The sequence below is a fragment of the Heterodontus francisci genome, chromosome 6, assembly GCF_036365525.1.
Source record: "Heterodontus francisci isolate sHetFra1 chromosome 6, sHetFra1.hap1, whole genome shotgun sequence".
Classification (NCBI taxonomy): domain Eukaryota; kingdom Metazoa; phylum Chordata; class Chondrichthyes; order Heterodontiformes; family Heterodontidae; genus Heterodontus; species Heterodontus francisci.
The window spans coordinates 105,858,223-106,002,401 of record NC_090376.1 but is presented as its reverse complement, the minus strand read 5'-3'; the positions used below and the strand labels follow the sequence as shown (position 1 = coordinate 106,002,401).

Genomic DNA, 144,179 nt, shown 5'->3' with positions numbered 1-144,179 from the left:
GTCAGGTCCCTCATTCAAGCACTAAGTGCCTTTAAGCAAGGGTCCCCCTCCCCATCCCCAGAGCTGGGAAGCAGCCCGCACAGTTTTCTGTGCTGTGCTTCCCATTCGGCAACAGATCTGCCCACTGCATGGCTAATTGCAGCTCTGGCGGGAAGAGGCCCTTAATTAGGGATTAATTGCCCAGTTAAGGGCCTCAATTGGCAGTGGAACGGGAAGGCCATTCACAGGCCTTCCCGCCTCAGACTAAATTTTGACGGAGGCAGGATGCCGGCGGTAACTCCCCTCCCCGCCACCATCTCACCCGATTTTAAGCTCTCCCCGCCTCCAAACCTACTGTGGGGGAGAACATAAAAATCCCCCCATTATAAAACAAAATATAACACCAAGTCACATAAATAAATATTAGGGCCGATGGCCAAATGCTTGGTAAAAATAATAGGTTTTAAAGAGTGTGCTAAAGGAGGAAAGCGAGTAGTGAGGCCGAGAGGTTTAGGGAGGAGCTTAGGGGCCAGGCAGTTTAAGGCACAGCCACCAATGGTAGAGCGATTAAAATTGGGAATGCTCAAGAGGCCAGAATTAGATGAGCTCAGATATCTCAGAGAGTTGTAGGGCTGGCAGAGATTACAGAGATAGGGAGGGGCGAGGCTATGGAGGTACTCTTAAACAAGGATGAGAAATTTAAAATCGAGTTATTGTTTTACTGGGAGTCAGTATAGATCAGTGAGGACGGGGGTGACGGGTGAATGACATTTGGTGTGAATTAGGGCACAGGTAGCAGAGTTTTGCATGACCTGGCCAGGAGTGCATTAGAATAGTTGTTGGGAGGTAGCAAAGGCATGGATGAGGGTTTAAGCAGCAGAAGAGCTGAGGCAGGGGCGGAGACAGGCGATGTTGTGGGGGTGGAAACACGCACCTTCAATATAAAAGGTGCCTGGCCTGCTCCGATTTCCCAGATTTACCTGTGTTCTTTTTCTGTCAATGTCTAAACACAGTGAAAAATTATGATGAAGAACAGCAGCACCTTTTTGGAGAGAGCTGACATTGAACTTTTTCCTATTGCTGATCCACTTAAATGTCCGAGTAAAATAAAGTCCTTGTAATCAGGCAAACCCAGCAGCAGTGAGGCTTTCTTTTGAAATGCTTCATTTTTTTCAAGCTGTTTGAAGGATCGCTGCAGATCCTGAGGGCATCTCTTTGAAAGCTAGGTCATAATTCAACAGTAGGAGGTCTGCTTATTTTGCATTGCTGTGAGCTGACTGAATAGAGGGACTTGTTGTTCTACTAGGTAATAAAGAACGCACCTGTTCCCCACCCCCCCCCCCCCCCCACCATCACCACCACCACATCCCCCTCTCTGCCCCCCTCCCCCCACTGGCCATCCCCTGGCCCATCTTGCATTAAACACTGTTTGGCTTTAGAAGAGGAAATGTGGACTGTTTGTGTCTTTTGAGGATGCTCTGTCCAGCATTAAGGTGTCCCTTGATCTCTTTGTTAAAACAGTTGCATTAAGATTCTATTGAAATGCTGGTCACTAAGGAAGTTGCACTTGGTTGGTTACTTCATCCAGGGCACTGATGGAAAGGGGATGGGAGAAAGGGATTAAGGGACAACTGGGAAGAGAAAAAAGCAGGAGTGAACTGAAGTGAGGAAAGTAAACAAGAGAAGGACAGAGGAAATTAGGAAAGAAGGCTGTTTCAGGCTCTGCCAGTACCTGACCTGTTAAACTCCTGTTCTTTATTGTTTCTGTCAGAGGCTTGTCAGATCAAAAGAAGACACTTAAAGTGACATAAATTAAAATTACAGTATCTATTTCACCCCATGTGAAAGTGTTATACTGTCCTCAAAGTAGTTGTAAACATATTGCATTTCTCTTTCCCATTTTATTACTCCTCATGTTTGTGCCAGTTTTCCACATAAATGTGATGTGGCAGCTTACAACAGTAACTTGTATTTATAAAGTGCCTTTAATGTAGGCAAATGGCCCAAAGTATTTTACAGAGGTATAGTCTGACAAAAATAGATGCCAAACAAAAGAATGAGATATTCAGAGAGGTGCCCAAAGGTTTGGCTGTACAAATGGGTTTTAAGGAGTTGGAGAGTTTTAAAGAGGGAATTCCAGATTGTAGGAGCTAGACAACTGAAGGCATGGCCAAATGCTGGGGATGCACAAAAGGCCAAAGCTGGAGGAACAGAGTTCTCAGAGGGTTATCAGACTGAACATGGTTACAGGGATGGGAAGGACCAAGGCCATGAAAAGATTCAAGCTCAAAAAGGAGAAGTCTAAGCAATTGGGAAACTGAAAACTAATGTAACTCAGCAAGGACAGGGGGATAGGTGAACAGATCCTGGTGCAGGATAGGATACAGAAAGCAAAGATTTTGTTGAGCTGTAATTTATGGAGGGTGGAGGGTGGGAGATCAGCCAAGACAGTATTTGAATAGTCAAATCTAGAGATGACAAAAATATGGAAAATGTTATTCAGTAGCAGCTTGGCTGAGACAGTGTCAGAGGCAGATGATATCAAGGAGATGGAAACAAGCAGTCTGTGTGATAGAGAGGACATGAGGTTGGAAGCACACCTTGGAGTCAAATAGGACACCAAGGTCTGGTTCAATTTGAGACAGGTGCTGGAGAGAAAGATAAAATCCATGGTGAGGGTCTGAAGCTTGTGACGGGGGATGATGACAACGGCTTCAGTAATTTCAATGTTGAAATGAAAGAAATTGTGGCTCATCCAACTGAGTTAGAGCTGGATTTTGTCAGTGCACATGCATGCCTGAATTCCATCAGCCCTCCAGGGACGGTAGGGTGGTATGGGGGCCCATAAAATGGCGAGGGAAGGCAGAGGAGGATGGAGTGCCCATCACCTTCCCAATGTGATTTAATTTAGTCTGGGTAGGGGAAGACCAAAAATGGCCTTCCTGTCTAAAGGCCAATTAAGTCCCTGTGACCAAATAATGGCCACGTAAGGGTCTTTTTCCCCCCAACACTACTGGTAATTTACCAGCAGCTGGTGGGAGCCCCACCATTTGGGGAGGTGATTCAGTAACACCAAGTAGCCTCCCTGTGGGCTGCAGAAGGGCATTCCTGCTTGAGCAATCTGTGGCCCACTGAGGGCCCATGACAGCTAAGCCCGCCCCTGCGTCAACACCACCCCCCCACCCTCAACAACCAGCCCCCAAACCGGCCTGAGCCTTCCTGACTAGTGCTGGCGAGTCCGCCCCACTTACCTGCACTTCGTGGATCCATGGCTGTGCCTGGTCGTGGCCCTACTGCAGTACCAGCAGTGACCACTGCTCCCAGTGGCAATTCTGAGCTGCCAGCCCTCTGATTGGCCTGCAGCTCTTGGAGGCGGAATCAGCATCCTTAAAGGGATGGGGACCGCAATGCTAGGCAGTTAACCGGCTAAGCACTGTAAAATGAGGCCAAGTGGCAAAGGATAGATCCTGGGGGTGTCCAGAAGTAACAATGCAAGGGCAGGAAGAGACACCATTGAGGAGATGTTCTGGCTATAATTGGATCGACAATCAAACAAATGCAGTCACGCTGAGCTGGGCGATGGAAAAGAAGCATGGCAGGCTGATGATTCCCTCCTCATGTATAATTTCTTTGTAGTGTTGTTCAGGCACAAAGTGGAAGAACTATGCTTGTGGAGGAAAATCAAACCAGCAGACATTTTTGGCTGACAATGGAAGAGAGTTGAAAAATGACAACATTCATGATCTATGTTGTTAAACAGGTCAGGGTATTGGCTCACCGCAACAGCAACCATTAACCACCCAAATTTGACTCAGGAACCAGCTCAGATATGGTGTTACTAGTGAGGTTGAGAAGGAAGCACAGGGTCTTGCATAAAGTATTACATGAACTTACAGCACAGAAAGAGTCCATTTGGACCAACTGGTCTATGCCAGTGTTTATGCGCCACATGAGCCTCCTGCCACCCTACTTCCAGTAACCCTATTAACATATCTTTCTAGCCATGGAAGGATGCCAGTGCAAGGTTTGATGAGGGGTCAACATGAACAGGATGGGAGTTCAACCTGCTGATAACCACTCTTGAGTTAAACACAAATGCAAACCTCAGTTTCTTTTTTATTCTTTCATGGGAGCATCGCTGCCAAGGCCAGCATTTGTTTCCCTTCCCTAATTGCCCTTGAGAAGGTGGTGATGACCCCCTTCTTGAACCACTGCAGTCCATGTTGGGTAGGTACATCCACAGTGCTGTTAAGAAAGGAGTTCCAGGTTTTTTGACCCAGCAACAGTGAAGGAACAGCGATATAGGTCCAAATCAGGATGCTGTGTGACTTGCATGGGAGCTTGCTTTGTTGTTAGAAAAACAAAAATGTCTTACATTTACATAACACCTTTCCCCTTCACTGAACAGCCGAGTGGATTTCATTGCAAATGTAACAGTCAACATGTTCTACAAATAGGTAATTAGATAAATGACCAGATAATCTGTTTTTGTGGTGTTGATTGAGGGAGCAATATTTCCCAGGAGACCAAGAGATCTCCCTGCTCCTTTTTGAATAGTGCCCTTGGACCTCTTACGTCAACTTAGAGAGGCAAACAGGGATCTCAGTTTAACAGTTCATCTGAAAGACAACACTTGTGACAATGCTTTGCACTCTCAGTCATACACTGAAGTGGCAACCTGGACTATGTGTTCAAATCCTAGAGGCGGGGACCTGAACCCACAGCCTCCTGAATCAAAGGCAAACGTGCTGCTAATTCTGAAATAAAAACAAGAAATACTGGAAACACTCAGCAGGTCTGGCAGCATCTGTGGAGAAATAAGCAGAGTTAATGTTTCAGTTCAGTAAATCTTCATCAGAACATCTCAGTGGAACTGATACAAATCTGTCGTTGTCCTCATAAACATGACTGTGGAAGGTGGTATAGTTAGATTGAATGAGAGGTTGTCTGCACTCCAATCTGCCACTGATCATGTGGCAATAGTAGTGTCATTTGCAGTAGCAACTTCAGCAACGCAGGCCATAAATAACAAAAGGAATATCACACAAAACCTTTTATTGCTGCTTTTGAGGCTTTGACATTCGAAGTTCAGGGTCATCTCCACAGTTGGAGAATAATTACAAATAACAGTTCAATCTCTTCAAATGCTTACTGCTCTGTGCTCATAGGGCATCATTAGGAGATGCCCTCTAACAGTGGCAGGCAAAAGGTAGAACCAGTTGGTATTCTTAGCACCACCCATTGTGTGCCATCATTTAATTCTGCACAAGTGATAGCAAACAGTAACTCTGAAAGCAAACAGCTCACATTGACTTTGGCACAAACATCCTTGGCACTGGTACTAGTATAGATCGCATTGCGGATGCACCAACCAGAGGTAGACCTTCAGCAGCACAGCATATCAATGCAAAAGATAAGACTGAACCATTTGCAAAAATCTTCAGCCAGAAGTGCCGAGTGGATGATCCAGCATCACAGATGCCAGTCTTCAGCAAATTCAATTCACTTTGCGTGATATCAAGAAACGACTGAAAGCAGTGGATACTGCAAAGGCTATGGACCCTGACAACATTCCGGCAATAGTACCAAAGACCTGTGCTCCAGAATTTGCCGCGCCCCTAGCCAAGCTGTTTTCAGTACAGCTACAACATTGGCATCTACCTGGCAATGTGGAAAATTGCCCAGGTATGTCCTGTACACAAAAAACATGACAAAACCAACTTGGTCAATTACCGCCCCATCAGTCTACTCTCGATCATCAGTAAAATGATGGAAGTGCTATCAAGCGGCACTTGCTTAGTCATAATCTGCTCAATGACACTCAGTTTGGGTTCCGCCAGGGCCACACAGCTCCAGACCTCATTACAACCTTGGGTCAAACATGTACAAAAGAGCTGAATTCAAGAGGTGAGATGAGAGTGACTGCCCTTGACATCAAGGCAGTATTGTACTGAGTATGATATCAAGGAGCCCTAGCAAAACTGGAGTCAATGGGAATCAGGAGGAAAACTCTTTGCTGATTGGTGTCATACCTAGCACAAAGGAAGATGGTTGTTGTTGTTGGAGGTCAATCATCTCAGCTCCAGGACATTACTGCAGGAGTTCCTCAGGGTAGTGTCCTAGGCCCAACCATCTTCAGCTCCTTCAATCATAGGTCAGAAGTGGGGATGTTCGCTGATGATTGCACAATGTTCAGCACCATTCGCGACTCCTCAGATACTGAAGCAGTCCATGTAAAAATGCAGCAAGACCTGGGCAATATCCAGGCTTGGGCTGATAAGTGGAAAGTAAGATTCGCGCCACACGAGTGCCAGGCAATGACTATCTCATACAAGAGAGAATCTAATCATCTCCCTTTGACATTCAATGGTATTACCATCACTGTATCCCCCACTATCAACATCCTGGGGGTTACCATTGACCAGAAACTGAACTGGGTAACCATATAAATAACATGGCTGCAAGAGCAGTTCAGAGGCTAGGAATCCTGTGGTGAGTAACTCACTTCCTGAATCCCGAAAGCCTGTCCACCATCTACAAGGCACAAGTCAGGAGTGTGATGGAATACTCTCCATTTTCCTGGATGGGTGCAGCTCCAACAACACTCAAGAAGCTCGACACTATCCAGGACAAAGCAGCCTGCTTGATTGGCACCCCATCCACAAACATTCACTCCCTCCACCACCGATGCACAATGGCAGCAGTGTGTACCATCTATAAGATGCATCGCAGCAATGCACCAACGGTCCTTCGACAGCACCTTCTAAACCCATGATCTCTACCATCTAGAAGGACAAAAACAGCAGATTCATGGAAACACCAGCACCTGCAAGTTCCCCTCCAAGCCACACACCATCCTGACTTGGAACTATATCTCCGTTCCTTCACTGTCACTGGGTCAAATTCCTGGAACTCCCTTCCTAACAACACTGTGGGTGTACCTACCTCACATGGACTGCAGCGGTTCAAGAATGTGGGCAATAAATGCTGGCCTAGCCAGCAACGCCCACATCCCATGAACAAATAAACAAAAGTCACTGATCCACCTGTGCTCCATCATCCTGCTCTCCCATAGTTTTCAATTGCTCACAAGGCAAGCCAATTGGTGATGCCTCTGTCAATGTAACAATATTGACCATCATACGTTAACATTTCAGAAATCTCCTGTTGAGAATACTGGATATGCCACCCACTCTTCCAGCTCCAACCATCTAAAACATTGCTCAAAATGTTTCTCCAATGAGAGCACTGATTTGCCCACATGCTTCTTTGTAGTTATTTTCCACCAAGGTACAGGGATTATGCAGAGATTTTGTCAGCTATGGTTATACAATAGCATACCATAGCAGGGGGAAGAAGTCATGGGTGGGAGTTGTTTATAGGCCCCCGAAAAGTTGCCTCACTGTAGGACAAAGAATAAATCAGGAAATAATGGAGGTGTGCTACAATTGTCATGGGTGATTTTAATCTGCATATTGACTGGACAAATCAGATTGGCAGAGGTAACCTGGAAGACAAATTTGTAGAGTGCCTCAGGGATTGTTACTTAGAGCAATATGTTGCAGAACCTACCTCGGAACAGGCTATTTTAGATCCAGTAATGTGTAATGAGGTAGGATTAATAAGAGATATCGTAGTTAAGGATCCTCTAGGGGGTACGCAATCACAACGTGGTAGAATTTCAAATTCAGTTTGAGGGCAAGTAACCCGGGTCTCAAAACAGTGTCCTCAACTTAAACAAGGGCAATTACACAGGTATGAAGAAAGAGTTGTCCAAATTGGGCTGGGAAACTAGACAAAGGGGAAGATCAGAGGATGAGCAGTGGCAGACATTTCAGCTGATATTTCATAACACTCAGCTAAAATTTATCCCAGTCAAAAAGAAGGACTCGATGAAAAGGACGAACCACCCGTGGTTAACAAAGGCAGTCAAGGAGAGTATCCAGTCAAAAACTAAGGCATACAAAGCGGCGAAAACTAGTGGTTGGCCAGAGGATTGGGAATTTTTTAGGAACCAGCATCGGATGACTAAAAAGCTAATGAAGAGGGAGAAAATTGATAATGAAAGTAAATTGGCAAGAAATATAAAAACGAACAGCAAGAGCTTCTACAGGTATATAAAAAGAAAGAGAGTAACTAAAGTGAGCGTGGGACCCTTGGAGAATGCGACTGGAGAATTGATAAAGGGGAACAGGGAAATGGCTGATAATTTAAACCAGTATTTTGCATTGGTCTTCATAGTGGAGGACATGATAAACATCCCACAGATAAGCAAGGAACTAATGGGAGGAAAGATCTTGTAACAGTCTCTATCACGAGGGATAAAGTCATAGAGAGATACAGCACTGAAACAGGCCCAGCAAGTCCACACCGACCATCAACTACCCATTTATACTAATTCTATACTAATCCCATTTTCCCTCAATTCTCCTATCACCTACCTACACTAGGGACCATTTTTACAATGGCCAATTTACCTATTAACCCACGAGTCTTTGGCATGTGGGAGGAAACCAGACCATGCGGAGAAAACCCGCATGGTCACAGGGAGAACTTGCAAACTCTGCACAGGCAGTACCCAGAACCAAACCGAGATCACTGGAGCTGTGAGGCTGCGGTGCTAGCCACTGCACCACTGTGCCACCCACATATTTGATAAAGTATTTGATAAACTAATGGGACTAAAGGCAGACAAGTCACCAGGACCTGATGGCCTACATCCAAGGGTTTTAAAGGAAGTGGCTGCAGAGATAGTGGAGGCATTGGTCGAAATATTCCCAAACTCACTGGATTCGGCGAGGGTTCCAGCCGATTGGAAAACTGTTAATGTGACACCCCTGTTCAAGAAGGGAGGGAAAAGCAGGAAACTACAGGCCACTCAGCCTAACATCAGTCATTGGGAAAATGCTAGAGTCCATTATTAAGGAAGAAATATCAGGACATTTAGAAAAGCTTAACGCAATCAAACAGAGTCAACATGGTTTTGTGAAAGGGAAATCATGTTTGACAAATTTGCTAGAGTTCTTTGAGGATATAACAAGCAGAGTTGATAAAGGGGAACCGGTAGATGTAGTGTATATGGATTTCCAGAAGGCATTCGATAAGGTGCCACATAAAATATTATTGCACAAGATAGGAGCTCACGGTATTGGGGGTAATGTATTAGCATGAATTGAGGATTGGTTAACTCACAGAAGACAGAGAGTCAGGATTAATGGATCTTTTACAGGTTGGAAAGATGTAAATCGTGGAGTGCCACAAGGATCAGTCCTGGGGCCTCAATTATTTACTATCTATATTAATGACTTGGAGGAGGGAGCAGAGTGTAATATATCCAAATTTGCTGACAATACGAAAATAGCTGAGAGGGCATGTTGTGATGAGGACATAAGGAATCTGCAAGGGGATATAGATAGGTTGAGTGAGTGGGCAAAAACTTGGCAGATGGAGTTTAATGTCGGAAAGTGTGAGGTCGTGCACTTTGGTAGGAAGAATCAAAAGGTAGACTATTATTTAAATGGAGAGAGACTTCAAAAAGTGCAGCACAGAGGGATGTGGGTGTTCTTGTGCATGAAACACAAAAAGTTAGCATGCAAGTAATTAAGAAGGAAAATGGAATTTTGGCCTTTATTGCTAGGGGGTTGGAGTTTAAAAATAGGGAAGTCTTGTTACAACTGTACAGGGTGTTGGTGAGGCCACACCTGGAGTACTGTGTACAGTTTTGGTTCCCATATTTAAGAAAGGATATACTGGCATTGGAGGCAGTTCAAAAGAGATTCACTAGGCTGATTCCTGGAATGAAGGGGTTGACTTATCAAGAACAGCTAAACAGGTTAGGCCTTTATTCATTAGAGTTTAGAAGAATGAGGGGTGATCTCATTGAAACGTACAAGATTCTGAGGAGGCTTGACAGGGTAGATGTTAAGAAGATGTTTCCACTCGTGGGGAAATCTCGAACTAGGGGACATAGTTACAGAATAACGGGACACTCATTCAAAGCTGAGATGTGAAGGAATTTCTTCTCTCAGAGAGTTGTGGAGGTTAGATCACTGAAAGTATTTAAAGAAGAGGTAGATATATTTTTGCAATATCGGGGAGTTGAGGGCTATGAAGAGCTGGCACGAAAAAGGAGTTGAGGTCTGGGGCAGATCAGCCATGATCTTATTGAATGGTGGGGCAGGCTTGAGGGGCTGAATGGCCTATTCCTGGTCCTATTTCTTATGTTCTTATATATCACAGATCACTGAGGATTCAGCATTCCATTGTTCTATCCTCTGCAAAGAGCTGGGTCTTCTTGACAGGTATGCAAAAGGCCACAATCGGTTTTGCACCACACCTTGGCGAAGTTACAAATTTGGTTGAGCTTTAGGTGCCTGCTAACTGATTGATTGTTGCTGAAGTGTATGTAACTCAGTGCAATGTGATACAGGGCTTCACTCATTTGCATAATAGAGCCATGCCTAGCAATGTGACTGATTCCTGAGATGTCCCCTGTCAGTGTCTGAAAGAATCCTGAGGGATATAAATGGAGGAAGGAGGTGATCTTCACTGCTACTTTTGTGCAGCACAAATGGTATATTGTCCCTGTGGTCGTCTTCAATCAAATAGCACATCTCAGTCTCAATCTCTCACCTAAGCCTGCGCCTACTCGTGAACTTCTCTTCCATGCCAAGTTAATTGACTCTTGCAATACAGCTGCTGACTGTGAGCCCAGTTTCTCCCATGCTTCCTGCACACTCAGACTGTCCTTAACTCCTCGTACTGCAAGATATTCACAATGGTCGCTACACCCATAAGCTGAGGCAAAATGACTCCTCTGTAATATTCACTTCAGTCAGATGATACTTCAAAATCTGTGTTTATTAAACTCCAGGTCTGTCCAGGAGCTTTTCTTAAAATTCATTCTTGGAATGTGGGTGTCACTGACAAGGCCAGTATTTATTACCCATCCCTAGTTACCCCAGAAGATGTAGGTGGGTCTTCTTCTACAACAATTGCAGTTTGTAGCAGTTTGATACAACTGAGTGGTTTCCTCAGCCACTTCAGAGGGCAGGTAAACATCAACAGCTTTGGCATTGGAATGCAGTCACCAAGGCTGAGCATGCTCTTTCTGATTGTCTACCTTCCTTTATTATTCTGGATGAGTTTTAAAGAAATATCTTTGATCCAGACCATAGCAAGTAAAATTCTACTTTGTTCCCTCGCATTTCAATACATTTCATGAACCCATTTGTGATTGGGAGAAGTGCTTAAAAAACGCCAAGCAAGTATTCCCTAAGTGTTTTCCACTGACAATATGCCATTTTTAAACTCATATCTACTTTTTTTGCTCATATTATCAAAGAGAGGCAAATATAGTCTCAGCTGTGTTCAGCAACAATGAAAATATTTTATTTAAAAAAATCTTTCTTTACAGTCTCATAACGAGACCCTCAGAACAGGATATTGGTATTTCAAGCAATCTGTGAATTTGTAGAAAAGGCTGCCACAAGTGTATAAGTATGTTGGTACTAACCCATTAGCTGTCTTTATAGTAAGATCCAATTCAAATTAAAAAGAGATCTGCATGAAAAATCACAAATGAATTAAACTTGGAACAAATTCAAACAAAAGCACATCATTCAGAATTGAGGATTCACAAAAGTTTTGATTTTTAAACACTATAGCCTCGCATGGTCCAATTGAAGCTCACGGCTTGTGCAGGTTTGTCAATTCTATCTCTGCTGGCAAAAACCATTGTATCTTTCAAGGGAGCAGCAGATAAGTACTTAAAGCAAAGGAGGGTGTTGGAGAGACTGAGGGACGATGGGATTAGCTTTGCATTCTGTATCAAAGTGCCAGCACAGAGCCGATAGGACAAATGGCCTCATGTTATACTGTAAACTTCTAGATTCTTCTACCTCAATATGCACTGTGAATTTGAGATTCCAGTTCCTTTACGAGGGAGGCCAAAGCCATAATTTTCAGCCTCCTCCACCCACCTCCCCGCCAAACCAATCATGAAAATAGCATTGATGCTAACTGTTATTAAGAAGTAAATCAGACAGCAACTTCTGATAAATGCATAGATTTGGAAGTTGCTGTCTGAAATGCCCTTACTCCTCCAAAAGCTGTTCTATAATGCCATCTCACGTCTGACTCCCCATTCAAATACATGGAACGGCATGATGTACCCATCTCAGAGACAGAAACTAAACCCGCCAGAAAAAGTAAAGTCCTGTCCATTGCAGTGTAAGTACCTTTTTAACAACAGGCTAAATCTTTAATTACTGCCAAACAACCTCACTGGCACTGAAAATTAACTTTTACAAGTGTGGAATCTCATTCTTTTAGATTTAAATTATTGTTGGAGATCTTAATTTTTTTAATAAAACATATTCGACTTTTTCTTTTGGCTTTTTTTACCCATCTCTCTTAATCCCATCTTTCTTTACCTCTCTTTCTGTATCTGATTTGGCACTGAATTAAATATTCTAACTGATTAGTTCGAGAGACCCACAGTTTCTTGCCCTGTTCACACAGGTGCCAGATGCCCTGTAGAAGGTGCTGCACCATTTTGGTTCTTTAATTTGCAGTAAGTTCCAGTGCAAAATTCTATAGGAAGTCTGTGGGCAAATGTAAGTGTAGTGAACGGATGGCACTATTTGTTCATTTTTTGTTGAGAGCAAAATACAGCCCATAAACTCCAGTCACTTTCTACACAATCCCATTCCAGTCTGAGACAGCGCAAAATTTTAGAAAATTGCTTTTTTTTATTCATTTCATGGGATGTGAGTATCACTGGCAAGGCCAGCATTTGTTGCCATCCCCTAATTGCCCTTGAGAAGGTGGTCACCTTCTTGAACCGCTGCAGTCCATGTGGGGTAGGTACACCCACAGTGCTGTTCGGAAGGGAGTTCCAGGATTTTGACCCAGCGACAGTGAAGGAACGGTGATATAGTTCCAAGTCAGGATGGTGTGTGGCTTGGAGGGGAACTTGCAGGTGCTGGTGTTCCCATGAATCTGTTGCCCTTGATCTTCTAGATGGCCGAGGTCGTGGGTTTAGAAGGTGCTGTATAAGGAGCATTGGTGTGTTGCTGCAGCACCTCTTGTAGATGGTACACACTGCTGCCATTGTGCATCAGTGGTGGAGGGAGTGAATGTTTGTGGATGAGGTGCCAACAAAGTGGGCTGTTTTGTCCTGGATGGTATCGAACTTCCTGAGTGTTGTTGGAGCTGCACTCATCCAGACAAGTGGAGAGTATTCCATACACTCCTGACTTGTGCCTTGTTGATGGGGGACAGGCTTTGGGGAGTCAGGAGATGAATTACTCATCATAGAATTCCCAACCTATGGCTACTTATCAGCCCAAGCCTGAATGTTGTCCAGGTCTTTCTGTATATGGGCACAGACTGCTTCAATAACTGAGGAGTTGCGAATGCTGCTGAACTTTGAACAATTATCAGCAAACATGCCCACTTCTGACCTTATGATGGAGGGAATGTCATTAATTAAGCAGCTGAAGATACTTGGGCCTAGGACACTATCCTGAGCAACTCCTGCAGCAATGTCCTGGAGCTGAGATGATTGGCCTCCAATAACCACAACCATCTTCCTTTGAACTGGGTATGATCCAACCACTGGAGCGTTTTCTCCCTAATTCCCATTAACCTCAATTTGGCTAACATTCCTGGATGCTACACTTGAGATATCAAGGGCAATAACTCTCACCTCACCTCCATATTTGAACCTTGGCTGTAATGAGGTCTGCAGCTGAGTGGCCCTGGTGGAACCCAAACTGAGCATCAGTGAGCAGGTTATTGCTGTTTAAATGGCACTTGATAGCACTGTCGACAACCCCTTACATCACATTTTGCTGATGATTGAGAGTAGACTGATGGAGCGGTAATTGGCTGGATTCGATTTGTTCTGCTTTTTGTGGACAGGCACACCTGGGAAATTTCCCACATGGTTGTGTATATGCCAGTGCTGTTGCTGTACTGGAACAGCTTGGCTAGGGGTGCGGCTTAGTTCTGCAGCACATGTCATCTATACGACAGCTGGGATGTTGTCAGGACCCATAGCCTTGGAAGTATCCAGTGCCCTCAGCCGTTTCTTGATATCACGTGGAGTGAATCAAATTGGCTGAAGACTGGCATCTATGATGTTGGGAACCTCAGGAGGAGGCTGAGGTGGATCGTCCACTCACCACTTCTGGGTGAAGATGGTCACAAATGCTTCAGCCTTTTCTTTGCAATGATGTGCCGGGCTCTTCCATCATTGAGGATTGGGATATTTGTGGAGCCTCCTCCTCTGGTTAGTTGTTTAATTGTCCATCACCATTCATGACTGTATGCAGAACTTTGATCTGATCCATTCGTTGTGAGATCGCTTAGCTCTGTCTATTGCATGCTGCTTCCACTGTTTGGCATGCAAGTGGTCCTGTGTTGTAGCTTCACCTGGTTGACACCTCATTTTTAGGTATGCCTGGTGCTGCTCCTGGCATGCTCTCCTACAATCTTTATCGAACCAGGGTTGATCCCTTCAAGCCTAAGCTCAGTTTCAAATGCATATTCTAACCATCACTGCCTATTTCCACCTGCGCAACATAGCTCACTTCAAATAAATAAAAACAGAAAATGCTAGAAATACACAGCATGTCAGGCAGCATCTGTGGAGAGAGAAAAAGAGTTAACGTTCCAGGTCAAAAACCATGCATCAGAATTCACCTCAATCCGTTCTCTCGCCCTTCACTGCCAAAATCCTTCTCCTTGCTTTTGCCACCTCTGACCTAGATTATTCCAATGCCTACGTATCTCCCATCTTCCACAAACTCCAACTCATCAAAAATGAAATCCCTCCCACCCGCACAACATTCTATACTACAATAAATACTACTTGCACTGGCTCCCTGTCTCCTCTCATCCTCTCTTTCAAATCCCTGCGTGAATTTGCCCCACTCCATCTCTATGACCTACTCAAACCTTATACCACCCTCCCTCAGCACCCTTCGATCCTCTGATTCTAGCCTTTTGTGCAGTCCCCTTTCTTCTCCTCATCATTAGTTGCTCCACTCTGAAACTCCCCCTCAAAATGCCTTTGCCTCTTCACCTCTCCTCTGCTTTCTTTAAATCCTTCATCAAAACCTGTCCTCAAACCAACTTTTCAGTCACCCTCCCAATCCCTCCCTTCATGTTTCATGTGCACTGCCCTAACTATTTCCATATCTATTTTCTACTTAAAGACACAAATAGTAGTTGTTTTATTTGCATTGATTGCTATGAGCTGCTTCAGATTATAATCTTGGTGTGCCAGTTGGTATTAAAGCTAAGCATTTGGTCAGTTGAATTCATGTCTATAAACCTAACATTCTTCTGTGTGCTGTTATTTTAAGCATATAAATTCTGTGTGAGAATAGCAGGAACAGAGCATGGGGATGTGAAAGGTTTGTATGTGAACTTCTTTGATTGGAACTACTGGCCTTTTATTTGTGGTAGCATACCTGCAGTGTGACAGTATACATGTTAACACCACTGTATCCATCATTCAGTTTTCACACAGTGATGGAACTGCAATGTCACACCTCATGCAAACAGTTCTCAGTACAACTTTCTGTGGGAGCTAGAGCTAGGGTCATTGTGAGGTGCTGTGCTGGAGGATCACATTAGACAGAGTAGTGCTGTGCTGGCTGGGCAGATGCCAACAGTCAGACACCTGAAAAGGCATTTCCAAGGCAACAGAGAGGCTGCTGGGTTCGAGATACTGACTTCCATTCTGGTATGGGTTTATGCTGCTGCACCTCTGAACCAAGGGATGGTTCCTCATGGCGATACACGATAGAAGCACATAATTCAGCTAGGCAACGAATGCCAAGTTCATGCTGGAGTCTGGCAATATTGATTTCTCTCTGGCACTAGTGACACACTTGACACAATGACAGAGGGAACACAGTGATGTATGAACAGTATACATCTGAAATCTTGAACGGCATCCCTGCTTCTGAACATGAACTCAGTAGGAAAGGAAAGCACAATAGGCAAATTCAACTGGACGCGATTCATATTCATTTCCTTTATTGCACACAAACAAGGCCCCAAAGCTGCAGGCTGAGGCAAGAATTTTAAACACAAACATTAAAAAATCCTGTCGATACCACATCCCCTCATGACATGCAGCGAGTTTATCAAACAGATTCCTACAAATGTTGAGAAACAACTTCACTTTTATTGATGCACTGTGTTTCTCCATAGCCTGAGGTAACAGATGGTGAAAAATATCTTTCCATCTTACGTAGAATTCAGAATATCAAAAACTTTAATTCAGGCAGAGCTAGGGCAGTATTTAGTTGGTTTTGAAGCTGATAAAAAGGCATAACGTAGATTTAATGAAAGACTGAGGCAGGAAGCAGTTTTTATGGCATCCAGAAGATAGCAGGCGGCAAAAGGGGGAGATAGAGCTGTAATGGAAATGTAGGACAGAGACCCTGGGATTAGCTCTTTCACCCCAGGACCACCACCACTTCTTTTCATGACGTAGATTTAACATAAATCCTTCAGCAACAACAAAAAAGGTAGGCCTAGAAAGGTCTCCAGAAAGGATCATACGGCAGTGAATATTAACAGGAGTCACATTATTTTATGCAGTCTGAAGATGCAAGCAATTTAGTCTGAGAGAAACTTGGGAATGTGAGGTCTCAAGTGTTTGGTGGAGGGCATGAAATAAATTACAACAATTACCCAGGAATGTCAGGGAGCTGCATTGTTTAATACTTCTGTGGGTATTACACGATGAATGCCTGAGAATTGTCCACTTCATGAAATACCCATTAATGAGCGATCTATTGGTGAACACCAAGTTAATTATGAGTTTTTACTTGGAGTAGCCGTCTGCCTTTATATCAGTACCCAGGCCTTCAGATATTGAAGCACTTCACATTTTTCAGGGACAATTGCCTTTGAATGGAGAATGACAAAGCTCTGATCTTCTTTGGCCTTTACAACTCCCACTGTGTAATCCCTAGCAACCCTGTCACCAAGGTAACTCAGAGAGGGTGCGGTAAAGGGGGAAAGAGCGTGAAATCTGATGTCATCCTTCACAGACTTGAGAGGAGAAAAAAAACAAATGATTACTGTGTTTAAAATTCTCTAAGAGTTATCATCTTTCAATAATACATCCATAGTCTATAAAAATGAGCCATTCATGTATTTACCAAACATGAACCATACAGGCTACAGCGACAGAAATGAAGAGACAACATAATTCTATGATAAAAAAGTGTTGTAAAGTTCCTGTTAATTGCGAACAAAATACAAAGGATCTAAAGACAATGACTGTGAGTTTCTAGGACGTACAACGCATCATGTGTGAGGGGCTGTTTGGGATTGTTCTTTTCCCTGACAGATTCACAAGATAGCTTGCGAGTGAGTGAGCAACTTATGATCAGTCAAATGAAGCTGATGTGCTGGTTTCTTTCCCAAAGGGTTTCCATCTCTCAGTCAAAAAGTGGAATGTTTTAATCTAGTACATTCACATGAAGTCATGGGAGTTTTGAGTTGATAAAAACTTTGCTTAGAAATCCTAGTTTTTCTCAACAAGTGGCAAGTTTACTGACACCTGGGATTACATTTTCAGAAGTTTACTTAAATGACCAGGAAAACAGGAGTGCCAAAAATCAGGCATGTTGAGTTCAGTGTTCTATTCTCCAATCTGTGCTCCTCTGGAGCAAGTCCCAGCACTGGGGATGGAGTTTCTGAAAATTAACATTCCGGTGTTCGTGCTTTAATGACAGTGTCAGTGCGAAGGGGTTCTGTTTTGCATCAATGCTGCCATTTTAATATAAATGTAGCCTCAATCCCATGTCAGAGCCTGGCCTGATACCAGAAACAAGAGGAGCAAGACTTTGGAGGAGTTAATTTTCTTTTTCATTATGCATTTTATGTTTCTGCATTGCAAATTCTATGTAAAAAAAATATATATATAAGCAATGTAACAGTATCAGATTGGTCCTCAAAAAAAAATCAAGTTAAATTACTTCAAATGAAGTGTAGACTGCAGCAACTGGGAAATGAAGTAGATCAAGGAGTAGTGATTAGGTGATGCCAAGCTTGGATTTTAAAAGACTAATTGTAGGAGGAACAGAATATAACGAAGCAAAGAATTCCATGGTTAACATTCAAACCTGAAAATAAAACCATTCATTAAAAACTAACATACAAATACAATGAAACTAACTCTTCACTAGCATTTACAATTTTCATTGAGATTATTATTGCATGTTAAAGGTATAGAGTCAACCAGAATATTTGCCATGAAACAAAGAAAAAACCTTTGCCATCTCCAAAAGTCTGGGGAACTGCTGAAGTATTATTTACAAGAGTGCAACAGAGCTAACGATCAGCACGAATCTAATTCAAAGCTTAGCCTCTACAACTAGTGCAAAAGAATAATGTTGAATTACTAAATGGGTTGAAGCATCAAATTGCCCTTTGGACAACAGAGCCATTTGAGAGTAAGCCATAATAATGTCTAAATCAAATGGCTCATTTCCATACACATTTTTTTTTTGCTGGCGGGGGCCCTTCATGGGGCACAGATTGCCCATGGAGGAGGACCCCCCCCCAAGCCCACAGGGAGGCTGCCTTGTTAAACTGGATGACCTCCCTGTGTGGCGGAGGGCGGCATGAAGAGACCCTTAAGTGGCTAATAATTGGCCACTTGAGGGTCTCAATTGGCCTCTGGACGGGAAAGCCATCTTCGGTCTTTCCCACCCATGACTTAATCATGGAGCGACGGGAAGGCGGCGGGCCCTCCGCACCTATCGCCTCCCGTTGCAAATTTTTTTTATTCGCTCATGGGATGGCCATCAATGGCTAGGCCAGCATTTATTGCCCAACCCTAATTGCCCTTGAGAAGGTGGCGGTGAGCTGCCTTCTTGAACCACTGCAGTCCTTACATATGAACATGTGAACATACAAATTAGGAGCAGGAGTAGGCCACTCAGCCCCTCAAGCCTGCTCCGCCATTCAACAAGATCATGGCTGATCTGATTGTAACCTCAACTCCACATTCCCGCCTACCCCCGATAACCTTTCACCCGCGTGCTTATCAAGAATCTATCTATCTCTGCTTTAAAAATATTCAAAGATTCTTCTTCCACCGCCTTTTCGGGAAGAAAGTTCCAAAGACGCACGGACCTCTGAGAGAAATAATTTCTCCTCATCTCTGCTTTAAATGGGAAACCGCTTATTTTAAAATAGTGACCTCCTAGTTCTAGATTCTTCCACAAGAGGAAACATCCTTTCCAAATCCACCCTGTCAAGACCCCTCAGGATGTTATATGTTTCAATCAAGTCGTCTCTTACACTCTAAACTCCAGGGGAGTCCTTGGGGTGTAGGTACACCAAAAGTGCTATTAGGAAGGGAGTCCCAGGATTTTGAACCAGCAACAGTGAAGGATGGTATGTGGCTGGACGGGAACCTGCAGATGGTACACACTCCTGCCACTGTGCATCGGTGGTGAAGGGAGTGAATGTTGAAGGTGGTTACTGGTGTGCCAATCAAGCAGGCTGTTTTGTCCTAGATCGTGTTGAGCTCCTTGAGTTTAGTTTAGTTTAGTTTAGAGATACAGCACTGAAACAGGCCCTTCGGCCCACCGAGTCTGTGCCGACCATCAACCACCCATTTATACTAATCCTACACTAATCCCATATTCCTACCACATCCCCACCTGTCCCAATATTTTCCCTACCACCTACCTATACTAGGGGCAATTTATAATGGCCAATTTACCTACCACCCTGGCTTGTGGGAGGAAACCGGAGCACCCGGAGAAAACCCACGCAGACACAGGGAGAACTTGCAAACTCCACACAGACAGTACCCAGAATTGAACCCGGGTCGCTGGAGCTGTGAGGCTGCGGTGCTAACCACTGCGCCACTGTGCCACCCATAAGTGTTGCTGGAACTGCACCCATCCAACAAGTAGAGAGTATTCCATCACACTCCTGACCTGCAGCTTGTAGATGGTGGACAGGCTTTGAATTCCCAGCCTCTGACCTGCTCTTATAGCCACAATATTAATGTGGCTGGCCACGTTCAGTTTCTGGTCAATGGTAACACCCTGGATGTTGATAGTGGGGGATTCAGCAATAGTAATACCATTGAATGTCAAGCAGAGATGGTTAGATTCTGTCTTGTTTGAAGTGGTCATTGCCTGGCACTTGTGTGGCATGAATGTTACTTGCCACTTATCAGCCCAAGCCTGGATATTGTCCAGGTCTTGCTAGATCTTGAAATGGACTGTTTCAGTAACTGAGGAGTCGTGAATGGTGCTGAATATTGTTCAGTTATCAGTGAACGTCCCCACTTCTGACCTTATGATGCAGGGAAGGTCATTGATGAAGCAGCTGAAGATGGTTGGGCCTAGGACACTACCCTGAGGAACTTCTGCAAGGATGTCCTGGGGCTGAGATGATTGACCTCCAACAACCACAACCATATTCCTTTGTGCTAGCTATGACTCCAACCAGTGGAGAGTTTTCCTCCAGATTCCCATTGACTGCAGTTTGGCTAGGGCTCCTTGATGCCATACTTGGGTCAAATGCTGTCTTGATTCTATGGCAACTGCCTCCAGCCCATCTTCGGGGGGGCCCATTAAATCCAGCCCCTTGAGTGCAGCAAGGTTATTCAAGTCAATAAATACCTAGAGTTGTCATTCATGTGTTATCAATATTTCAGAATTTTTTATTAATGCAAATTTGTGAATTTATTTTGTGAGAGGACACATTTATTTGCCCAATATCATAAATTTGGTTTGAAACATTTCCCCATTCACCATCATCAGCATCTCCCCCTGCTGCCCACCAGCCCCCCCCCACCCCCCCCCCCCCCCCCCACCGCACCCCCACCCCACCCCACCACCCAAAAAAGTCCATATTGTCAACTAAAACGCTAGAAATTATTTACAAGAACAGGAGCAAGTGAAACAACAGTGCTCATGAAAAGCAGTTTTGCTGTACAGGGATCCAACTGCAGACTTCTGTGGTGAGCAGCAAGCAAAGGAACATGTTATGATGGAATTGGTTTGGATGCAACCCAAATGCATTAATTCATGGTCAAAGTTGTTTCCTTTCATGTCTTCACACCGTGCTTTTGCATATAGCGGAAGGATTCATAGAGTCGTTACAGCACAGAAGGAGGACATTTGGCCCATCAAGTCCATGCCAGCTCTCTGTAGAACAATCCAATCAGTTGCATTTCCCCACTAAAGTCCCATAGCCCTGCAGGTATATTTCCCTCAATTGCTCATCCAATTTCTTTTTGAAATTATTCATTGTTTCCTCTTCCAACACCTTCGTTGTTTCAGGCTGATTAACAATCAGACAGGCGTCAATGCAATTGCTGCTCCCATGGATAAACCATCTTTATAAAAGCCAATAAGGTCATTAATTCAATGTTGCAGGTGGGTTTTATGGACTCCAACAAACCATACAATGATGAGGGCTCCCACACCACCAAATGCAAGTAAACTGCTCGATGTCAACCAAGAATTCAGAGCTGGAGCTCTGGTCTTGTTCACCAGGACATTCTGGAACAGTGCACATTCTAATTCAGAAGCAGGAATGCTACCACTAAACCAAGACTCATTCCCATGCTCAGAGTGGTACAATTTGAAGAAGCCATGCCAGAGAGATTGGCAGGCATGTAGCACTGAATAAGTCTGCCATTATTCAACCAATCATAACTGCCAATGGCCAAGGATAATTGCTGCCACAGGTCATAAGTCAATAGGGAGGTAGTTGCAGAGCCTTGCCATCTGCTGCAAAGACACATTTACACACTTATCCCATCTACAATATAGAAAAGACACAACCAGTGAGTGATGAAGAGGGCTAACTTTAATGAACTCTACATGAAACATTATTTCAGTGAGCAAGTGGCAAATCTACGGAACAGGCTCTCTAATGAGATGGTGGAAGCAGTTAGTATTGATTCACTCAAATGCAAATCAGACAGTTTGCTTGCAGAAAATAATTTTTTTGCATATATAATTTTGGAGTTTTACACCCCACTCCCCCACCACCGGGAGTGGGATGGAAGGTGGGGTGGGGGCATAAAATCAAGTTGGACGTGGCAGGTCATAGTTCCCATTGCCTACCCACCCCCATTGTTATTTTACAGCGGTGGGGAAGGTGGCAAATGGCCCACCTGCCCCAGACAATTGAGGCCCTAAAGTGGCCAATTAATTGCCACTTAAGGGCCTCCTCCCACCACTGCTGGTAAGATACCAGTGCCATTGGGCACTTCAGCACCTGAGGAGGCCGCCCAGTAATACCTAGCGGCTTTCTTGTCAGCTGGGGGGTGCCCTCCTGATCAGGCACCCTGTACCCTATGGAGGGCCCCCCAGCAGCACAACTGCCCCTGCTAGAACACCTGCGCCCCCGCTCTCGATCGTCCCCTCCCCCTCCCCGCCTCGTCAGGGCCCAGCTGATTATCCCCGGTGAGGCCTGATCCCTACTTCCAGGGCCTCTTCCATTGTTCCTGGTCCTGGCTGGGTGCAGTTCCAGCAGTGGCTACTGCTCCTGGTGGCGCTGCAGGGACTGAAGAGCTGCCAGTCCTCTGATTGGTTGGCAGGTCCTGGAGGCCGGACATGCTGCCTCAAAGGAGCAGAGTCCCGACCAGGGCCAGTTAAGTGTCTGGACCATGTAAGATTGATGCGTGGCTTCCAGGCCCGCAGAAGTGGACTCACCCCTGACTTTTTAGCTACTGGGTGGGGCCACTGCCACAATGTAAAATTCCAGCCATAGTATAGAATTTGAAACATCTGGTAAGTGTAGCAGGCTTGGGAGGAAAAGGTGACTTTGGATCTATGATTTTCAAAGCTCTCCAAATCTGGGATTTCCGTTACCTCATATCTGGGTCTGAAGTTGACTAATAGATAGCGATTGATTGCTATGACTAGTCAACAGCTCCATTATCATTGTATCAGGTGACGACTGGGTTGGTAGAAGCCAAATTAAATGGACCGTGTTCTTTTCGTGTCTAGCAATACACCCTATATACACACTCACATATGCATATTTACTTAAAAGCAACACAAGACTAAACAAACCAAAGTAACCTGCTGAAAGCAACTTCAGTTTGGCGGTCTCTTCTGTTGAAAAATGAGTGATAACCAAGTGTGGGTGGTTTGGTATGAAGTGAGATTTCAGAATAAAGCAAGACTGCAGAGTCACTGCAAGATTTGTTTGACATGTTGCCTAATATCGAAGTAATCTGATTTTGCTTTCATCCCTGGTAGTAAGTCTCTAGTTAGTGACTTTGAATTGTTGCTTCAAAATGCCAATAAATAATATCACGTGTTTGTCCATTCAAGTTCTGTCATTTAGCGTGATAGGTCCTTTGTTCTGAAACAGGCTTACCTTTTTTTTAAGCTTTCTTTCTTTTTTGAAAAAGTATTGTTCAGCACAGCTAGCCATGCTGCTGCCCGCATGTCAGGTCATGCAGGCTCTTAGCAGGCTTCTGTCAATGGTATCATCTTTGATGATCCCTCTGACCTGCCTTGTGGCCAGTAAGCATCTCCATTTTGCCTGTGTTAGTTGTCCTTTGACATGAGGCATTGCTTCAATATTGGTGAGGTCAAGCAAGGTCTTAGGCCAGCAAATAAAGACTGAAGCTATGCATACAGTCTTTGGCCAGATTGTGATCCAGTCATTCTCTAACAGTAAAGCAGACAGTGTATTGGCCTGGGTTTAACCCAGTAAACTATCAAAATACAAGTCCAGACTTAACATCTAATTTTATATCAAATGTTCCAGAAAAACAACTGCCGGGCCCTGAGGTGATAGATTAAGCCACATTTTAAACAGAGTAAAGTCATTCATCTCCATTGTTTGCCTAGAGGTATACGGGTGTGGGAAGAAGTGTCTGTGGATGAGATCAAGCTTGATATGCTGTATACAGTGGAAATGCTTTAACATCAAACTATACATCTTTCCAGATGTCTCAGCCGTCACTTTGAGATCAACATTTAGATGTTACATGAGGACACTTAGATAACACTGCACCAAATCAGCACATTTCTGATGACTAGAAATGCATTTATAGTCTTGAAGGGAAATAGCTTTCAATTATGAGAGCTTTCTTTATCCAAGATTCCTGTTGTGCATTCTGGAACAAAATTTATGCCAGTGAAGAACTTAAGTACTGCCTCACTTAAATTAGCTAAACTGCAAGAAGAACAAGGAAGGAAAACTCAGTAGAACGTTATCAATAAAATAATAACTACATGACAGAACCGTGTGGTTTACTGAAAAGCTAACTACTTAGTGATGGCAGAAAATGCAATAGGCCCAAGGGTTATGTTAGCCTGACTCAACAGGAAGTTTGAAATCACACTTGTCAGTGTTAATACTGAATACACTAAAGCACTCCTATGGTATTCCTTCGATTTTATCAAAGGTGTTGATCAAATTTAAAATAAACTCATTAACAACAATGTTAAAGGAGTGAGAAATACAATTTCATATGAGCTTGTTATCGCTTAAGCCATGCATTGAGAAGATATTCTGACAGCTAACGGTTGGAAGAACTTTTTACCCCAGTTTCTTTTTGTGTGGTAGTGAGCTGATGCACATAAATGCAAGCTGAGAGGTGTGCGATGCGGCAGTTTGAAGTGTGCTTCAAAGAAGAGCAGTAGAGCCCCCTGCCTGGGTAAACATTTGGAGATCATGCTGAGAACGATGGCACCGACAGAGGATCAAAAATCAGTGACTGTGGAACAATGATGACGGACAAGGGAGCGAGAATTGACACAAAAACAGAAATGTACAAGATAAGGATAAAAAAGGGGCAAAAATGAAAGGAGGCATTATTCATTTGTTTCTTTCAGTGGGATAGATATTTTATTTATTTGAAGTTTAATGTTTAAGAGGGAAGTACATTCCAACAGATTACTTCCAAATCCATCCATGTTATGTTGTACATGTACACTTGTTTCCATGCTGTACTTGGACTTGCCGTCGGAAAGGCTGAGAGCTGTGGTTTTGGTGGAAGATCGAGGGAAACCCCAGAGAAATAACATTTCAAGTGTATACTGTTTGCAGAGGGTTTCCACCAAAGCAACAGCGGATGATTGGCAGAACCCCCACAGAGATTCTACTCTTTGATTTTTAGCAGTCTAGGAATCAACATTGGGAATTCTTGTCTGAATATTCCTAGTAATAGCAAGAATGTCCATCAGGAAATTGTACCCACTGCCTGCACCTTAATATCCAAATCAATGGACTCATGCTAGGGCGCTCTCAGAAAATGGCCCCTATTATTATTCAGAGTGGCCATTGTTAACGCAACTGACTTGCATCATTGATGATACCAAAGTGACTATTGACCCTGCAGTCGGCTTTGTATCACGATATCATCAAAATCTTTATTGACAACACAGCTGATCTCTTTCATTGATAACTTTACAGTGACTACTGGCACTTCAGTTGATCCTGCGTCACACTACTGACCCCGTGCATGATTTAGGGTTTAGGTCTAGTTTTAAAGTTTTAAGTTCAGTGTTAAGGGCTGTGTTGTAGGATTAGGGTATTGGACTTGAGGTTCAGATTTGGAATTCGAGTTAGAGTTTAGAGAGTTCGGTTTAAGAGTTGGGATTAAGATTAGTGCTCAGGCTTAAGAGTTGGAGTTGGAGTTTGGGGTAGGATTCAAGGTTAAGGTTCATAGTTATGGTTAATTGTTAAGGTTAGAAAGTGCTATGACAATGCCACAATTACAAGATGCGTCCATTTTATCATTATTAAATATTAAGTTCTACTGCTGTGACATCATGAATGGAGAATCTTCCTATTCATGATGTCACTGGTCAGAATATCATGATGCAATATAAAGAGGAGCTCCATAAAAATAGCTCTGCTTCTCTGCTGCCTCAAACATCCAATTGTAAAGTATAAAATATGATAATGAGGGATAACTGAGGGACAACATTACTCCTTTTAAAATATTCAGGATCATGAGCCTGTTCAGCAGAATATGTTCCTCCTTCATCTGTTATTAAAGTGGAATTTGTTAAAGATGATTTCTTGACACCGCTTGGCTTTTCGTAACCTTTAACCCTAGCCTTTTCATCAGTTTTTTCTCTCATGCAAGATAAAGTTTCTTTGCCCAGAAGCAGCAAGTATTCTATTACTGGAACAGAAACAAATTTTAAAGTTAAAAAAACAGAATTTTTACTCCTATTTAAAACCTTTAATAATAAATGAGAGATACAGGGATGGAAATTTGGTGGCACTGCTAGGCCAACGTGAGCTGGGAGTAGGGAATGAATAATGAGCCTTGGGATGTTTTATTACATTAAAGACTCTATATAAATATAAGTTCTGTTGTTGCTCCCAAACAGGTAGGCCTGAGGCTGAATTGATTTTTGTCCTCAGGCCTCATTTAGCTAAGAGTGATGAGCTGCCAGGGTCTGCCGTGTGTACCCAGAGGTTTATTGTGACGCCGGTGAAGGCTCTCAGGTAGCACCATGGCTGGGGGTGATGAGGCACAAACAGAGGGGCAGGTGAATGCAGGCTGGCAGCAGCCTTCAGAAAAGCTATGTTGTCAAGAGTTGCATTCATTCTCACCCCTGCGTCGCAGCAAGGTAGATTTATTCAATTTAACGTACCTTCATATTGACAGCCTCCAACTATCACTTCAAGGGCTAAAGGCTAGGCCACAAATACTAATTGGAGCAAGCCCGACACCTGCCCTCTCAATGTAGACAAATTTTCTGGCATGGTCCATTAATAAGTTTTTGGCCCCTCATTAACATATACAAAGCCACCTTTATCAATATGACGACACCTGTATCACAGGCACAGATTGAGCCCAGGACTGCTGCACCCCATAATCGATCCCTTTTGCCCCCTGTTTTCTATGCAAGCAATGGGCACAATGAGGACCAATTTCTACCCCACAAATAATGGCCTTTGCTTTACACTGGAGGACAAATCGAATGAAACTGTACTCACACATGAATCTTCACCCACCAGGTGCACTTACTGGGCAGTCTGATGCAGACTAAACGAGCAGTGCAGAAATTTCATCTATTAATTCAATAGACAAAATATCTTGTAGAGCCACTTGACCTCTGTGCCTGAATTCCTGATGTCTGCTCTGACAGGCTAAGCTCAGTGATAGGTTTACTTTCTAAATGGCAAAAAGCTAGAAACAGTGGAAGTCCAAAGACCTTTGGGCCGGAATTTAACATTAAGGTGATGGGCCCCACCCACCAGCTGAAAAGTCAGGGGCGAGCCTGTTATTCAGGAAGATATTTTGTGTGGCCTAGGTCCTTAATTGATATCAGCTCCACGAGCTGCCAGAAAATCAGAGGGCTGACAGCTCTTCAGTCCCAGCAGCACCACCAGGAGCGGTGTCCACTGCTGGGACTGCACACAGCGAGAGGAACTATGAATGACACCGGCCTCAGAGCAGGTGAGTGGGGACCAGGCCTCACCGGGAACAATTGGCTAGGCCCCGGCGAGGGGGTGGGCCAGAGAGCAGGGCGGGGAGGGTAGTTTTAGCAGGGGTGGCCCGCGCTGCTGGGTGTGAGGGGGGCCCTCCTTGTGGCACCCTACTCACCCCTCAGCCTGCAAGGAGGCTGCCAGGTATTACTGGGCGGCGTCCTCAGGTGCTGAAGTGCCCGTCCGTCACTGGTAAAATACCAGTGGTGTTGGGAGGATGCCCTTAAATGGTAGTTTCTTATCCACTTAAGGGCTTCAATTGGCCTGGGGCCGTTTGCCACCTCCCCGCTGTTGGTAAAATAGCAGTGGAGGCAGGTAGGCAACAGGCATGGCACCCCTGCCTCCCACACAATTTTACACCTACCTGCCTCCCCACCCGCTCCCAGTGGGGGGCATAATATTCCGGTCTTGATGTTTCATGCGGATAGATCATTAAAATGTCATATCAGGTACAGAAAATAATCAAAAAGTCGACTGGAATGCTGGCCTTTATATCTAAATGATTAGGATACAAGCAGGTAGAAGTTATGCTGCAGCTATAAAAGGCCTTGGTTAGACCACACCTGGAGTACTGTGAGCAATTCTGGGCACCACACCTAAGGAAGAATATATTGCCCTTGGAAGGAATGCAGTGTAGATTTACCAGAATGGTAGCTGGACTCTAAGGTTAAATTAAAGTGTAAGAAGAGATTACACAAACTTTAGATGGTTAAGGAGTGATTGATCAAAGTATTCAAGATTTAAAAGTCAAAGCTTAAGGCTCTTTATCTGAATGCACTCAGCATTTGTAACAAGATAGATGAGCTGATGGCACAGATAGAAATAAATGAATATGATTTGATAGTTATCACTGAGACGTGGTTGCAGGATGACCAGGACTGGAATCTAAATGTTCAAGGATATTCAACGTTCCGGAAGAATAGGCAGAAAGGAAAAGGAGGGTAGCTTTGCTATTAAAGGAAGGGATCAGTGCAGTTGTGAGTAAAGATATAGGTGTAATAGATCGTGATGTAGAATCAGTTTGGGTGGAAATAAGGAACAGCAAGGGAAAGAAATCACGGGTGGAAGTGGTCTATAGGCCCCCAAAGAGTTGCCTCCCTGTAGGACAAGATATTAATCAGGAAATAATGGAGGCGTGTATGAAGGGCACTGAATTATCATGGGTGATTTTAATCTGCATATTGACTGGACAAATCAAATTGGCAAGGGTAGCATGGAAGATGAACTTGTAGAGTACGTCAGGGATTATTTCTTAGAGCAATACGTTGCAGAACCTACCAGGGAACAGGCTATTTTAGATTTGGTATTGTGTAATGAGGTAGGATTAATAAGAGTTCTCGTAGTTAAGGATCCTTTAGGGGGAAGCGATCATAACATGGTAGAATTTCAAATTCAGTTTGAGGGTGAACAACTCGGGTCTCAAACCAGTGTCTTCAACTTAAACAAGGGCAGTTACAGAGGTATGAAGAAAGAGTTGTTTAAAGCGGGCTGGGAAGATAGATGACAGGGAAAGTCAGTAGATGAGCAGTGGCAGACTTTTAAGCAGATATTTCATAACACTCAACAAACATTTATTCCAGTCAGAAGAAAGGACTTGAAGAGAACAATGAACCACCCGTGGATAACAAAGGAAGTTAAGGAGCGTATCAAATCAAAAGCAAAGGCGTACAATGCGACGAAAACGAGTGGTAGGCCAGAGGATTGGGAAGTTTTTAGAAACCAGCAGCGGATGATTAAAAAACTAATAAAGAGAGAGAAAATTGACTGTGAGAGTAAATTGGCAAGAAATACAAAAACGAACAGTAAGAGCTTCTACGGGTATATTAAAAGGAAGAGAGTAGCTAAAGTAAGTTAGAGGATGAGAATGGGGAATTAATAACAGGGAACACGGAAATGGCAGATAATTTAAACCAATATTTTGCATCTGTCTTCACGTTGGAGGACACTATAAACATCCCAACAATTAAAGATGAACAAGGTGTAAATGGGAGAGAGGAACTTGTAACAATCTCTGTCACGAGGGAAAAGGTGCTGGACAAACTGATGGGACTAAAGGCAGACAAGTTGCCAGGACCTGATGGCCTGCACCCAAGGGTTTTAAAAGAAGTGGCTGCACAGATAGTAGAGGCATTGGTCATAATATACCAAAACTCACTGGATTCCAGTAGGGTACCAGTGGATTGGAAAACCACTAATGTGACCCCCCTATTCAAGAAAGGAGGGAGACAGAAAGCAGGAAACTATAGACCAGTTAGCTTAACATCAGTCATTGGGAAAATGCATGAGTCCATTATTAAGGAAGAAATAGCAGGACATTTAGAAAAACATAATGCAATCAAACAGAGTCAACATGGTTTCATGAAAGGGAAATCATGCTTGACAAATTTGTTAGAGTTCTTTGAGGATATAACAAGCAGAGTGGTTAAAGGGGAACCAGTAGATGTTGTGTATTTGGATTTTCAGAAGGTGTTCGATAAGGTGCCACATAAAAGGTTATTGCACAAAATAGGAGCTCAGGGTACTGGGCGTAATGTGTTGGCATGGATTGAGGACTGGCTAACACATAGAAGGCAGAGAGTCGGGATCAATGGGTCTTTTTCAGGTTGGAAAGCTGTAACTAGTGGGGTGCCACAAGGATCGGTCCTAGGGCCTCAACTATTTACTATCTACATTAATGACTTAGAGGAAGGGACAGAGTGTAGTGTATCCAAATTTGCTGATGATGCAAAAAGGCATGTTGTGATGCAGACACAAAGAATCTGCGAAGGGATATAGATAGGTTAAGTGAGTGGGCAAAAACTTGGCAGATGGTGTTCAATGTGGGAAAGTGTGAGGTAATCCACTTTGGTAGGAAGAATAAAAAGGCAGATTATTATTTAGATGGAGAAAGACTACAAAATACTGCAGTACAGAACGATCTGGATGTTCTTGAGCATGAAACACAAAAGGTTAGCATGCAGTTGCAGCAAGTAATTAGGAAGGCAAAGGGAATTTTGGCCTTTATTGCTAGGGGGTTAGAGTTTAAAAATAGGGAAGTCCTGTTACAACTGTACAAGGTGTTGGTGAGGCCACACCTGGAGTACTGCGTACAGGTTTGGTCCCCATATTTAAAGAAGGATATGCTAGCATTGGAGGCAGTTCAAAAAAGGTTCACCAGGCTGATTTCTGGGATGAAGGGGCTGTCTTATCAAGAGTGGCTAAACAGTTTCGGCCTTTATTGATTGGAGTATAGAAGAATGAGAGATGATCTTATAGGAACATATAAGATTTTAAGGGGGCTTGACAGGGTAGATGTTAAGCAGATGTTTCCACTAATGGGGGAATCTTGAACTAGGGGACATAATTACAAAATAAGGGGGAACACATTTAAAACTGAGATGCGAAGGAATTTCTTCTCTCAGAGGGTGGTGAATCTCTGGAATTCTCTGCCTCAGAGAGTTGTGGAGGCTAGTTCACTAAATGTATTTAAGGAGGAGGTAGATAGATTTTTGAAATCTCAGGCAGTCGAGGGTGAGACTGAGCAGGCTCAAAGAGGAGTTGAGGACTGGGACAGATCGGCCATGATCATATTGAATGGCGGGGCAGACTTGAGGGGCTGAATGGCCTACTCCTGCTCCTATTTCTTATGTTCTTAAAGATAGGGTAGATAGAGAGAAACCATTTCTGCTGGTTGGGTAGTTTAGGATTAGGAAGCATAATCTAAAAATTAGAGCCAAACCTTTCAGGAGTGAAATTCGGAAATATTTCTGCACATAAAGAATGATGGAAGTTTGGAACTCTCTTCTGCCAACGGCAATTGTTACTCAATCAACTGTTAATTTTAAATGTGAAATTGATAGATTTTTGTTCGCCAAAAATATTATGGGATAAGGGGCAAAGATGGGTATGTGGAGTTAGGTTGCACATCAGTCATGACCTCATTAAATGGCAGAATAGGCTAAAGGGGCTAAATAGCCTATTCCTGTTCCTGTGTTCCTAGATGCACACATATGTATGGTTACCTTGCAAGTTTCAACCTCTATTTTCCATTAATCGACATTTATTTTTACATGGATCATTTAGCAAGTGGGCTGAATGAGTTAATTGAATGAGTTCAATTATGATCTGTAGAGTAATTAGCAAAATACAGCACCTAGACAACACATTATTTAATAAATTTGTACATTTATTCCATAAAATAATTCCACATAAAACATAATTAGCCATATTAAACGCAACTGCTTTTCCCTCATGAAATGTAGGATAAATACAAGTCAAAATTGAACATTTTTGCGTGATACCTGTGGGCGGCACAGTGGTTAGCACCGCAGCCTCACAGCTCCAGCGACCCGGGTTCAAGTCTGGGTACTGCCTGTGTGGAGTTTGCAAGTCCTCCCTGTGTCCGCGTGGGTTTCCTCCGGGTGCTCCGGTTTCCTCCCACATGCCAAAGACTTGCAGGTTGATAGGTAAATTGGCCATTATAAATTGCCCCTAGTATAGGTAGGTGGTAGGGAAATATTGGGACATGTGGGGATGTGGTAGGAATATGGAATTAGTGTAGGATTAGTATAAATGGGTGGTTGATGGTCGGCACAGACTCGGTGGGCCGAAGGGCCTGTTTCAGTGCTGTATCTCTAAATCTAAATCTAAAATCTAAAAGTAGATTCCAACTTGCACTTACACAGTGCCTTTAATGCAGCAAAATCTCTCAAGGTAATTCGCAAGAGTGTAATCAAACAAGATTTGGTGCCAAGTAAAATAAGGAGATATGAGAAAAGATGATCAGCAATTTAATCAAAGAGGTGGGTTTAAAGGAGTGTCTTGAAAGAGGAGCGAGAGGTAGAGAGGCAGCGATTTGGGAGGGAATTGCAGAATTTACAGCCTAGGCCATACCTGATAAGGATGGCAGGACTCTGACCCTTAAGGGACATTAATGAAGCCGTTGGGTTCTTATGACAATCCAACAAGCTTTCTGGTCAATTTTTCCTGATTTTTTTTTTTTGCGAAAAAACAGAATTCAAATTCTCAAATTGGTGGGATTTGAATTCCTGCCTTTCAGATTATTAGGCATGGCCTCTGGATTATTAATCCAGTAATATAATCAATGCATAGTACCTTGGCAGTACCAACTTAATCTGCTTTGGATTGGTCAACAACCAAGGAACTACAGCCATGCTTATAATTCTTGAGTCCCAATGAGGTGTTACAACAATGTTTATTATGACAGAGATTTTTTAAAAAACAAAGGCTGAATATTATGTGATGTGCCAGTTTTAGGGTGGTGCAGTGGTTAGCACCGCAGCCTCACAGCTCCAGGGACCCGGGTTCAATTCTGGGTACTGCCTGTGTGGAGTTTGCAAGTTCTCCCTGTGACCGCATGGGTTTTCATCGGGTGCTCCGGTTTCCTCCCACCGCCAAAGACTTGTAGGTGATAGGTAAATTGGCATTGTAAATTGCCCCTAGTGTAGGTAGGTGGTAGGGAATATGGGATTACTGTAGGGTTAGTATAAATGGGTGGTTTTTGGTTGGCACAGACTCGGTGGGCCAAAGGGTCCGTTTCAGTGCTGTATCTCTAAATAAATAAAATAAATAACAGCTAAATCATCCACTTACATTACCTCTCATGGGAGAATGTATTAGTTGAATAAGACAGAAACATTGAGTGCCACAGGGATTTGAAATAAGCATGTTTAAGATTGGTCCAAAAAGTAAAAGTTGTTGAACTATGATACAGCCTAGTTTAACATCCTACTATTTTACTGAAGGGAAGGAAAGAGGCATTGAAAAAAGTTTGTCAGGCACATTGGAGGTGCAATGATACAATATTCGCGGAGTCACTCTGAAGAACAGACTTTGTCTTTTAAAAAATGAACCTGTTTTTAAAAGTGAACAATGGTCAAAATGGCCACCAAAGAGAAAGGGATTAAGCTTTTGTATATTCAAATAGTCTGACAAAGACAAAGGACAAATCTTCAAAGTCAAAAAGTCAATGAAACCCATCTCACGCCTATCATAGAAACATTACAGAATTGAATGTCCTCTTCTAAAACAAGGGAGGTGTGAAGTTGCCACATCCTGGGCCATTGTGTGATCACCTTGGGTGGGAAACCAGAATGTTTCCTAACATGAGGTGAGAAGTGACAGTTCTACCTTTGAAAAAAGACAGCCAGAAAGAGAGTGAGAGACTGACCCAGAAGGTGAAGCCACTTGTAACAGCTGGCATTCCAGAAAGACAGAAAGCACATGCCCTACTGGAAAAAAAATCAGACATCTACATCATACAGCACAGAGAGAGCTAGAAGTGATCCACCATCTTCAACAGAACCTTCTATCAAGAGAGAAATCTACAATCATTACAGGCCTGCAATCCTTTCAAAAGAGTCTCAACAGGTTTATCATAACCCTTCTCCCCCCGCTAAAACCCACCTACCTCATTCCCTTCTCTGTCTGTTTCTTGTGTGTGTGTTTGTATGTGTGCGCGTATGCGCATGTGAGCGAATGCATGAAAGAATGCCGTTGTGACAATTTCGGAATAAGGCATATTGATCAATAAACAATTGACTTTCTGTTTTTAAAACCTACAAAGAAAACCTGTCGTGGTCTGTTTATTTGCAAAATAAAACACAAAGGGGCTAAACTCTTATTGCAAACACATTTGCTGCAGTCATGTGGTGAGTTGAACAGTAGGAACCACCCACATTACACCACGTGGCCATAACAAATTCAATGGCATTACCATTGCTGAATTCTCCACTATCAACATCCTGGGGATCACCATTGACCAGAAACTGAACTGGACCAGCTACATAAATACTGTGGCTACAAGAGCAGGTCAGAGGCTGGGAATTCTGCAATGAGTAACCCACCTCCTGACTCTCTAAAGCCTGTCCACCATCTACAAGGCACAAATCAGGAGTGTGATGGAATCCTCTGCACTTGCCTGGATGAGTATGGCTCCAACAGCACTCAGGAAGCCCAACATCATCCAGGATAAAGCAGCCCACTTGATCGGCACCCCATCCACCACCTTAAACATTCACTCCCTCCACCACTGATGCACAATGGCAGCAATGTGTACCATATACAAGGCGCACTGCAGCAACTCACCAAGTATCCTTCGACAGCACCTTCCAAACCCACGGCCTGTTCCTCCTAGAAGGACAAGGACAGCAGTTGCATGGGAACACCACCACCTTCAAGCTCTTTTCCAAGCCACACACCATCCTGACTTGGAAATGTATCACCGTTCCTTCACTGACGCTGGGTCAAAAACCTGGAACTCCCTCCCTAACAACACTGTGGGTGTGCTCGCACCCAATGGACTGCAGCTCACCACCACCTTCTCAAGGGCAATTATGGATAGGCAATAAATGATGGCCCTGCCAGCAATGCCCACATATTCTAATTTTCATATTTCTGCCCCCAATTGACCTGAGTTTATTTTTTTTGCCTCTCCCAACAGATTACATGACATTGGGATAGAGTGGGGTGGGGATGTGGATTGCATATATTGTGATACACAAGGTGTCGCAGTTCTGTTGGACAAGCTGGATAGACCTGTGGGCCATTTCCTATTCTTCATTGTCTGTAGGTTCGGAACTTCTATGCAATCTTGAAACGCTCTGTCAGTGAAACACTCAGCATAGAATTACATAGAATTTCTAGCACAGAAACAGGAAATTCAGCACAACCGACCTACACCAAGGTTTATGCTCTACACATGCTTCCTCCCACTCTAAATACTTCATCTCACTCTATCAACAAATCCTGCGACTCCTTTGTCTCTCATGTACTTATCTAGCTTCCCCTTAAATGCAAGTATGCTATTCAACTTAACAACTCCAGAAAGCCAGAAGTTGTAAACTGAGATTTGGCACTTGTGCCTTTGAAAATTAAAGTTGCCCCAGGCTTAATTATTAATTCAGCCTGAGCAGATTGGGTGACCGCTTTGCAGAACACCTCCATTAAGTCCGCAAACATGACCTCGAGCTTCCGGTGGCCTGCCATTTTAATTCTCCATCTTGCTCTCACATTGACATCTCTGTCCTCAGCCTACTGCAGTGTTCCACTTAAGCTCAATGCAAGTTCAAGGAACAGCATCTCATCTTTCAATTTGGCACTTTACAGCCTTCTGGACTCAACATTGAGTTCAATAATTGCAGACCATAATCTCTGCCTTCCATTTTGTTTCCGTTTCTTTGCTTGTTTCATTCTTAATGTTGTTTTCTCTTGTTTTGCTTTTGGACTTCAGCTGTTTATTATTGTGCCATTCACACCTCCTCTGGACCCATCTTTTGTCACTTGTCCCATGATTAATCCCCTTGGCTCCACCCGACCAACTCTTTTGTCATTTAAAGTCTCCCGTCTTCTGCCATATTGCAGACCTTCCCTTTTGTTCTTTTCTCACCCTCCCTATTGATGTATGTAAAACCTATTACATCTCTAACCTTTCCCAGTTCTGATGAACCATCACAGACCTGAACTGTTAACTCTGTTTCTCTCTCCACACTTGCTGCCAGACCTGCTGAGTACTTTCAGCATTTTCTGTTTTTATTTGAGCTAATGAGCATCTATCTCCTCTCTGTGACTCCTCTTCTGTGTCTAATGAAGCAACCCATTTCTTTCACTGCATTATATCCAACAGATCATGCTCTGTGTTATTTCTGTAACAAAGATGCCTATTTATGTGAATAATTCATTAGGCTGAACGGTGGGGGGGGGGGGGGGGGGGGGCGCGCAGGCTAGATGCAATGAGGGTGTGTTGCTACTCCACTCACATCATATAGCAGTATCCAGCTGGATGTCAACTCAGCCAGAGTTCTGGTCTCCACTTGGCAGGGATGTCTGGAGTGGGGCTCAAACCCACAGCCTTCTGTCTCAGCGGTTGGAATGCTACCACTGAGTCAAGGCTCACTTCTCTGCGTGTCATGAGATGCACAGAATGAAAAAGAAACCATCAAAACTCAAGATGTGGGTATGTGAATAGCACAATTTAATGCAGGCCTGAACTTGAGCCCTATAGAGTGCTTGAAGTATACTGCTCGGTGAAGCGAAAAAGGGAAAGGGTGAGGAGGGATGATGGAAAATCATACCTTTTCAAGATAGCTGAAGCTCACAATGAATGCTTTAAATATTGAACCATAGGAAAGCCATAATGCATTTGAGGGGTTCTGATGATGTCACAAGCTATGAAAGAGCAGCTAATGCAATTTATAAGGTCAGAAGAACACAGAGATCGCATTACCACCCACATGCCATTCCCACAAGTATTTATTCTGTATAATATTTATCTGTGCAGGAGTTTTGATGTTAAAGGTGGGAATATGTTATTGTGCAGTGAGTTGAATGCAAAAGAAAATAGGACTGGGTGTTAAACAGGTCATTGATTCGCTGTTGCCTTTTTTGTGATACTCTCCAAAACCGATTTCAACCCCACCCAGCAGTCATCTGTTTGCAAAGTAGACCGCAAGCCAGAAGCTTTTAACTCTTCCATTCTTGAGATAGGAGATGCTGCTTAGCAACAGAAAGATGCCAGTTTCCACCTCTCAGAGATAAGACTTACTAGCCTCAGAGACTGGAGTTTTACCTGTTCTTCCTTTGCAAGGTTAGTCAATGGTAATACCATCATTTCACATCTAGACAGCTGCTACCAGCTAAGTCTGTCCCTCCATTTGAAGAGGCCCAAAGAATCTTGAGGCCTTAGGCAGTGGAAGAGTCCTAAAAATCCATTGAAACAATTACGCACCATTTTCTTGTTTCCACATCATATACTGTTGAAGGCAAATTCATATCAAAATAATTATTCCAGGAATGGTGTCATACACATACAATAACTTCATATAAATAGTTCTATGAGAAGGGAGTACAGGCAATGAATTAGTACTTGAGCAGGTATTCCCTTTAAGCAAATATTTTAATTGACTCATATAACCTGTATTACAGCTACTAGCAATTTCAATTACTTGCAAGTTGATACAAGAATGTATAGATTTGCAAATATACACACTCAGTTGCACCTGCATAGGTGTGAGCTGTGGCTCAGTGGTAGTAATCTTGCTTCTAAACCAGAAGATTATGGGTTCAAACCCCACTCCAGAGACTTCAGCACATAATCTAGGCTGATACCTCGGTGCAGTACTGAGGGAGTGCTGCACTCTCAGAGGTACCATCTTTCCGATAAGATATTAACTGAGGCTTTATCTAGCCTTTCAGATAGGAAAAGATCCCATGCCACTATTGACAAAGAGCATATGCATTTTCCCAGTGTCTTGGCCAATATTTATCCCTCAACCAATACCTAAAATAAAACAAATTATCTGGCCATTTAAATGCATAGATTGGCTGTCAAACTTCCTACATTTCAAAAGCATTTCATTGGCTGTAAAGCACTTTGGGATGTCCTGAAGTCATAAAAAGTGCTATATAAATCCAAGTTCTTCCTTTCTTCACAGTTACACCTGCACACAAATAAGCACATGGACCTGTATGCACATGTCCATGCACACATATTGTGCATGGACATACATGCAGCCAAGGTCAATGGAGTAGCAATTCCATTCAGAGCTGAATAAAAATGAGCCACATAATAAACAAAAGTTATCTTTAATGGTAATTGCACATTGATTATGCTTAATGTATTGTAAGAGCTTTTCTGTAAATACAATGAGTCAGTGAAGAGGATGAATAGTTCAATTTAAAGTGAGATTATTTAAAAAGAAACTCTGTATTACGTTGTGCCAGGAAACTGTCAGGTTGGGAATAATCATTTAAACTTTTGTCCTTGAGTGATTTTGTGAGCACACCACTACAATTTAGTGCATATTCTTGTCCTATTTTTCTTCCTTTGCTGGCTCTTGCCGGGGACAGCTGCAAAGGTGGCAGAAACTCTGCAGCATTTTACCCAAGAGCCATTCTTCACATGTGATTTCAAGCATTGAACACAACTTGCCAATTTTGGCTATAATAGCATCACAACTGAATCTTACTCTCTGCTCATCCAGTGTCTGCACATGCACATCTCGCAGGAGGGCCCAATGGAAGGCGATCAGCAGAGGGAACCTGAGCTGATTTCCTTGCCTCCTTCCAGCTCAGGCAAGCCGAATGTCACTGATACAGCTGCCTGGCTGAGATCAGCTGGCTCAACAGGGACCAAGGCCCCAAACTGAGACCTTCCCAGTGCATATGGCTCAATGAATGAGACTGAACTAGTAATCCAAAGGTCATTAGTTGAAATCCCACCATGGCATGTTGCATATTAAATTCAGTAAAACTGGTCATTTGTGGGCTGGCAACAGTAGAAATGACCATAAAATCTGCTGGATTGTTGTAAAAAAACTCCACTGGTTCACTAATGTCCTTCATGAAGAGAATCAGCCATTCAATTATAAAAATTAACCACTACAAAGAATGCCCAGCATCACTTTCTCAGAGCAATTAGGCACGGGCACTAAATGTTACCTTTCCTGCATCAAATATACAAAACATTTATGTACTGATGCATCAATTGTGCTCCAAAAATAATTTAAAAAGAAATAAGGTTAACTATTTTAAAGAAAGAGAAGGAAAAACTTGCATTCATACAGAGCCTTTTAGGTTCTCAAGACGTCTCAAATGCCTTACAGCTAATTAAGTACTTTTGAAGTGTAGGCACTGTTATAATGTAAGAAACATGGCCGTCAATTGTCCACAGTAAAGTGCCACAGACAGCACTGTGATAATGAAAACAGAAAGTGCTGGAAATACTCAGCAGCTCTGGCAGTATCTGTGGAGAGAGAAGCAGAGTTAACATTAACGTTGAGGTTAAGAGGGAGGATGTGCTGGAAATTTTGAATGATATGAGGACAGATAAGTCCCCGGGGCCAGATGGGATATACCCAAGGATATTATGGGAAGCGAGGGAAGAGATTGCTGCGCCTTTGGCGATGATCTTTGCGTCTTCACTGTCCACTGGAGTAGTACCGGATGATAGGAGGATGGCAAATGTTGTTCCCTTGTTCAAGAAAGGGAATAGGGATAACTCTGGGAATTATAGACCAGTCAGTCTTACGTCGGTAGTGGGCAAATTATTGGAGAGGATTCTGAGAGACAGGATTTATGATTATTTGGAAAGGCATGGTTTGATTAGAGACAGTCAGCATGGCTTTGTGAGGGGCAGGTCATGCCTCACAAGCCTTATTGAATTCTTTGAAGATGTGACAAAACACATTGATGAAGGAAGAGCAGTGGATGTGGTGTATATGGATTTTAGCAAGGCATTTGATAAGGTAGGCTCATTCAGAAAGTAAGGAGGCATGGGATTCAGGGAAAGCTGGCTGTCTGGATACAAAATTGGCTGGCCCATAGAAATCAGAGGGTGGTAGTAGATGGAAAGTATTCAGCATGGAGCTCGGTGACCAGTGGTGTTCCACAAGGATCTGTTCTGGGACCTCTGCTCTTTGTGATTTTTATAAATGACTTGGATGAGGATGTGGAAGGCTGGGTTAGCAAGTTTGCTGATGACACGAAGGTTGCTGGAGTTGTGGATAGTGTGGAAGGCTGTTCTAGGTTGCAACAGGACATTGACAGGATGCAGAGCTGGGCTGAGAAGTGGCAGATGGAGTTCAACCTGGAAAAGTGTGAAGTGATTCATTTTGGAAGGTCGAATTTGAATGCAGAATACAGGCTTAAAGACAGGATTCTTGGTAGTGTGGAGGAACAGAGGGATCTTGGGGTCCATGTCCATAGATCGCTCAAAGTTGCCACCCAAATTGATAGGGTTGTTAAGAAGGCGTATGATGTGTTGGCTTTCATTAACAGGGGAATTGAGTTTAAGAGCCGCGAGGTTATGCTGCAGCTCTATAAGGCCCTGGTTCGACCACACTTGGAATATTGTGTTCAGTTCTGGTCGCCTCATTATAGGAAGGATGTGGAAGCTTTAGAGAGGGTGCAGAGGAGATTTACCAGGATGCTGCCTGGACTGGAGGGCATGTCCTACGAAGAAAGATTGAGGGAGCTAGGGCTTTTCTCACTGGAGCATAGAAGGATGAGAGGTGACTTGATAGAGGGGTACAAGATGATGAGAGGCATAGATAGAGTGGATAGTCAGAGACTTTTTCCCAGGGTGGAAAGGGCTATCACCAGGGGGCATAACTTTAAGGTGATTGGAGGAAGGTTTCGGGGAGATGTCAGAGGTAGGTTCTTTACACAGAGAGTGGTGGGTGCGTGGTAGTAGAAGCAGATACATTAGGGGCATTTAAGCGACTCTTGGATAGGTACATGGATGATAGTAGAATGAAGGGTAGGTAGTTACTTTGATATTAGAGTAGGTTAAATGTTCGGCACAACATCGTGGGCCGAAGGGCCTGTACTGTGCTGTCCTGTTCTATGTTCTATGTTCAGGTCTGTGACCTGTGGAGAAAGAAGCAGAGTTAACGGCCGGAATTTTACACCACCCCAGCGAGCCGGATGGTGGTGGGGGGATGGCCTAAAATTGAGCGGGAGGCTCCGGGAGGCCTTCCTGACCCACTCGCGCCTTCACCCCACTTTACGTGGCCGCAGGGGGGGTCGAGAAACGGGCCACCAGCCCCAGGCCAATCAAGGCCCTTAAGTGGCCACTTAACGGCACTTAAGGGCCTTTGCCCACCTCCACGGGTATTTTACCCATGGCAAGTGGGAGTCCGGTAGACATGAAAGGCCACTCAGTGATGCCTGGCAGCCTTTCAGCCCGATTGAGGGCTGCCCCCGCTTCCCCAACCATACCCAGGACCTGAGATGCCCCCCCATTTCCCCCAAATGACCACTCTTGCCTCGCCGGGTCGCGCCCGATTCCCACAGCGAGGCAACCCTTACTTACCTTCAGTCCTGGCTCCATGTCCTCGGCTGGGCTGCAGTCCCAGCAGTGGCCACCGCTCCCGGTGGTGCTGCTGGGACCAAGAGCTGCCGGCCCAATGATTGGCCGGCACCTCAATGAGGTGGGACTTCCTCCCTCAAGCGGGTGCAAGTCTTGCCTCTGAACAATTAAAGCCCAGGGACCCGTAAAATGCAGGTCAGATCCCCGGGCTGGGCGGATGCGGGTTCACCACCGACTTTTATGTCAGTGTCCAGCTCCCGTCCGCTCGGCGTAAAATCCAGCCCAACATTTCAGGTCCGTGACCTTTCATCAGAACTGATGATAGTTCTGATGCAAGGACACAGACCTGAAATGTTAACTCTGCTTCTCTCTCCACAGATGCTGCCAGACCTGCTGAGTATTTCCAGCACTTCCTGTTTTTATTTCAGATTTCCAGCATCTACAGTATTTTGCTTTTATTATGGTACTGTGATAATCTGTTTTAGTGATGTGGTTGAGGGATAAATATTGGCCTGGACAATTTTAGAATTCATTGTGCATAGTTTATTCCTCTAGTTCAAACTTTAATAAAATGCTTGGCCCAGCTCTGTTTGTGACATTGTTATCAGTCTATATTGAGCAGATTAGTGATGCTGACACTTTCTTTCTGAAATAAACAGTGTGTTTCTGATATTCCACTAACATAATTAGGTCAGATTACATTTCTATCCCTATGTAAGTGTAAATAATGCAGTGCGAGTGAAAAATCAATGTTGCAAATTGCCCACTGAAGCAAAACCTATAAAACGATTACATGTTGAAACAACTTTTCAATATCATTATGTTGATGAAGGGAGTAAGGAGATATCAGAAACACATATGCTGTATCCTTGTGTCAGTACACAGTGTCTTGTATACAATATAATATTATTTCTGTTCGCATGTCACATGATGCAGGATTTTCCTCAGCGTAGAGTGTAACAGATTTACTGTCATTAGTACGGGACAGCAATGAAATCCACCAATGCCCTCAACTGGAATCTTATAGTTGCTGGTTTAATGCTTGTATTAATATACTGAAATGCTTACTGAGTTGACGACAAGTTGTAAATATTAATCATCAAATCAAGGGAGCTGATACAATCTAGTGTGAGCCGGATCAGGACCAGATTTCAGTGAGTTACCAAAATAGGGCAGTATTACATGTTGCACTGGTGCTATCAGCAACATTATCAACTGGCCTTCTTGTTTTGCTATGGCAGGAGAGTCAATAACCAGAGGACACAGATTTAAAATAACTGGCAAAAAGAGCCAGTGGAGAGAAGAGATTTTCTTTACACAGTGAGTTGTTATGATCTGGAGTGCACTACCTGAAAGGATGGTGGAAGCAGATTCAAAAGTTACTTTCAGAAGGGAATTGAAAATGAGAAATTTGCAAGTCTATGGAAAGAACAGGGAAGTGAAACTAATTTGTTAGCTCTTTCAAAGGCACAATGGGACGTATGTCCTCTTTCTGTGCTGTAGGATTCCATGATTCTCTGTCGGAGGAAAAAAATCAGCTATGGCGAACAGGAGTCTTTGCATTAAGTCTGTTCATGATGTTAGAGGAAAATAGGCATCTGAATATGCACACACAAGGATGATAGGAAAATGTACATCCAAGAACAACCTGGTTTAATGGGCAGCGCTCATGAATGGAGGGAGTGGGTAGATGGTGGATGGAATCATTTACATGCAATTAATTCCTGTTCGGGCTGTTTCTGCAAAATTGTCTTCACTTGAAATTTGCTATGCAATAGTAAGAATAATTTACTGTAAAAGGAAATCATTTGCCTTTATATAGTGCCTTTCACAACCTCAGGATGTTCCAAACATTTTATAATCAAGTGTAGTGACAGTTGTAATGTAAGAAATGCAGTAACCAATTTGCAGACAGCAAGGTTCCACAAACAGCAATGAGATACATGACCATACAGTCTATATTTAGTGATGTTGGTTGAGGGATAAATATCAGCCAAGACACTGGGAAGAACACCATTGTTCTTCTTCAGATAATGACATTGGATCTTTTAGATCCACCTGAGGAGGGAGACAAGACTTCGATTTAAAGTTTCATCTGAAAGGCAAGACTTCTGGCAGTGCAGCACTCCCTCAGTACTGTGCTTGAGTGTCAGCCTGGATTATATGCCAATCTCTAGGTTGGGACTTGAACCCATGGCCTTTTGACTCAAGCAAAAGTGTTACCATTGAGTCAATGCTGTAGTAGAATGCACACCCACTCTCATTCTAGAGTGCAAATATGTTCATAGTGTTATTATTTTGGTGCAATACAAAAAGTAAGCACAGCTGAGGAAGGTTATTGGGCCCATCATCTATACTTTCCTCCCATCACAGCATCTAAATGCCTTTTGTATTATTTCAGTCCTTACTTCCACTATCCTACCAGAAGATGAGTCCAAATATTAGTCATTCTTAGTGTGAAGAAATGCCTCCTCACATCAGAAAAAATGAAAGAATTTGCATTTTTATAGCAACTTTCATATCCCAAAACAATTCACAGCTAATAGATTACTTTTGAAATGCAGCTACTTTTGTTTTTTGGACAAATTCTACAGCCAATTTTCACAATGCAAGATCCCACAAACAGAAAGCTATTGAAGTTTTCGAGATGGGACAACACACAACAAAGATGTTACTTGGTATGAGGAAGTACAAACACAAAGAAAGAGTTGCAAAGTGGCCTTTTTTTTTTAGAATATTGCAGTTTACAGGGCAATATAATGGAAGTGTTTAAAATTATGAAAGAATGGCACAGAGTAGATAGAAGCAGACTATTTCTAATAGTTGGGGGTTTAGAATGAGGAACCATAGATTCAAGATTAAATATAGGAAATTTAGAACTGAGAGCAGGAGAAACTTTTCATGTATTTCTATGTAGCAGTGAAATAAATTACCAGTTAATCTCCATTTTGGTGTTGGTTGAGGGATAAATATTAAACAACTCCCTGTTCTTCTTCAGATAATGCCATGGTATCTTTTATGTCCAACTAAACAGGGAGACAGGGTCTTGATTTAACATCTCAAGTGAAAGACATCACTTCTGAAAGGCAGAACTCCCTCGATACTGTACTGAAGTACCAGCCTGGATTATATCCTGAACTTATTGCTTACCAATTTGTACATAGGTCCTCATGTCCTCTAGTTGTGGCTCAGATTAAGTTTTGTCTATTCCAGTTAGTATCTTGAGAACATCCAGAAGGTTCTAACTCATTTAACTTTTTGCAAGGTTGAAAGGCCCATATTTTTCCAATCTTCCATCATAACTCAGTCCTCAAACATTAGGAGGAATCATTCTTGTGGCATTTTAACATTGAAACAATAGATACCATGCATCAAAATGAAAGGCATGTTATTCCAAAGATAACAAAATAGATATTCTGATCAAAAAATTCTCTCAGTAAAAGTAAGTTTTGTTCAACATTTAGAAAGGAGAAGAAAAACTGGCATGATTAAGGAATTCAGCATTCCACATGGGGAGTGACACGAGGAGACATCCCATCCTTTGCGTGAATTCACTATAATTTTCTGAGATGCATTCCCTACCACTACCCATTAAGATTGGGAAATGATGGAATCACATTTGAAATCTACTCCTCAAGCAGATTCACTCCACCAGAATATTTAACCCCGTACTTAACCTAAACTGGCTGGTGGGAGCATTTTGTACTGCATGAAGTCAACAGAGAGTAAACCTGGTTGGGGTGTAAAACAGGCATCTGACTCGAACTTGCCTTGATCCCATTGAGCAGGTTAATGTCTAAAATAGGGTTTTGCTTTACATGTTCACAGGTAAGAATATAATGAGATTTTATCTCAGTTGCAGTTGCACCACTACTGGTCGAAAGCAAAATATCACAAGACCACCTTGCAGACCGATGCTGATCAGCAACAACAATTTCATACCACTATCATCCGTCATGTGGAGTTGAAGTCAATGGTGCAAATATAAAGGCAGCATCAGTTTCTCTTCATAGCCCAAGAACTGGAAGTATCCTTGTTATCATTTTTCTAAATTCTTTCACGAATGTCTTGCTAAAAGTATAATAGTCAAAAACCAACACATTTGAAGTATGGCCTCAGTGGCACTTTACAGAATATTGCCTTATTTACCTGGACCTACAACTCATGCAAGTTCCATTTCCTTTGCCAATTACTGATGTGCAAATAACTAGCTCTTGTAAACTAACAAGCCTAAAGACTTTCCCCAAGCGACTGTGTTTAATAACATATAAATTTTTAAATCATAGGTTCTATTTTCAAATGCATATTATTATACAGCGTCCAGTGTGAAGGTATCTGTTATTCGGCTGTTAATTTGTATGACTCCATTTATCCTAACTAACCAAAACTGACATGCACCAAGTTTCCTCACATATTATATATATTATATGTTACAGAGGTGACCAATGATAATCTGCTGGGGACTCCACCATGTTTATCTCAGTAAATGGTTTTGTTGTGAAATAAACAGACTTGGCACGGTGAGTACTCGCAACCTACTTATATTGACTTGTGCACAAGGAGAACAGCCATAGCGCGGCCCACAGTGGGGCTCACGGCAATGTTCTAAAGAGTTTCCGCAAAACAGTGGCACTTATAGTATTCTGTAACCAATAGTCTTACAATAATAATTTCTATCCTTAATTTGCATTTAAAAATACCAATGGTATTTCAGTTGAGCGTTTGCTCTACACCAATGGGATACAGCATTATTTCAATCCTTCGTTTACATATCTATCTCACCATTGGCCTTGCAGCGGATACTGAAGTCCACAGAGCGAGACAGAAAAGTACATTCTGTTTCAGCAACACTCATCTTATTTCAGCACCCATGCCTAGTACATTCCTAAGGAACAGTTAAATGTATAAACATGATGACCAGGCAAACCCACACCCCTTGTCCGAGGATGGCTCACCCTAGATTCCACACTTCCCCCCTTTTGTCCTGAAAGGACAATCCCCAGTCCTCACTCAAGTTCTATGTCTGCTAGTTGCTGGGCTTCATCCTTAGTGGGGTCTTGGTTCCTGAGAAGAGGGAGGAGATGGGTTGTTGGACTGTCACCAGGACCCTGGAGGTTCTGTGACCGGCCACCGGAGCGGATGCAGCAGAGGAAGAGTTGGATGACAACGTACAGGATGATGAGCAGGGCAAGACCCACAACAAGGTATTTGAGGAGTTCTGAAAAGGTCCCCAAACCACCTGCCGATGTCAGGAAGCCACCTCCACCAGTCAAAGGGCTTTTCCTGAGCCACTGAGTGGAGGAGACGCACCTGGTCCTGAATGGAATGTACATCCATCTCAATCCTCTGATCCTCGTTAACGTAGAAGCAACATGTCTCATTAATAGCTGCACAGACCACCCCCCCCCCCCACCCCCCACTTGTGCCGCCAGCAAGAAGTCAAGGGCAACTGTCGCTAGATATGATTTCAGGGATTCAAAATCTAGGCACATATTCACGTAACAGTAACTTAGCTACAGTAATAGCAGCACATAGTTGTATCCCATACATTTAGGCATTTGTATAAAGTCCATTTGTAAATGCACAAAAGGGCCCCACGGCTGTGGGCCCACCGCTGCAGTCACTGGAGGTGTCTTTCCCGGGTTATGGCGTTGGCAGAGCAGGCATTGAGCGGCAACCCTTCTTGCCATGATGGAAAATCCTGGTGTAAAACACATCTGCTGCGCCATTCTGATCATCCCCCCTTTGATCCAGCAGGGCTATGCCCAAGGGATCACACTCTCATGTCTCTTAGGTAGTACACTTGTGCAATTACAATTTCATTTTCAAAGCAAAAGCATAAGCAGTGTAATGTTAAAGAAAGCACTATTTAAACATCACTATTACATAATCAATTGTGCAAACATAATTCAATTTCATTGTTAGAGTACATTGATCATTCATTAACTCATTTTAAGTATATACGAATAGGTTATACAATTACCCTTGTGTGGCATAACTAATTGTTTATCTTTTATAGGGCAAGTTTGAACACTAATTGCCTTTAAGGTAGCTGTCCAACCTGTGTTCATACATCCTCTCACATTGCCTAATTAATTTCTTAAGTTGCCAAATTAAGTATGTCACATATAACACCATGATACCCAAAACCACTATCAGGACATGGGAGATAATTCTAAACCGGGGGTGTATCTGCACGTTTGACCCCCAGTTCCATAAGTCCTCCCACCAGGTGGAATCGTTTATCTCATCAATCTCATCTTGTAGCTTCTTCGACTGTTCCAGATTGTAGTACACTACAGCAATGGCTTCTAGCTGCTGTCTCTCTTTACCCAAGCACGTGGGCAATGGTTGAATAGTATATTCATATTCCCCGATGTAATTTGTCAAGTCCTCCTTAATACTTTCTGTCACAGTTATCGTTTCTGTCTTTCGTTTATGTATGTCTACCAACTCCATCTTCCCTACTCTGGTTGGTATCTGTGGGTTGTAACAAAATATACTGTTGCTCAACAGACAAGTCCGATTATATCCATACTGGTACTCCTTCGCTGTGGTGGTTAAACAATATCTCCCCTTTCCCATATAGGCCACATGGGTTAGCCCTGACAATGCTTTCCTAGTCTCCATGGTGCAATTTATAGTGGCATTAAATCCACATTTTCACTCTGCTGTTTTCTATATAGGATGAGGACATATGACCACCTGGTTTTCCAGACTATACTCAGACGATGTTGTTCCAACTACCTCTTTTCCAATTTCCATAACGTAGGGTAAAAGGGGGGATTTGTGCCAGTGGTATGGACCAGAACCCATTGCTAATATCCAACACAGTAAACCACTTAAACTGTTTTGTCTTTTTGTTTTCTAAAACTTTGATTGTCCTCTTAAATATCAGATAAATTTCCCTTTGAGTGCTTTAAATAACCACTCATATCAATTAAATTGTGTTTATTGATTCCAATTTCTTATGCCCAGACTTTGTGGGGTTTTTTTTAGCATTAAAGACGGAAGTGCTTGCAACTATCTCTCCTTCTCAAGCACTTTGTCTCATTGATAAAGATGCTGTGACATTTGATGTCTGCAATTAAGTTCTTAAATTCTTAAAGCTGCTGGATCTCTTGCTGTGGCATCAGTTCTCATGTGGCCTTGGAATCTACCGTCACCTGCTTAAAAAAACCAACAAAGAATCCATTTTGGCTCTGCCCCTGAGCCCAATGGGTTAATTTGTCCAATTCTATCTGTCAATTTAGAAATTTAAGATTTAATAATGTCCATTATATATAAATTTTACTCTCAGCAATGCAAAAATGGTATGGTGGATTAAATGGAAAAACAATAGCTGCAGCAGAGTTAATTTCTTTGTCTCCAAGGGGGTGGAGCAAAACATTCTCAGCTGCGTCACTTTACATAACTTTCTTTTCTAATCGAAAAGAACTACACTCCATTTTAAACTTTTTTTCAATCCTTTTGGTATCCTTAGGGTTTGAAAACAACAAAATCATTTGTAACATTATCAACTTCAAAGGAAAGCATCTCCATCAGGAAAGATAGCATTTTAGATTAAACTCCAATTGTTTCCAAATTTTTAGCATCTTTTGTAACAGGTTTCTAATCCAAGGATTTTTTTATATAACAAAGATGATTCCAAATTCCAATTCACTGCAATAAATATTTAAAAATCAAAACTGCCAATGTAATATGAGTGAGTCTTATGTCCGGAACTTAAGACTCCCCTAAAATTTGACGTGCTAAAGTTGAAAGTTCATTGTGGCCATAAATGAAATTCCCAGTTTTTTCAACTTAACAGGTCAATTAACCTTAATCATATAAACTTAGCTCAGACTTATTAACTTATAATACTTATTAACTACACACAGAACAGAATAGCACGTGCTTTTTTTTTAAAGATGGTAAATTACGTCATTTTTCTTGTTCTTTCTTCAGGCACCTTTTCAAATGACTGTAATAAAACCAAAAGCTAAAGAAAAGGTTATTTAACATTCTTAAAACAAAAGATTTAACACCAGTTTCTTAAACAAACTTTAAACAGATAGAATATTTCCTATATCTCCTTTGTTTATCCTTCTCTCCCTTAAACCAATATCCAATTCCTGACATTTGTTACGTAAAACAGTCAGTAAAACATGTCCTTAATTTAAACTGCAAAAAAAACCAAAAAAACAGATTTTAAACTGGAACTCCAATTAAAGCAGTGTTCTAAACTTCAAATTAGATTTCTGCCAAACGTCTTCAGACCTTCAAGGCTGAAGCTTATCTCTTACAAAATTGTTCATTGCCTTTTCACAGTTCAAAACCAACTTTTAAAATAAAAATAAAACTTTTACTTAGAATATAATTCAATTTTATATCCCATTACTGGGTGCACAATCTTAAACTGAAATGAATACACTCAACAATCACTTTTCACACTCATTCAATTCCAAACAACTTAGAAAATTGATTCCTGTAATGGGCTATGAATTCAAAGTACCAAAATCTCTGTCAAATTCCCTGTCCCGATGTCAAGCAACACACAGCTTCAACTAATTCACAACCAAAATAGGTTCCCACAAAATATACACGTGTAAAAATAGAAAAAGTAACAGACTCATTCTTTCATCATTAAGGCCAGACAACAAAGAGTTAACGACAGTCGGTTCTACAGAACACAAGCTGCACATCCCACATTCATGGAAGCTTCCAACATTCACACATTCAAATCAAAAGACACAGTAACTTGTTTTTACTCACTTGAAATTTCACTAAAACATAGTCTTTTTATGTCACTCTGCCATTGACGAATTCCCCATGATTATAAAAAGTCAGACCTTACCTTGCCGGCCAGCGTTCAAATTACCTACTAGTCCTGTCGACCTGGGCCTCTAACCCACATACCATGCCACATTCGGATGGGGCCTCTAACCCCGAGGGGACTTAAACCTCCCTCAAACCTATTCAGATGGGACCTCGAACCCCGAGGGGGACTCGAACCTCCCTCAAACCTATTCAGATGGGGCCTCGAACCCCGAAGGGGACTCGAACCTCCCTCAAACCTATTCAGATGGGGCCTCGAACCCCGAGGGGGACTCGAACCTCCCTCAAACCCTATGGACTTACCCCGATAGTGCCACACAGGTGAGCATGTGCATTTCCTCGGTCAAAACCTCGTAATGCCGAAATCAGGCAGCCGCGGTCATCGAGCCATTGACCCGCGAGGCACCACGCTATTCTCCCGTGCTAGCACTCCGGGGGTTCGTCATCTCAGTGGGACCTGCAAGAAACTGTTGTGACATAAACAGACTTGGCACAGTGATTACTCGCAACCTACATTTATTGACTTGTGCACAAGGAGAACAGCCGCAACGCGGCCCACAGTGGGGCTCACTGCAATGTTCTAAAGAGTTTCCGCAAAACAGTGGCACTAAAAGTATTCTGTAACCAATAGTCTTACAATAATAATTTCTATCCTTAATTTGCATTTAAAAATACCAATGGTATTTCAGTTGAGCGTTTGCTCTACACCAATGGGATACAGCATTATTTCAATCCTTCGTTTACATATCTATCTCACCATTGGCCTTGCAGCGGATACTGCAGTTCACAGCGCGAGACAGAAAAGTACATTCTGTTTCAGCAACACCCATCTTATCTCAACACCCATGCCTAGTACATTCCTAAGGAATAGTTAAATGTATAAACATGATAATATAAAAGCAAAATACTGCGGATGCTGGAAATCTGAAATAAAAACAAGATATGCTGGAAATACTCAGCAGGTCTGGCAGCATCTGTGGAAAGAGAAGCAGAGTTAACGTTTCAGGTCAGTGACCCTTCTTCGGTATAAACATGATGACTAGGCAAACTCACACCCCTTGTCCGAGGATGGCTCACCCTAGATTCCACAATTTCATGTTCAATTCTGGAGAACCAGGCCATTTTAAAAGTGCAACCTGGCTTCTGCAGCATGGATTCCCAATCTGTTGAGTTGCTGATGCAGCAACATAATGCTATAAATATCCAGACACAATTACAACATCATCTACTCATCATTAGAAGTATTAGAACATTACAGCGCAGTACAGGCCCTTCGGCCCTCGATGTTGCGCCGACCTGTGAAACCATCGGACCTACACTATTCCATTTTCATCCATATGTCTATCCAATGACCACTTAAATGCCCTTAAAGTTGGCGAGTCTACTACTGTTGCAGGCAGGGCGTTCCACGCCCCTACTACTCTCTGAGTAAAGAAACTACCTCTAACATCTGTCCTATATCTATCACCCCTCAACTTAAAGCTATGTCCCCTCGTGTTTGCCATCCCATCCGAGGAAAAAGACTCTCACTATCCACCCTATCTAACCCTCTGATTATCTTATATGTCTCTATTAAGTCACCTCTCCTCCTCCTTCTCTCCAACGAAAACAACCCCAAGTCCCTCAGCCTTTCCTCGTAAGACCTTCCTTCCATACCAGGCAACATCCTAGTAAATCTCCTCTGCACCCTTTCCAAAGCTTCCACATCCTTCCTATAATGCGGTGACCAGAACTGCACGCAATACTCCAGGTGCGGTCTCACCAGAGTTTTGTACAGCTGCAGCATGACCTCGTGGCTCCGAAACTCGATCCCCCTACTAATAAAAGCTAACACACCATATGCCTTCTTAACAGCCCTATTAACCTGGGTAGCAACTTTCAGGGATTTATGTACCTGGACACCAAGATCTCTCTGTTCATCTACACTACCAAGAATCTTCCCATTAGCCCAGTACTCTGCATTCCTGTTACTCCTTCCAAAGTGAATCACCTCACACTTTTCTGCATTAAACTCCATTTGCCATCTCTCAGCCCAGCTCTGCAGCCTATCTATGTCCCTCTGTACCCTACAACATCCTTCGGCACTATCCACAACTCCACCGACCTTCGTGTCATCCGCAAATTTACTAACCCATCCTTCTACACCCTCTTCCAGGTCATTTATAAAAATGACAAACAGCAGTGGCCCCAAAACAGATCCTTGCGGTACACCACTAGTAACTAAACTCCAGGATGAACATTTGCCATCAACCACAACCCTCTGTCTTCTTTCAGCTAGCCAATTTCTGATCCAAAGCTCTAAATCACCTTCAACCCCATACTTCCGTATTTTCTGCAATAGCCTACCATGGGGAACCTTATCAAACGCCTTACTGAAATCCATATACACCACATCCACTGCTTTACCCTCATCCATCTGTTTGGTCACCTTCTCGAAAAACTCAATAAGGTTTGTGAGGCACGACCTACCCATCACAAAACCGTGCTGACTATCGCTAATGAACTTATTCTTTTCAAGATGATTATAAATCCTGTCTCTTATAACCTTTTCCAACATTTTACCCACAACTGAAGTAAGGCTCACAGGTCTATAATTACCAGGGCTGTCTCTACTCCCCTTCTTGAACAAGGGGACAACATTTGCTATCCTCCAGTCTTCCGACACTATTCCTGTCGACAATGACGACATAAAGATCAAGGACAAAGGCTCTGCAATCTCCTCCCTGACTTCCCAGAGAATCCTAGGATAAATCCCATCTGGCCCAGGGGACTTATCTATTTTCACACTTTGCAAAATTGCTAACACTTCCTCCTTGTGAACCTCAATCCCATCTAGCCTAGTAGTCTGAATCTTAGTATTCTCCTCGACAACATTTTCTTTCTCTACTGTAAATACTGACGAAAAATATTCATTTAACGCTTCCCCTATCTCCTCTGATTCCACACACAACTTCCCACTACTATCCTTGATTGGCCCTAATCTAACTCTAGTCATTCTTTTATTCCTGATATACCTATAGAAAGCCTTAGGGTTTTCTTTGATCCTATCCGCCAATGACTTCTCGTGTCCTCTCCTTGCTCTTCTTAGCTCTCCCTTTAGATCCTTCCTGGCTAGCTTGAACCTCTCAAGCGCCCTAACTGAGCCTTCACGTCTCATCCTAACATAAGCCTTCTTCTTCCTTTTGACATGCGCTTCAACTTCTTTAGTAAACCACGGCTCCCTCGCTCGACAACTTCCTCCCTGCCTGACAGGTACATACTTATCAAGGACACGCAGTAGCTGCTCCTTGAATAAGCTCCACATTTCGATTGTGCCCATCCCCTGCAGTTTCCTTCCCCATCCTACGCATCCTAAATCTTGCCTAATCGCATCATAATTTCCTTTCCCCCAGCTATAATTCTTGCCCTGCGGTATATACCTGTCCCTGCCCATCGCTAAGGTAAACCTAACCGAATTGTGATCACTATCACCAAAGTGCTCACCTACATCTAAATCTAACACCTGGCCGGGTTCATTACCCAGTACCAAATCCAATGTGGCATCGCCCCTGGTTGGCCTGTCTACATACTGTGTCAGAAAACCCTCCTGCACACACTGGACAAAAACTGACCCATCTAAACATTCATGTGGAGTGTGGTTGAGTTGAGCTTCAAATTCACGTCCACTGAAATAGCTCTAGATTTTGCAAGCTTTCTGTTGGTGATCTGGGATATGTCCAAATGTCGATTTTGGAGAATCTCCATCTCCTCAGAACATTCTGCTTTCCTAATTAGTGCCATTCACAATTTTATATATTCTGCTTCTGCTTGTAATAAAGAAAGAAAGAAATTGAATTCATTTGACACTTTTCATAACTTCAGGCTGTCTCAAAGCACCCCACAGCCAATTAAGTACTTTTTGAAGTGTATTACCTTTTGTCAAGTAAGGCAATATTGTCACTAATTTATGCACACAGGGGCTGAATTTTATGCTCCTATTGAAGGCGGGATTATTGGCGTAAGGGAACGGAGAATCCCCGTGGAGCCGTCCGCCACGGAACCTGGTGCAGTAACGCTCTTTTCTGATTTTGTCAGAGACGTGGAAGTATCATGACAGCACTGATGCCCCAACACAATGGCAGCATCATTTAAATGTTTTACATACTGAAGTAAATGCATTTGAATGTCATTCCCTGTGGTCCATTGTCAATTTTGTGTTTGATGTGTGGCACTCACATGCCTTCAGTTTCTTGAATTTCAAAAGCTGGCGCCACCAAGGTGAGAGTCCTCAGTGCCTTGAAAGGGAAGGTAACTTCACCCTAGTTTTTTAGGGGATGTGGGGTTTGCAGCGGACATTACCACTGTGCTGAATCTGCAAGGGGATTGTGTGTAAAGGAGGTGGGGAGATCTCTGAAAATGTATAAACTGTGTTTGTCAAGGGTGCCATTACAGGGTAGTTTAAATGACGTTGACATGGTTGTGAAGGCTAACACTTTTGGAAAAGTTGTCAGACCAATGTTACTTCCACCTATAGAGCCATCGCAAGCATCCTGTGGAGAAAAAATTGCCAAACATCAGGGAGGCATCACTGAACTGTGAGGCCATCCTTGCTCTGATATCTCACATGGTTGCCTGGCGACTTGCTTGCTGATTGAGAGATTTAATTCAAAACACTATACAAAACAAAATATTGCTTTAATACACTGCTGCTCAATACTTGGACAGACTATTTGCAGGTCCTGCAGCCTTTTAAAGATGGCACAAACATCTGCTCCTACATCAGGTGACACTGTAAACGGCGTCTCCATTGTCACATCCACCATGTGATGGGGAGGACAGCCGTCTCCACTATGCAAAATGGCCACCCGCTGTGTAATCGCAGCGGTGCGGCCACTGATGTCACTGGAGGGACCTCCACCATTTTGCACACCTACCTCCCCTCTTGCCGATGGAATCATAAAATCCAACCTTAAGGCTCCACAAAAAGAACTGAGAGAACTGAGTAGAAAATCTGTTTTTGTGATATTGATTGAGAGATAAATGTTGTCCAAGACAGAGGGAGACTCCTCTACTGTTGTTCTTAGGATCTTTTACATTACATGAGAGAAGCAGATAGGGCCTCAGTTTAGCATGCCATCAAATAGGCAGCACCTCTGATAGTGCAGAACACCCTAAGCACTGCACTAAGGTATCAGCCTACACCATGTGCTTAAGTCTCTGGAGTGAGAGTGTTACCACAGAATCAAAGATGACACCGGTCATAAAGGTTGTTATTATTATGATCAACAAGGTCCTTGAAATTTACTACATATAGTCAATTAAAATTATTAACTTTTATCAGAACCCTCTGTTTCTTATTTTGCATACGGTTCATTATCGGGTTTAGAAGTTCCTTTTTATGTTGTAAGCTTTCATTATAGACACAATTCTCGTGTGGAATTTTGTCAGCCACTTTTTCAAAGTCAAAATACTCAAAATTGATATTATCTTCATTCTTCTTCTTCTTCTTTGGCCTCCTTATCTCGAGAGACAATGGATAAGCGCCTGGAGGTGGTCAGTGGTTTATGAAGCAGCGCCTGGAGTGGCTATAAAGGCCAATTCTAGAGAGACAGGCTCTTCCACAGGTGCTGCAGAAAAATTTGTTTGTTGGGGCTGTTACACAGTTGGCTCTCCCCTTGCGCCTCTGTCTTTTTTCCTGCCAACTACTAAGTCTCTTCGACTCGCCACACTTTAGCCTCGCCTTTATTATTCATTATTCAACTCTATTCCCCAAGATTCCATTTTTTTGTTAAATATTACCTGCCTTTCAGGATAACTTGCTGGTTTCGATTTTTTGCCTTAACTCATTAAATGCTCTTAAATTCCTTCTTTCAGAACAAAGTCGAATATTTTCCTACTATAAATGTCAAGCAAATAGGCCAGTATTTCCCAGAAGCATCATTTTGACCTTTTTAAATAAATATGATTGCATTCAATGTTTTGTAATCATCCAGTACCATCCCTCTATCCAATAACATCTAGCCTCATTTCTTTCATTACTCTTACAGCTTGTTTTATACTTAGCCATTGCAGAAATCTGGTTCTGATTATATTGTGGGAATAAGATGTAGTGGCAATAACAAAAACCTGGTTTGAAAATGGTGAGAACAAGGTTCTTAATATTCACGGACACAAAGAGTTCAGGAAAGATAGGGAAGGAAAAAAGGGAGATGGGATGGTAGTATTGATTAGGGAAGACGTTGTAATGTTGGAAATGGAGGATGTCCTTGAGGGAGCAAAAACAGAATTCGTTTGATTAGAGTTGAGAAGCAAAAAAGGGTATGATCATGGTACTGGGGGTATTCTATAGGCCTCCAAATAGTGAGAGGGAGACGAAGGAACAAATCTGCAGAGAAATCACAGACATGTGCAAAAATTATAGAGTGGTGATATTGGGGGACTTTAATTATCCAAGTATGACTGGAATAATATTAGAGTAAAGGGTAAAGAGGGGGAGGAATTTCTGAAATGTGTTCAGGACAACCTCCTTGACCAGTATGTTCACAATCCAACCAGGAAGGAGGCATTGCCGAATCTGGTGCTGGGAAATAAGGTGGGCTAAGTGGACCCAGTGTTTGCAAGGGAACACTTGGATAACAGTGATCCTTGCATCATAAGGTTTAGGTGAGGAATGGAGAAGAGCAAGGAACATTGTTGGGAGAGGGCTAACTTCAATGGGATGAGAGGGGATCTAGGGTATTATGGAAGCAAAGATTGACAGGAAAAACTGTAACGAAACAACCCTAATGGAGGAGATGTTTCAGGTACAGGCTAGGTACATTCCGACAAGGGTGAAAGGTAAGGGAACCAAAGCCAGGGTTCTTGGATGACAAGAGAGATAGAGAATACAATGAAACAAAAAGAGGGTGTATAATGCATGTCAAGTGAATTCTTCAAGTGAGAACCAGACCAAATACAATAATTTGTGGGGGAAAGTGAAGAGGAAAATAAGACTGGCAAAGAGAGAATATATGAATAGAATGACAGTGAACATAAAAGGGAACCCAAAAATCTTTTACCAGCATGTAAATAGTAAGAGGTGAATAAGAGGTGGGGTGGGGCTTATTAGGGCCAAAGAGGGTGATATCTGCTTAGAAATGCAGGGCAAGATTAGAAATCTTAATGAGTACTTTGTATCGGTGTTTACTGAGGAAGGGGATGTTGACAAATATCAGTAAAAGTGGAGATGGTAGAGGTAATAGATGGGGTGAAAATTGATAGGAAGGATGTACTGGAAAGGCTGGCTATGCTTAGAATGGATAGGTTGACTAGTCCAGGTGCCTTGCATTCCAAGTAGCTAAAGGAACTGGGAATGGAAATAGTGGAAGGACTTGCCATAATTTTCCAATCTTCCCTAGATGCCAGGGACCTGCCAGAGGATTGGAAAGCGGCACATGTAACACCCTTATTCAAGAAAGGGTGTAAAGACATTCCTGGCACGTACAGGCCGAGCAGTTTAACATTAGCAGTGGATAAGGTTAGAAGCAACAATAAGGGAAAAATGAACAAGTACTTGGAGACTTTTGAGTTAATTCAGGGGAGCCAGCACAGATGTTTAAAAGGTAGATCACGCTTGACTAATCAAATTTAATTTTTTTGATCAGGTAACAGAGAAAGTTGATGAAGGGAAAGCAATGAATGTTGTCTATATGGATTGTTATGACCAGGTGAGAAAGGTGTTTAGGGGTCCCTCTCAGCCTTCACCTGGTCTTACCAAAACAGGGTTTTATTTTTAAAGACACTGTTTTTATCTCCCACTTAGTGAATCCTTGTTCACCGCTTTCCAATTATATGGCAAAGAAACCAGCAGGTTTTATTAGCTTTAAAGAAGAAAAGTTGACATTTATTAAACTTTCATTTCCATGCTCCAGCAATAGTTAAAAATCAATAGTCATATGACAAAACCAATGTGCCTCATTCTTGGTAGATGGGGGCCTGCATGACACCTCCATACCCAGTGGAATGAAATGCGATTTGAGAAAAGCATGCTTCATTAAAAGGGTCAAGAGAAAATATAAGATACTGAAAAAAAAACATGCATTTCTCTCATTCATTCCCATTCATTCATAAATCCTAAAACTTATTACAACCTGTTGTTTCTTGGTGCCAATGTTGCTTTAATTGCCCTCTTTGTGACATCCCAGTAAACATGTGGTTCTTTAGGGGAGTTTTTCTTCAGTTTTCCCATTTCCATGGCTGCCTAGGTTCTTTGAGATGGTTACGTTTAATTAGCCCTGAGTTGGAATTTTTCTTTTCTGAGAGTCGGTAGTGGGTGGGTCTATCCTGAACTCTCTTTCAATGCTTTGCTGAGTCAAGCAAAGGCTTTTGACTTCAAGGGATGGCTGGTTCTCTTTTTTTCTGACCGTGGGGGAGGATTCTTTGCTAATCTCCCCTTTATCCCAGAGGACACTCCTACCTGCAGGTATTTGTGCAGACTCTACTGCATTCCCTTGTGGCATTTTGACTAGGTGAGGCATAACCCTCACAGTTTCTCTGCCCCGGAGAGGTCTTTCTTTGTCTCTGCAGGTACCTGTAAATGCTGTTAGCAGCTCTGGCGGGGTGCTTCTAGAGTCTGCATTTAGGTAGGAGGATATTGGATATAAATTTTCAAACTTTTCTGGGTTGGCTGATCAGACAATAAGCATTTTCATTCCTCCCGGACTTCCTTTAACCCACCTCTTGGTCACTTTTGCCCCTTCCCTTTCTAAATTTTGCCAGCTTTGTGTCTGCCTGTCCCCTTTTGTTCTCGGCAGGGGTCCCTTACAGTTCACCAGCCCTCTGCTGGAGGGTCCTCTTAATAGGTTTCCCCCCAACCAGGCACATGTGGCAACTCCTGCAGTACTCCACCACATCTTTGTGGAGTTTTGGCCAGTCAAACTGCTGTGTTATGCGGGCTTTGGTCTTTCGTATACCAGCATGTACAGTCACTGTAGTCTCATGGGCCCTTCTTAATATTTCTCTCCGGTACCTCTGCAGCACCACTAACTGGTGAACTACTGTCCACACCTTGCTGTCAGGTCTGTGAGGAGAACTGCCTTTCCTCATCAGTACCTCATTCTTTAAATAGTAGCAGTCAGGATCTCCCTCTGCTTCACTTTCAGACTGGGCAGCCTGTGCAAACTCTCACAGGATCAGCTCGCTAAGCCTCACTGGGAAAATCCATTTAATTCATTCCCTGGGTCTCCTAACTTTTCAAAGAAAGTCAGACAGACAGACCTGGTCATCTCCCTGCAGTGCTAATTCAGTCTCCTATGGGGGAGCTGGTTAGATCATGGCCTGATCCAGTACACAATCAGGGAAACTGCAGGGGCCCATTTCCTGCCACTGCCCTGTCACTCTGACCTCCTGCGGTCTTTCTTTCACAACTGTGGGGAGCTACTACCTTCACCCTCGCCAGATCATTACCTAGGAGCAGGTCAACTCTGTCCACAGGCAAACTAGGGACAATCCCTACGGTCACCAGTCCCAAAACTAGATTGCACTCCAGGTGCACCTGGTGTACACGTACAGGCATACACTGCCCTCCAATACCATTCACCACTATTTTGGTGTTTGCTGCACTCTCTGGGGAAAAGGTCAGGCCTTTTTCCAGTAAAAGGGGTTTAGTAGCCCCTGTGTCCCTGAGAATTACTATGGGCTTGCTTGCCCCACTCAAGGGGCATGGGGTTACTTTCCCTTCAAACACAAAACCCTGATAGCCTTCAGGAATCCTATTAACTTTTCCTGCACTTGCAGTAGTAAACTTCCTGGGTTGCACACTTACTGCAGTTAAAGCTACAGCTTGCTCTGCTGTGCTTTCCATCAGGGTCACTTCTTCAATGAGCGGATGTGTCCTGATTAACCCTACAGGTTTTCCCTTTAGTTGCCAGCAGTCAGCCTTTAGATGACCTGCCTTATTACAATGGAAGCACGCAGATCTCCGGGTCTCATTCCTGCTCACCGCACCTTCCTTTTTCGCTAGAGGAAGGCCCCCTGCTTTTCTGCCTCTCCCAGGATTGCCTGGGCTCTTATCACCTTCCCACCCTTAGTCTTTTTCAGATTTGTGGGAGTGATTAGGAAAGGTTCTCCCCTGGGAAACTGACTTATAAATTAAAGCAAACTCATTGGCCAGAATGGCCACTTGCCGGGCTCCCTGAACCCCCTGCTCCTCTACATCGGTCTTTATGGAGAGTGGGAGAGAGTGTTTAAATTCCTCTAACAGAATTACTTTTCTGAGATTCTCATAGCTGAGCTGTACTTTACGAGCCATCAGCCACCGGTCAAAAGCCAGCTGCTTACTTCTTCCAAATGCCATATAGGTTTGATCAGTTTGCTTCTTGAGGGTTCTAAACTTTTGACGATAGGCATCAGGTGCTAATTCATATGCCCCGATGAAAGCATTTTTTGTCAGTTCATAATTTGATGAACTCTCATCTGGCAATGGAATAAACCTCATGGGCTTTTTCGGTTAGCTGGCTTTGGAATAAAAGTGGCTAGGTCTCAGCTGGCCATTTTAGCTGCCTTGCCAGTTTCTTAAAGGACACAGAAAATTCTTCCTCATTGAATTTTGGAATTAGTTGAGCTAATTTTAACAATTCTGGACTCAGCCCTGAATTACGCTCCTCCATATTGGCCATGCTTTCACTGGAGTTACTCTGTCGGCCCCTAGTTAACTCAAGCCACTTCAGCTCTCTCTCTTTGCATTCCTTCCGGAACATTCTTTCTCTTTCTCTCTCCTGTCTCTCCTGTTCTTTCTCCTGTCTTTCTTTTTCTTCACGTTCCTTCTGGAAGGCTTTCTCTTTCTCCCTCTCCTGCATCTCTCTTTCTCTTTCCCTGTCTTCTGATTCAAGTTTGCATTGTTCCAATTGTATCTTTGCTAGCAGTACCCTGTCTGAGTCTACTTCTAACCCTGTTTCTGCTTCTTTAGATTCAAGGGAAAAATGGTTGGCCACTAGCCTTAGGTGTTCAGACTTCCTAGCCTTGCCACGTACAGTGATCCCACACTGCTCAACCATTTTCCTCAACTCCTCCATAGATAATGCTTTTATCTTATCCCAAGTTACTTCACCCTGGCTTGGGAAGCTACTAGCTTCAGTTGCAGACATGTTAGTATTCAAGCACACACAACCACAAGAAAACCTGTATTGAAATCTTGCTCTTTTTTGATTGGGAACAATTTGGCTTCCCACTCCAATTTTTCTCATTTGTCTGTGGGTAAAAACCCAGATGAGCCCCCAAATTTCTGTTACAACCAGCTGAGAAAGGAGTCTAAAGTATCCCTCTCAGCCTTCACTTGGTCTTACCATAACAGGGTTTAATTTTAAGCATACCATGTTTTTAGCTCCCCGTTGAGTTTTTGTTACAGTTCTTTGAGCTCACTGTAGACTCCTTGACTGTCAGTAGATCTTGCTTTTTGTTGGGGCCCAGTATTCTTCTTAAACCTTGTTTGCTGTAGGAGACTTTTTTCTCTTGGGGTTCATGTGTCTTCAGTAGATTCAAAGGTTTGTGAGAAAGAGATGGGAGCAGACAGGAGAGATCTTCTCAGTCCAGGAGCAAAAAGTCTTTCTATTTCAAACGGTCTGTGGCTAGTTCCTGGCCCCTGTGGATTGCATCACCCAAGCAGGCCCTGGAATGCGCTTCCCCACCCCCTAACTGTCCGGTGATGAACACCCATTGTGGGTTGAATGTGTCAAGGAATGGTCCTTTGTCTACACAAGCACTGTCTGTTAGTATGCAAATGTTTTTTCCAGTCACGGCTGATCAGTTCAACATGTAATTTCCTCGCTCCAGCAACAGTTCAAAATCTATGTTCGTATGACAAAGCCTGCATTACAGGGGGCCTGCATGACAGAATTTTAAGAAAATATTTGACAAAGTACCACATCAGAGGTTGGTTCACAAAGTTGAAGCTCATGAAATAAGAGAGTCAATGCCAGCTTGGATAAAAAATTGGCTTAAGGACAGAAAACAGAAAACCATGGTAAATGGATGTTTTTCAGACTGAAGGCTGGTGGACAGTGGCGTTCCCCAAGATTCAGTGCTGAGACCACTGCTTTATTGATATACGTAAATGACTTGAATATTGGAATACAGAATAAAATGTCAAAATTTGCCAATGATACCAAATTGCATATGTGGCAGACAATGAGAATGATAACAAATGATACCAACTGACTGCAACAGGACATAGATAGGCTAGCAGAATTGGCAACTAGCAGATGGAACTTAATACAGAGGTGTGTGAGGTGAAGCATTTTGGCAGAAGGGATAGGAAGAGACAATACAGGCTAAATGGCACTATTCTAAAGAGTGTGTAGGGACAGAGGGACCTGGGGGTTCATGTGCACAGATCTTTGAAGGATACATTGAAAGCATAGTTAGTAAAGCATATGGGATCTTGTGCTTCATAAATAGAGGTAGTGAGTACCAAAGTAGGAAGTTATGCTGAACCTGTAGAAAGTTCTGGGTAGGCCACAACTAGAGTATTGTTTCCAATTCTGGTCACCACACTTTAGGAAGGATGTAAGGGTCCTTGGGAGGATGCAGAAGAGATTTACCAGAATGGTTCCTGCGATGAGGGATTTTAGCTACAAGGATAGGTTGGAGAAGCTGGGGTTGTTCTCCTTCAAACAAAGGAGATTGAGGGGAGATTTGATAGAGGTGTACAAAATTATGACAGGGAGACAAAGAAAAGCTGTTTCCATTAGCTGATGGTACAAGGACAGGGGACACAGATTTAACATTTTAGACAAGAGATGCAGGGGAGATGTGAGGAAGAAAATTTTTATGCAGTGAGTCTTAATGATCTGGAACTCGCTGCCTAGGTGTATGGTAGAAGTAGAGACGATGGACCCCCAGGAGACAGGGTGGGAGGTCGGTTAGGGGGCCCATAGAATCGCGATAGAAGGCTGAGGAAGAAGGACCCATCGCAATGGAATTAATTTGTGGGCAGGAAAGGCTGAAGCTAGCCTTCCCCTCCAGACGCCAATTGAGGCTTTTAAGTAACCAATCACCAGCTATTTGAGTGTCTCTTCCTGCCGCCGCAGGAATTAAACCAGTGGTGCAGGGTCCTCCACCACATGGGAATGTTGCCCAGTAAAATGAGGCAACCTCCATGCCCGCTTGGTGGGGTTGGGGGGCTCCTCCATGGATAATCTGTGGCCCATAGAGTGCCCCGGCGGCAAAGGTCACCCCTACCCCCCACCCCGCCCTCAAAGATCACCCCACCCTCGCTGAGGTCTCCAGGCTGGTCCCGGCAACCCTGCCTCACTTACTTGGGCTCTGGGCTCCAGCAATGGGCCTGGTCCAAGGACTGGTACAGTACCAGCAGTGGCCACCACTCGCAGTGGCGCTACCAATACTACTGAGCTGCCAGTCCTCTGATTGGCCAGCAGCTCTTGAAGGTGGGCTCCCCGTCCTCAAAGGGACTGGGATCCTGGAGCGAGGCAGTTAATTGCCTGAGCACTGCTGAATTACACTGGGGTGGTGGGGTGGCTCCAAAGGGCCAAGGCGGGGTTTCCCTCGCCTTCTCAGCCCAGTGCCAGAACCTCCAGTGGCTCGACTAAATTCAACCCATGAATGATTTCAAAAGGAAATGGATGGGCACTTAAATAAACTTGCAGGGTTACAGGGTTACAGCAGGGGAATAGGACTGTGCTCTACAGAGAGTCAGCATGGACTTGATGGGCTGGATGGCCTCCTTTGGCATCATTATGACTCTATCCAAAGGGAATGCAGTTGATGTTGTACTATATGGGTGGCACAGTGGTTAGCACCGCAGCCTCACAGCTCCAGCAACCTGGGTTCAATTCTGGGTAGTGCCTGTGTGGAGTTTGCAAGTTCTCCCTGTGTCTGCGTGGGTTTCCTCCGGGTGCTCCGGTTTCCTCCCACATGCCAAAGACTTGCAGGTTGATAGGTAAATTGGCCATTAGCAATTGCCCCTAGTATAGGTAGGTGGTAGGGAAATATAGGGACAGGTGGGGATGTAGTAGGAATATGGAATTAGTGTAGGATTAGTATAAATTGATGGTCGGCACAGACTCGGTGGGCCGAAGGGCCTGTTTCAGTGCTGTATCTCTAAACTAAACTATATGACTTTCAAAGAGCATTTGATCAGGTGGCACATAAGAGATTTGTTGAGGAGATTGATCCAGATGTTATTCATGAGAATATCATCACATAGTGAGCCAGAAGGCTGGGTGACAGAAAGCAGAGAATAGGAGTAAATGCAGATTTTTTATGTTAGGGGAATGTTTGTAATAATGAGCCCCAGGAATCTGTGTTGGTGTCTCTTCCGTTTTCAATTTATGTAAATTATTTGAACATAGGCACAAGTGAGGGATATCAAAGTTTGCTGATAATACCAAATGCATCAAATTGTCCTGAGGAGATGACAATCCTCCAAAATAGATTTCCAGACCCTACTTTGAGCACATCCCAGATCACCATCAGCCATATTACCAATGGCCATTCACTTACAGCTCCAGTTATTCACAGTAAACACAATCATTGTAATGATCCCTGAGCAATTCCATCATTGCAACACTGCCAATTAAAGAAATAAAGAACTTGCATTTATATAGTGCCTTTCATGGCCTTAGAACATTCCAAAACACTTCACAGCCAATGAAGTATTTTGGAAGTGCAGTCACACTTCTAATGTAGGAAACATGGCAGCTAATTGGCACACAGCAAGATCTAAAAACAACAATGTGATAATAACCAGATAATCCGGACTGCATTTTACATTTTGTAGACATAAACAATGGCGAAAACCCGCGCGGACCGCACGTCATGGAGCCACCGTGATATACAGGGTGGTGGCTCAATTAAATGGCCAGGGCAGACCGCTCACCCCGATGACATGGAGGGGGCAGGCTGTCCACCCCCGGCAATGGCGTCAGCTGCCTTTGTGCAGGTGCTAATGTCATTTTTAAAGGGCTTCGAGCCATATCATTACATTTACATTTTTAATGAAGAATGGATGTTACAAAATTAAATTAATTGATCTGGCCCCTCTCCCACCTCCCCCAACAGCAATAGATTTAATTCCTTGCCCTCTCTCACCCAAAATACCCACCTTGTGCACTTGACTTACCTGCCAAAAGTTCTTAAACTTTAATCTTTACCCCTTCCCACCATCCCCTACACCAATGAAATAACGCTGACACCTCCCACCCCCACCCCACACTGAAAAACTCAGTTGCTCCCCCCTCCCCACCAGCGTTCTGCCTTGGATCCCCGGATGGGGACCCGAACGGCTGGGAGTGCAGCCCACTGGCACCAATATCACTCCGGAACAGACGGTAGGAGCAGGTAGGTCATTTATTCGTTAATTTACATTTACTTTATCTGCAGTCCTGCCACATCCAGCCATGGATGGTGGTGGACAATTAAACAACTAACTGGAGGAGGTGGCTCCACAAATATCCCCATCCTCAATGATGGGGGAGCCCAGCACATCAATGCGAAAGATAAAGCTGAAGCATTTGCAACAATCTTAAGCCAGAAGTGCCGACTTGATGATCCATCTCGGCCTCCTCATGAACTCCCCAGCATCACAGATGCCAGACTTCAGCCAATTCCATTCACTCCACGTGATATCAAGAAACGACTGAAGGCAATGGATACTGCAAAGGCTATGGGTCCTGACAACATTCCGGCAATAGTACTGAAGACCCTGTGCTCCAGAACTTGCCGCGCCCCGAGCCAAGCTGTTCCAGTACAGCTACAACACTGGCATCTACCCTGCAATGTGGAAAATTGCCCAGGTATGTCCTGTACACAAAAAGCAGGACAAGTCCAACCCGGCCAATTACCGCCCCATCAGCCTACTCTCAATCATCAGTAAAGTGATGGAAGGTGTCATCAACAGTGCCACCAAGCGGCACTTGCTTAGCAATAACCTGCTCAGTGACGCTCAGTTAGGGTTCTGCTAGGACCACTCAGCTCATGACCTCATTACAGCCTTGGTTCAAACATGGACAAAAGAGCTGAACTCAAGAGGTGAGGTGAGAGTGACTGCCCTTGACATCAAGGCAGCATTTGACCGAGTATGGCATCAAGGAGCCTTAGCAAAACTGAGGTCAATGGGAATCAGGGGGAAAACCCTCCGTTGGTTGGAGTCATACCTAGCGTAAAGGAAAATGGTTGTGGTTGTTGGAGGTCAATCATCTGAGCTCCAGGACATCACTGCAGGAGTTCCTCAGGGTAGTGTCCTGGGTCCAACCATCTTCAGCTGCTTCATCAATGACCTTCCTTCAATCATAAGGTCAGAAGGTCAAAATATACACAAAAATCAGATTGGGATAAAATTTTATTTTTCGTTAAGTGTCATACCTGGCCTGGGGAACTGCCACAATGTACAACCTGTAGATGAGATAAAAGGAACAGTTTTGCTCATGAGCCACTCTTGCAGCAGTCACCAGCTTTTATACACAGGCTTGTGAAACAGTCTATTTGTAGTACAGTACTTGACTGAGGTGCATATTCTTCTGTGATTTTCCAACCATTTTGATTAGAAAATGATGAACAGGCCGAGTGGATGCCCATGATTGCACAATGTTCAGCACCATTCGTGACTCCTCAAATACTGAAGCAGTCTGTGTAGAAATGCAGCAAGACCTGGACAATATGCAGGCTTGGGCTGATAAGTGGCAAGTAACATTCGCGCCACACAAGTGCCAGGCAATGACCATCTCCAACACGAGAGAATCTAACCATCTCCCCTTGACATTAAACAGCATTACCATCGCTAAATCCCCCACTATCAACATCCTAGGGGCTACCATTGACCAGAAACTGAACTGGAGTAGCCATGTAAATACCGTGGCTACAAGAGCAGGTCAGAGGTTAGGAATCCTGAGGCGAGTAACTCACCTCCTGACTCCCCAAAGCCTGTCCACCATCTACAAGGCACAAGTCAAGAGTGTGATGGAATACTCTCCACTTGCCTGGATGGGTGCAGCTCCAACAACACTCAAGAAGCTCGACACCATCCAGGACAAAGCAGCCCGCTTGATTGGCACCCCATCCACAAATATTCACACCCTCCACCACCGACGCACGGTGGCAGCAGTGTGTACCATCTACAAGATGCACTGCAGACAGCACCTTCCAAACCCGCGACCTCTAACAACTAGAAGGACAAGGGCAGCAAATACATGGGAGCACCACCACCTGCAAGTTCCCCTCCAAGTCACACATCATCCTGACTTGGAACTATATTGCCGTTCCTTCTCTGTCGCTGGGTCAAAATCCTGGAACTCCCTTCCTAACAGCACTGTGGGTATACCTACCCCAAATGGACTGCAGCGGTTCAAGAAGGCAGCTCACCACCACCTTCTCAAGGGCAATTAGGGACGGCCAATAAATGCTGGCCTGGCCAGCGTCGCCCACATCCCATGAATGAAATTTTTAAAAATGAAATATTTAAATTCGGCTCCGGTCGCCGAGTGGCGGGGAAGCCGCTACGTGACATCGCCAACGCCAGCAATATTGGGGCGGCACAGTGGCGCAGTGGTTAGCACCGCAGCCTCACAGCTCCAGCGACCCAGGTTCAATTCTGGGTACTGCCTGTGCGGAGTTTGCAAGTTCTCCCTGTGACCGCGTGGGTTTGCGTCGGGTGCTCTGGTTTCCTCCCACAGCTAAAGACTTGCAGGTTGATAGGTAAATTGGCCATTATAAATTGCCCCTAGTATAGGTAGGGGAATTGAGGGAAGGTGGGGATGGGGTAGGAATATGGGATTAATGTAGGATTAGTATAGTGGGTGGTTGATGGTCAGCACAGGCTCAGTGGGCCAAAGGGCCTGTTTCAGTGCTGTATCTCTAAATATATAAAATATCATAGTGGGCCTCTGCCAGAGGCATTTTCCAGCACCCCCCCACCATGACCCCCAACATTGGGGGGTCTGTAAAATTCAGCCCTCTGTTGTATTGATGTTGATTGAGGGATAATAGCATCATGTAATTTTTGTATATCCAGCTGGGTTTCAATGAGACATTAATCCCAGGTCCAGTCTTCCCTCGCACATGGGTGTACAAGATCCCATGACACTATTTCGAAGAAGAGCAGGGGAGTTATCCCTGGTATCCTGGCTAATATTTATTGCTCAATCTACATCACAAAAAGAGATTATCTGGTCGTTATCATACTGTTTATAGGAGCTGTAGGAGCTTGCCGTGTGCAAATTGGCTGTCATATTTCCTACATTACAACAGTGACTGCACTTCAGAAATACTTTCGTGGCAAGTCTTTCCTTTTTTTCATTTTTCTAACACCTCACTCAAAAGACGACACGACATTGCAATACCCCCTAGATTATGTGCTCAAGTCTCTGGAGTGGGACTCGAATCCACAACCTTTGAGAATTGGCAATGTGGGCAGGCAGGGGTATAAAGTAGGGGCAGCATACTTGCCTCTCTGTTTGTTCCACTGTTAATTTATCTCCTGGGTTTCAGGGTGCATATGATCCATTTCCAACAGGCAGGTGAGGAGCTCACATATATTCAAATGTCAGGATCCTATGGCGTGATTTTGATGATTAGTCATATGGCTCTTGCTGAGTGGTGGACCTGCAGGACAGAGTTAGCAGCAGATGGATTCTGGGCAACAAGAGGTCCAGAAAGGTGAATGTTTTAAGGAAAATATGATGGTTTCCTTGTGGGCCAGGAGGAGCAGGTGTGTTCCCTCAATAATATGAAATAGTTCATTTAGGTGTTAGAACAATGAAAGTAAATTTACTGTAAATAGTCAAATTCTTAAAAGAGTGGAGGAACAGCGAGACCTTGGGGTGCTTATACTGAGATTTTTAAAGTGGGACTGTAGGGTAGAATTAGCATTAAAAAGAGCTGTGAAATCCTGAGTTTTAGGAGTCACTAGAATGATACCAGGAAGAGATGTTATAGTGATGAAGAAAGGTTTATAATAATGGTGCTTTTTTCACTGGAGCAGTTGCAGGCCTTTTTAAACCACAGTCAGAATTATCTCCTTGCCATGGTATCAGAAGCACTCATCTGCCTGTAATTGCTGTTTCAAAATGGCCTTTGTATTATTATGTATTATCTACTTGTTAACAGTAAAGCTGCAGTACTAACAATTACAGCTGCTTTATGTGGAGCACCTGTAACAAACAGCTAAAAGTATTTAAATCTCGCAGCTTATAAATGTAACAGCCTTCCAGAGATTTATTGTCCCGATGTAATACTTGCTTATTACTTTCTGTTCCCAATGTTCAGTACATTGAGTTTGAAGCATTCTTTCCTATTAGCCAGAAGATTAATTTAACAGTTTCATTAAACTGTAGTGATGTGCGTTATACAAAGTAAACATCTTTAAAGCTCATCGTTGATCAAATTACTTTCTTAATATATAATAGATGAGTAACCAGTTGCAGTATTTGTAATATTGTCTCATCCTTAAATGTCTGAGCTCTCTGTTTTTCTGCTAAATTTAACTCACAGAGTCTATCACTTTAATAGAAAGATAAAAGAAAGAACTTGCACTTATATAGCACCTTTCACAACCTCAGGACATCCCACAATGCTTTATAACCGACAAAGTACTTTGGAAATGTAGTCACTATTGTAATGTAGGCAATTACAATAATCAATTTGCACAGGTCCCACAAATAGCAATAAAATAAATCACCAGTTAATCTGTTTTTACTGGTGTTAGTTGAGGGATACATCAGCCAGGATACAAAGATAACCCCTTGTTTTTTTTTGAATAAGGCCATGAAACGTTTCCATCCACTTGAATGGGCAGAGTACTGCAAGGCTCCGTAGAGTAGTCCAGGCAGTGGAATCGTTGTTTGAAGACGCCAATAGTCTGCTCAATTACATTTTGTGTGGCAGCATGGTTATTGTTATATGCCTGCTGCCCACGGGTGCATGGGTTGTGCAGTGGAGTCATGAGACAGGTGGTCAGCAGATAGCCCTTGTCGCCCAGTAGCCACCCTCTGGCTGGTTGTGGTGGTTCAAATGTAGATGGTTTTGTGGACTGTGGTAGAAAAAGGCATCATCACTGTTGTTTGATTACTGAGCATGATGCGGTGAGTGTGGTCACAAACCAACTGGACATTGAGGAAGTTGGAGGTTGCGGTACATTTCAGAATTTTCATGTAGCGCCCACAAAGCAACGTGCCTGCAGTCACTGGCACCCTGACCCATGAGGAAGCCTCCAATCCTGGTGAATCCGCGTTCTTGCTTCGCCTGCTTCTGTCTGGCAAGGAGAATGAAATGTATTCACTCCTCTGTTTGACTATAGAGCCTCAGTAACCTCCTTTATGGAACAGCAGACAGCGAACTGGAAGATGTTGCAAATATCGCTTGTTGTAGCCTGGAAGGAGCTCGACACATAAGCGTTCATGGCCAGGGTCACCCTCACAGCCACTGGCAATGCATTCCTCATCCTGCTCTGTGGTTGCATTTCTGGCAGTAGCAGTTGGCAGATTTCAGTGAGCAACTCCTTAGTGAAGAGGAGACATCTGATATACTTACCTTCACTAAGGCTGAGGTAGACGAATTGCTCCCTGAAGACCCTGGGTGGATCTGGCCTCCTGCTGAGAGCCCTTCTGCTTCTCCCTCTTTGAGGAGCTTGTCCCCTGGGTCACCTTTGCTCATTTTCCATCTCATGTTGCAGGACAATGGGATACAAACGATTGCATCCATGTTTGGGTATAAGTAGTCTGAGCAGAACTCTTGAAGTCAGAATCAAGGCTGTCAGCATGTGCCACACCATTCCCTGTAGATTTCAGCAACTTTTAAGTTGCAGTACAAACAACCAAACAATTCTATAAACTCAGCAATAGTCAAGAGCAATCTAACTAAGTTGAAAGTGGTTGATGATCTCTTTAATTGCTAAGGTGGGGTTGGTGGGGGGGTCCTTCCTGCTGCTGAACACATGCTCAGCTGTATGAAGTTAAGAGAAGGTGTTAGCTGGAGTGTTATGGTCAACAATGGCACTGCTGGTGTCAAATCAGCATTACATGCTGACTGGCATCACATTCTGCCCGCTCTGCATACTTTTGACGAGCGCTTCCTATTCCCACGCTAAAGCCCTTACTAAAATGGCATCCAGTACGGCCAACACCAGAAATCTGCACATGCACCAGGAACAACAATTTGAACTCAAAATAATACCCATAGCGCCGAAAATATAGGTGCTACTGACCCAAATTTTGCAGACCCATTGGGATGGGCTGGGAGATAGGAAGGCTCGCAAAATGGCATAGGAAGGCATTGGGGTGGGGGGAGGGGTGTTTCCTGATGTCTTTCCACCGCCATGCCATTATGCCATGTTGGCAGCTCAGAGACCTGCCGGGAGACTAATTGAGCCACTTAAATGGCCAAATAATGGCTACTTCCAGTCTCTACGGACATTTTGCCCATGTTGGGTGCCCCATCGCCATGTGGAGAGATTGCCCAGTGAAACCTGGTGGCCTCCCAGCAGGTTCCGAGCAGGTGGCCCTCCTTTTTGGGCATTCCATGCAGGGGCCCCCGACAGCAATAGCTGCCCCCGTGCCAATCATGCTGTCTGCCCTCAGCAGGCCCCACCGATTGCCAGAGCCTGGCTGCCAGACCCCTGTAGCTGCAACCTCAGCAATGGCCACAGCTAGCATTGGCGTTGTTGAGGCAGCTGAACTGCCGGCTTTCTGATTGGGCCGGCAGCTCTTGGGGGCGGGCCAGCAGCTCTTCGGGTCACTTCCCACTTTTGGCCCTGACAGCGGGTCTTCTGCCGTCCCAGTAAAATTCAGACATTTGTCTTTGCCCCGTCCATATGATGTGACACAGCTGGTGGGGGCAGTGGTGGAGGCGAGTGGAAGGAGAGTGGTAGTGTGTAGAAATTGCACTGGAACAGTATAGGATGGACTCAATAGATCAGCTGGTCTTTACCTTCATTTTTGTATATTTGAGTGTTATTTTTTTATCTTACAGTCAACTATGGCTCAGTTGGAAGCACATTAGCCTCTGAGTAGAAGGTTATTGGTTCAAATGCCACTCCAGAGGCTTGGGTACAGAAATTACTGTCAGAGGTTATATCTTTCAGATGAGACACTATACCAAGGTCCTATATGCTCATGTAGGTGGACATAAAGGATCCCATGACATTATTTTGAAGAACAGCAGGAGAGTTATCTCCAGTGTCTTGGCCAATATTTATCCCTCAATCAATATCACAAAAAACGATTATCTTGTCATTACCACATTGCTCTTTTTGGGAGATGACTTCTTTTTTTATATATTTTGTGTTCTGGGAGAAAAAAAATTGTCCAGACCATCGACTCTGACGTTTTAGTGTGGATTCCTGAAACCTAGAGATTTGGAGTGGTTCATTTCTGGAGAAGCCAAGTGTCACTGCTGTTGCCATGACGACTTTCAAAGCAGCACAAGGCCATATTTGCAATGAAAATGTTTTGGTGATGTCATTGCACTGTTCATAAGTAAAATGTAAAAGCTAACTTTTACTGACCTTATCTCCTTCCTGTTCCACACACATTCTTGACAGTAATTACACCGGAGTGCAGTTTCATAGCTACTGTCAGTCCTGCAGCATATCTGTAAATAGGGTGTCAAATATTCTTATAAGCTTGCAGGGCAATGATGCCCTTTAAAACAGGGACAGTGTATGTTGTAATGATGATGATGTGAAGTGTATTAAATGTTACAGAACGAAAAGGCGTTTAAAGAAGCTGGAAAAATAAAACATCATGTATAATATTCTTAACCTGCAGAAATGAGTCATTGACCCTGAATAAAGACTTGAATGTGTTTTCAATACTCAAAAAGACAATTATATGATGCACTTATTTGTTAGCATAGAATACTCCTCATTAATAACAATCTGTCTATATGTTTTCTTTTGACCATTGACCTCAAGTTGAATATGACATAATGGTTAAACCATCCATTGTCCCATATTGCACTGCACCACCCCCTTCACCACCCACCCCACCTCCCCACCCAGCCCGGACATTCCGTCCGCTGATCAAACTCAACATTTAATGAACTGTCGACATCAGGTGAGGAGCACTGTGTTCCTATTCATATATTTTGCACAAATATAGCAGTTGTTGCAGTGAGAATGACACTGCAAAATTATCCTGGAGATTTCCTTTCAGATTGCTATGGTAGCAATTTAAGTGCCTAGGAACCTTATTTATGAAAGAATGCATTTGAAGTGGAGCATGTTTTCAGAATGTTTTCAGAATGCTTTGAAGAATGTGGGAAATTCCTAGCTTGGCTTACTTTTGGCTGTGCTGTAGAATTGTTCCAAGATTGATTCATTTATTATATTAATATTATATTATTATTATATGTGTTTATCCAGTCAGTGCCTATGCAGATTAGGAGGAATCAAAGGTTTGTTCTCAGTTAGCTGATCTCAGCTTGGCATCTATAAGGGTGGTACAATTGGCCTCAGTATGCCTGGTTTACAGAGGGCATAATCAGGCAGCATTCCTGTTTCAGATTGCTATCCAGTAAATCCTGTTGAAAGGCTCTGTGTTTAGATCTTGCCTGAGAATAGGATGAGGCGGGATGCCTGTTTCAGTGCTGTATCTCTCTATGACTTAGCTCCTAAGTCTCTATGACTTAGAACACGTTGAACTGGAAGTCCAACATCTTGATGCCCTTCTGCATTCTGCAATGGCGGCTGACATGAAGGGCGGACGGCAATTAAGATATTTAAGAGCTGAGAAGACAGCAATTCTATTCACTGGGTCCAATTTAACTAATGGCACCTGGGAATCACGGGGCTTCAGAGCCTTGCTTGATTAAAGGAGGCAACAAGGAGGCAGCAGTTTAGTGCTGGCTTCGCTGCGAAGCCACTGTGTAAGGCAGCATCACTTAGTAGGGAAGGTGAAAAAGGGAGCACATCGGGAATCACTGTCAAGAGTGGGGGACAAGGTACCAGCTCTGCCAGGGAGACATACCAGGGTGCCATCGGTGCAGTGCCACATCATCAGAAATGACAAGTGAGGGAAAGGGGCGGGCATTTGCTGTGAAGGCCTTGCACTCAGGGAGAGGCAATCTATCATGGGCCTCATTCACCCTGGTTTCAAGGCCCCCATTGAGGGGGAGGAGCAGCATTAGAGGGAGGGAGGCACAGGCACCAGCAGGGGCACACCAGCAACTTGGGGGTCCACAGGAGGGCCAGCCTCCAAAGCGGTATGCCAGAAAAGCACACAGAGGGATACACTAACAGCCTCCTTCACGCAGAAGAATCTACCCTCCAGAAGGGGTCTATCGACCAAGGATCAACTACCTGCAGATGTCCAAGCGACAGTGTCTCCAAAGCCTCCGCCTCTCCAGGGAGGCTGTCATTGATCTGTATGTCATGATGCAGGATGAGCTGAGCCCCATGGGACTTGGTGGGCACCTAATGTCAGTGTTGCAGAAGGTCACCGTGGTGCTGAACTTAGGAACATAGGAGCAAGAGTACGCCACCAGATCATTCCAGGGATCAACTGGAGATATGTGTTGAATCTCGCAGTCTGCGATACATCTATGCTCAAGGAGGTCGCCTGTGCCCTGTTCAGGAGGGCTGGTGACAATGTATGCTTCTGCACTGATCCAAACTGTCAAACTGAGAGGGCTATAGGATTCGGGGCCATCACTGGATTCCCCCAGATGCAAGGTTTCAATGACTGCACATATATGTTCATCAAGGCTCCTACGGACCAACCTGCAGCCTTCATCAACAGGAAGGACTTCCACTTGCTGAATGTGCACCGGTCTGTGACCACTGAAAACAGATCCTACAAGTATTTGCACACTTCCTAGGAAGCAGACACAAAGCCTACATACTTCAGCAATACCAGGTGCCAGAACTTTTCCCTCATGGATGGATCCTTGGAGACAAGGGCTACCCACTGAGGACATGGCTACTGATGCCCGTGAGGAACCCACGCAAAGAGGCAGAGGAGAGGTACAATACCTGTCATGGTCAACCCGAGCAACTATCGAGCAGGCCATTGGTCTACTCAAGATAAGATTCAAGTGCCGAGATTGATCTGGGAGTCAATGTAGTATGCCCCAGCAAGGGTTTTGCGTTTTGTGGTGGTATGCTTTGCACTGCACAATCTGGTGCTAAAGAGGGTGGAGGCGTTGTCCAGTGAGGATATTGGGGCATGCACTGCCTCCTCTGATGATGAGGATGCGGAGGAGGATGCTACCCAGGGAGTGTCAGATTTACAGCCCAAGGACAGCAGGAAAGGCACAATGAGATACGCTCAAAGGAGGCACAAGATGCCCTTATACATTCATGTATCCTTTGACCCTTACCACCTTCTGGAACCACAACAATAAAGCCTTACCTTCAAGCCGCCCTGTTGTTGCTTCCTACCTTCTGTACTGCAGCACCCAGATGTACATCGCACAGTGACATTGACTGCTTGGAGCTTGGTCCCTCACTTCCATTCCCTTGGAAGGACAGAATTAAATGAAGTCCCAAAGGGCATCAACAATAGGATGGAGATAAGTGCTTCTAGGTGGTCTTCTTAAATCTTTTCTGGGTGTTCCTACATGATACTCCCCCTGTGCTGTTAACTGAGGTAGAGACAGGCTGCTGACCTTGTTGACCCTGGCTTGGGATGACATTGGCTGTCCTCTGGCTGCTTGAGGGCTGGAGGGCCCCTGCACACTAAGGGTCTCCTGCACAGATGAAGGAATCCCCTCTGTCATCGGGCATGATGGAAGCACTGGTGTCACTGGTGGAGGAGCTTTGGAGCTTCTGTCCAAACCAGGAGCACCCTGAGAGGCGTCCCAAGATATGGCAGCCAGCTGCTGCTCCCCCCTTGTAAGGTACACTTGAATCTCGCTGCTGACCTGAGAGGGACATGAACCTGGTGGAGATTCCAGGTGCCTCGTCCCCCTCTCACCTTGTCACTACTGCATGGAGCTCATGAACAAAGCGATGAAATGCAGGTCTGTGTGCTTCTTCGGCAGTCACTGATTGGTCTGCTGGATCTGGCTCTCCATGAGAGTCATCAATCACTCAATGGAGGAAGCCAGATGTGCACCTGTCAGAGCCAGTATAGCACCCAAGGCTGGGATGGGCTCCTCCAACATCTGCGCTTAGGAACACATAGCCCCTGGCATCTCTACCAGAGGTTGCCTTACCTCTTGCTGCAGCTGCAGCATTTCCTGTGTTACCGATAACATCAAAGGCCTGTCAGTCTGGGGCTCAGCATTGGCCTGGCCTCCCACAGTTCTCCAACTGTCAGTGGCCTCCGCAGTCACAGCCTCCATCAGTTTTTTTTTAATTCGTTTTTTTCTGGGATGTAGGCATCGCTGACTAGGCCAGCATTTATTGCCAATCCCTAATTGCCCTTGAACTGAATGGCCTGCTAGGCCATTTCAGAGAGCATTTATGAGTCAACCATATTATGATGTACTCATCAGGTTGTGTGTCTAAATTGAAATGCGTGTGACTACCCACCGATGTGACAGTATCTGCGCTGGTGGAGGGTGCCAGGGAATGATGTGATGGTGCAAGCTCTCAGGCTCCCTCCTCCTCCTCAAAGGTGGCCAGATGTCGCCCAGTCTCTCCAGCTCTTTTATCATGTCATTTATTTTGATCTACACGAGAGAACATAGACATTGAAGGGTTAAGGGCTGCCCATTGCAACATTCTAGCCACCCCTACTGTGCAGCTCCATTGATGCAGTGGTGATAACATGCACAGAATGGCTCAGTAGTACCAGATACACCCGAGTACCCCAGGAGATGTTTACTCACTCTCTTAGGTAGGTGTCCCTGTCTCACCATCAGCTATGGAGCAGCTGCCTTGCTGCCCTGCCCATTCCATGGCCTCCTCCTCCAACAGGCAAGACATGGAGATAAGGCACTCCATCTCTGGTCTCGGCACGCTCTTTTCAATTGTGGGCTGTCTTCAGCTGCAGGCACAATGATGAACAAAGTTAGTTTCCCAGTGGAGACAAGTCAAAGGCCAATGAAGGTGAAAATCCAGCACTCCATGAAGGGGGAACACAAATGCCTCCTGCATGTGGCCCCTCTGGAGGGATTGCATGGGGTTATACAATGACTGACTTGCGCCTCTCACTGAGATGCAGCCATGCTTCAGGCAGTGTGTCCTGCTGCCTTTCCCCAATGCACGTGAGTGGTGGTCACTCCCTTTCCACCAAACACTCCCTCTTGCTCTGCCATATGCAACACCCAAAGCATCTAAGGTGTTTGGAGTTCTCACCTTAGATGCTCGGATCAGACCACTGGCCCACTTCCTGCACTGGATCCATGCCCTGGTGGTGACCCCAAGGCTGCTGATGTCCTCTGCTATCTTTGTCCAGGCTTGCTTGTTCAGGCGGTTTTCTCCACCCGTCCCTGGGGAGAGAACCTCCCACCTTTCCCTTGAAGCCTGGAGGAGAACCTGTAGGAAGGCATCGCTAAACCGTGGAGTCACCCGGTGTCTTCCTTCAGCCATGGTCGCGGCAGGATCGCATTCAGCTCCTTGCCTATCAGGGAGCAGAGGCAGCAACAGGATACTTCAGGGCACTCAGGAAGGCAGCAGTGAATGCAGGGCTGGCAGTTCTTTAAATATGGCACCAGCACCTGCCATTGAGTCAGATGACAATGCCATTGGTGTCTTGTTCCCCAGCTCTGATGCTTGACTGCACGGTTTCCTTGTCTCCCCTTCCTTAATTGACTGGCCGCCGCGTGATTGTGGTTGGCTGGCAGTTCGGGGTTGGATCAGCTCCCTGACGAAAAGAGGCAGGCAGCCATTTAGGCCAATTATTATTAATTATAGGGTCTTAAATCGCTGACTGGAATTTCCAGTTGGCAATGCGGGCAGCCTACATTGACCTGGATCACAACCAGGCCAGCATGATAGGCTCAGGGCAGGAGCTGGTTGGGGGGGAGATACAGGATAAAACAAGGGACCCAACAGACCAATAATAGCTGCCATGCCACAGCTGAGGCCGCTGGCCATTCCCTGCAGTGGTTACGTCAGCTGCCAATCACTGAGTGCTGGAGGGCTTTTCATTGGCCCTCCAGCATCAGGAACCCGCCTATCGTCGCTGACTAGTCTTTAATTTGATGATGATTTGAAAATCCCCATGTGCGTGCCAATACCACGCCATGAGGAGTCGGGACCAGGAAGCAGCCTTCATTTCTGGTTCCAGACCCCTGACTGAAAATCCAGCTCAATCTGTTTTTACCCTGCTTCTCCAGATGAACTTCCTTCTTTAGAACATCACATGCTGGGGAATCATATGAGGAATTTGGATGTGCCTCTTGTGTGATTGCCTTTAAGAGTGATGTCCCTTTAAGATCTCAGTATATTAATGAGCTGAGTACCAGGATGCAGTCATGTGACCACATGCCAGTCACATGCTAACAGCAACACCAAGAGGCAAGTCATGTAAATAGTTAGCTCTGCACTGTATATACATGTTAGCTGTTAATAACCCTGTTTGAGATCTTCTATGAACTGAACTCCATGCATCTCATTTATGTTGCATCAGACAACATTAAAAGCTTCTCATTACACCTCTAGTAATTTTTATCCCTTAGTTTTAATGGATGGGAAACTCTGGGGCCTGCTCACAAATATTTCCCATTATATGGACGTGGAACAGTGTCAGGAAGACTAAGAATTTAAAGCGCTGACACTCATGCTGGAATATGTTCCAGTAATTAGTTACCTTCTGGTACTCTGCTCAGTTTTCCAATTCTTTTTAGGTCCCACACTCTGGAATTCCTTCCCAAAACCTTCTGCCTCTCTGCCCCCCTTTCCTCATTTAAGACCCTCCTTAAATCTATCTTTTTAACCAAGCTTTTGGTCACCCTCTCCTTTCTTGGGCTCAGTGTCCATTCTTTTTTTGATTTTGATTTGGCCTCTGTCAAGCACCTTTTCGATACTAAAGTCACTATATAAATGCAAGTTGTAGTTGTTTATGCATAAGCCTCGACAGCGTGTGTCAACAGGCTGAGGAGGGGTTGTTACAGCCAAGCTCAATCTTCTCCTCACCTGACATACACAAGTACACTTTCAGCATGTTAGTAATCAGGGAAGGGAACACTGGCTGTCTTTTCCCTCTCTGTAACCCTGGGGCACAGAAAACACAACTTCATAATTGAATCTCCTGCATTTTATTCAAAACGTAACAAGCTATTTTAAAAGACCTTTGTTTTTGCTAGATTTCAGGAAGTATAAGAAAGGAAGAAAAAATTGAACCTCAGGCAAGTTTCCATAGGAAAAAAAGTCTTTTATTTGAAAACAATTTCAGTTTGTAACAGACTTATGGAATGTGATTTTAATTTTTCCTTGGACTGAAGGGGAGTGAAGGTGAAAATTAAACCTGCTTCAGAAAAAAAAAGATTGAAAGAGCTGACAAAAAAAGGGGGGAAAATGAGGAGAAAGCAACATTCAATATTTATAAAGCAAGCATAATACTGTGTGTACAAACTGGACAAAGAAACAATTAAATAAATATTCATGGCACAAATATGCAGCGGTCAATTTGGTAACCTTACCAATTTTCTTTTTCTCCATTTTTAAACAGTGCAAAGGGGAATGACACTGCCTTGAATTCAAGCTATAGCTAAAAATACATTGCAAAAAATTCAGATTTTATACAAAACATCCTCCTTAGAATTTGTTTAAAAAAATCTTCTATTTACACAAACATTTTACTTTAAAGAAAATTAAGTCATGCTCTGCTGTGAACTTCTGTTACTAAAAAGGTGAATAAGGCTATTTTATCTGTCCCCTCCCTCCCTGCCCAAATCGTTATACATTAAAATATTCCACATATTTACAGCTTCTTCACAACAAGCATCAGTTTACTGTGTGGTGCAAATTCTAAAACCAGGTGATCGGGATGATTGTGTCTGCAAGGCGATTACTGATGTTCTTTTGGCGGGGAGGGATGAGTAAGACGAACTATAAGGGATCAGTTTAAAGTGCCTTACTCTACATCAGACACACAACCACTGCATGTTTTACAAACCAGAAATCCCATAAATCCTCCCGTTGGACTTTTTTTCAAATTTGGAAATTCACCTGCTGTTTTCAGAGTCTGGTTTAAAACAACAACACAGCCAGGCACAGATAACCCACAAAGTGTTTCATAAAAGAGCAAACAAAATCTAGTATAATTGAGAAGTGTCTCTGCTAATATATCTCTTGTCCTCAAGGCCCACAAAAAACACTTTACATGGAAATGGCAGAAAATCAGATGCACATGTAATGTACATCATTGCCATGGCAACGACCCAAGTAAATGCAAAGTGTCTCATTTTTGTCGCCAATGTAATTTTCAGGTTCAAGGATTAGGCTGGGCAACCATTTTGCGGGTTCCCCTTTGGGATTCTTAAGCCCAGTCTTTTCACACAGCTACTGCTGCACGTTCTTTGAATTTTAAACTACAAGATATCACAGTTTAGACAGTGCCACAACAGTAACCAATAACACAGCCGACACTGCAAGTCACCACAGGAGTGAAGATGGTTTTGGAACAGACATTCCCAATGCCAGGCTATTACTGTTTAATATTAATTTGAGAGAAGTGTTTTCTAAAAACTAAGCCTGTGTGTAAACTAAATAGATCAAGGCTGTAAAGCCCTTTAGTTCTTGCAAATATGAAGCAGAACTGATTTCCCAGCTTTTGTTACTTACGTAGTCTTATAATGACTCTATTTTTGTATTTGTTATTTATGGAAACAAGATTCCACTCCCAGAGGCAAGTGTCCAAACATTTTATGGCTGTGTTATCATCATCCAGATAGTCTAATTTTCAAACAATCTTCATCTGCCCACTGTGCATACTTAGAGCAATTCTGCCTACAAAAACTGGCCCACAATAATCTGCTCCTCAGGTCTGCTATTTGATCACTTAGTTCCTTCTTCTCCCTTCTCCATCTTATGTAGAATATTTAATTTCTTTTTGTCTCACGAGTACTTCAAGGGTAAGGCCTTTAAGGTCATTGAAGCTGCAGTGGTATGCCAGCCACAGTAAGAGAAGCTGTACCATGTAATACGGAGACTGCTCCACAGTCTATTGATACAAAGCAAACCGTAAGGCAGTATATTTCCTCAGTGTGTCTGTACCACTGTTGCACTTTTCTTAAAGAGCATTACTAGCCCCACTAATGCCTTTTATCACTGATGTGTGCCTTTCCCTTTAATACCTCAATAAAGCACCATGTAGATGGAGTCCTTTCATTTCTCTCTTCGTTCAATTTTGCTCAAAATTATTATTTTAGTTCATTTAAGGTGCAGCCCTACAGCTCTGTGCTTGTCACCATGTCTATCAGCCTACATCTTGGAACTTTTAGTACCAAAGTGCTTCCTAAATATCTACACTTCCTTTTCAGATTCAAAAAGGCAGCAGCATAAAACTGCAAATGCAGTTAAACATCACAGGTGAACTCCTGGTCTCCTGCTCATTACCAATGTGTCCTACATCTGGCTGGAGGGACTCCTGCATGTATGTGGACATGATTTATCACTTTCTGTACAACTAATTAAAGTTGGCTGCTTTGCGAATACTACCACTGGTGACTGAGATGTTTGATTCAGGTTAATGTCTTGGTACGTTCTAGAAAGTTCCTGATGTTAGTGATCGTGTTCATAGGCAAAGTGGCCTTTGGGTTAACAAGTAATACTGGTAACAGGAAAACAATAAGTGGGAATAAAAATCAAAAGCACACAACAAAGAAAGAGGTGGATTTATGAAATCCGGTTAATATAAAAGATAACAGTCCAGGGAAAGTGGAGACTGACTATTTTCTATTGCTGAATATCCAAAGCTTAAAATGTTACTATTTATAAATACAGTGATAGATAATTCAAACATCCCTTTGCTTCTTGCTTCCTGGTATGTTTGTAACATATGGTCCAGAAATTAATGGTAAGAGTAAAAGGTGGAACAGTTCAGTTGAATCCCTGACTCAACTGTTCTCCAGCTTGCTGCTCCTGTTATTTTACTGTAAGCAGATTCCTACACAGACCATACACACTAACCATCTCTCTTCAGCTGAATTTCCTGCAAAGCTTCCATTTTCCCATTTAATTCTCCTACACATTTAAACTCAATCCTGGTGCAAAAAAAAAGTCACCACTAATTTCAGCAGAAGACCCAGGTATGCAACAGGCCAAGAATTTTCTTCAAGATCCCAAACTAGCCTCATTTCCGTCAGCTCAGACTTTGTAGTATATATTCGCTGGGCTCTGTGGTGGCATCTCCTGAACTATATACACAGGATGTCCATAGTCTCCGCTGACTTTTTCATAATGAGGGCAGAAGGCGCTGTCTGCAGTCCTTAATGGAATGATAATGTCACTGGGTTCAGAGCCATTGTTGTTACCTCCCCGTTTGGGAGTGGCCAGTGTGCTGAGGGACAGGGTGGTGGTGTGCTGCGGGGAGTGCTTTCTGTGTCGCCTCTTGTACTTTAGCAGCAGGACCACCAACATGATGATGATGATGATGAAGATCACGCAGCCCGATCCAATGCCTGCAAATAAGGCCACATCAGAGCTCAGGAACCTGCCCTGGTCCGAGTCCCTGGGTGTAGTTGAAGGTTTATTATCACCACTCAATGAGTGTGTCCCACCTAAAAACAAAGAAGAACTGTTTGAATAATTTATTCCTCGATAAAAGCCTTTTAAAATCATCTCTTAGAATATAATTTCACTCATAGGATTACATTTTGTTGAATGAAACCTTCTATCTATTGAAAAGTAATTGAAGTTCTGGTCTCTGTTTTTCCAAATAATTATTGGTGGGATTTTAGCGCACCCATTTTGATATTACATGAATCAACCAACCAGCAATCTCTGTGTGGTGAAACAGATTTAGTGATTCCACCATTAAACATGTTGCTGAAGAAAGAAGAGCTGGCAGAGAAAATAAATTCACATTAAATAACTGCTAAATTAATGCATAATATACTTCCTTTAACACACCACTTGACTTTGCACAGACCATCAAAACAAAGAGACTTGGTCTTCAATAAAAACAGAGGCTTTGACAAATGAGATTATCTATTGGTTTTCCAAATACAAGCTCTCGTGGTCAGCAATGAATATTTAAAATGACATATGTTTACATGTTATTCCTGGACCTTTTTTTTTATTAATACATCTTCATCAGTCAGTAGCAAAGAATGGAGCTGACAGCTTCACTTAAAACAGATGCAGGCTTGCCTGAGGCAGCATGGGTAAGAGTAAGAAAATGCAAATCCGGAAAAGAATTGTCCCTAGTCATAGTGTCTGACTAGCTGCAACCCCTTTGCTCCTGGTGCTGAATGTATTAATCATTCCATATGCTGATAAACAAAGCAGACTGTACGCTCAGGAATGAGACTGTGTTTGAGCTTTCTTTTTTATTCAAAAACCATGTTAAATTTATCTAGCTTACAATTTTAAATCCGACTGACCACAAAATTAATTGATCTGGCAATTTTTCCTTCACGAATCAAAACTTTATAACCAACAATGATGTTCCATCTTTGTAAATCCGCTTGTCTGGTATTCTCTTTCCCCTGCCAGGCTGGATCTGACCCCTCTCTACTTCAGTGGGAACTTTTTACAAATAAATATCTCCACTTCCCATCCTATAGCAGTCCTGGTGCCATTAAATGGGTTGCTTGGGAACCAGATGACCTTCTCCCAGAGGTTTACATCTGCCGCACTTCCCCCACTGAATTCGTTGAAATCGGGCAACATTCTGTGTGGTGAGCTGCAAGTGCAAACCCAAGTGATACCATTCCACAGTTTATGTTTATTACAAAATCTAGCTGAAGTGTTGAATTGAAAAGAGCAGGATAGAAGACAAAGAAAATCTTCTAAAAGCCAGAAGATTGTAAGAGTAAAGAAAGAGATTTCCTTGCATATACAAAATTGAGGGCTGATCTAATCAAGGTGTTTTAAATTATAAAAGGATTCAACAGGGTAGATACAGAGAAACTATTTCCTCTGGTAGAGGAGTCCAGAATAAAGGGGACATAATCTTAAGATTAGAGCTGAATTATTCAGGAGTGAAATCAGGAAGCACTTCTTCACAAAAAGCACAGTAGAAATCTGTAATTCTATTCCCCAAAAGACTGGATGCTGGGTTAATTGCAGCTTCAGGACTGGGAAGTACAGAACAATTATGACCACTATAGTATTAATAAAAATAAAGATGGAGAGATGGAGAAGGTAACTTATTGTGCAAAATGGTAATATTTCAATAAATTAACGTACTACTAGATGTATTACCTAATGAGCCTACTAGAACCTTCTGATGAAAGGTCATTGGTGTGAAACGTTAACTCTGTTTCTCTCTCCACAGGTGCTGCCTGACCTGCTGAGTATTTCCAGCATTTTCTGTTTTTATTTCAGATTTCTGGAAGCTGTAGTATTTAATTTTTGTATTTTTTGAAGAAGCTAAAGCTACTGTTTACATTCAATTGCTCATATGGGTTAATAATTGGTGAATTCATGTCATGAGTCTTCTCACATGGAGGCAGCACAGTTACGGAGGTAATAGCAAAAGCTGCTACCAGTAGACAATTGCTTTGCTGGAATGATGCAATTTCCACACAAATTGATCCAATTTGCTGTGACATAGGCCTGAGAAATACAGGTCTGCTGTCCTGCTAAGTTAGAGTTACACAATGAGACTCAATCCCACATGTATTTGACCACTTTATATCTAAAATAATAATAAAACTATTATACAGATACTAAACTTATCAGCAATCTGCCTGGATTCCAGTTGTTCACAAAAATGTAGGGTGCTATTTTATCTAAAAGTTGATTTATTTACTGACACAGTAATGTAAAGCAAGCTCATGGGTCTGAAACATGGATTTAAATCCTTGAAATAATAAACAGATCCCTATGGGGAGTCCAGACTTTGAGAAAATGTAATATATGGTCTCAGCCCTCCCTTTTGCTGCTCAAAGAATTGACAGCCAGAGTCAGCAATATGAACCCTTCTGAAAAAATTCTACTTAGCAGGCCTGTAACAGTCTCCCAAAGCTGATGCAAAGCAAGGCATGCTAATAGAGATGATGAAATCAATCATGTTTATATTAAACTGATTCTTGTAAGCTGCAGCTGAGTGCTAACCTGACACAGTGAGAAAGAAGAACAGGAAGAAATTAAATACTTTCCTCTCTTGAAAGCACAGTACATAAAAGCTTTTATCTGGCAAACATCTGGAATTGTTCACAACCCAAACTCCTTAGAAAGCAATGTAGAATATTACATTGTCTAATTTTAATCTAGCTATATTGCAAATCCACATTGCTGTTCACTTTTCAGCAAGGTGGAAAGACAGAAAGTCTAAAAGGATTAGCAGTAAAGGAGCTTGTCAAGAATTAGACAATGGGGAAGAAATAACTGTAGCAGATACAAACAATCCAAGTGCAGAAAACTACATGAATCATGACAGACTTCTAGGTGCTGTGAAAGCATTACCCCACTACAGTTTACAATTGGTAGTCACTGCAGCTATCTTGTAAAATTGGAGGACTCCTGTTGTTTTTCATTGTCCTAGTTTAGGATTGTTAAAGAAAAACTATTGAAAAATGCTAACATTTCTGCTGGTTTAATCTGCATCGCACAATGGCACAGATAGTTAATTTTATCCTTCAGATCTCCTGCATGTTTTGTTAAGTACAAACCTCAACTCCCTCTCATCACTGAAGTTGTGTATTTTAAAAGGACCTGGTGGCTTTCAGTAAGGAGGTTTTTGGATTGACCACGAACAGCCAACTTGGATAACTCAACATCTGGGTTGCTGCCCCAGACAGTTGATGTAACAGGCTTTGGAGAAACACGGGTTAATAAATGACAGCCAACACAGATTTGTTAAAGGCAAATTGTGTCTGACAACCTTGATTGAGTTCTTCGATGAAACAAAGGAAGGTTGATGAAGGTAATGTATATGGACTTTCAAAAGGCCTTTGATAAAATGCCACATAAATAGACTTGTTAGCAAAATTGAAACCATGGGATTAAAAGGGGCAGTGGCAACATGGATACAAAATTGGCTAGAGACAGAAAGCAGAAAGTAGTTGTGAATGGTTATTTTTCAGACTGGAGGGGAGTGTGCAGTGGCATTCCCCCATGCGTCAATATTCAGACCACTTCTCTTTTTGAAATATAATAATGACCAGGACTTGGGTATAGGGGGTATATTTTCAAAGTTTACAGCTAACACAAAACCCAGAAATGTAGTAAACAATGAGCAAGATAGTAACAGACTTCAGGAGGACAGAGACAGACTAGTGAAATGGACAGACACATCACAGATGAAATTTAATGCAGGGAAGTGTGAAGTGATACATTTTGGGAGGAAGAATGAGGAGAGACAATTTAAAATAAATGGTACAATTTTGCAGGGACACAGGAACAGAGAGACCTGGGGGTACGCATACACAAATCTTTGAAGGTGAGAGGACAAGTTGAGTAAGTTGTGCAGGCTCCTTGGCTTTATAAATAGAGGCATAGAGGACAAACATAAGGAAGTTATGCTAAACTTTCATAAATCACTGGTTAAGCCTCAGTTGGAGTACTGTGTCAAATTCTGGGCAGCACACCTTAAGAAAGAAGGCAAGGTCTTGCAGAGGGTGCAGAGGAGATGATACCATGAGGGACTTCAGTTATCTGGAGAGCCTGGAGAAGTGGGATTATTCTTCTTAGAGCCAAGACGGTTAAAGGGAGATTTAATAGAGGTGTTCAAAATTATGAGGAGATTTGGTAGAGTAGATAAGAAGAAACGGTTTCCACTCACAGGTGGGTCGGTAACCAGAGAACACAAATTTAAGATCATAGCTAAAAGAACCAGAGGAGAAATGAGAATTTTTTTTTTTAATGCAGCAAGTTACGATCTGAAATGCACTGCCCACAGGGTGGTGGAAGTGGATTCAATAGTAACTTTCAAAAGGGAATGGATGTATACTTGAAATGGATATGGGGAAACAACAGACAAGTGGGACTAATTCTTTAGCTCTTTCAAAGAACCAGCATAGGCACGCTAGGCTGAATGGCCTCCTTCTGTGCTCAATGATTCTAAGTGCAAATGTCCCACTTGATCAGCACTTCACATACATGCAAAACTGAGCCAAACTAGGTAGTGAACAATTGTGGCTCATATAAAGATGCACTTAAGTCTCAAATGGGAGTAATGCTCCGCACAGAACTGCCCCAGAGACAAGGAGTCCTGCCATTTGTTTACTCGTGCCAATGACCCTCATGTTTAACTTGCAAATGCCGTGGGCCTTTCAGGTAGGTGGAAGAAGTTCCACAACTCCAGTTCACAGGTGAGGGATCTTCATTATAATCAGCTTCTACCAGATGGTTACCTTCACTCTCGGCCTTTTGGGTGGGCTTGGTTGTGATGCCATCCTGTTCTTTTTCAGGAGCTCTGGTTGGCTTTTCTTTTCGTCCCACAGAATTTGCATCTAAAAAGTTTTTAAAAAGGTTGTTTCAGTTACAAACTGTAACGTTGAGATACCTTCATCAGTTAGACAAAGGGGAACATCACTCAACACTGATGTTTTACTTCTCAAGTAACACACTGAAGCTATTGCAGACTTCAGGCGCCATGATTGGAGTGAAGTCTTTGCTTATAGTTTTATTGGATTAACACTTTGGAAATCACTTTGATGAACAACAATGTCCTTAAAAAGATCTTTATTTATAACTTAGGACTTAATCAAATGAACCAGCAGAATTTCTATTTATAACAAAGTGTTAGAATATTTTCTGTCCTGGCAAAATCCTAGGTGATGAGCAATTCATTTCAAAGCTTGGGTACTTCATTTGGTGATAATGTGATTTTAAACATACACTTTTACAGCAGCACTGCTCTGCTTGGTTTACCAGGTTTTTAAGTTGCTCTTATATACACTCCCTTGATGGACAAGTAACACCATTGTTTAAATTAGCCCTTTCCTAGCCTGAACTAAGCCTAATTATTGCAGGCACGAGGCATCTTTAAATGTTGACCACTCAAATACCCGCATCTGCAAAAGCCATAGAGAAGCTGACCAATAGCAGGCAAAGACTTTGTAGATGATAATTCATTTGAATAGAGGATGCTGACAGAATGCTAAATAGACACTACACTAACACAGAAAGTGTATGAAACAGATTTTCGAATTGCAAATTCCAGAGATGTAAGGGAGATTTATAATGTCAATACATATTGGGCTGGATTTTGTAGTGCCGCTGCTAGAAGCAGCAGCACGCACGAGCCGCGCAACGTCAAGCTGCCACGATCTTGAGCCCGACGGCTCATTATCATATACAGGGCGGGGGCTGCCTCGGCGACACCATAAACAGTGTCAACTGTTTCTGCGCAGGAGCTGGTGCCAATTTTAAAGGGCTGCGAGCCCTGCAAAGAAACTGCAGAGTTACCCCTGTTCCACCTTGCAACTACACCAAAAATACATATTTGCCCTGTTTCCCCCTCCCACCTACTACATTACCAAAGCATCGTTGACCCCTTCTCCCCCCCCCACAACTGACCCAAGTACAGAGTTCACCCCTAACCCCCCCTCAACTACACTAAAAATGCAGAGTTTACCTCTTTGCACCCCCCCCCCCCCCCCACTCCCCTCCACCTCACTACAAATGCAGAGCTCCCCCCTTCCCCACCTCGGTGGTGCCAGTTTTCCCTGGATGGGAAATTGAAGGCACGTGAGTGCCGCCCGTCGCGCTGAAGATCTGGAACTGCACGCAAGGTTGCTGTGGATTAGGTTTTAATTAATGCAAACAGCTAATTTAAATATGTAAAGGCGGAGGGGCCGCCTCGAAGCTTTCCTGCCACCGGAAAGATCAGGCCCAGCAATCCCGGTGTCAGGTTCCATGGCGGGCCACTGCCGCTGCCACTCCAATCTTCCAGCCCCCTCCTACCACAGAGCCCGAGGAGAGCAAAATCCAGCCCATTGTATTTAAAATTTTAAATTGTGTTAGATGAAACAGAATTAATTTCCATTTACCATCAACTAATGATATTACAAGGAAGGAGTAATCTATTAAAGATCTTATTTAGTAACAGTTACATTCAAAACATTTAACCAAATAAGTCGCCAGCAAAATCTACTTCATACTAATGACTTAAAAACAAAGATAAGTGCAAGTCTGTACTGTATAATTACTATTCTTTTATCTTAAAAATTTTTTCAAATCTTGAGGTAACAGAAAATGCAAAATGCTTTTGTCCAGAAATTAAAAACATAACAGCCCTAGTTGATGCCTTGTTCTCAATGACCTTAAGAAAGGGGCACAGATAGATTGTTTTAATTCATTTTACTGTGCAACTATGTGCTTAAAAATTTGGGACAAGCTTTTAGATCACTTCTAATCCTTTTATATAATAGACTGATTCAGAAGCTCCAGAAAAGTTATAGGACAATAATTAGGCATTCTGATGCCTGCAGCTTTTCACAGTAATGAAGAGACTGTATTGTGCCTCTTATTGTCATAATGATTAGGAGCAGTATATAGCTAAGTGGAGAAAAAAGACAGTTGTTTGTGTATTTGGGAAATACTAGATGGTTCTTACCTTGTCCAACTTTCATTATGAGCTTCATGGCTTTGGTCTGGCATACACCACCTTCCCGGTTTTCCAGCCCTTCCAAAGTACCATTTGATGTTGCTGGGAAAATAGGAAAAAAAGTATAATCATTAAAATTTAATCCAGTATCATCTATAGAAAATCTGCATTACCTGAACAAAGTCATTAGATAAACATATTACAGTTACATTGACAAACCTGAACATTAGAACATTTCATTCAATACCTTCACTTCCTGCCCCTCCCCCATTCACTTAAGGCAACATGATAATCTATCAGTTACGGAAACTTAATCTTCTAAAAGACAGTTAAGAATAGGCCTGTAATGTGGCACCACATCAACAGATTTGGAGAATTGTGGAGACATATAGCTTTAAGATGGAAAAATCAATAACATGAAGCAATCTCGTGTGCAAATCATGCCTGTCAATGTTGGAAGTGTTTTTTATGGCCTATTGGACAAAAACACCAAGGACATCACTGTTAAAACAGCACCCAAACATAGAACAAGCACGATGGCTCTGGAATTGCTAATAAAGATGTTATCTTCGTCACTCCACCTGGTCATTTGGTTACAGGTGTACACTTACAACAGCTTGGTAGGTGAAACTAAGCTATGAAACTAATTCCAAACACTATTGACTCTTTGAAAAACAGATTCCAAAGTAAATCTTTATTGCAATGTGATCCATTCAGTATTATGGCAACTAAAAATGCGAATAAATCAACCTATTTGGGGGCCTGGGAAAAAGTGTATCTTTCGAAACAGGATCAGACTTTTTACCATCCAGACACTTTTGAAAATGGCAACAAGGATGGAACAAACACTACAAAGCCTAAATAACTAATGCAAAACACTACACAATGTATTAGTATTAGTAGTCCTGAAACAAACTTCCCTCATTATTAGTACTGCTTTTAAAAAACTAAAGTTAAAGAATTTGACTTTTTTTTTGTTTTCCCCATATCCATTGTTTTCAACACAAGATATTTCAGCAGGATTACAGAAAGAACTTGCATTTATATAGCGCTTTTCACAATCTCAGGATGTCCCAAATGCTTTACAGCCAATGAAGTAATTTTGAAATGTAGTCGCTGTTGTAATGTAGGAAACATGGTAGCCAATTTGTGCACAGTATGCTCCCACAAACAGCAATGAATTAAATAACCAGATCTTTTGTTTTTAGTGATAGTGGTTCAGAGATACATGTTGGCTAGGACACTGGGAAGAACTCTCCTGCCCTTCTTCAAATAGTGCCAATGGAACTTTCCCGTTCTCTTAGAGGGCAGCCAGAACCTCAGTTTCATATATTTTTAATAGCAATATGTACTAAAGATACAATTGAGGCTGGGTGTTAGTGGGACTCATGGTGTGATGTTGCTGAATTAACGCATGCAGTTGAAGTTACAAGCTTGCTGAACCACCCGGAGTTAATAAATGTATCTACTTATATTAATTAATTTCCCTTCCGATACAGTAACTCCAAGGTACCATGTCCACTGCTCACTGTTCAAACAAAAAATACAATTTAAAAAATGATGTTGAATTCTTTTCATTTTGGATTATGAGTGAAGATTTATTTCCTCTTTGAGTGCACATGCATGCGTACATGCAAATAATGCATTCAAGGACCAATTAAAACAGTCAATTCATTCTATAAGTACATAAGAAATAGGAGCAGGAGTAGGTCATTTGGCTTTCTGAGCCTTCTCTGCAATTCAATAAGATCATGGCTGATCTTCTACCTCAACTCCATTTTCCCACATAATCCCTATATCCCTTGATTCCTGTAGTATCCAAACATTTATCTATCTCTGTCTTGAATATACTGAACGATGGAGCATCCACAGCTCTCTGGGGTAGACAATTCCAAAGATTTACAACCCTCTGAGTGAAGAAATTTCTCCTCATCTCAGTTCTAAATGGTCAACCCTTATTCTGAGACTATGATCTCATGTTCTAGACTCCCCAGCCAGGGGAAACATGCTCCCACAACCTGACCTGTCAAGCCCCTTAGGAATTTTATATATTTCAATAAGAACACCTGTCACTCTTCTAAACTCCAGAGAATAAAGCCAATGTAGAGAATGAAGACTATGGTTAAGAAATTCCCATTGGCAACACTGGCAGGCTTAGCACATTCCTATTACATTGCATTATTTTAATGCAGGTGTTAGGCCATTTTCTAGTGGACAAAGGAATGCTGCAAATTAGTTGAGAGTTCATCCGCAAACATTGCCTACAGTTGCCCACTTGGGTATGTGCATCTAATGGGGTCACTGCACACCCAGACCTACAGCCAGCTGAAGCCCTGTAATTAAGCTAGATCTGTTCCCTAAGAAAAACTAATAAGAGGTGCGGAAGCACTAGTGCAAATTTGCACATGTAGATAAAAGCTTAAATGTCCCCAATAATTCACAGCAATGCAGCCCATGGAGCAACTGCAGGTTAAAAGCAGCATTAAAATAAGTTTAAAACGGAGGGACTGAGGTTTGTACGGCAGGTTCTTAACTGATGCCAGTTGTGATAGGTTGGTCAATGAACTGAGCCACTCAAGGGCACCTGTAAACATGTAACCAGGAGAAGTTTAATTAAGAATAAAAGACACAAACTTACAATTTTCCCATAGACTGGGACAAAATGGAGCAGTACAGAAGAATGCTAAGGCCACCGGTTATGGCAGATCACCTTGGAGCTCAGTACAGAAATTAAGAAAAGCATATAAAATGAAAAAGAACACACTTAAAAGCAGTTGTAGTGCTTACTTATTTTAAATTGGGCTTTGCTGTGTCCTTTATGTGTCTATTTCTTATTTTAAATATATTGATCATCAAATTATATTTTGGGATACTTGCGTGCAAATACTTAACAGGTCTGTCTGAAATTCCTTTGAGTGCAGGCATTCACCAGGTTAAAGTGTTTTAGCACCTCCACCAAATTTCAGACAAATGCAATTAGATGCTTGTAGGTTGTTATCACACAATTTAATTTCAGAGCCATAGTTTTACTTATATCCCCCCCCGCCATCCTCCCCCACCCCTCCCATCCCATCCCTGCTCCGTGCCCTTTAACCTAGCCAGTCCCACCTCTCTTCATCCTAGCTGGTGTCACAGACACAATTTGAAGCCTGTGCCTCAATGTATCATGTGATGGCTGTGAAATGGGATCAGGCAGACACACAACTGTGGTCTGCTTAGTCTGCCAGTATGCAAAAATGACCACCTTGGCAAGATAGTTTACTTGCACTCCATTCAAAATGTATGGAAGAAATATTGATATAAAGGGTTGTATAATTTGGCAAGTTTTGAGGTCAACAAACAAAGAAATTAGCTATTCTACTTCCAACAATCTCAAAGGATCCTTTAAGTTTGCTTCAGATGATGTCCAGTTTCTCAATCCTTTTTCCTCATGAAATTTCTGAGATGGGAGGTTTTTAAAAAAAATTTCAAACCCATATTGGACAAAGAATAAAAGACTATTGGCTGAATGTAATCTGACAGTCCTAGCTGGAGCCACATCACAACCCAATCCACATAATTAATCTGACAATTAGCCAAGGATGCTTGAGGAAATTATTTGAAAAATTCACAGGGGCTGTCAAACTATCACCTCGCACATCCAGCTGTACGAGGTCAAGCTATAAGCAAAGCCACCTACTGCAAAGCTGTGGTCTACGTTTACTAAAAGAGACAAATCAGCTGGTGATGCTCAGGATACCAGTGCTTCATGTCATTAGTACCTGTTGAAAGCTGTGTGTGTAAGTCAAACACAAGAGCAAGTGCAAAGTATTCCCAACAGACTGCAGCTGTAGGAGATTGATCACCGAGCAAACATCAGCTGCATCACCCTCCACCCCTGCCTTTTTGAAGTTTTGTTTCTCAAATTGAGACTACCTTTCAACTGCAAACTGTCTCCCATGTCAACAGTTTAACACATCATGTTGTTTGGAAAGAGCTTTGAAAACAAATGGTGTAAATTAACCCTCTGTGGTTTGGGTTTTAAACCCCTGTGAGTCTATCACATCCGATTTTACAAGGTAAAATGTGACATTGGATAATCTTGAAAAAATTCATGGGCTTTTCAAGATGAATCCATATTTTACAGTCCAGGGAGCAGCACTACAAAGTCTTGCAGTCAAAATAAACTGAAACCAGTATTTGATCGTAAGTCCTGGAACTGCCTAATTCCATGAGTGCTTTGTGTAAGATTATGGGAAACTTGAGCTCCATCCATCAGTTGCAAATGACAGCTGAATGCCAACTTGCAGTAATAATGAATTCCCAAAATAATATCTCATTGTTTCTGCAATACAGTGTTCAAAACAAAAATAGCTGGATGGGTGATTTTCAGATTGAGGGCTTTGCCCACTCATCCGACTAAATCTCAATAGCTTCTCATAGGGAAAATAGTGCTTAGGGGCTAAAAATGCTATAGTTGCAGTGCAGGTTACTGTCTGCTCTATGTTTTTAATACATCAAAATCCAGCTGTGTTATTTTAGTGGAGAAAAACACTGAATGAGAATAGCTTGCAACACTGAGCAAAGGTAATCTGACAGTCAAAAGATCAGGCTCAAAACAGCATCTTTCAGCCCAAGTCATGACTACATTAAAACCAACACAGAGTATCGGACTAACATGCTGCTGCAAGGGTTGCTGAAGCAACAAACCAAAAACTGCTATAATTTCTTTTTGCTAGTGTGTGCTATGTTTTCACTTTATGTCTCTTGATGGCAGTGCTCGTCCACACAAGGAACAAATAACAACTAAGTGATGTGAAGGAAAGGGATGGAAATTTTCATTCTGTTTGGGGGGCACGCATGGTGGGGGGGGGGGGGGGGGGGGGCGGGAGTAGAAAGACATGATTTGCATCACAATTCCAAAGAGAACAATGGCACCACTAGCTTTGCAATGTTTATCTAGCTGCTGCACCTGTCAAAAATAGCAAGAACCATAGCCACTGTTACAACGTTCTCATCAAAATTGTGCACAATTTTAAAATAGGTTGATGACATGAATTAATGAGCACTTACACAAGCGTTGCTTCTGGATTTGATATTTGCCTAATGCCCAACGGAAGGGAAGTAATATTACATTTTAATATGTCTTCATTTGATCATTATTACGCTACTTCTCCAGGGACTGACTGTGCTTCATATACAGCATGGGTTTTGGCTATCTCTGGTCTATCAGGTCAGTAACATTGCTTTGTGTTAATCACATGATGAATTAAGCTGTTGGAATTTTGCCTATACGGTCGCATTCACTGCCAGTGATCAGAGGGGCTTGAAGAGGAACATCAGTTTCAGCACTGATTCTTCCTCCAATAACTTGTCAATCAAAGGGAGAAGCAACTGATGCTTTGACTTTGTCTGGTTGACTCAGATTAGCCACAATATTCCATATTGTTCACCCAAAATGCAGCTTTAAAGCTTGCCTCCATTTCCCAACAACTTGCTAGTCAATTTCAGATGCAGTTTGTGAATTCAGCATGAGCCTGCCAATTATAAAAGGCCAGAATGCAAAGATTTTAAAAGCATTTTAGAAGGAACTGGCTGGAATGCAGCAAAGATATTCTCACTCTCCCCTAAAAATAATTTAAAAAGGACAGTTACATTCTTTCAAAAGTAATCAGTAGCTCGAACCAGTTCACACTATTCATGAAAGGCAGATTAAAAATGGGGAGAGGAAGAGAAAATTCAATGAAAATAGCTTGCAATACAAAAGGCTTATTTTAACAAAATTAAATTTGAAAGTATCTAGCCGTACAGTCAGCCTGCGGCATTTCTTTTCTATTTTTAACTCTCATTTTCTCAAATCAATTCTCTGATGACATCCACGTGGAACTGAGCTGAGAGAATCTGTGTAACATTGACACTTCTTCAGAAAGGTGAATGCATTGTACCATGACTTTCAAAAAATCCTAACTGCATACTGGTCAGCAGAAGCCAGTATTTGTTCAGTTATTTCCATACAGTCTCTAACCATTTAATGAAAATTCACTGGACTCAAATCAGGTGGTTGAAGTCAATGTAAGGTGTCAACTGTGGCTCAGTTGGTAGGACTCTTACTTTGAAGATATGAAAGCTATGGGTTCTATTCCCACTCCAGAGAATTCAGCACAAAATCTACATTAACACGTCAGTAGTGAGGGACTGCTGCATTGTCAAAGGTGCAATGATTAAACTGAAGCCCTGTTTGCTTTCATAAATAGATCCTTAGGTGTTGTTTGAAGTAGTGTAGGTTAGTAATCCCTGGTGTCTTGCCTAACTAACTTTATCCCTTGACCAACAGATTATCTGGCCATTATTACATTGAGGTCTTTGAGACCTTGCTGTGTGCAATTGGGCTGCCAGGTTTCCTACATTACAACAACGATTTTACTTTTTAAAATGTACATAATTGGCTGTAATACCTTTAGAATATCCTGAAGTCATGAAAGGCAATGTATAAATACAAGGACTTTCTTTCACATATTCCCCCTTTCCCTCCTCAGCTGCTTCATGGCTCTAGGGTATGACAGGATTTCTTTCTACCTTGGAAAATGCATCGAATGTTGGACACTGGATTAGCTGTTAATCAATTGCAACTGAACCTGATGAACATTCTTTAGATGTGTTAACATGGTGGTGCCACATCTAGTTGGATTTAACCACAGGTAGTGTTGCTTCAGATTCTAACAGTTACCAATTCAAACTAGTGCATCAACTAGTTGAACTGATCTTTATTGGTAATTTTGAGCCTATGTGAAGAGTTGTACCTACTTCACATTACATATTAAACATTTTTTAAACCAATAAACTGCCCATCATTGTGTATACCGTAGTGCTGAACTGAGAACAGACTGAATTTTGGCCTTCAGTTTGACTTGCCTACTGTCCCCATCTACCCTTGATTTGGCAAAACATTATACATTACACATACATATCCATTATTTCTTGAACCTCTAAACAGGATCCAGAGGCTATTTCCTATTGTTGGCTCTTCTGACAGACATATCAGTAGCAGAGCCAGAACAGTAGAATACCAGTTGATGTTCACTTGTCAACCAGAGTTGAGAGCAGATTTAAGTCTCTGCAATGCATCCAATACCCTTGACCGGGACACTTGGTCACAGCACATCATGAAAATAGTGTGTTCCCCCCACCCTCTTGGAATCTGGAACCATACAGGAAGCTAGCACAAGCCATCTTTCCTCTTAGCAACCAGCCCAGCACATAGAATACATAACAAGACTGGTGTCAAAATCGAGTCACATTCACAGTGGCTCCTATGGAGCATGGGAATGTATTATAGCAAAAAGTTAACTTAAAAATAATACTGGGATGCTGTTGGTTAAGAAAAGAGCAATATCACAACTAATTATTCTCATGTTTAATATAGTTCAAAAACAACCCAAAGGATAAAATCCTCTATTAAAGCTACAGTATTCGTTTACTCACCCAAGAAAATTTAGAAAACAAATAGTTCATTCCTTGTTTAAATTTCTGTACTTTGTAGTAAGAATTCTATTAATCATTAGTCCTGTGCGTGAGTCAACTTCAAAACACAGATCAGCAGTTGATTTTTCTTAAATTTATCAAATTGACTTACGGATCACAGATCAAATGTAGCTTTGGTAAAATGACATTTATTTACCTAACATCAGCTGCTCATGAGATCTCAAGGGAAATACTCCAACTTTTTAAACAGACAGCAATGTCCACACAAAAGGAGGAAATAAATTGAATGTAGCTTTTAAGCTTGCTGCAACAAGGAGCAGGAAGGACAAGGACTCCTCCCCCAAAAATCGGTCCTTTGTAAAGCAGGTTGTGGAAAAAGGCCCCATTGAACTGCACCACTTGTAATCCCTTTCACTTTTTCCTGATGAATAAAAGAAAACACGTTCTTTTTTCTTTGTGTTTCACAAAATGCACTTCTGTTTGGTCCAAAATGATGTAAAAATTATTTTATAGGGACTGGGACTAGACGTGGAGTAACTAGATTACATGCTTCTGATGAATTGCTGAATAGAACACACTGCTAAAGGAATCTGAGCTCTGTTGGCAGCAGAAGGACCAGGCTCCCATTCTCAATCTTCAAGACTGGAAGACACAAATGAGGGCCCATTCTAGTTTAATGCTTTCTGCTAATTAGCCTGCATCCAATAAAACATCGACCAGTAGTGGGTTTAATGTTTTTGCACATCCAAATTAATTGTGCAACATTCAAGTGTCAGTAGTACATTTTATGTGCCTCCTTGAGTTATGACAATTAAGAACTGTCATAAAATGCACTGGCATTGATCCAATATTTTGCCTTTTAAAAAATTCTTAATACATTCCCTAAACATAGGGTAAGAAAGGGAACATTGTCAGAATACTGTTGTATCTCAATGGGGCACTGCATCAACATCTTCATTAGATATGAAAAACTTCCGCCAGTCAACTAAAAATTAATAAGAAAACTAAATGGATTGAAGATTTACCAACTCCTGTATGTGTCATTATTTTAGGAGGCACCACAGTGCCTTTAACACAGTGGGTCGCTTGACGGGGGTAACTTGATTTGTCTAGCTAACAGGAAAGGTCACTGCCATGTCAAGTTTTATGCAGTCGCCTTTCTCCATCTGGGGGATTTCCCTTTACTATTAAACAAAAGCATGGTGGGTGCCTATGAATATTCCTAATGCTGGCAGGTTTTTTCTAATCAGCTCACAAAGACTAACCTTCTATTGGCAAGCATGAGAATATAGTATTCACCTCCCCCACCCCCTTCATCAATAAGGCCACTTATCTGAAATGGAAGCAACAAGCTCTGCAGTAATTGTCTCGCATTATACCCAAGTCCTTCAAGGATGACAAGGAATTCTTTAAACTCAAGTGTCTCGATTTAATGAGCACAGATTCTAGGGGCTATGATTGTCTTCCAAAATGTAAGCTTCAAACGTTGCCCGTGGCAAAGAGAAAGTGTGTGAGGAAGACACTTCCCATGCCTGTTACAACATCCCTATACTACTGTAGCTCTCAGGAAGATCAAATGCTAGCAGCAGTTACAAATTGACAGTATTTTCACTGTGGCAAAGGAGTTTGGACTTTTGAAATTAAAAGGTAATAGTACTTATCAGCTCAAAAATATTGTTTGTTTCTTCCTTTTGTATTTTGTTGGATTACCAACAACCCCACCTTCCCAGCTGCGAGACAAGGAGTGCTAGAAATCAATTATAAACGTAGAGAGTATAAAGTAATTGCCACAGAAAAAACAGGCAGCACTTGATCATTTCCAATGTGTTATTTAATCTTCTACTGCATAACTTCAAAATGCTGGACTGAAATTAATCCTGATCATGCCCTGATCACAAATTACGAGGAAAGGGTAATTTGCATAAGGGGGCAGGCACCTGCACCATTTGCAGTGTTCCCTGGGCGTCTGCTCAGCAGGGCAAAGGAATTTTGAAATGGCACTCTGATGGAGAGGGGTGGCAGAAGCTATAAATTTCAATTTGATTTCCTCTGAGATCAAGTACCAACAGGAAAGGAAAGGCACCGGGGGAGACCTATTTTATAGCATTTGTATGGGAAGTATCCTGCACAGATACTTACTGTTGGCTGCACGCAGGGTGGAGTCAACAGGTTTTTGGGCCGAGACCGTTATCCTGGCAGTCTGTGACATCATACCTCTGAGAGGGAGGAAAGGGTGGAAAATGTGTTGGCAGCTCTTCCCAACACAAATTTCATGTGGTCAGAAAGGGGTGGAAATGTGTTTCATCCTAAATTCCTTCCCCAACCCAGATGGCACTATTTCTGTGCCCAAAGGGAGACAGAATTTCTAGACTCTTGTTCTTTGGATCATACAGTTCAAATTGTCTTGGCTGATGGCTAAACAAGAATGAGATGCTGTTGTGCATTAAAATGCCCTCCTTCGAATGTTACACTTAGATTTTAGGCTCAAAGGACAAGATACAATAATTATTCCTTTCACACAATGGGTCTGATTTGAGTTTCACTTTAGATTCTTATCGACAGTTGGTTGGTGTAATTTTCACCCCCAGGAACTTGCATTTCTTTCTTCTCTTCATCTTAGCCCTGGTCAGGAATACCTTCCAATCAAATCTGCCATCCAGCATTTGGGTTGAATTCAGTGAGTTCTCGATTGAGCTGCTAAATAAAACACTTCACAGAAATAGCCACACTTCGACAGGAGGAAGGGCTGGTAGTGATCATTTGTCCTGCTTCAATCACACCTCCTGCTGGCTGACTACAGACCGCATTAGGATGGAAAATACAGAATTCCAGGCTGAAGCTGCACCACATTGTCAATGGGGGAGAAGGATTCATGAGGGAGGGAAGCCAACAGCTATCAAAATATAAGAAAAGCTCTGCGGTTAAACGCACAAGCAGGCAAATTCTAAGTGTGCAATACTAATTATTGTGCAAGCAATTTACTCAACAGCACAAGCATCGATTGAAAAGAGTACTGCATTCTCCATCACCCTCATTTCTAACTTTTGTAACAGTGCAACAGGAATCCATTAGAATGAGAGAGTGTTGATGTTGGCTATTGCAACAGCCATGTAAACTGCATTAGCAGAAACTGGTAGTCAAATTCAGAGTTTCTTCTGATTCCAAGCCTCAGAGAATATTTTTTTAATTAGCAGGAGCCCATGATAAGCTTAGGTGCACCACAGCCTAGCTGTTTTTGAGGGGTACAGAGACTCTGGGCAGGATTTTATCTTGTCCTTGGAGATGATAACGGAGGCAGGGGGCACACAAAATGGCATGGGTGGCGTCGGGTAGCGTGCCCGACATAATCCTGCCCCCATGCCATTTTGTCCGCCAAGGGGAAGTTGGAGGTCAGCTCTCCTGCCGAAGGCCATTTGAGCACTTAATGCATCAATTAATGGCAACTTCAGGACAGCTTCCTGCCTCTGCTCCAATTTTACCAATGACAGAGGGGCTTGCCGCTGCGTGGAGAAGCCACCAGGTGAGATCTGGCTGTCTCCTAGTGTGCTCAGGGTCGGGGATCCCTCCTCTGGGAGCAATCCATGGTCTACAGAGGGCCCCCCAGGCAGTAATGACCATGCCCTTGGCAAGACCCCCTCCACACACTCACAAACCCACCCCACCCCCCCAACTCCCGCACCTGGGCTTGCCTGACTGGCTCCAGTGACCCGAACCCCACTTGTCTGCGTCCTGGGGTTTCCGACATCTTCACCATTGCAGGCCTCCTGCGATTCCGGCAGTGGCCATTGCTCATCGTGGCGCTGCTGTTACTCCAGAGTTGCCAGCCCTCCGATTGGCTTGTCCCTTAAAGGGACGGCGTCTCCTATGGCAGGCAGTTAATTAGCTGCCTACCATGCAATTCCACTAGGGGTCTGATAGAGGGCCGAGGTGGGGTCTGTCCCCACCTTCCAGCTTGCTGCTGGGATCCCTGTTGCCAAGATAAAATCTGGCTCTCTGTGTGCACAGCGAGAGGATGTGTCGGGATGGAAATTGGTTTTTTTAGATTAGAGATACAGCACTGAAACAGGCCCTTCGGCCCACCGAGTCTGTGCCGAACATCAACCACCCATTTATACTAATCCTACACTAATCCCATATTTCCCTACCACCTACCTATACTAGTGACAATTTATAATGGCCAATTTACCTATCAACCTGCAAGTCTTTTGGCTTGTGGGAGGAAACCGGAGCACCCGGAGAAAACCCACGCAGACACAGGGAGAACTTGCAAACTCCACACAGGCAGTACCCGGAATCGAACCCGGGTCCCTGGAGCTGTGAGGCTGCGGTGCTAACCACTGCGCCACTGTGCCGCCCTCTTGACCGTATGCCAGGATCAGCGTCAGCCATGCCAAAAATTGAGATACTAATCTCGTGAAGCTAGAACACAGGACTACATGCATGCTAAACAGTGGAAGCAGCATGGGATAGACAGAGCTAAGTGATCCCATAACTAATAGATGATATCAAAGCTCTGTTACATCTAGTCATGAATGGTAGTTAACAATTAAACAACTAATAGGAGGAGGAGGGTCCATGAATATCCTCATTTTCAATGATGGCAGAGCCCCGCACTTTGGTGCAAAAGACAAAGTTGAAGCATTCACAACCATCTTAAGCCAGAAGTGCCAAGTGGACAACCCATCTTGGCCTCCTCCTGGGGTCCCCACCATCAAAGAAGCCAGTCTTCAGCCAATTCAATTTAGTTCAAGTAATATAAGGAGTCATTTGGTAGTACAGAGCTTGAGTATTGCTGAAAACAGAGACATTTTGTCGAAGCTTTTCATCTGCACTCATCAGGACAATTCACAAGAGTACCAATATAAGGGAAAGAAACAAATTTATACTGTATGAGAAGAGAGTACTGATTGGTTGGCAAGTGGACTCTGATTGGTAGAGGCATTGCCATGGAGAATGCACCAGTTCTTGGTGACTGACAGTTAACTGCCAAGCTTTGTTTGAAACTTAAACCAGGCAGATTGACACTGATTGGTCAAGGCATTGCCCTGTGGAATGAATCAGCGAATGGCTGTCACTTATTTTATTCAGCTGAAACAGGCGCAATTTGTGTACATGTTCTTTCAGTCTGCAAAGAACAGGGTCCTGTGCATTAATATATGCAGCTTCCAGTACGCGCAAATGCGCCACACTGCAGGCCCGACTGAATCTTAAATTGGTTGTCAGCGTAATTCTTATCACACTGAGAGTGGAGGCCACTGCCAGTACTGCAAGAGGCTTTGGACGCAGGCCCTGCCCTGGAACCCAGATCCAAAGTTAGTGAGGCGGGGTCACCAGGGCGCCCCGATGAGGCAGGGGGGGGGAGGGCATTTAGTGCAGGGGAGGGGGGTTCCAGGTTTTCCCAGTGGTGGCTGTCCGTGGGCCACAGATTGCCCACAGAGGAGGGCTCCCCCCACCATGCCCTCAGGAAGATCACCTCGTTTTACTGGGTGACCACCCGCATGGGGAGGCACCCTCTACCCCCCAACTCCGCTGGTTAAATTCCAGTAACAGCAGGAAGAGGCCCTTAAGTGGCTGTTAATAGGTCACTTAAGGGCCACAATTGGCCTCTGAGTGCGAAGGCCATCTTTAGCCTATCCCGTGCCTGACAAAGGTGCATTGCGACAGGAAGGCGAGGGGCACCCCCGCCTCTGAACCCATCTCCGGGTGGGGACAGATGCTCCTTTTCCGGACCTTAAAACAGCCACTATTCTAATCATTTTTTGATTTTCCTCTCATGAACTTCCTTTATACCATGATTTCTTGGGTCCAAACATTCACCAGTAAACACACCCCATAGCCTCCATTTTAATTATACTTCTTTTGGTAAACTTTAAAGATTTTACTTTTCTCAAGCCCGTACTTTTAGCTTTACTTCACTGGAACCTTTCCTTATAATTTCAGTTCTCGTGCGTATCCCCTTTAATTTTTCTTTATGTAAGGTGCACAATTTTTAATTTTACTTCTCCCTCTTGCCCTTTTCTGAATTTTTATCTGCTTACTGCTTTTTATTAAATTCTTCCACTCCCCTTTTAAACTGTCTGGTTTCTGTTGCTTTCTCATTCTGCTCTGAGGGTCTGGAGAATCGAGCTCTCTGGGAATGAAATGCTGCAACATTTTTGCGTTTACTTCACCTTCAAACACTGACCGCAACCAATAAAATCTGCTACCCTCCTTTAATATGTTGCTAATTTTGTCTGTGCACCTCTAAGCTGCTGGATAAAGCAAAAAGAAAACATATAAAACATACAGAAAAGAAAACTTAGAGATATTAAAATCATGCAGCAAAGTAAGGAGGAAAAGAACCCCCCCCCCCCCCACCTACCAAGACTCGGGCACACATTTCTGCCTATTTCAATGCTATGTTCTGAAAATGCAATTTGTAACTGTTAATGGGCCAGAGTGCATAATCTCAAACCACACCTAGTTTGTTCAGCAGAACTGTAACGGAAAGAAAACTGAAGCTTAAGATCCAGAAAATCTAATCATTATCTATAATCCACCACTTCTTCCTGAGTTAGAGATTGATCCAATTCCCTTCTAAATGATTCTCCTGACTGAGCATATTATATATGTATTGATAAAATATATGCACACATGCAGCCAATAGTTAGAAGAGGTATACAGTTGAGCAGTGGGTTATGTTTTACAAGTTAACTATTGAAATGCACCATCTCACTTTAAAATAAAATTACATTGCAGGACACTAATAAATAAGTGCTTAATTTCTCTTTTGTTTTAGGTGGAGGCATTATTATGTTTAAAACAAATGGGTTAATGCTTAACTAGCAGACAAGTTTATTTTGATGAGTATGTTTAATGTCTGTGTGTTTGTGTCATGTGGTGCAATATTAGGACCCAAATATTTATCCTCTGAAGACTTTTGCTATTTTGAAAACAAATGTGCACACTATCATTTATCAAAATAAATGCCCAAATTAACTACATGACAGCAAATCAGAAATTCAGGCTCTTAATACCCACAATTTCCCAATCCCTAAAATGAATGGCTGGAAAACTATAGCTAGTGAAACCACAAATTCTTTCAAGCAGAGCCGATGGATATTTCTGAAAACTTTATTGAAATCTGATATTCACTTTGGGATTGTGGGTTAGAAATGAAAGAGCAGTCAGTCATCAAATGGTTAATTGGAAAATAATTCAGAAGCATTAAAATCAGCCCATTTCAATCCAGTAATTTTCACTTTTGAAACCGTCCAATCACAAACACAAGCAATGATATTAATGACCCAATGATTACCCTGTAGGCTCCAGTCAGGCAGAATGTACAGATTTAAGCAGGAGGTCATCTCTTGGTTAGTCGATGTCTACATTCAATGAGTTAATGCCAACTGACAGTTTGGAATACAACATAACTAATGAGAAAACACACTGCTCTCCCGCACAATAGCTGGTTTTAAAACCATGATGTACATGAAGCTATTTGCTTTGACTACAAACAGTCCTCCAGTAAAGTTAATAAAGTGCCACAGTCAGGTTGTGCCCCACTGATGAACCTTACTGCTTTACAAGGAGAATCTTTTCTCGGTAGGAATCTAGAGCAATTTTCCACTTGTCTGCTTCAATAAAACATGTATTTGTCGTGCGTTTTTAGATCAAAGACAACAATCTAATGTTCGTAAAACACAAAACTGCCATTGATATCATGTAGCTGCCTTTACATTGTATTTAGCAGGATTATGTTTGCACCTATCAGAATTTTGTTTTGTCATCTTCAGTGGATGATCAAATCAACCCCCACGACATTTCTTCAACTACTGAGAGCTCAGATCTATTTTTTGAAAGGACACCTCTAGAAGTCTGGATACTGCATTGTTACAGGATTGAGGGGAATGTTGCTGGTCAAGGTGCGTGGCTAGCAATTAAGGTCGTGGAATTCAACTAATTAAACATGGGGTATTTCCATATATATTGTGACACTTGGGATGACTGAGTTTTATGCCTCTTTCATTATCCAAAGCTCTAAACTCTACCTCATTTCACTAAATATATCACCTATGCTTCAAAGCAAATTCCAACAGCAAAAGCCATTAAAATTCATGTCAAACTGAACAAAACTAGCAATATGACAAAGATATGAAACGAGGATGGCAGGAAAGCAGAGGATTGCCCCAATTCTCTTTTGCACTCATTTTCTTCAAGAAGAAATTTATTTGAAGTCTACAATTTATGTTTCTTGTCAGTTCACATACTGTGCGTACTAGCTGTTGCATCATTAATAATTATGAATAATTAATAACATCAACCCAACCACAGGTGAGGCTAATTTTAACGCAAGTTACCCGTTGACATACTGATGTGATCTGATTGGACAATCGCTTTCAATGCCACTCAATTTTACTAATGGTGGAAGTATAAAACAAGGTGACATATAAAATAGGTGGCAAATCTGATTGCATCAGTTTCCTACTGGGCGACTTAGGTTAAAATTACCAATCTCACCATTCCCTTTAAGAGAGGGCTTTGTTGCACTTTCATTGGGACACTACAGCAGTATTTCAGAATAGCTTAAACAAAATGAGGCTTGAATTTAACTCCCAGATGGGTAGATGGAAAAGTGAGCGGCGAGAATCGGTAGCAGGAAGGCTCAGCCGATTTTAATGGCTGGACCTGATTAAGGTGTCACTTGCTGATTTCCTGACCAGAGCTGCCAGGGAGTCAGTGGGAATCAGCTACCAGCTAGTTAAGTTCAGGAGGCTACCAAAGACCCAGGGGAATGGTCCCCAGTTCAAGGTAAGTATTCAGGGACGGGAATCCTGGTTGGGAGAGGGTGCAAAGCACTGGACAGAGGAGGCCTAAAGTTTCTTTGAGGTCCCAGAAGACCACTCCTACTCCTCCTTACCTCAAGGAAAATAATTTTTAAAAAGAGTAACAAAACTCCCTTTGCTCTGTCTCTTCTGGCTCTGGCTGTCTGCATATTTAAGTTGGTGCCTGCCAGCTTGGGCTGAGCGTCCTTGCCAGTTATAATTTAAAATTCTCAGCCAGATTGGGGCAGAAAAGGAGTGGATAAGCCCCCACTTCATTTTATCTGCCTGATTTCTGCCACTTGGGTGGGATGGGAGGTTAAACATCAACCCCCAGTTAGCATGATTCAGGACAAAAACGGACCACCGTCTTACGAATTCCAAATGATCAATTTCTACTACACAATAACTCCAATAAATCTTGTAGAAATCCAAAGGTGTCACGTATGAGGGTCTGCAGGTTCTTATTTGTTGCCAGATTATGGGCTGGATTTTACCCCCCTCCACCTCCCCATGCCCGACATCTGGGGTTGTGACGGGGAGGTGGGGGGTGGGTACCGGAAAATGCCTCTGGCAGAGGCCCACCACGGGCCCCGACGCTGGGACGGCCCGGCCCAATTCTGCCAGCAGTGGTGAGGCCTCATGGCAGCACCCCCACGGCATGGCGACGGGAGCCCCATTTAAATATTTAAATTTATTCAAGGAAAGGAATTGATTACTTACCCGCCGTCCGTCCCGGAACAATACTGGTATCAGTGGCCGGCAATCCCGCGCCTTTGGATCCCCATCCAGGGATCTGAGGCGGAACATTGGTGGGGAAGGGGGAGCAGGTAAGTTTCTCAGTGGGGATGGAGGGAGCAGGGTTGGCAGCACAAGGCAAGTGTTTTCTCAGGGGGAGAGGGCAGGTAATGACTTCTATCCTCACTGGGGTGGGTGGGAGAAGGTCAGGATCACTTTATTTCATTTTTCAGAATCATTACTCATAAATTTTCAAATTGCAATGTAGGGCTCGAAGCCCTTTAAAATGGCGACAGCACCTGCACAAAGACGGCTGACACCATTGCCCCGGGGACGGACTGCCCACCCCTTCCACATCATTGGTTTGGGGAGGGGGCAGTGGTCCACCCCGGCCATTTGAATGAGCCGCTGTGTTCGATATCATGGCAGCTCCGCAATGTGCGGTCCGCATGGGCGGATTGCCATTTTTGAAGCTCGCTGCCGATCTCTTATAAAATCCAGCCCTATATGTCAGCTGTCGCTCAGTAGTAGCACTCCCACCTCTGAGTCAGAGGCTGTGGATTTAAGTTCCATTTCAGAGACTTGTGGCAGAATTTTTAGGCCCCAATGCGGGCAGGCATGGATGTGGGCGGGTAGCCAATTGACCGTGTTAACGACCTACTAAGGCCGATTTTCGGAGGCCGGCTGGAAAATTCCAGTTGGCTTCCTAGGCCCCAGAGGCATCAGGGAACAGTGGTAGACTAGTGGGTGGGCTGTTCACCAGGCAGGCTTAGAGGCCTTTCCTGGCTGCCTGCCTGCCTTCAGCTGCAGTCACAGGCCGCCCTGTGGAGGGGTTTGCCTTCCACACTGAGGCTCAACTGCATAGGGCCTATTTTATTTTAAAGTGAAAAATGTTGGAGAGAGGGTGCTTCCATCTTGGGGTGCCCTTCCTCTCACATTGAAAGGCCAGCTTCTGCTTCTTCAGTGCTAGAGGGCCTCCAGCTTAGAGAGCCTGCCCGCTGTCCTTAATTTGAAGTGAGCCCGACCTCTGGTCACTAATTGGCCAATTCAGGGAAAATCACAGATGAGTGACTGTTCCCCACACTGTGCAGGCTTCTGACCCCCATTTGAACCTGACAGTGCGGTCCTGTAGACAGAGGGAAAAATTCTGCTCGAGCGCATAATCCAGGCTGGCACTCCAGTGCAGTACTGAGGGAGTGCTGCAATGTCAGAGGTGTCATCTTCTAAATGAGTCAATGAACTGACACTCCATCTGCCCTCTCAGGTGGCCCAAAAATATTCCATGATGCTATTCAAAGAGGAGCAGGGAGTTCTTCCCTTCTTCTTCTTTGGCCTCCTTGTCTCGAGAGACAATGGGTAAGCGCCTGGAGGTGGTCAGTGGTTTGTGGAGCAGCGCCTGGAGTGGCTATAAAGGCCAATTCTAGAGTGACAGGCTCTTCCACAGGTGCTACAGATAAAATTGGTTGTCGGGCCTGTTACACATGTCACGTTCGCAGACGTCTTCAAAGCGGAGTCATGGACGGCCGGTCGGTCTGGTACCAGTGACGAACTCGCTGTACAATGTGTCCTTGGGGATCCTGCCATCTTCTATGCAGCTCACATGGCCAAGCCATCTCAGGCGTCGCTGGCTTAGTAGGGTGTATATGCTGGGGATGTTGGCCGCCTCGAGGACTTCTGTGTTGGAGATACAGTCCTGCCACCTGATGCCAAGGATTCTCCGGAGGCAGCGAAGATGGAATGAATTGAGACATCGCTCTTGGCTGACGTACGTTGTCCAGGCCTCGCTGCCGTACAGCAAGGTACTGAGGACACAGGCTTGATACACTTGGACTTTTGTGTTCTGTGTCAATGCGCCATTTTCCCACACTCTCTTGGCCAGTCTGGATATAGCAGAGGAAGCGTTTCCCATGCGCTTGTTTAATTCTGCATCGAGAGACAGGTTACTGGTGATAGTTGAGCCTAGGTAGGTGAACTCTTGAACCACTTCCAGACTGTGGTCGCCGATATTGATGGATGGGGCATTCCTGACGTCCATTCCCATGATGTTCGTTTTCTTGACGCTGATGGTTCGGCCAAATTCATTGCAGGCAGCCGCAAACCTGTCGATGAGTCTCTGCAGACACTCTTCAGTGTGAGATGTTAATGCAGCATCGTCAGCAAAGAGGAGTTCCCTGATGAGGACTTTCCGTACTTTGGTCTTCGCTTTTAGACGGGCAAGGTTGAACAACCTGCCCCCTGATCTTGTGTGGAGGAAAATTCCTTCTTCTGAATACTTGAACGCATGTGAGAGCAGCAGGGAGAAGAAGATCCCAAACAGTGTAGGTGAGAGAACACAGCCCTGTTTCATGCCACTCAGGATTGGAAAGGGGTCTAATGAGGCGCTGCTATGCTGAATTGTGCCTTTCATATTGTCATGGAATGAGGTGATGATACTTAGTAGCTTTGGTGGGCATCCAATCTTTTCTAGTCGTCTGAATAGACCACGTCTGCTGACGAGGTCAAACGTTCTTTTTTAATGAATGCTATCCTGCAACAAAAACCACTAAAATAACAGATTATTTGATTATTATCTAATTTCTTTTTGTAGGGTCTTGCTGCACACAAGTTGGCTGCCTCCTACATTACAACAGTGACTACACTTCACTGGCTGTAAAACACTTTGGGATGCAGAGGTTGTGAAAGATGCAATAAATGCAAGTCCTCTTTCTATATCCAAATTTTTATGCACTTGTTTTTCATGTGCACTGGCAGTCCTTAACCCTAACTGATGCCTCTGAATTTAAAGTGCAGCCAGTTACATAAAAATGTACTTATGAAAAACAATTTTACGCTTCAAATAATATCCACATTATTTTCATTCGCAGTTCTTTATGAACTTTACATTATTACAGCAGTTTCTAAGTAAAGCTTTCTATCCAAGCCTAATAAAATTTCCTGTTGCTATTCTCATGTAGGAAATAACTATGGTTCCGCATAGATGTAAAGGTTATTCCTTATCACTGTGTTGTCCAGCATTGTGACACTTAAATGTCTTGTATAAGATGAAAGTTTCACGCCTTATCATAAGCTGTGTGTTAAGTGCCTCTTGCTTTAAGCCAAGACCAGAATCACTGAAATTTTCGATGACCTGTTTCTGCCAGGATCTATTACCAAACAAAAGGTCTCAAAATCTAGGATTGGGTTTAGGTCTAGGGTTTGGTTTTGTGCAGCCACTAGGTTCCATTAATTCAGTCAGACAACCCATTTACAGACACCACTTCAAAATGTTACACGTTCTGAATACCGTCACAGCAAGTAAATCATCATCCAACTGTAAGCTGAACTAATGAGGTCTACTTGCTGACCCAAAGAATTTGCATGCTCCCTCATTTCTAGTCCCCGAGTCAGAAATGTGTCCTACAAGAGCAACCATAGTACTGTAAATTAATGAAGGTGCCATAACTGGAGATTGAGCAAGGCTGGGGGGAAACGCTAAAGGCCAATTTCACAGCCTTTGTGATTTGTGAACTGAGGACGAGCCTGGACTCAGCTTGTTAAATCCAGATTGTTATAAGGTGGTTTCATATATAAATTTAGGACTGATTAGAAAAACAGACAGCTCACTAGCATGGGAATTTATACAATGCATGACATACAGCTACAGGAGCAGTGTGAGCAGCATTGCTTATAGACTATTAATAGACATGCAGTACAAGCAAAATACTGTGAAGTATACTCATATCCAACTCTTCATTGCTCTTCTAATTAAAGCTGTATAGTCACACACTTAATATCCTATCATGAATGTAGCTGCTCATTAAAAGACATGTAAGGGAATCTGAACCTTCCACTTTGAAATAAATTTTGATATGTAAATTTTAAAGATTATCGTACCAATTTTTTTCTTTAGCTTGTCTGAAATTTCAAAAGCAAATGCATTCTATATCCTCCAATGAACACCTAATGTTTTGATTGAGTTTTCAGTCTTATTTTTTCAATTAACTAAATGAAACTGTAATGTAACAGCTGCAAATGCATTATTCAAATTATAGGTTGCAAGGGATAAGTATGGTTTGGGATCATATATTACTCCACTGGACAAAATAGTTGCTAGGGTCATAGAAAGAAAGAGCTTTAATTTATATAGCGCCTTCCATGCCATCAGGACATCCCAAAGTGCTTTCCCACCAAATAAATATTTTTGAAGTGTAGTCATGTTGTGGTGTATGGAAAGATGGCAGCAAATTTGCACACAGCATGATTCCATAAACAGCAATCAGATAAATAATCAGTCATCCATTTTAGTTTATTGAAGAATAAATATTAGTCAGGACACTAGGAATAATGCTTCTGCTCTTCTTTGATTAGTGCCATAGTATCTTACACCCAAGAGTGCAGACAGGGCTCAGTTTAATGACTTATCCAAGAGATGGTATCTCTGATAGTGCCGCACTCCCTCATTACTGCACTAAGTGCAATCCTATATTATGTGCTCAAATCTCTGGAGTGGGGCTTGAACCCATAACCTCCTGACTTGAAGGTAAGAATGCTACCATTGAGTCACAGGGGAGGGGGCTAGGAACAAAGTGGGTGGGGGGGGTTTGTTGGTTAAGAACCGACAGTCTGCGATCTATGGAGGGCAGTCGGCCATGGTTGAATATTAAAGATATGCAACAAATGGATATTCTGGAGAATGACACCTCCTTATCTCTGTACACACCTCCAGCCCTTAACTCTGCCTGCCAGAACTCTCCATTCACCTGACTCTGGTCTCTTATACTTCTCTCCTCTCTTCACCCTAACATGAGCTGTCACACCCTGGGCCTAATACTCTAGAATTCCTTCTCATAACCCCTCCACCTCTCTCTCTCTTCCTTGAATACCCTCCTTAAATGCTCCCCCTTTGACCTAGCTTTTGCTCGCCCACTCCTAGGGCTGGATTTTATTTTCCCGCTGTCAAAAGTGGCAGCAGGCGAAAAAATTGCAGCCCACATGTGTGGGCTGTGCACCACCATGATCTCGCATGGGGTGGCTCATTATAATATGCAGGGTGGCTGCCCTAACTACCCCCCACCCCCCCAATCACATTGCCTGTTTCTGCACAGGCGGTGGCGCCATTTTTAAAGGGCTGCCAGGCCTGTGTTGACAGATGAAAGTTGACACCATCTCCCCCCCCACCCCCCCCACCCCAACTGCAACAAAAAATAAAAGTTTGACCCACCCCAACTACACCAGAAAAGTCTTGATTATCCCTTTTCCATCCCAAATGCACTAAGTGCAGAGTTGACCCCTTTCACCACCCCCACAACTGACTTAAGTGCAGAGTTCAGCCTTCCCCACCCCCCCCACAACTACACTGACAATGCAGATGTGAGCCCTCGCCCCCACCTCCCCAACCCCACCCCTACAAATGCAGAGATCCCCACTTCCCCAGCTCAGTGGAACCAGCTTTCCCTGGACGAGAAAGTGAAAGCACGGGAGTGGCGTACGTCACTCAGAAGATCCGGAACTGCTGGTAAGATCACCCTGGCTTCCATTTAAATGGTGATTTTATTATTCAAATCCAGGTCCCGCGCAGAGTGGTGAAAATGCCACCATGGAGCTTCCCCGCCTCTGGGAAGATTGGGCCCGGCATTCCCTGCATCGGGCTCTGTGCTTCCCCCCCACCACGGAGCCCGAAGCTGGGAGCTCAACAAAATCAAGCCCTCCATGTTTTATTATAGTCAGTTGCTTTTGATTACAGATTTCTAGTGTGAGAATACTACTTCCCTTTGTACTTAGTCCCTGTTCACATCTTTTTTAAATAGCCAAGACCTAAGGCAATAATTAGGCTTTTGCTTTAGAATTAGTGACTGAATTGTAGACAGAAGAAAATTCTGTTCACAATTTAATAAGGATTGAAATTCAGCACGTGGCATTTTCCAGGCGAGACATCCGTTTATACCTTAAGTGATGAACGTGTGGAATAAGCTGTCATCCATCTTGGCTCTCTGTGCCTGTTTTATTCCCTTAGCACATTTGGGTAAAAGGAAATGACCTTTTTTATTTTCCAAGTTTATATAAAACGAAGCGAGCTGCTAACTCAATATGGATTGAAAAAGGAAAATACCAGCTGATCCTACAAATAAGCTGTATGTTGACAATACTTTACAGCAATACTGTGAGAGAGGGAACTGTCAGAGACAGAGGGTTCAAATGAATGGGATTGGATACAAAACTGAAAATAATAATCACAAATCTCAAAGGCTCCTTACTTTACCAGCATGCCATGGGTCCCGCTGCCAGGGCAAAATGTGGATCCCAAGCCCACACGGGCAAATTGCGTGACCACAGAGACAATTTTACCAGTGGCAGCCAATGAAGAGGATGCCACCAGGAACCCAATCAGAGGGTCAGCAGCTCTGCAGCCTTAGCAGTACCACAGATAGTGGTGGCTGCTGCTGAAGCTTTAAGGAGAAGAAGGCAGCGCCTCCATTTTGAGGTGCCTTCCAAGGGCCAGTAAGAAATGTTTTGATGTGCTGGGGCCGAGCAGGCAGGCCCGGGTGATTGGACTGGTGAACCGAGATTTGTAAAATCCCAGCGGCCTGGTGAAATGGCCATCAGTAGGCCAATTAATTGGATTAATTGGCTGCTCACCTACATTTGGCAGGCTGCCGTTCCCACTTTTCATAATATCCCATGGCGGTGGGAGCACATTGAGTTTCCCTCCCAACGCCTGCTGCTGCCATTTTACCACCTCTCTCGCCTCCCAGCCCGTCTATAAAGGGCTAGTAAAATTTCAGCCAATATCTCTGAAGAGCAGATGTGTTTCCCTCAGTGTCCTGGTCAATATTTATCTCTTAACCAATACCACTAAAAAATAGATTTGTTGGTCATTTATTTCATTGGTGTTTGTGAGGCCTTGCTGTGCACAAATTGGCTACCATATTTGCTACATTACAACAGTGACTGTATTTCAAATGAACTTCATTGGCTGTAAAGCACTTTGGGATGTCCTAAGGTCCTGAAAGATGATGTACAAATGCAAGTTCTTTCAAGTCTCTCCTTTTGACTTAAATTAATTCAAATCTGTCAAGGCACAGCAAGATACAAAATTGTTAATACTTACAAATAATAAAATAATCCTCATATTTTTTGAATTCCAGTCCCCAAAGGTTAGGGCTGAATTCTTGAAACTTGATGGTAAACTTGACGTCTTGATCTGGCTTGTTGCAATTGAGTAACGGTGTGGGGCTGGGCACAGCATTGCAGCTGTCAGCTTGGTCCTTCGACACCAAGTACAGTTTAAAGTACTCATACTGTCCAGTAATCCTGGAGTCCACCTTGGGACAGATAATGTCCAGTTTGTCTCCTATCTGTGGGTACATCACCAGGCCTTTGCTTGGTAGGAACCTGAAAATAAAAACACAAAAGAAGAACACGTAAATAAATGTGCCGTTTGCCAAAGAACGTATACAGATATTCTGTTTTGCAAGCTTTTTTTCCAGGTTTTTGCAGGAAGTTGAAACTTGATAAGTAACTGGCTGCAATAACAAAGTGCAAGGGGATGGGATACTAAATGAAAGCAAAGAAAAATATTTTCCACCGAACTCTTTTTGTTGGACGTTCTCCCTTTTAAACCAACCATCCCCGCCCCAACTTCCCCATTCCAATCCATTAACTATCAAAAGACTAACCAATGGCTTCTATTCCTGTATTTTAAGCTCACTTGTCATATTATTAATTGTATTAAAAACAAGAGAATGTTTGTTGAACAATTCAAAATAAAATTTGAGAAGTACTCTGCTTTCTTCTGATGTTCAGCATTATAATTTTACAGTCTCCGATTGGGCAAAAATAAGGAGTTGAAAGCAGATCCTTAAACCACACAACACAAATGTTAAGCTGCATTTTTGGCCAGATATCTGAGGTTAGAATAGAACTTGAGAGCACCTTTCGCAATAGTTCCATTCCATAAAAAGGTTCCACCCAAAAGGATTTTATAAATTGCAATAAAGGGCCTGTTGATGCACAATTTGTTTTTTTCATGAAAGTGCATCCTGGTATATAGGCTGACTTGTCTTCAGGGTATACCCTCTTAAGTTGCACTCTGTACGTATCTGTACATATCACTATTCCTTGCTTTTAGATGTCCTTGCTCCAATTCATACTCAGAAGCAGCTCTTTAAACTTGTAGCTGCTGATACAATATCCTCAAGGCCCAGTGCAAAGGCCCCATGAAGCTGATAGACCACAGCTGTACATGGCTAAAACCGCAGAGCTTGTCAAAGACTACAACACAAAGGAACACTTTACCCATTATTTAGCATGTGTGTCAGTTAGTCACTTCTTAATCGATCCCTTCTTTAAGTTTATTTGCATATTAAGGATTTTGAATGACACCTGAAAGGATTAGTCTCCTGCAGTTTAATTATATTCTGCTTTACAGAATGGAGACTAGCAGAAGAACAGCATTGAGATTCACCTCGCAATGTAAGGTGGGTGAAGTGTTTGTTGTTTTCCATACCATTTATCTTACACAATGATTGGCGATACCGTGTACAAACCTACAGTTTTCATACGACCTGATGACATCATCCTTCTGCACATGCACCAGGCCACCAGATGTCACAGCACTGTCCATTGTCTGAACTCAGGATTGTCCCCATCTCTGTAACCTCCTCAGCCCTACAACTCTCTGAGATCTCTGTACTCCAATTCTGGCATCTTGCACAACCCCGATTTTCATCGCCCCACCAATGGTAGCCATACCTTCAGCCGCCCAAACCACAAGTCCTGGAATTTCCTCCCTAAATCTCTGTCTCTCTACCTCCTCTCCTTCTCTAAGGCAGTCCTTGAAACCGACCTCTTTGACCAACCTTTCCTAATTCCTCTTTATGTGGCTTGGTGTCAAATTTTGTCCTGTAAAGCAGCTTGTGTCATTTTACTACATTAAAGGTGCTAAATAAATGCAACTTCTTGTTGTTTTTGTTAGGATTGTGTATCGCCTGATTGTCTGAACTCAGAGTTTGAATGCAGCACTGCCTGTCTACAGCCTGACTGCCACTCAAATTATATGTTCCAGGCAGAATGCTGAATGAATATTGTTCAATTCCACATCCTACTACCCTGCATTTTCTGTACAGTTGTACGCTAGTCAAAACATCATTGACAGCAAATGCAGCCTATCTTAATTCTAGCTACTTTGAGAAGCACAAGCCATGGAAATATGCATTCTGTCCATTTAAAACCCTTTTATCGATCACTGACATATTGGGTCTAATTCTGACTCTGTGAAAGTGGGTGGGTTTTGAATGTGTTAAAATCAGGTCCAACTGCTTCTGGATTTAACTACTTTAAATCTTGAAAAACTATACAGTGTTGAATGCTGGTCAATTACAAAAAAAAATGCAATGACGTTTACTTCATTGATATACTTTAGTTTAACCTATCCTGTTCTATTTTTGTTTTAGGCTACCGGTTAAGGCTGCAATAACCAAGCACTGCATTAAAATCTCACAGATCACACTGTCTTTGTTCTTGAAATTATCCAATGAAGCAACTATATTTTAGGGATTATTTTTCACTTTGGAACTAAAGTGGAATCGACTTAAGGATATTAGGATCAAACACGTGACCAAAATCATTACCATAATTGCAATGTAACCAACTAAAATTAGGATCAATTCTGTAGGATAAACTCCTGCTTAGCATCAACATATTTAAGACTAATTTGATTTAAACAAAACAAGAGGAATCCATGAATTGGTAAAGGATTAAACTATTCCATGCACTGAGAACCATGCTGAATCACAGTCATTTCATATCACATGGGAAGCACTTAATGCCAAGTAATGGAAGGATTCCTTATATCATTCATGTTATGCTCTATAAGTTTTAATTAGTATTATAGCTTGATAAAATCTTACACCTTTTTTTTAAAAATGGAGGATTTAATCTCTTCTGCTCCAGAAATTTATATCATGTGGTCAGGAATTTATCAATGTGTGAGATATCAAAACTTGGTTGTTGAGCAGGACAATCCATATTAAATTGTCTACCCCACCTTGATCAGAAGTATGCAAACTAGGGAAAAGCAGTGTCGCATTCATCTTTAAAAAATGCTAGTTCTTGAAAAAATGTACATCAGTGGCCTCACAAATTAAATTACTCTTATCCGTCGTTATAATTGGTTTACAGTTACATCATTCTGTATAATTAAATCAAACTGCCTGCTCACCTACCCAGTGTGCAATCGTGTGTTGATTAAATATCTAGCAATCGAATTGTTTCAATAACATTTACTTAAGATTATTAATTCTAATAATCACATAGAAAATAAAAATCATCACTGATAGCATCACAAGAGATTAGCAACTACTTGTAAACTTGTATAGTTGAAGATCGAACCCTCCATAACCCAATCAATATTTTAATGCCAGAACTAACCTATTAAGTGGATTATTGCCAGTATCAAACTAATGACAATAAGAAAATCTGGGTTTGCATCTCTTATCCACCTTCACTGCCAGAAAACACTGTTCCAAGAAACTCACAAGCAAAAAGGATTCTGGGAAGTGACAGCATAAGAAGGCAGAACAAGAAAGTACAAATCAGTCCATCTAGTTCATATTTATCTAATCTGTCATTGGAAGCCGTAATCTAATTGGTTAAGGGGGGGATGGGGGGTGATGGTCCAGACAACATTTGCAAATTGCTCTCAGTTTAATAGGTTACCTCAACTTGTTGATTAGATCACAGGTGGTAAGTCATTCCTTGATAATCAGCATTCTCTAAAACTCATTATTTTGCAGCGACACTTATTTTATTGCCTATTTCTTAATTTGCTTAAAACAAGAGTTTCAGGAGTGGTTCAGTAGATTAGTTCGGATTGTTATTTCACCTGTGAAACCCGGAATTTAAATCCAGCATGAATTGGTTGGGATGGCAGTCTCCTCAGTCTTCTGACGAGAAAGGTCTCATGTAGCATGGAGCTTGGGCATACTCAATCCACAGCACAAAAACTCCAAAACTTGGCACACGTTGGGATTACACTGCCAAATGGCAAACTCAGAAATAAAAAGGGCTTCTCGCTGTAGAAAGTATAAAATGCCAGCTAGCGAAACAGGAACTGCTCTTTGAAGGTTGGAGTTAAAGGTCTTTACTGAGACACGATGCAGGAACTATACTTGTGCAGGGAATACTTGAAGCTGATACTGGATGACAGAAATGGGTGAAGTGTTTCACTATCTGGCACTAACATTCCTCACTTTGACTAGTATAAAAGCATTGCCAAAATATAAATGTTGACTACAATAAAGACTGGTGAAAGTTTAAAAATCTTATACTAACGTTATAACTGTAACACTGGCACAGTGAGCATTGGCACCAACTGAACAATATCACACAACTTGTGCCAAAATAACTATGCCTGCCAAAGGGAACTGGAATGTCCAGTGCCTACAGCAAGGGTTATCAGGAGTGGATGGGAGCGTGGAATTCGAAACATAAACAGATCAACCATGATCTTATGGAATGGCGGAGCAGGCTCGAGGGGTTGAATGGCCTATTTCTGCTCCTAATTCGTATGTTCGTATGTATGTCCGTCTGTAGCACACTTCACCCAACAGCAGATCCTGGGGTCAGAATCCACTGGTTGGCAAGATAGCAACAAAACAGCATAGGATAACGACAATAAGACTTAAACAGGAGATTGGAGCAAAAAAATGCTTTCGATGGAAGGTAGAATCAGAGAGCCATTTCCGGACAGAAAGAGGCCATTCAGCCCATTGAGTCCATGCCAGCCCTCCGCAGAGCTATTCAGTCAGTCCCACTCCCCCGCAAGTCTATTTCCCTCAAGTAGTCATCCAACTTCCCCTTAAACTCATTGCTTGTTTCCACGTTCACCATCTTTGTGGGCAGAGAGTTCCAGATAAATACTCCCCACTGCGTAAAAAATGTTCTACCTCATATTCTCACAGTGGCGCAGTGGTTAGCACCGCAGCCTCACAGCTCCAGGGACCCGGGTTCGATTCCGGGTACTGCCTGTGTGGAGTTTGCAAGTTCTCCCTGTGTCTGCATGGGTTTTCTCCGGGTGCTCCGGTTTCCTCCCACAAGCCAAAAGACTTGCAGGTTGATAGGTAAATTGGCCATTATAAATTGTCACTAGTATAGGTAGGTGGTAGGGAAATATAGGGACAGGTGGGGATGTTTGGTAGGAATATGGGATTAGTGTAGGATTAGTATAGATGGGTGGTTGATGTTCGGCACAGACTCGGTGGGCCGAAGGGCCTGTTTCAGTGCTGTATCTCTAATCTAAAATCTAATTCCCCCTGCATCTCTTGCCCAAAACTGTCAATCTGTGTCCGCTGGTCCTTGTGCCATTAGTTAATGGGAACAGGTTTTCCTTGTCTAACTTATCTAAGCCTGTCAAAATCTTGACAAGAATATGGAATTTTATGCTGCCAACTTTTTGTTGAAACAGAATCCATGGGGTAAGTTTTGATTTTGTACAATAGTGACCTCAATGAAAATAAAAATCAGTAGAGATGTAAATCGAGCTGTTGATTAGCTATTACCTGCTTTACACTGAAGCACAAAGTCAAAGTCTACCCCTGTACATTATTTTAAAAGACAATCTGTTAGTTGAAAAGAGTATGGGAATTGAGTAAGAGGGTGGGATTAAACAAGATGGTTTACGTGGAGAACAACAACGGTTCAGTCTTGATCAGTTGAAAAACATGGGCTGAATGACATGGGCCGGTTTCTGTCCTGGAACATTCTATATAATCATTGTAAATGGAAAAGATTTTCTGGATAGATTATATTTGATCCGAAATGGGATTAGATTTTATCTGAGTTCAATGGACTCTTCTGAAATCTACTAAATTGAAGTGCGATTGTAAGTGTTTGGAGCTGGGCCAGTAAACAGATCACTTTCTGTGTTCCTGATCTGTTGCCTCAGCTCCAGCTGCTACACTTGAGTTTGTTGCCAGACTACTACTTTCCATAGGTTTGCCAGGTTATAACGCTGGTTTGGTGATTTTAAATCTGGCACTGTTTTAACTAAAATAGTCAGTATCGTCCCTTTAAATCCCACTAGGTGCCTTTAGCATGTTAGACTATATTCCTGTATTAAATATATTTATTAGCTTAGTGACATCAGTTAGATTGAAGGCTATAAAGGGGACCATCTCTATTCTATAGCAGAAATTGTGCACAAATCGTGGAGATCAAACCCTTCTGAAAATCTAGCTCTGTTGACATTTCTGACTGCAGGAACCGATTACTAATTATTGATCACTGAATGTGACTGGCTCCGCAGATGTTTAACACTGGTGATTACATGACTGTGGCCTGTCTGTGATCAGCTATCTATTAGCATGTGATTTGCACTTGAACAGTTACCAAGTGGTAATTTGGATCATCGCCTTTTATAGTTAGGTAGTCAGGAATGAAATGGGACTCTCTGGAAGAAGCCGATCCTATTTTTAGAGCTAGCCAGTGGCAGCTTAGCCGAGGACTATGGATCAGTCCTCCTTAGGGGCTACATTCTGACAAAACAAATCTGTGACCATCTTTTTCTTTCCTAGTTACCCATCAAATTTTCAGAAACTGTAATTTAGACTGGCACTACATTTTCGAAAGGTGTAAACTTTTCAGCCTGAATAAAGCAATTTATCCCTTTAGTTGGTTTGATCTCAATGATAGATTAATTTATCTATCACAGAAATTCTTACTGATTATTATTGGGGTTCTTTGGTAACTTTAAGAACTTTAAGAAAACTGCTGCTGGTCAATTCCAGAAGTTTTTCTTTGCAGAGAGTTAGCGTAGATCCACAATTACAAGGATATGGTACTGCTTCAAATATGGAGCACTTGAACAGATGCCAGAAAATCGTGCAATATCCTTCCTGAAGCCTTACTGAGTTATTCAGCATTTATATCCATAGGGTCAGGTGCCCTCTCTTCAGTATCGCCAATAAATACTTCAGTGCTGATCCGAGTAGATAAGAGTTTGCACGGTTCTTAGAGACAAGAAAGCAGTACAGCAGAAGATTAACTAGCTCTGTAAGCTGTTCAATATTTTTTATCATGCAGATTTGTGATCAGTATACTTGCAGTGAGCAGTCATTAGGTATGAAAGCAAATGATTTTTAATAGAAATAAACCCCCCAAAATAACTGTCCAGTTACCTGCAAGCCTGCACCAAAACATCTGCATCATGCTCATGTTCAGTGCAAAGGATTGAGGAATTTTGAGGATTTTATGTCAGTTTTTAAACTTCTGGGTTTCCTCAATGTTTTGCGCTAATTCTATAAAACCTGCTTTTTAATATAACTCTGCCCCCACACAAAACATCAGTCCATGCATATTTCCTGCATTTACGCTAGTTTTTTTTGCAAGAGTACATGTAAACCAAAAACATTTAGATGCAGCAGGGTCCAAAGTCACTACAAATGGAGTTTTACAACATTTTAAAAAAAAATCTTACTTAAACTGGCATTTTTCAATATCTCTGAATGCTTTTTCATGTCATCATAACGCGTTACATTAAAAACTGAAAAGCAGACACAAATGTTTTTTTGAACATCGAGGGGAAGAAACTTGTTCGCATAACGCTGCTTCTAGCGATGCTACGCAGACTTATGTCAATTCCCAGGGGCAGGCAGTGCCGTGGATTGCTACCCAAGTGGCCCCAGTGATGTTCTTCAATGATATCAATGAGGACTGCCAAGGGGACTTTGCAGGTAGCAGCCCATGGCGCTGGATGCCCCTAGGGAACGTATGAGGTCTGGGTAGTGCCATTGTGGCACGACGCAAATTAATTTCTCCCTAACAGTGTCTGTTGTAGGTAAGTAATGGTTTGATGGCTTTACATTTTAATTTTTATATTGAGGGACTCGATAATAGAATATTACATCAGTTCTGCACATTCCTCGGGCCCCAACTGTTCACGCTGATTTTTGCTTGGTTTTCGTTGGGTTTTACGACCCGCTGTATGCTAATGAGATTGGCAGGTAATTTTGGCGTAAGTACTGATTGGCAAGATTGGCGTAGAAACTGGAATCTTTTTCAGCATATCCAGGAAACTCCTGTTCGTAATAAATGCAAGAGCCCACTGCAAGCTGCACCCAAGTCCTGGTATAACTGAGGCATTCTCAACTCATTACAGTAGGCAAATCACAGGCCATAAATCTCAAATCAAGTGAATTAGTTATTTGCAAAATCCAAAGCCAAAGGGTCCTATTTTTGCTTGGTAAACACAAGGCTCTGCTCTTTATGCTAACTTACGAGCATATTTTTTAATCCATTTGTTTCTATTAAATGTACATTTACAAGACGACATGTTGATATTAAATTTCCAACCTACGCTGAGCGATTAAACGGAGCCCATAACTTTGTGAGGAAATTACTTAACTGACAGCAGCAAACCTTTGCAGGAGTGATTGGACCTAGTTATAAAGGCATGGAACAAAACCTTTCCAAGCAATGCTAATATATCAGTGCACTCCACCCACATTCACTGTATAACTAAATGGCTTCATGAAATATATGTGTGACTGCAAATTCTTGAAAATACTATTTTTATTTTAAAATACACATAACATTATGAGAATTGAAGTGATAATAAAATGAGATGGAACAATAAAGTGCTGTTTATGTCACCTCTATTATAAATAAAAATCTGTCAAAACCAATATGAAGAGAGCAGATAAAGAGATAATGAAATACTCTTCACTCCAGTATTCTCTCACTTGTGCAATCATGTTTTCAGGTATCCTATTTGCCAGAAGCCAATCGAAAGGGGCAGAGAAACACTTGGGGGAAAGCACCCGGATTGTTTCGTCTCTCATGAAAAAAGATTCTAACAAGTATATTTGGAGCTTTCATGAAAGATGTCACTTTGATGTAGAAGCTCTGTTGTCCTTGTACAATGATTATGATTCCTCTTTACTCTAGTTTGAAAGAACTGTGGATTAGCACAAGTGAAACTAGTGAGATGCCTACCCAACTGCCATTGAGCCACATTCCAGAAAGTTAATGGATTGCTGTGGGTTTGTGATAAGAACGCGGGGCTTTGGAGGAGAAGCTAGCTCTCCAAGATTAATGTTTGAGACCATTTTCATCTGACATTTGACATTTCCAAATGGAGGCTCTGATCCAGTCAGGGAGACCAACTGCTGCTCACACGGAAAGACAGCAGATGCTAGGCTCTTACAAAATGTAAACAGATAGCTACTCATAACTGGAACTGAAAGCTGCCTTCTGACAAACTGCATAGAGGGGCAAACAATTCCACGTGGACTTCAATGAGCCTTCCTTAAACAAAGTGCCTAAACATTGTTGGTCAGGGAAAGCCAAATGGATCTTAATGAAAGTATTACACAGGCATGGAACCAGCCTCCTGTTCTGAGGGAGAAATGGGTCTGGACACGATTCCAGCACTCTCAGCTCCTACAAGCTACAGTCTGGCACATGTCCCAAGTCCTAGACTGTAAAGTGGTAGCTAGTGAAATGGCTCTGTGTTTACCTTGTTGAGTTACTCCATACATCGACTGTCAACAGTTAGGAAACAAATTAAGTTCTAGTGGCGAGACAAAGAGACCTCAAAATCCAAAAGAAAGTACTAATATAAATCATTTGTATAAACTAATATTACAACAAGGATTCTTCAGCATGACAAAAATCAATTAATGTGGCTAAAGAAGTGAAACTATTAAATGCTCCTAGAAAAACAGATATTACTCCTCCTAAAATCCTGCAAGACACTTCCTTAAGTTGCTCGACCAAACCGAACTGTTTATTTTAGTGTGTTTATCTGGTTAATAAAGACCAAATGCTTGAAGCTAGAAATTCACAGAGGTTTTGGCTCTCCAAGATTAATAGTTGAGAGCTTTTGCATTTGACATTAAACATTACAGTCTTTGGGTGATACTTAAAATGGGCAGGGATTCTTAGTGCAACTTTTACTTGCTGCTGTCTTCAACACAGAGAACCCTGTGCTTAAAACATAAAGGGCCATTTCTGTTTTAAGTACAAGGGTAAATGAGCTAGGCTACACTTTTTAAATACATTGATCTTGGAACAAACAACAGTAAGAATTTTGTACACATGATGTGCATGATTTAAAAATGTATAGAGAAGTGATTATACTGAATTATTTCAAAACAGATCATTTGGCAGAATATTTCTGAAAGGTAACTCAAGATTGGATACTGTAAATGTCAAGTTTAAAACAAATCTTTGATACTGATGACATGCAGATGTTATCAACAACCCAATCTATACAGGTATCACACTCAAAATCACCCATTTGGGTTAGAAAGGGGCATCACTGAGAGCATTGACTCAAACATAATTTTATCTCCATTGTTGCCTTGACAAGATCATGGAGCAATTGTGTGGAATGATATATCTGATGAGGATAATCAAATAGAGCCTGGGGATTATGCTGTTGGTCATCTTTGTAACATTTGCACAAAGGCTCTTCAAAGATTATGGCAATTTCAAATTGACCTGCTAAAATATGCACAGATGAGGATTTCAAGAAGGGCTGGCGTTGATATTTAACATGGCTTGCTCCATGTTCGAAAGCAAATACCTTGTAAGCTGCCACTGACCAAACACAGTCAAAAAGGTTAATGCAAAGTGTTTGGATGTGATTTGCTCAAAAGAGAAAGATTGGTGTTGCAATGTTTTCAGGCATCATACTGGGAAAATTAAACAGGAACTCAGAGAGATTCCACAGTGGATAGTGAATTAGTGCAGGAAGAATTCATCCAGCCAACAAATGTATTTCTCCAGAACTTCCTAATCTTAACTTTCATGGTTTTAAATGTTCTTAAATTTTGTTTAACGGAGAAAACCAAATAGATATTGTCCAGGTGCTACTTAGACAACAGAAAATTGCCTTCTTCATCTTGCATTGACAATATGGGGTGGGATGGGGAAGGTTAAAATCAAGCAGCAAGTTCTCAACTGTAACAGTGTCCTCAAGGCTCAACCACCAGGAACACAGATAGGGTAATTAAGCAAAGTGTCCCCGATTTATCCTCCATTGGCGTATCAATACCTGGGTTCCAAATATGAGAATCCCTCGGTACATGAAACTCTGTGCCTGCAAGGGTGAAGATGAAAAGTAGCAGTAATCAACTACTTACATTCCGCACCTAACAATGATTATTTATCATTTCTTTTGAGCCAAAGAATCAATATAAATGTCAGTAAAGTTTGTTCATCCTGCCATGGAGTGTGTAAACACAGTAGAAAGGGGTTGAAGGCCAGGAGTGAAAATACTGATTTTCCCATGAGACATTGCATGTGCTCAGCCTCCCATTCGTACTTGTGGATACTCACATGCAGTAGATATAAAGAGATAAAAAAAATTCCAATGCAGTTGCACCTGAGACATGCCGGGGAGCACATATTGTATAATTGTACTTTCAAGGCTTGTTGTTCCATCCATTCATTTTAGTGGGGCATCCTGGGGTAGGCGCGCGTAGATCTAAGACATGCATTCCTATTGTGCATCAGGAGTGGGCACGTCAGAATTTTTATCCCAAAAATCATCCACTTTTGACAGTTGTAGCTGATACGAGATAGTAGTCTTTCTGAATTTTAATATTTTGAGAAGCACATTTATTTCTCAGCAGAAGTGCAATCTAAACCTCTCTATGCATTTTGTGTATTCAGTAATACAATTTTAAGACACCAAAGTCAATAATTTCCTCAGATCTTATCCTGGTCTGCCATATAATTTCAGCAGCAGTGCATTTACATCTGCAGCCCTTACTGTCTTCATAGTGCTCTAGCAGAGGGGGAGACCTGGTTTAAAGGTCTCCATGATAGTGAGAAATTGAATCTGTTTTCTATTTGTGCTGAACTGTTTAAATGAAAATGCATCTATATCACTAACTTGTATAAATATTTTGGGAATGTGCCTGGGTTGTGGATCTTTGGAATTCTTTACCCCAGAGAGTTGTGGATACTCTTTGAGTCATTGGGCTGGATTTTAAGAGCCGACCACCGATCTCAGTGGCCAGCACAAAAAATGGCGGCCCACGCAACCAAGAGCCGCCGCAATCACCCACGCAGCGGCTCATTGAAATAGCCGGGGCGGCCCACTTCCCCCCCCCCCCCCCAATCACATGGCGAGGGCAGGCTGTCTGTCCCCAGCAATGGCGTCAGCTTCCTATGCGCAGGCGCTGGCACCATTTTTAAAGGTCAGCCATGCCCTACCGGCCATTTAAATGTTTAAAGAGGGAAACCCCCCCCCCCCCCAAAGTAAAATAAATAAATTCACAATGCCCCTTTCCCACCCCCCCCCCAATAACATAATCTATTTTCATTTCCCCCCAAAAATACTTATCTTTCACATCTGATCTCGCCCCTACAAACTATGCAAAGTTTAAGGTTCAATCCTTCCCACCATCCCCTACACCCATTACGTTTATTTTGACCCTGTCTCTCCGCTCCCGCACTGACAAACCTACCTCCTCCCCGCTCCCCACCAGTGTTGCGTCTCTTTTCCCCAGACGGGGATCTGAAGGCACGGGTGTGCCGGCTGCCACGCCGAAGACCGCAACGGGCCCTCAGGATTGCTGGTAAGTTTATATTAATTTATTAATATTATTAATTTGCATATTTAAAGTGTGGTCCCATCGCCCAGTGGTGGGAGGGCTGCCATGGAGCCTCGCCGCCGCCGGAAGGATCGGGCCAGGCCCTCCTAATGTCAAAGACCGTGGCGGGCCTCATCCGGAACCATCTTCTGCCCCCCCCCACACTTCGCCACAGAACCCTACGCCTGGGGGGGGGGGGGGGGGGGAGGAGAACAAATTCCAGCCCATTGAGTTTATCCAGGACAGAGATTGATAGAGATTTGGATACTAAGGGGATTAAGGGAAATGGAGATAATGCAGGACGGTGGAGTTGAGGTCGAAGATCAGCCATGATCACACCGAATAGCAAAGCAGGCTTGAAGGACCTGATTGACCTACTCTTGCTCCTATTTCATATGTACTTATGGTTATTGTGTGTATAAAATTAGTTAATTCTTTTGCAATAATGTCCCAGTCTCACATACTGAATAAGTTACATTCAGTGTTTAAAGGCCAAAGTTTTAGGCTATAGATTTGAAACCTGTCTATACCAGGGACCCATCAGAACAAATGCAATCAAGAGAATAAAGTGATGCAGAAGAAATAATTCAGAAGTTGCTTGATGGAATTAATGTGCCACACGACATTACAGTGTGTGTTGTTTTGAGAAAAGCACATTGAGAAAAATATTAAAAATTAACTAATGTTTAAATGACGTGAGGGGTTTAAATTTCTATATAACAGTGCAAATTAACTTATCAGAGTTGTTTTAGACTTGGAAGGTAATAGTTTATGATTTGTGAGAAAATGCAATTGCTTGGAGTTCTAAATTGCTAGAAAATGTACCTATCAAAATTCACAGTTTTCTGGCAAAGGGAGAAGGAAGTTATGCTTCAAAGTCTTCCTAACAAAGAAACCTCATTTTAATCACTCATACTACCTCTTCAGAAATCTCTATCTGTCACTGAGGAAAGTTGCCTTCAACATTGAATCAGCATGCGGCAATTTGCTGACTAGCTTATCAACATTTTTTATAAAGTGTTTTCTTTTGTTTAAATTTCTCTCTTCCTCTAGAATATGTGAAATATTTTATTTCTAGCTTACAGACTATATCTAAGTATGCATTTATCTGCATCTTTGATGTGATAATTCATCAGCAAATCTTTGATGAAATCTGTCCCCTCTGTTTAGGTCAAAGATATTTAGTTTGACCTAGAGTCAAATGTTCAGTTTTTATACTTTTCTGTGCAAAAATGGAAGGCTGAGCAATTTCCCCAAAAACACATTTCACAAGCACAAGATGCATTTCCAGCTATCTTTTTGCTAAGGTATATTGGTTATTTTTGGAATGGTAGGACTCATGCGTTACATACAAATTATCTGTTCGCATTTCCTCCCCAGATTCCACCATTGCTCACAAACCTCTATGTTTTTAATACATTGACCAAACGGAAAAATTCAGCCTCTCAGCTCACAATCGAGCAAAATGTTTACACAAGTTTTCATCTTGAACTGCAGTTATACTACTATCTCATTAGGAGCAAATCAGAATAACTATATTCTAAACAGGTTGCCCTATCCATATTGTAGTTAACAAAGTGGCATTAAAATTATATTTCTTCTTGAGATTGTTTTGCCTTCAATTAAGATCATTTGAAGCTCTCTGACATTGACCTAGTGAGTTTGTTCAATGAGTAGCTGGGCTGACTAATCTCAGATGAAGTGCAATTCAAGGTACTGCAATTGGTTTCACTGTCCTTGGGTTCAGGAAATCACTATCCATTGACCCTGCCTGTGTGGACATGGGTCAGGACAAATCAAATTTGGCTAAATTTCTCGCCCTTACTCATTGTCAAGGCTCATGGATGAATAATAGCCATTTAAGTGAGGTGCTGAAGGGTGAACATCACTGTATTCCAAAAGACATCAATGCTTTCAAGAGAGAAGTGACAGGCAGAGAATGGGAATACTGATGAAGATTATTGGAAGGAAAGCATTTGTCCAATTTTTCTTGACCTTTTCTTGCATGTGAAAATAGCCCAGAAACCTTGAAACCTCATCAGAACTTCATTAAGACTTTCACTAACCTTATTGTAAAAATAAACCTTCCTCAGGCAAATCACTTCTGCTCTCATTTAGAAGTCCAAATCTGAAAGCGTCCTTCCAATTGGCACAGAATGGATCTGTCCTACTGAAATACTAATTAACAGCCAATAAAACAATTGTCACTTGCTTGTACCTGGCGGAACCACAAGATTCTTTCAAAGTTGCCCTTTGTGCCACAGCCTTTTCAGGAATCAGCACAGGGACAAAAATGTCACCCTTTCACAAATACAACAGGCTCTTGAAAAGCAAAAACGGAACCGTCTTGCTCAGGCAAGGATTTCTAGCATTCGCCTATCTCCACAATCTCCTTTATACAGAATTTAAGCACCTTTTATGTAAGATTGTGCATTTGACATTTGATACTTCATTTAGTCTTTCTCCCCATTTCCTGAGGCTGACAGAAGGCCAGCTGGATATATTTATTGGGATCATGGTGGGAAATGGTTGGCTTGGATACTGAAAATCAGACAAGTTTTGCTCGGGAAGAAGCAGCACTCAGAAGAACATAGTTAACAGAGCAGTGCAAGAACAATGTGGCATGTTTATCTTTGCCTCTCTCATGGAGTGTGAGACCAAAGCCTGTGCCTGAAAGATGGCTGCATCAAAAGAGCTCTGTTTTCCTTTCAGATAACCTCAGCCCCACCAATCCTCCTGCGTTCTGTTGCTACTCAGCATGTTCCTTTCTGTGGCACAAATAGATGAAAGAAACAATCTCAAAGCGAGCTTAATCCAACCGAATAGCTGCTGCTGGGCCAGGAGTTAAAAAAAACCTAACCAACCCATGGTACAATCTGGAGCTTTAGGCATACAGGACTTCAATAAAGCAGCAAATTAAATCTACCTTTTTCATATTACACACAATGAATGAACAAGAACTGAGCAGCTTTTCTTTACCATCCTCCAACCAAAGCCAAAAAAACAGGCCTTTTATATATCCTAATCCCAGCCTGCTCTTATATAGTAAAATGCTCAACAGCTCTGAACACAGCTTCCCTCCGTTCCTTTTCAAATTACAATGATAGATGTGTCAGTTTGGACATGAATAAAATCTATATGTTACCTTGACAACCCCTGGTTCCCACTTATATTTTGTATATAAAATGGGTGCATTTGCTGTACTATTTATGAGAAAGAAATAAACCAGTAGTTTCCTTTAGAAATGATCAGATTACTACAGCTGATTTCTTTGTGTCTGTTTATTTCAATCATGCTAGATCCGGCTCTTTCTATTCTGTCCCTTGATTTACATTACTGCTCCAATCTGCAGTGTAATCCTTTCATTGTCAATTACTTGAGGGCTGATTTCCTTTTAAATAGAAGATGATTGTGTTATGACTTTCTCCTAATTTTCTATTCCACACTTGAAAAATTCTCTCTGAAGAAAACACATAGCTGCATCAGCAAACAAACACTTAATGTGTCAAACAAGTCAAATCCATATCTAAAAATATGCATATCAGTATGGCAAGACTGGACATAGTGAATGAAAGGTCATCAACCTGAATTGTAACTTTGTTTCCCTCTCCACAGATGCTTCTGACCTGCTGAGTATTTCCAGCATTTTCTGTTTTTATTTCAGATTTCCAACATCCACAGTATTTTGCTTTTGTATTAGGGCAAACGGATGCGGGTTTACTCTTAGCAAATATATAAACATTTCTCAACCTTACCTCCAGTTAAATTACAGAAAAATGTAAAGCAATTAATTGCCTTATTGTAGCTTGGGTCTGTAAGTGTATTGGGAAGAAAAGGTCCATAGGGAGATTATTACAGTTTGATTCAGTTAGAGAAACCTGTTTGTCAACTCTTCACTGCAGGTTTTTCACATAACTAGACAGCTTTGAGATGTAAAACCTCAACAAAAGTTTTGAGACACAAACAGTACTTCACAGTAGTCCAATTTATGAGGAAAGGCCTCAACTTTATTGTCATTACTCAAGAGTTTCTCTGACACTTACCACTTATACACAGAATTATGCAACATCAAAAGACAGATTTTGCCTGACCTAACTTCTGCCATGAAGCCACAAAAGTTGAATTTTCCTTTGTTATTTTTCTCCTTTGTAAGCTAAAACAAATTATAAGATGATCCACACCCACATAAATACCTTAACGTCTGCATTCCTTTAATATTGCATAATTTCAATCAACAGTTTGACTCTTAATTATATCATATTGAAATCCCTCGAGATAAAAACAAACAGGTTCTCCTTTCCAAATAAAGCTCAACAGTCAAACCTCGCAAATGGACATATTTTCACCTCTTAATATATATAGAGCTGTCTTACAGTACAATAAGCAATTTGGTGCACTACCTTTCCCACGATTGATCTGGAGGTAAGTAGGATTAAGAAACAGGTTTGCATATTTGCCAAAATTAAAATACCGGAGGGGTTAAGCATGAGGGTGGGGTGTAGAGTCTAGAGACAGGCTTCTGGATTTTTTTTTGCTTTAAGGTAGCTGAACCTTCTGCATTCCCATGCAATTTTATAGGCAGGAACATGGGACAATGACCATAACAATGAGACTGCTGTTAGTAAGTACAGATTTGTTTTGTCACACTCCTTTAATTGGTATTTGCGACTTTTTTTTAACATTTCCTGCTGATTTCCATGCACAGTACTTTGTAGTCATTTATTTTTATCAAATTATTGGTTTCTTCATCGGAGTGTGGCAACTTAAAATTCTCCTGGCAACGCATAACACTGGTTTTAATAAGCATAGCAGCACTTGTAAAAAAGCAGGCATAAACACTGCAGAATTGGAGACACGTCAATCAGTTTGAGAACACAAAGGCATCAAGACGATTATGTACTGTTTTATGTCTAATCACATGCCCATCCTATCACATGCTATTGTAGCACCAGAAAGAAATGCACCATCATTTTGTATGAGCCATGTCTTGGTTATTGGTGGTTCTTGCTGGAACATAACTAAAGCCTTCCCAATTAAAAAGGAGGACCTTGCTGCTATCGATTCCATTTATCCATAGAGTATGGAATTTCTTTAACAGCATGTTGCAAAAGTGTACACATAAGGCATTTATACTGACACGGAACACAAAAGTCTGAGTGTATCAGGCCTGTGTCCTCAGTACCTTGCTCTACGGCAGCGAGGCCTGGACAACGTATGCCAGCCAAGAGCGACGTCTCAATTCATTCCATCTTCGCTGCCTTCGGAGAATACTTGGCATCAGGTGGCAGGACTATATCTCCAACACAGAAGTCCTTGAAGCGGCCAACACCCCCAGCTTATACACACTACTGAGTCAGCGGCGCTTGAGATGGCTTGGCCATGTGAGCCGCATGGAAGATGGCAGGATCCCCAAGGACACATTGTACAGCGAGCTCGCCACTGGTATCAGACCCACCGGCCGTCCATGTCTCCGTTATAAAGACGTCTGCAAACGTGACATGAAATCGTGTGACACTGATCACAAGTCGTGGGAGTCAGTTGCCAGCATTCGCCAGAGCTGGCGGGCAGCCATAAAGACAGGGCTAAATTGTGGCGAGTCGAAGAGACTTAGTAGTTGGCAGGAAAAAAGACAGAGGCGCAAGGGGAGAGCCAACTGTGCAACAGCCCCAACAAACAAATTTCTCTGCAGCACCTGTGGAAGAGCCTGTCACTCCAGAATTGGCCTTTATAGCCACTCCAGGCGCTGCTTCACAAACCACTGACCACCTCCAGGCGCGTATCCATTGTCTCTCGAGATAAGGAGGCCCAAAAGAAAAAAAGAACTTAATGTACCATTTGACAGCAAATTCCTCCTTGTTTTTGTGATTAGGAAATGAAAAAGATGAGCCCACATATAAATGCAATTTTGCGGCCTACTCAAAACACAATCACTATGCACCTGCTTACCTACAAATAAAGGAATGTTTAATACAATGGGACTTGTTTGTCTCATTCGATGATCTGCTTGAAGGCCTCATCAATCCTATTTAATTTAAATAAAAGCAAAATACTGCAGATGCCGGAAATCTGAAATAAAAACAAAAAATACTGGAAATACTCAGCAGGTCTGGCAGCATCTGTGGAGAGAGGAGAGTTAACGTTTCAGGTCAACGACCTTTCATCAGAGGTTCACCCAAACTTAGTAAAATTAGCCTACAAATTCCCTCATAAAATATTGCTGTATGAATATGTAGTCTATTTATATCAAATCCCTATTTTAACAGAGGCATTAATCTGTTTATTTTATGCAGTGTAATGTCTCCCTTAATATTGCAGAAAAATGAATTTGTTACAAGTCCAGGTTAAGTTGTTAAATGTTGTATGATAATTTTGCTCAAAATAATTCCCAAGTTCATATTTGTTTTCAGTTGTCACAATGTATGAGGTGGATCTTTATGTTCTTAAAATCTGGTTATATCAATGTGTTCCATGTCCAGTGATGTCTTTGTACTTTAAGCAACTCATTAATGAAGCAGCCTATCTTAGTTCAATTAAGAGAAAAGATTGGTTGCAGCAATCATCAGCATTTAGGAACTGGAACTTTTATTTAATTAGATTACAAAGAAAGGATCTTTCTCTAGAAAGAACAAACAAGTATGCAATTCATTTTCAAACCACATTTGGCTCTAAAGATCCCAAACCACCTAATTTTTAAAATGGTTTTAAATAATTATATATCTGCGGAACTTTTCGATATTTATAAAAGTGAGTTTACACATCTCCACCGACAGAAAAGAGGCTGCTTGTGGATCATTACGGGTAGTATGTGATCATTAAAGTTAGTGACATACTGAAGTAACCTATCTTTAAGTGGAAATCTGGACAATCTGATCTTTGCTCCCCTCCCACACACACTTTCCAACAGGGGCCAATGGACAGCCATCAATAATGGGACCCTGGCTCTCTCAACCTTAGTTAGTCTTGGTGTCCTTGAGCTGTCACACCCACACTCCCACCCCAAGTCACATCAGTTGACTCTGTTGTATTTACCTACTGAATCAAGCCATCAAAAGGAGCCTGACAATGCAATAATACTAATAAATGTTCTACTGCATAGTAGGAAAACTGTCTTTCTGCATAACAGTAAACATACAACTGCCAGGAATGAATCATTTGGGCTATGTGAGGGAGTTGGCCACGAACGGAGAATATGTTCATTGACCTAAAATCTCAGTATTTCATTCTGCCATCAAATAGTCACATCAGTGCACAGCACACTCTTGCTTAAATTATGCCTGTGAATTTTGAAGGCCTCAATAATGCAGATGCTGATGTGTCTTCAAAATGCAAATGGAATAACTTGTCATCTAAGAGCTGTCCTCTCTCTGAAAAGCGACATGCTTTTAAATGAAGTTAAATCCAATGCCTAGCCAATCTGGCATGTGAGCATCAAGCACTGTCTTTTTGCTCAGCACCAGTGTCGGCAATTGCATTTCTCATGCTCACTGTATGCCAAGAGCTTTTATTGCCTGCTCGCTGTCCCCAACCTCCATGGAGACTAATGGCTTGGATATTTTGTCTAAAGTAATGACTAGTCCCTTTTTCTTTGTGGTTGGGATTACTATGATGTAAACCAGGATCCTGCCCAGAATCTGCTTTTACCGAGAAATATCAAGGGTGTTGCCTCTACCTTTGATGATTTGAACGAAACAGACAGGCTGAGGTAAAATGTGCTGTGCACAGGCAATTGGTAGAAATTACATTTTATAGTCATCCCTTTGAATTTCCTTCAGACAGCGAACACAATTGTGGCACTGAGATTCAACAGACTAAACAACAACCTTTCCCAACAAATTGCACAGCATCCTCTAAATGCACTACTCATGACAGGTACTGGGGAAAAAAGCATCTTTTACTGTTAACTTAAGCAATCAAGCCTGATTCAAAAGCAATGCCAGTACTGATATCCGTGCAGCCCCCTCTCAAGTCTCCCATTAAAAGCATGCTAAAGATGTCAATTATTTATCATTTTATTTTTATTTTCTGAAATCAGGAATAATTAATATTTGCCACATACATCAAAGCAGTTCTCTTGTTTGGTCAGGACAGATTCTTTTTGTAACTGAGTTTCGTTATTAATCCACCACCTAGTGGCCCATAGAACTTCAATAGAAATATATTTTGTCAGGAAAAACTTCCATCCGCAAAGGAAATATGAAAGAATGATTCCTGACACTGAGCTGCATTTTTTTCCAATCCCCCATCACAGGAAGGATATTAGAGCCACAGAAAAGGTGCACAGAGGTCTGATACCAGGAATGAGAGGTCCAGTATAAAAAAAGGGCTTTTTTCACTGGCACAGAGAAAATTAAAGGGGGATCCTAATAGAGGTTTTCAGAATTATGAAGCGTTTTAGAAAGGGATGAGTAATGAAAGATTTATTCCAATAACTGGCAAATGCATAACAAGGAGGAAGGAACTCAAGATTATCACTGAAGAAACAAAAAAGGTAAGCAACCAATATTCTTTAAAAGATTAATATTTCAACATGGAATGCCTTAGCGTGAGTAACTATTGAAACAGAGATTCAGACATCATTTATAATGGAATTGGACAAGTATTTGAAAAGAAAAATGTAAAAGGATAAGAAGAAAGGACAGGGAAATTACATTAAAATAGATAGTGCCAGTTGAACAGCAAGCACAGACACAATGGGTTGAGTGGCCTCTATGTGTGCTATAATTTGTATGGTTCCATAATCAATAGAATATGGTCTATTTCAGTGCATTATGAATGCAAGTGATTAGAATAACTAGCTGGACTACTGAGATTTAAATAATTTTCTTATAAGTAGTGATGAAAAGGTGCATGAAAAACTCAGATCTTTCTGTGGTTATATATGGATGGCAACTCCTTATCATTTTTTTTGTATATACATATTTGAAAATTATTTTTTGTACACTTATGCATCTGGAAAATATTAATTGTCAAACAATTCCAAATATTTATGAAGTTTCTGCTCATATTCTGAAGTTTTAATTTAACATAGAGTTATCATAAAAATGAATAAACAGCAACAACTGGAGAACAGTAAATGTGCACAAGACTTCCATGTAAGTACAGCCCCTGGTGCAAATCAACAACACTGTATAGTTCTTTATTTTCTGTCACTGACTGCAGAATACTACCAGCACTCTTGAATAAGCATAAGACTGCACCCTTGCTACTGTGATAAGGCAATTAAATTTATGATGAGATATGACTGAAATGAAAGAATATAATTCTGGGACAAAGTGATAAATAATCTGCTGAAAACCCTTGTAAGTAAAATCAAAATCCATTTCACAAAAGAGTTTTTTCAGAAGGGGAGAAATTTGTTACAATTAATTTTAGAGATTAGAGATACAGCACTGAAACAGGCCCTTCGGCCCATCGAGTCTGTGCCGACCATCAACCACCCATTTATACTAATCCTACACTAATCCCATATTCCTACCAAACATCCCCACCTGTCCCTATATTTCCCTACCACCTACTATACTAGTGACAATTTATAATGGCCAATTTACCTACCAACCTGCAAGTCTTTTGGCTTGTGGGAGGAAACCGGAGCACCCGGAGGAAACCCACGCAGACACAGGGAGAACTTGCAAACTCCACACAGGCAGTACCCAGAATTGAACCCGGGTCCCTGGAGCTGTGAGGCTGCGGTGCTAACCACTGCGCCACTGTGCTGCCCTTTAAAATAGTTCTGTGGGATCTTTTACATCCACCCAAGCAGACAGATGGGACCTCAGTTTATACACATTATCCCACTAGTTGTGGAATAAATCACCTGATTAGGTCAGTGATTGGAAATATGAATTCTACTTCCATCTCTTTGAGGTCCAAGAGAGTTACAGAGATAAAAATCTAGCATAAGGGTAAAGGAGCACACAACTCAAGTTACATGTATTACTGAATTTAACAATAATTGATCTATACTTCCTGTAAATACAGTTGAAGCATTTGAGTAACGACAGCAAGCTAGCAAAAACGCTCTGTTCTCACCTCAATGTGAGCAAACAGGTAATGAACTTATACTTGTGCTCCATCCGAGCCAATAAGTTTATGAACAGAATACTCATTAATCTCAACATACTACATGGACATTCTCTGGTGAGATTTTATTGCATTAAACCAATGAGCTGTAGAAAACGATCAGTTCCCTGCAATGCATGAGGACACTTTCTGACTCGTTGCAGACTGTGCAGATCTGGCAAGAAGACTGCCCTTGTCAGGCAGTTTAAGTGCCACCTTGAAGCAAGCCCTTGTAAACAGATACACAGCATAGTGAAAGTACAATAACTTCAAAGCAAAGTTTATGTCTCCTTAGGTTTGCCAGCTCTGGTTGAATGTACTCCTGAAGGTTTCATTCCATGACTTCCTACCTCCAATTGCCCCTCCTGGTCAAATGGTTTTTCTCCCCATCTCCAATATTTTAATAACTAATAAACAAAAGTGCTGAAAGGAAAAGGGAAAAAAGCAGCCTTTTTAAATACCACTGTGATTTTACTCCTGGGTTGTTTGCAGCAGTGACTGGGAGATTAAGCACCAACTCCTGGAGACTCCAGGGCAAGCCTGGAGAGCTGGCAACCCTATGTCACCTGCATATATTAAAGCAACTGATTTGCTTTGTTCAAAGCACATAGACCACTCAAAGACTCTCACCTGAATAGAAGAAAATTGGTAATGTACCATCAGGTGCAACATTCCAATTATTCTGATGGGATTACTTGATTCAGATTGTAAAATTGTCCAGGAATGCTTTGCACAATCTGCCAATTTACAGAATACAAGTTCAGTTTTTGCCCCTAACTTGTGAGAAATATAATTTCCAGAAACAGAGAAAATATAAATAACCCACAAGGAAAAAATGGCTACAGACAGCTACTGAGTGAGAACTCTTGGTGGAAGGGTTTGGCTGCTTTAAGCATCTGAAGAGTGACCTCTGTAGGACTGTACTATTTGGAGAGATCTGCATCTCTCCCCTGCAAAAAGCTAAAAATCTGCACTTCAAAAATAAACCTCTGCTATCTGACTGAAATTTCCTTTCGTTTTTCATTAGATGTCTTTCAACTTAAAAAAAAATGTTTAATAACTAATACCAGAATTTCTAGTTTGGTAATATTCTGATTTTTTTTATATTTCCAACTGGAGTACAGCCTATTCGAAAACATAAAAACTAGACGAAACAATGCCGGTTTAGTTCGACCGGGCTGGAAGTTTAGTATTTGTGTTTTGTTTTATGGATCCATACGAACAGCGCCAGCGATATATTAATATTACTGCATAACTAAGTTATATTAAACATTATAGCTTGTTCAAATGGACAAGTATTCAGGCACCATCAAGCGCTATGTTGCAAAATGAATTTGGATTTCGCAAACGCAATGCCTTACAAGATTTGATTACATGGCGTTCACAAAAAGCCTGGGTGAAAGGATTGGTGTCTTTTTAAAAAAAAATCGAGATTATCAGGTTTGCCGCAAGTCCCAATTTGATATGTCAGGTTTGCACGGCTCGTTTACTATGATTATCATTTTAAGATCTAAACTGCTCCAAGAACACACTGTAACGAAATGGTTTCTTTCGCACAGGATGCCCCGGAGTCTAACAACTGGATAATGGTGCCATGCTCGGCTGATTCAAGCATTTTCTGCACCAGAAGTTAATTTGTCTCCATTTGGTGATTATGTGTGCTATGCTTCTTTAACCATTCAGTATAGTTATGAACCCAGTTACCTGTTGCTGCTATCTCGAAGTAAGCGACGGATAGTATGACGGTGTTTGCTTGGAGGAAACTGGAGAATAATTGATTAAAATCTCCTCGCAACTTTGTTCCTTCTAGTGCCGGAATGGGGCGAGGAGGTTGCCGTGCTGAGAACGAGAAATGTTTCTCTTCAATGAGAAATCGACTTTCCATTGACCATCATTCAAGAAAATTTAGTGAGCTCTCGTGTCTTCCACTTGCAATATGTTCTCAACATTTAAATTGGACATTTTCTCCCACTGAGCAAAAAGTTCGCACCTGCCAAGCAAATCCTAAATTACGATGAGATCACTTTTCTGTGAAGTTTGGGGACAGGGAACAGAACCGCCCTCCGGATTTTATGAATTTTGTTGTTTGGAACATATGGCGCGTTAAAAGCAAGTTTCACAACTTTGTTTCTTCCCAGCGTGCGGAAGAAAATTGACGCAACTTTTATTGAACGAAAGTGTCACTTGATTGAAGATAAATGTAGTATGATTTCGCAATTTTTCAGTTTTTATTCGGTGCCCAAATCTAATCCAAACCTGGTTAGCTTCGATCATACTTCATTGATCCCTGATTTACAAGAACAAGCAGCCCTGATCCCGCAGCACCTCCTCCCGCACTAACTCGCAGTTTTATGTGGTGCACTTTTTAAAAAACACACACAATAACCTCTAGAGTCTGCTCTTGACAAAGAGTGAATCCAGAAGCAAAAAAAAAGTCATGCTTCGAACTCTTATAGGCAATTTGGACATTTGTTGCAAAGTGATTACTCTAAGAGAACGTGTCTGAGCCGCCACGAAACAAACAGGAATAAAAGTTGCAAGAGCTTTCGAAGTCGCACTGCACCTTTGCAGGGGGCTTTAAATAATAATGTTAATATTAAAATATATGATTGAAAATTGTTCATATACATACAAAAGTGAAATCATATATAAACCGGGCAAAGTCGCCTCGGAAAATTCCCCGGTAACTTCAAATACACACCGAGTGAGGCTGACAGTTCACTAAATTTTTAAGGGATGAGGCGCGAAAGGTCGGAGTAATTCAAAAAAGGACCAAAGTTGAGCATATTTAGATTTGCCATCAAGTTTCTTATCTTGACCTGTTTTTTTGGTAGCTGGGTCACTCCATTTACTCTAACGCTTTAAACAAACATTTGCTCAATGAGTTTCAACCGAAAGGTTTAACACAATTCCGATAAGAAGCTGATTCATAGACAAAACACTTCTCGGGCGAGCACAGTTTTAACTGTTTGCTTTTCCGACACGTTTCAGTGATAGACTTCGAACAAAATCCTGAAAGGGCCATTAATTTCTTGGGGGGGAACGGCGTGGGCTGACAGCGGTATAGACTTGGCGGTAAATTAGAATTCATAGTTTTTCATTTTATGTTTTTGCTTTCTTTGCTTTCCACGAGCACCAGTTGCAATCGGCAATTTGAGTTCCTTTAATTTTCGAAGCAGAACAAAGGAGGTATTTGGGTGGGTGGGTGGAGGAGTGAGTTACTTTATTTTGACTTCAACTATAGTGCATTCATTTAATAGCGCATATGTCTCAATTTTTAGGAGAGATTTCACCGCACTTGATTTTATATATCAACGTACAAACTTGGATTTAGGGTAATTCAGGAAATAAAGTCTGTATAACTGATTTGATTTTCTGAAGGGAATCGCCTTGTAGTTTAAAAAAAACTTCGGCAAAGCCCCTTAAACAGACGTATTGTTGGCTGGAGAGTCACATCCAACACATTGACAGGTAGAATCGCTTTATCCTCCCGAACATTAGCGCCGAATCTTATACAAACGCCAGCTGCTTCCTTGTCTATTTGACTGCTGCTTAGGATATCGCGCTGGGGTTCAGATGCGCGTCTATTGAGGGTTTCCCCCCCCCCCCCCCTCACCCTCAGAAGCTCTACGTGGTCTGCGTTGCGACCTGAGTGTCTCCTATTTATATCTCGCCACCTTCCTATTCCTGTTCTCCCAGCTGAAGTCACCTAGACATCCTGAATGCATGTAGACACCGGGCTACGTTAATTTCCCACCGCTTGTAAAATCCGTCTCCCCCTACAATAAAAATCCCATCCAATATATCAAACCCAGTCACATTTAAACAATCTGCGTCGACATTCGAGCGCGGCCAACAATTCCTAACTGAGTCCCCGAGATCCCCGCTGATCGCGGTCTCCTCCGTGTGTTAATCCTCCCGACAGTTACGCGAGGACCTCCTTACATACAATTTATTGCACGAGTGTGCCGATAATTACACCTTTTTGATTACAGTAACACTGAGATTGGGATGGGGGCTGCGCTCAACAGTCAATTCCACCTTGGACTGCGTTGTTTGTGTATCTACATCACAAGAAATAAAATACCAAAGCTGCAGGTGTCGAGGCTGATCAAGACTTCAGTTGTTTCACTTACTTGGGATTTGAGGAATTCCAATATATAGGTGCCAAAATTTCACAGTTTGACATAGCCACCCTGCATAAAACGAACAAAACTCCCAAATAGTATTTCCAAAGCGAGTTCCTTATCGCCATCATGACCGATCACTTTGTCCAATACAGGGCGAAATATATATATATTCGGGTATCCTTGTCCTGGGTGGGTCCCCTCTCAAATGTCTGAACGGTATCCTTTTACCAAAAGCACTCTTCCGATCCGAGACTCTGCCTGGCCGAAACTTGAAATGGACTCCTCGGCTGCAGGCGCTGCTGATCCAATGGAGTTGGTTGCAGAGCGGGGCACTCGGTCTCACCTTCGGCCGTCCGCCCTCCTCATTCCCAACCCCGTGTTACTTTCAATCGCTGCAACTCTTTCTCGTACCTAGACGCTTGCTGGCAGTGCAATGGCAGAATGAACCCACAAATTTCAGTGCCAAACCTTCTTTCTTTCCTCTCTGATCTTTTGTTGCTTGCGATTTCCAAGTCTGTCCGATGGTTTGTTAGCAGAACGATGTGCGTGCAAGCGAGCTCAGTCTGTGTGTGCTGTATGTGTTGTGTGTGCTCTGTGTGTATTGCTGTGTCGCTCAGCGCTCCACTTGGTCACTTTCACGATCCAGGACGTGATGAGACAGCTCAGAGCAGGAAGGTTATATACCTCCCAAGCAGCGAGCCAGAGAGCGCTCCCGGACCCGCACACCCGCTCATTGGCTCATCCAGCCACCTGCAGGCGCCGCTCCCTCTGACTGACAGGCAGTACCGCGTTCTCATTGGCCGGTTGAGCTGTCAATCAACGCCTTCTCCTCCATTGTTTTTGTTTCATCGGATTAAAGGCTGCTGTGAGTTCGCAGACCGCCTAACAGCACAGGTAACCAAATAAAAAACCGAGCAAGTCACCAGAGCCGGAGCGTTTCTATGTAAATCCCCATACTGTTTCATTTGCACATGGTAATTGGAAGGATTGCAGTTCAGCACAAATCTCATTATCGTTTGATTAAGGTGTTGATGGGGGAGGCGGCGAGAGGAATGCCCGCAATCCAACTGCTCTCAGCATCACTTCAATAAACTGATAAAGTTCCCACTTTGCAATAAAGTTCAACATGTTTCTCTGACAAATCTTCTCTGACTGGCCAGTTCAATAACATTGCACTAGGGGAGGGGGACAGAGGGCAACGACTGCAGATGCAAAATTCATATATGCACGAATCAAATGAAAGAGGAAAATCTAAATATTGAGAAACATTCACACTACAGATAAACAACTGTGCACCGAACCCTGGGTAGTAAACAATTATGCAGCATCCGTTGACTTGCTGCAATTGCGTGCATTTGTGTTCTGTTTAAAGAATTACACGGCTGGTTAAAGGTACTGATGTGTTTCGTTCTGGGCTGGGTATTAAATGCGGTCGGTGATGTAAAGGTATGGTGTGTGAGGCGCCAGCCAGGATCCGACCCACTTTGGTTTTTTTCATGGATCGACAGCGCCCACTAGAGATTAAACCTGCAATTTCCACAAGACGTCCCCACGATTGTGTCCTCTGGGTCTTATCGCCTTCCAAGTCCTGTGGTACTCCGCGGCGAAACTCTGTACCGGTAAACGTTTTTTTACATTATTATATCTCTGATTAAAATATTATGAAGACTGTCTTGACTTGACCTTGACAGTTAGCTTCTTATGGTATTTTTAAACCACTGGGATGATTTAATATTGTAACTTTCGAAATTCGTGGGAACTAATCGTCAGGAAAATTCTGAAATTAAGACTTTGAAGCAATGTATGCAATATTTAAAATTATTCCATTAAGAGGTCAGAGTCCTGGATACATTGCGTTTAGGACGGTATTTTCTTAAGAGACAACACTGCTTTTGAAATGAGTTTGATTGTTCAATAGGTTTAGTTAACAAGAGATATTAAAATGGACATCCAATAACAGCAGATTTACAAAAAGCTGATTTTCCGGTATTTAATCATTTTCTGCCATAAACCCCTTGTCCAATCCCTTTAATGCAGTAGTAATTCCCCCAACACTATACTAATACGACATTTTGAGTAAATGGAAAAGGATAAAATGTGAAATCGAAGAAAAACACGAGTGTACAATTAATGGAAAATATAGTGTGCACGTATTGGAAAATATAGGTGTACAATTTGTGGAAAAGTGTAAATATACAAGTGTTGGAAAATGCAAGTGTAGACACGTTGGACAAAGTTTCCAAATAATATATGCTCCATACGGATATTCTGTATCTAAATCTCAGACAAGAACTAAAAAGGTGCTAATAGCGTGTTAGTTTTATAAATCAAACAAATTTTCAAGACGCCAGACATAATCTAATTTACAGCCACGAGATCCCGAGTGTCCAGAATCCTGAGCGATTAATCCAATTTATTTTAAGCGGGTTTAATGGTGAAATCTCGATTGTGACAGTAAATTAACTTCGTAATAAGAAAATAAAACAATAAGAATGAAGTGTCCAATTTGTGTGCTATTCTAAATACTGTACAGGCGACAAATTCTCCTGGAAGATAGGAAACAACATTCCTGGTTGTTTTCAGGTTCACTTGCCCAAATTTGAATTGTCCTGCGAACTCCAAATGTAAAAGATCAAACTCGCATAAAAAGTAACAACAGAATTTGATTTAAAAACACAGGTCTAAACTGTATAATTTCAGTACATAACTCTAAATAATGAACTGAAGGTAAGGCATGTTTAACAAAAAGCCGTGGTGAATCCTAGTTTATCCAAGTTAACCAGCAGATTGGATCGACGGATGTGACAATATCCTAAGTTTTCGCATATTTAAAGAGATATGTTGAAAAGAACCAGGATTTGTCAGACTCCTCAACATACGTGATTTTAGTTAATGCCCATTATTTTGCACGAGTCATTTTCTATCAAGTGTGTTTTAATCCAATTTCCATGTTGCTTTCAGTATTTTTAATAAGGAGGTCAATTTAAATACAACAGTATGTAGCTATCTATTACCTATCTATTACCAAACGGGATGATAGATAGAAAAATAGATGGATAGATAAATAGATGACACAATTACATGCCCACTTTTTCCTTCAAAGTATCAAGATCATACCCCATGTATCGTTAAAATGGAATTACAACAGCATAGACTTTTATATTCTGAGCGTTTGCTTATCCCGCCCACGGAACTGAGAAAAAATGAGTTGAACAGAAATCGTCACGCGTGTCTCCCAACAACAGCAAAGGATTAGGAACGATCGTAAACCCTTTCAACATCACCCCTAACGACTACAGCTGTCGACACGTTTACTGCAGCATTTTATGCGGTAATTTTCACGGTGATCATGAAGTCGATGAAACGTTTCTGCCCTTTGGTAATTAATAACATAGATCGGCGGGAGGGGAAATGCGCTTTGAGAAGCGTTTAGGTTCTCCAGTTACACGAATGCAACAATGCAAATCGAAGGAAAGGCCGGCCTGTTACTTTGGAGGTCCATCAGCTAGAATAGCCCGTTATCTTGCAGCATTCCCGTTAGTTTGAATGAATTAAGTTCCAACAGCAGTCAAAACGTTTTTCCAAAAACTTCCCTACACTGATTTGCCCGTTATTTCTCCAGTGTGTAGTCTGCAAACTATTTGTGCCATATTGAAAAGGTAGAAAAGGACACATGGAGGGAAAATTAGTTATCACAAATTCACGTCCGTTGATTTTTTTAATTATCGATTTGGTTGTTAAATTTTCAAAACACAACAAAAAATAAATCTGCGTAATGCTAAATTATTTTTCTGACGCAGATTAGCAGA

General features: G+C 42.5%; 1 protein-coding gene across 2 annotated transcripts; it reads right to left on the bottom strand.

Moving 5' to 3' along the window:
- Positions 1-79,342: 79,342 nt before the first annotated feature.
- Positions 79,343-141,005, bottom strand: efnb2a (ephrin-B2a). 2 transcript variants are annotated; one of them, XM_068034129.1, is made up of 5 exons: positions 140,377-141,005; positions 113,689-113,972; positions 89,611-89,703; positions 87,404-87,502; positions 79,343-82,660 (listed from the first exon to the last, which is right to left on the bottom strand). In XM_068034129.1, exons 1-5 carry the CDS (start codon positions 140,496-140,498, stop codon positions 82,248-82,250), a joined length of 1,011 nt encoding a protein of 336 aa, XP_067890230.1. In that variant the 5' UTR covers positions 140,499-141,005; the 3' UTR covers positions 79,343-82,247. The 2 variants fall into 2 exon arrangements, with proteins under 2 accessions (XP_067890230.1, XP_067890231.1); XM_068034130.1 differs by lacking the exon at positions 87,404-87,502.
- Between the last annotated feature and the right edge of the window lie 3,174 nt (positions 141,006-144,179).

What these genes read in the sequence shown, in the direction of transcription:
- efnb2a (XM_068034129.1), bottom strand. Translation starts at nt 140,498, where the DNA reads ATGATGGCGATAAGGAACTCGCTTTGGAAATACTATTTGGGAGTTTTG. An exon ending in TGAGGATTATTTTATTATTT is followed by an intron (nt 89,704 to 113,688) that starts GTAAGTATTAAC and finishes CTATTTTCCCAG; the next exon opens with CAACATCAAATGGTACTTTG. An exon ending in CCAAAAGGCCGAGAGTGAAG is followed by an intron (nt 82,661 to 87,403) that starts GTAACCATCTGG and finishes CTTTGTTTTTAG; the next exon opens with GTGGGACACACTCATTGAGT.